This window comes from Amblyomma maculatum, chromosome 5 (assembly GCF_055883805.1).
Source record: "Amblyomma maculatum isolate TAMU_Amacu chromosome 5, ASM5588380v1, whole genome shotgun sequence".
Taxonomy (NCBI): Eukaryota; Metazoa; Arthropoda; class Arachnida; order Ixodida; family Ixodidae; genus Amblyomma; species Amblyomma maculatum.
In genome coordinates this window covers 160,372,901-160,517,079 of record NC_139348.1, presented here as the reverse complement: position 1 = coordinate 160,517,079, position 144,179 = coordinate 160,372,901, and the positions used below count along the sequence as shown (strand labels likewise).

At 46.6% G+C, this 144,179-nt stretch overlaps 4 protein-coding genes, 1 long non-coding RNA gene and 1 pseudogene across 7 annotated transcripts; 2 read left to right on the top strand and 4 right to left on the bottom strand.

Moving 5' to 3' along the window:
• Nucleotides 1-30,872: 30,872 nt before the first annotated feature.
• Nucleotides 30,873-43,984, bottom strand: LOC146190130 (ubiquitin-conjugating enzyme E2 S-like). Its single transcript, XM_084604859.1, has 4 exons — nucleotides 43,848-43,984; nucleotides 35,614-35,802; nucleotides 33,966-34,195; nucleotides 30,873-32,612 (listed from the first exon to the last, which is right to left on the bottom strand). The coding sequence occupies exons 1-4, from the start codon at nucleotides 43,854-43,856 to the stop codon at nucleotides 32,474-32,476; spliced, it is 567 nt and encodes a 188-aa protein (XP_084460985.1). The 5' UTR covers nucleotides 43,857-43,984; the 3' UTR covers nucleotides 30,873-32,473.
• A 1,779-nt stretch (nucleotides 43,985-45,763) lies between these two features.
• Nucleotides 45,764-101,461, bottom strand: Axn (protein axin). Its single transcript, XM_084604857.1, has 13 exons — nucleotides 101,157-101,461; nucleotides 92,636-92,830; nucleotides 90,314-90,601; nucleotides 89,437-89,697; nucleotides 88,513-88,790; nucleotides 79,305-79,593; nucleotides 76,699-76,911; nucleotides 75,091-75,363; nucleotides 67,725-67,957; nucleotides 63,395-63,532; nucleotides 56,822-57,001; nucleotides 56,125-56,379; nucleotides 45,764-50,216 (listed from the first exon to the last, which is right to left on the bottom strand). The coding sequence occupies exons 2-13, from the start codon at nucleotides 92,735-92,737 to the stop codon at nucleotides 50,090-50,092; spliced, it is 2,637 nt and encodes an 878-aa protein (XP_084460983.1). The 5' UTR covers nucleotides 92,738-92,830; nucleotides 101,157-101,461; the 3' UTR covers nucleotides 45,764-50,089.
• LOC146190129 (uncharacterized) lies at nucleotides 80,287-85,892 on the bottom strand (annotated as a pseudogene).
• Nucleotides 101,462-102,806: 1,345 nt separating the features above from the next.
• LOC146190127 (glutathione S-transferase kappa 1-like) lies at nucleotides 102,807-105,389 on the top strand. Its single transcript, XM_084604856.1, has one exon. The coding sequence runs from the start codon at nucleotides 103,075-103,077 to the stop codon at nucleotides 103,750-103,752; it is 678 nt and encodes a 225-aa protein (XP_084460982.1). The 5' UTR covers nucleotides 102,807-103,074; the 3' UTR covers nucleotides 103,753-105,389.
• On the bottom strand, nucleotides 105,085-121,171 carry KdelR (ER lumen protein-retaining receptor). 2 transcript variants are annotated; one of them, XM_084604854.1, is made up of 5 exons: nucleotides 120,824-121,171; nucleotides 113,876-114,135; nucleotides 112,356-112,436; nucleotides 108,334-108,586; nucleotides 105,085-106,876 (listed from the first exon to the last, which is right to left on the bottom strand). In XM_084604854.1, the coding sequence occupies exons 1-5, from the start codon at nucleotides 120,912-120,914 to the stop codon at nucleotides 106,842-106,844; spliced, it is 720 nt and encodes a 239-aa protein (XP_084460980.1). In that variant the 5' UTR covers nucleotides 120,915-121,171; the 3' UTR covers nucleotides 105,085-106,841. The 2 variants fall into 2 exon arrangements, with proteins under 2 accessions (XP_084460980.1, XP_084460981.1); XM_084604855.1 differs by lacking the exon at nucleotides 112,356-112,436 and having other exon boundaries at nucleotides 120,824-121,163.
• A 309-nt stretch (nucleotides 121,172-121,480) lies between these two features.
• LOC146190125 (uncharacterized) lies at nucleotides 121,481-134,971 on the top strand. Of its 2 annotated transcripts, none has more exons than XR_014707705.1 (3): nucleotides 121,481-121,648; nucleotides 125,736-125,972; nucleotides 129,722-134,971. It is a non-coding gene; the product is annotated as an uncharacterized LOC146190125 (long non-coding RNA). The 2 variants fall into 2 exon arrangements; XR_014707704.1 differs by having other exon boundaries at nucleotides 121,481-121,817.
• The last annotated feature ends 9,208 nt before the right edge of the window (nucleotides 134,972-144,179 follow it).

The following is a 144,179-nucleotide window of genomic DNA, read 5'->3' as shown; positions in this document are numbered from 1 at the left end:
CCTATCACATCCATAAAAAAGGGGATAGTTGCGTGAGCACGCCATCGGTGCTTCTGCATGACACTGAGATTGTATATTTGGATTCCCATGATTAGACTGATGCTTGTTTGGGAGCGCATGCGTCCTGGTTCTTGAAGAAAAAAAGTGTATATTACCTGTGCTTTTTTCGAATAAACTTCAGTTGTTAGTCAGCGCTTGTCCGTTATTCTCCCTTCTCTGTTTGTCCCAAGTAGCTGCGCTGTTTTTTGATCTTGCAATGCACCAACTAGCTCAGATTTCCGTTCTTCTGCAGTAATATTAACATTGAATTAGTGATGTCATGGAAAAGTCAATTTGAAGATTTTCTAAAAACATTTTATAGCGCTCAGTTGAGAACAGCGCTGCCGATTCCGATATACTAAGAACTGGGCTCGCCTTTCCGTGTTCATTTTGACAGCCTTCAACTTCACAATATGCTCATACGCCCTGAAGTCAAAGACAAGGACGTAATAAACAACTTCAGTGAATGAGTCTTCCTGCATGCTATATTCTGTCGCTTAACTAATGCCTGCGCTACCGTATACATTGTCAGCATGCACGGATTGTACTAAAGTATATCATGACCGGTATTGAAAACGCAGCTCTGAGGTGAATGACTTGAACCGTCAGTATGTTGAGATTGGGCAGAGGTGATCATATATACTGTCGAGATACCTGATTATGATGACGGCTAACGAAGCACTTATGGATCGCAGCCAAACGCGAACAAGCTGCTGGCCTCAGGACTGAGAAAATGGGACGTGACGTAACTGAAGACGAATACTTGTGGTCGTCGGACACCCCAAAAGGCTCCACTGAGTAAGTGTCTGGAACCTGCAGCCGAGTCCTCGGCTTAAAAAGTCCAATGCTTCATACATACGGAAAGCTTTAGTGCCCCAATGAATCAACAGGAACACGACTTTTTTTGTAACGTTAGCTACATTGGCCGAGGTTGAGCAGTTTCACGTGGCTCCTAGAGAGCCGTGGCGTGTATGCGTGAGGCGCAGTGACGTCACACGGCACGCAGCTGGCGCGCGCGCGCGTCTCGCCGGTCTGCGCATTCCAGAGGACTGACGTAACCGCGGCAGACGCACTGACGCCGGCGCATACCCAGCTGTGCGCCTCCGTTGCGTAGTAGTCAAGTCTGACGCTGCGCTGCAGCCGCTTAATAGCGCCGCGCATGCGCAGATGTATCAAGGGGATGTATATAGCGCGGCGTTTGCCAGTGTGGTATAGCCATGGAGAAGGAGGGCGAAATTTCTGGTCAGCGGCACAGAAGAGCAGAGAAGCTTAACTCATCGGATCCCGAAGTAGTTGCCTGGCAATTGGCGGTTGAGCGTGCGAAGAACGAACTTAAGAAGGCTAAACGTGCTGGGAAAGCTAACAATAACCAGCTGAGCATTAGCTAACACTACGTAGAGCCTGGCATAGCCGAGCTAAACCACTGACAATTTTTTTTTTTTTTTTGCCCAGAGATAACCTTAATGCCTAGTCAGTATGTGATCTTGGAATGTTTAAGCGACAATCACAAAAGCCACACTGTGATTACCCCCCCCCCCCCCGTGTTATTTTTCAAGGAGAAAGCAAGAGAGAGAGAGGCGTGTTCAAATCTTATTAAGTTACAGGCGTTGATATATTATAGACATTTATCCCACACCGCCTCCGGAAGGCGATTTTCAACGACTATTAGGAAACTGCACTTTACAAGACAGCTACCCTCTATGTTTAATTTATCCTACACCGCCTCCGGAAGGCGATTTTCAACGACTATTAGGAAACTGCACTTTACAAGACAGCTACCCTCTATGTTTAATGAACTATGTAAATTGTTTTCCACAAAACTGCCTTAGTTAGCGGGGTAATAAGAGCGCTCGCTTAAGAAACGCGAACACTACTTTCTCGGTCAAAACTTGGAACGTTTCCCCGCTCGCGTAATAAAGTAACACAACCTTACTGCGCGCAGTTTCCTGCTGACGGTAACGAATGCGAAGTGTTGTCTTGAACCTTTACGGAACTAACGAACTGTACAGAAAACTACATGCGATGCAAAAACAAAAACGCTGGACGCTTTTCCTTCACCTTAGGAGCAGACGCGATAAAGCCTTCAACACCGGTTCTTCAATCCGTTACTTTTTAAATATTTCTTGCGTACTATTACACAAAATTATTATTACTGTAATCCCCGTACACACCTCGAACACACAACAGCAAGTCGTGCGCACCACAATGCGTTCATTAAGTGCCCTTTGAATACACTTGGCACCATCGGCCCTTCGTGTCCTATGCGTTGCGTGCTCGCCTGTCATGCAGAGGGCATAGATTCAAACCTTATTGACAAAAGGAGTTGTATTGAATTTTTTTTATAATTTGTGAAACTCCTACATTATAAAATCCTCCTCGCAAATTTTGTCTTCCCCTGGGTTGTGCAGAAAATCCTTTAGGTAGGGGTGTGGCTGTGAGGTCACTACCCTGTCGCCCAGTCCGCTCTTTTCTAAACTGCCGTCTGCGGCAGCTACGGATTTTCTGCGGAGCGAGCAGTATAAGCAATCGCGTAATTTTTACAGGACGAACAGCCAATAGGTATAATTCGATAATCCCCGGTCACACACTATTTCTTTTCTGGAAAATGCACAATTAGCTAATTGTTCCTTCGTTCTGTCTGTCATTTTAAGGATTGTAGGGAAATACGGCGGTTGGGATTCGCGCTAACTGCAGTGGGGCGAGATGCAACGGTCTGTAGTTGTGCTCTATACAGCGTTGTGCATGGAGCAGTGCGAGGTTATACGTGCGACATTATAAGGTTGCCAACTTTTCTTTCGAGCACGGAAACCGTGCTGAAGAATGCATTTTGTTTTATTTAGAAGACGAGTCGTGTCGAATTAAGTGCTTATTCCGCCAGCACGCTTTCTGTCTTGTTTTCACCGCTCCCATGTTTTCCCTACATTTATATCAGCGTAATCAAAATGCTCCAAAATTTTCTGAGAATTTTCGGGAAACGTGTGTAAGCGATACGAGTAAATAACCTGCTAGAAGTGAAGCAGCAGGTTTGTTGAGAAAAGAACCCAGTTTCGATAGTACCGTTTCCGAATAGATTCCACGCAGCGACAAGCGATCAGGGTGGTTTCTTTGAGAGACAAAGTGTTCACATGAGAAACTTTCTAGAAAAGCGACTATCTCGGTTTAGTTCACAGCCATAATAGCTGCAGCCGTATTAGAGCAAATCTGCGTCTAGGTCGTCGCTAGGGGAGTTAAAATGAAAAAAAAACTGAAAAACTCGAGGTCGGGAAACAACAAAGAGGGCGCCGTCTTGCTTACGCCTGGTATTCTGCAGAGCCGTGTTTTTGATCCGAAAATGAAATTAAATCATGAGCCTTTTCCCCCTTCTTATACATGATAAATAAGACAAAACGCATTTACGTGTTACAAGTACTAATTTTTTTTATTTTCTTTATTTAAACATGTCGCCAGTTCGAACTTGTTTTCATGGGCCTTTTCCATTTCAGAGAGCGAAGCGCGGGCTACCCACTGAATCTATATACCAGTATAGTTAGGTGCGGCACACGAAACTAGCCGAGGGTATCGGTCGATGTGCATTAGATTTTATGGCAAATGATTTGCTAGGAACTGAGACTACGTTGATATAGGTTTTCTTTTTTTTTTTAGCGCAAACAAAGACAGGGACAAGAAAGGTGAGACGTTCACACACAAGCACTTGTGTGTCTCGCCTTTCTTGTCCCTGTCTTTGCTTGCGCTAAAAAAAAAAAAAAGAAAACCTATATTAAGATGAACTACCAACTGGAGCAACAGGAGGTTTTCATGAAACTACCTCTCAGATAGTTAACATTTTCGTCGACCTAATTTTACAATGTAAGTTATTAGAAGAGGCGTAATTGTTACTATACCGCGTTCGTTTGTTTGTTTCCTTATTTTAGCGGAGAACACGCGTGTCTTGTACTTGTCCCGTAACATGCCCGCTGTAGCTAAACAGCCAAGTGTTCTGCAAAGGAAGAGATAATTACCCATTTGATGCCAGGCGTTTTCGACAGGATTGCGATTGGCGCAAAAATAAAAAGAAGAAAAGGTGGTCATGAATTGAAATTCATTTTCGTGAATTCGGCGCAATTACTGGCGACAGTATTTTGCTGTAACACTCTTTATTTAACTAGTTTATTCCCAATGAGATCACATTGTGGTCAATTCTGTTTCTCCTATTAACATCAAAAGCAGCCGCCGCTGTATCGGATCGCTTTGGCTAAGAATAAAATCCATCCGAGCACTATTCATTGTCAGCTGTGAGTAAACCACACAGCAATTCTTGATTTAATGTCAGACGGAGTTTCATTAAGTATGTCGAAACAGGAAATACGGGGCTGCTGTCATCAAGCAGCTGTCACTTCCGTATCTAAGAACGCATCCAAAACGTACGCTCAATGAACACTTCGGTTACATGGGCCCTGTTATCGGAGCCAGTGAAATGCACTAATTACGCGAGTGAAAATATTTGAACGCCATAAGGAAGGTTTACTTTAAATGCCGGGCATAACATTTACGATGCTTTTTACGCAGGGAAGAAGAGACCACTGAGACGACTGACATGGGCACGACCAACTCCTGAGCTTGGCGGCCATGTTCGTCCGCATCGTGTTGGGTTACCCCCACCCTACACCTTCACCCATCAGCATCGTATAGCGTGTTATTGTGTAAACGATGAGCACAAACATTTTTTGCGCAGCTTTGTCATTTTCTCATCCCTGCACGGAAATAAATGCGATTGCACAACACTTCGCATTCCCTTCTGATCAGACGCGATGAAAGTGTAGAAGTGCATGAGCATGTGTTGCTCACTGCTTGGCTATGAACCACAAACATGTAATACGGACAGATAGTCAATAATTGAGGGAGTATCCACAATGTTCGAGAAGAGAATCTACCTATTCCTCTTACTTATCATCATTTATTATTTAACTCAATTTTGCCAGATTTAACAACAACAATCAGACCAGCATCAGCACGTTGTTGATGTTGTTGTGGCTGTAGGAAGAGGGAAAAGAAAATGCACGGGCCTGCTACTGCCTTGTAGCTGAGCCACCTCTGCTGCCTCGTGTGGACAGAAGAGAAAATAGGAAGAAAGAAAAAAGAACCGGGTGAGAAAGACGCGCGCCGCAACAACAGCCGTCGTCCACCACTGAAGCAGTGGCGGGTGCAATGACGGCCTACAACAGATAAAACTCTGTGGCAGGATAGCCCCCGTCACAAGCGGCGGTGATCTAGGCCGTCATTGCACCCGCCAACGCTTCGGTGGTGGTGGACGACGGCTGTTGTTGCGGCGCGCGTCTTTCTCTCCCTCTTCTTTTTTCTTTCTTGTCTATTTTCTCTTCTGTCCGCACGAGACAGCGGAGGGGGCCGGCGTTGCCAAAAGTCTCCACGCCCTGCGGCACGCTAGATGACTTCCCCTATTCCTCCCACTAATTGTGAATAAAGTTTTATCAGCCTCAGTCTTTTCTTTCTTCCTACAGCCACAACAACCTGTTCCAGCCCCATCAGGGTCAGGAGCAGCCACACTCCCCATCAGCACGAGTTTGACGTTATAACTGCCAATAAAGCACGCGAAATAGCTGGTTTATTGCTTCACCGGTTTATTGAGGCATAATTATTTGATATGCTATATATTGATACGGGGCAGAAGGCTAGCACAAGAAACCACAGCAGGTGATGAGCAAGTGTTCACAGCACAGCAGAGCAGAACACAGCAAGTGTTCAGGCAAGTCCCAGCGGTTTCTTCAGCATCATCGTCTCTCACTCTATTTTCTCTCGTCGTCTTCTTCGGTGGCAGATACGTAACAATATGCTTATTTATCTAACAGAATTATTCCCAGATAAAAAGTGTCCCGTTGTTAAAACACTCCTTATAACCTAAACGAGAATGTGGTCACAAGTCACTGATAACCTCGATGTCTGGCTTCACATCGGAGAACGGTGATTTTCTTCACGTGTAGAATTTATCAGTCAGTAGAGTGGATCCGATTTTTCATATCAACAAGACGGCCTACAAATCGACAAATACAATACCATGTGTGATGAGTCACTAGAAATTTAGGCTATGGGTCTAAAATTTCTACAACTTTAGTTACGAGCTCCGCCGCGGTGGTGCAGTGGTTTAGGGCGCTCGACTATGTAAATGGACCCAAGGAGGCGGGATCGATTGCTGGTCACGGTAGGCGCTTTTCCATGGAGGCGGAAAGCAAGGAGTCAGTGTGCTGTGCGATGTCAGTGCAAGTTAAAGAACCCCAGGTGGTCGAAAGTTTTGGAGCCCTCTACTATGGCGTTTCTCATGGCTGCAGTTTCGCTTTGGGACGTTCCACCGCATAAACCAAACCACACTATTAATTACGATCAGAACCGTTGTTGAGAGCCCACTCTGAGTCGCGGTGTAGCTAAAGCAAGTTGTAGGCGTTTTTTCCGCTATTCAAAGCACGAAGAATGAATGAAGGGCCCAGAAATGTAGGGGTAAAGAATGGAAAGAAGTAGGGGTAGAAAATTGAGGGCCTGTAATAGGAACATCTTTTCTCTCCATATCGACACGGAGAGAAGTGTCACAGCCGGATTTGCATAGTTTCGTCGAATGCGAATAAGGCGCGCTGTAGCAATGTTTAGCCCTCCTCTTGTTTTCCATGCATTTTTACACTTTGTTATGCTTCATTTTGCTTCGGTATTATACGTTCCCCGATGCATATTATTCCTCTCTCTGCACATAGTTCATCATAGCTTATTCTCATTTCTTACGTTTTCATGAAGATAAACACAGCGCCCGTGTGTCCGCTTGCCGCAGCCCTTGTCAGTGTGCGCTGAGTATTTCAAAATGAATTATATGAGCCTAACTCAGCGTTTTGCAAAAGATAAACGGAAGCAGTTTTGTGATCTGTGTAGCAATTAGATATAAAGTTTGGACTGGAAACAAAAAGTCGAAATCAAGCACCAGGTGTACAACACTGTTCCACTTATTGATAACCTTATGTTCTGGCATGGTCAATCCTCCAGTGTTCATTTAATCGGCCAGGAAGGAAGTGCGGTTGAAGGCGAGCGCCCGTAAAAGGTGCAGGAGTCAGCACAAGCTGCTTAACGAATGTGACGAGCGGCGCGGAGCTGGGATATCGAGCTGTCTCAATCCTCGGTGGACGCTTACACTTGAAGTGAATGGAGCACGATTGGAGGCACGGTTCGAATCCTTGTCCTAAACTAGCCTTCAACTCGACTAGTAGATTGATGCTATAGGGGAAGCGAAATCGCCACCGTGGATGGTGCAAAATTGTATTACAAATTACGTGCCTATTTATTCCGACACAATTTTCTCACTTAGGTATTACGGGGATGCCTTTTCAACCGAAAAAAAAGCTGTGTAAATTATCGCGTATTAGAGGCACAATTTAACGGATTTCAGGTAAAGCGGATAGCGCCGAAGAGGATTCACCATTGTAGCCGCAGTCGGCAGCCACTGACTCCGTCGCGTCATGTATATACCTTTAGAGGACGAGCTTCAGGTAACCGGCGTGCTTATTATCTCAAATTATTGGCCACTCAAACTTCGCCTTAAGGGTAGACGCGAAAGCATCATTACCACCACGTTTTCACTCCGTGAATTGTTTTAAATATGTTTTTACGTAGTTTTGGGGAAAAGGAGGCTGAAGTGGTCTTTTTACTTATAGGAGAACACCTACGCATACTATTAACGGTATACAGTTGGACGTACACATAATGTCGGTTCGAATTCTATGCTTAAAAATAATCCAAAACAGGTTTGGAACACAGTAAAAGGCAACCGAATTAGCACCATTGAACTAGTTACTGATCAGGGTGATCCAGTGCCTGACCCACTGTGCGCAACTGTTTTCAATGACACCTTCATCAAGTTTTTATCCGGCTCCACCGGTCCTTCAGCGCTACCTTCACAGCAAGCATATATCACTTCTTACCAATGGACGCCATTGTCCTTTCGTCAGAAGGAATTCGGAGTGTCATTAACCAAGTGTCATCCTCATGCGGCATCGATGGCGTCAGCATCAAATTCCTTAGAAATACTATTCTTCTATTATACTACAATGTCTCTTCTCGCAAAGCTTAGATCATCGCATCCTTCCCTATGACTGGCTTACCGGAAAAGTCATTCCAGTTCATAAATCTGGAGATACTCACGATGCAGGTAATTATCGTCCCATTTCATTTACCTTTGTCCCATGTAAAGTTCTTGAGTCAAGTTGTTAACGTTTTAGAATTTGACCAGTTCTTTACTCGAAAGCAGCATGGATTTCGCAAATTCTTTTTGTGCGAAACACAGTTAATGACCTTCATGCCTCTCTATAGACTCTGGATTCATAACAGATTGCCTATTCTTAGATTTTTCAAAAGCCTTTGATAAAGTTAGTCATTCTCTTTTGCTTTTTAAACTGAGCCACCTTAACCTTGATCCTAGCATACTCAATTGGATTCGTGCCTTCCTTAGTAACTACACTCAGTTCGTCTGTGTAAACAATCACGACTCACAATCAGCCCCTGTGCATTCAGGCGTGCCACAAAGATCGGTTCTTGGGCCATCATTATTTTTGATCTACATAAATGACTTGCCTCTTAACATCTCATCTAATATCTGCTTGTTTGTCGACGACTGCGTAACTTACAGAGTAATTAATAACACGAATGATATTGCATGCCTACAAACTGATTTAAACAAAATATATGACTGGTGCCAATCATGGAAGATGGAATTAAACACATCTAAATGCAAATGCATGCGTGTAACTCGTAACCAACAAACAGATCCAGACTACTTTCTTATTGGTACTCGTCTCGAATCGGTATCATCCTACAAATACCTTGGCATTAACATATCTTATAATATTTCTTGGAATTTTCACATCAAGCACATCACTTCGAAGGCTAACCACATGTTTGGGTATGGCCGCAGAAATTTCTCTTCATCGCCACCTTCATTGAAAATGTTACTGTACACCACACTTATCCGTCCGCAACTCGAGTATGCATCCTCTATCTGGGACCCCGGTAATATCACAATAAGAATCGAAGCGCCCGTTTCATAGTTGGAAATTATCATCTGGCAGCAAGTGTTACGCGTATGAAATCTAACCTCAAACTTCAATCACTGTCTACTCGCCGTAAACTTTCACGCATTTGTCTTTTCCACAAGCTATTTCTACCACAACGCGCAGTTGAAGGCTACCTGTATAAAAGAGCCATCTTTCATCTCGTCTCGCATCGACCACATTCAAAAAGTTGCTGTTCCCCACTGTAGGACAATGACCTGCTTTAATTCCTTCCTTCCTAAAGCATGCAGGAAGTTACTTGCATCATCGACTCTGCGCGTTTCAGAGCCGCATTAATCGCACTGTTGGAATCTGATTAATCCCAAGTTGTTTCACGAATTTATTTTGGATGTTTTTGTTTGGTTGCTTTTCGTTGACTTATGTATACTATATTCCTTTTTGTTGAATTTCGTTTTGAGCTATCTTCAATAAAATCGTTTTGTGTCACGCTTCCTCTTGTACTTGATATTGTTTTGTTTTATTACTCCCACCCCCTCTGTAATGCGAAAGCCCTGAGGGTACAATAAATGAAATGAATCCTTATCGCAAACTGGCTTCCGACTTCAGTAGCAGATATATGCTGAATGCGAAGCGAAATGGTATTACACCACCTTGAACGCTGCGGAGAAAACGGTTGCGCCACTATTTTGACCCGGAACCACGAGCCTATCTTCTTCCCTGCATATTAGGAAAAATGCGGTTTTTCTTTGACAATTCTGTTCACAGTGACACTGGCAACATTTCGGCCACACAATGAGGCCAATGCGCGTTCTAGTAAAAAATGTTTAGACTTCTGGTAGACGGCGAGTCCAAACCAATAACTTTACGTTGTTTTTGCATTAGGGGAGACACAAGCGGTGTCGATTATGGTTCCATTCCAACCTGATGCCGAGACAGGTCTGCAAACAAGAGCATATAGCCGCCACTTATAGATACAAGATGTCGCGGATTCACTTCTGGGTCTCACGGCTCGATTCGGTGGCCACGACGGCCAGGCAGCTCCCGTCGCGTCCGGGCGAGCAGCATTGCACTCGACGGAGGCTCTCCACGAACTGTTCTTCAAGCGGCCTTCATTTATAAGCCAGGAAACTGTTGGCATTTCAACTGTCCAGTCCAGAGGCAGCACTTGGCGGCGGCCCAACAGGTCTAATAGCGAGCACGCTGTCCTTTCGCTTCAATTCTTCCGGAGGGGCGGCTGCCATGGAGTCTAGGTCGTGTCCAGAGTTGTCCGACGACGAGGCCTTTTTCCTCACTGAGCTTATGCAATGCGGCGCAGCACCAGGAGTTGTCATAGGGCGTCAGGCGCTCGTCAACACTCGGATTTAGTCGTCGACCGCTGCAAGAGCCACGTGGCTTGAAGCTCGATGATGACAGTCAGCGTAAAACATTCAGTTGAAAACAAAGGGTTACGCCTCCTTGGTCTTGAAGAGGCCGTATAAGGGCTGGTCTTCGGTGCCCGGTTCTGCCCATAAGTGAGATGTATGCTGGCATAAGGTCTCAGGTAGGACATTAGGGATGATATTTACCCCCCCCCCCCCCCCCCCTGCGGCGAAGCAAGAGCACCACCTCCTCCACAGCCGTACTAGGTAACTAAACAATAAGCCTTAAACTAGGCCAGGAATGGCAAAGTAGCTTTCTCTGGCACTATTCCGGACTATAGCAAAAGCTACTCTGAATGGTCAAGCACAAGTGACATGCTTCCCTTCTACAGTTTTGGAGCGCTTATTTTCAGGCGCCCGCATCGGGATTACAACCTGCCTCTTCGTGCATTTCTCTCACTGCGATGCGGTAGGGCTCGGCTCTCCAGCCTATATGCTGCTCCCGCTCTCCTTTAGCACAACATCGCTTCTCGCCATTCCTTCGCTAGCAGGAGGCCTGAGAACTCGGAGAGTGTCATCGCTCGCCTGTTCAGCCGATATTGCATCCCTGTCTACCCTCGTCAGCTCGAGGAAGCCATCCAATTGGGAAGGCGATATAGATGGTTAAAATTCTTCAAGCGTATCAATCCCGAGAGCAGTTGTCGGTGAGCTAGCGCGAGCATTTATTTCGCAAGGAGCATGATCTTCAGAGAGCGCAAGAGGTCGCTGACAGACTTAGACTGCCGGCCACCTGGAGCAGCTGAATGCAGCCCAAGCCAAAAACCATCTAAGTCGCTGACAAAGATGTCAGCTTCAACTGAATGTTTCGACTAGGCCGTGATTTCGTGCGCTTCAGAACACGTAAGCACGTATAGGGGAGCGCTCCTGAAGTTTGCTCCCACATCAGTGCCGCCTCCTTCCTCTGGCGGTCATTTCTGAACTACTGGTCGGGAACGTCGCCGGGGGGCGTATTGGCAAACCATATCCCGTAGGAGCACTCGAGCAGACGACGCTCTGGCGCGTGATTCCTCTGAGCAGCGCCACCAGGCGACAAATAGGGAATATATTGTCTAAACGAGTAAGAACACATTTAAAGCCCACCGTTCCCGTCATTTTAGTGGCGTAATGGATTAACACCACGCATCTCTTCACTGATGCCACTTAAACATGCGTTCGATTCCTGTGTTCCATTTTAGAGCGCAGCTCTTTGGCGTCCGTTCCTGGGTTTCGCGTCGGCGTCGGCCTCGTAACCAGCTCCGCCCCCCTTTCATCCCACCAGCGCTAGCAGCGACCGACTGATATCGCTGGATGCCGCTGACGCCGCTAGAGAGCCAAGATAACGTGACTGCATAGAACACCGTCGCCGCCATGCAGAAAGAGGAGGGGAGGGCCCCCCCCCCCCCCCCCCCTGTTCCTGTGTGGCGGATAGGGTGCTCTTCAGTTGCCGACGCGCCGGTTATTTCACGTAGGCCCCGGCACGTCGACGAATACGTGACCACCTTCCCACGGCTAGACCTGGTTCTTGGCGCTGCGGAAGCGAGGGTATCATATTGTTTGCGTCGACATCGGCGGCGTTGTCCCTGAAACCAACTCCGCAGCTGGGGTTGACTCACTATCGGCGTCAGCAGCATCAGTCAGTCGCTGCTATCTCTTCCCTCCTCCCTTTATCGCGTTGTCCGCTTGTTGCGCGCGCTTCTGCCCCCATCGTTTGCCGCTGGGTGTACACGCCGCCCCCCTCCCCCCTCTTCCTGCGCGTCTCCGGTTGTCAAAGCGCCGGCTCGAACTTAATTCCTTTCTTCGATCCTCCTCCAATGCAACCCCTGTGCGGTGGCAATCAGAGAGCCAGATCGGTGGCGGCGGATCTGTATGTGTGCACCGCCCGAGCCGAAATTGCCGCTGCCGTTCGCCACTGCGAAATTATCTGCCAGTTCTTTCTGAGCCATGAGCGAGACGACCGGTGGAAGTCCTCCTGCTGCTGCTGCTGCCGCCGCCGCCGCCGCCGCCGCCGCCGCCGCCGCCGCCGCCGCCGCCGCCGCTGCCGCTGCCGCTGCTGCTGCCGCTGCTGCTGCTGCTGCCGCTGCTGCCGCTGCTGCCGCTGCTGCTGCTGCTGCTGCTGCTGCTGCTGCTGCTGCTGCTGCTGCTGCTGCTGCTGCTGCTGCTGCTGCTGCTGCTGCTGCTGCTGCTGCTGCTGCTGCTGCTGCTGCTGCTGCTGCTGCTGCTGCTGCTGCTGCTGCTGCTGCTGCTGCTGCTGCTGCTGCTGCTGCTGCTGCTGCTGCTGCTGCTGCTGCTGCTGCTGCTGCTGCTGCTGCTGCTGCTGCTGCTGCTGCTGCTGCTGCTGCTGCTGCTGCTGCTGCTGCTGCTGCTGCTGCTGCTGCTGCTGCTGCTGCTGCTGCTGCTGCTGCTGCTGCTGCTGCTGCTGCTGCTGCTGCTGCTGCTGCTGCTGCTGCTGCTGCTGCTGCTGCTGCTGCTGCTGCTGCTGCTGCTGCTGCTGCTGCTGCTGCTGCTGCTGCTGCTGCTGCTGCTGCTGCTGCTGCTGCTGCTGCTGCTGCTGCTGCTGCTGCTGCTGCTGCTGCTGCTGCTGCTGCTGCTGCTGCTGCTGCTGCTGCTGCTGCTGCTGCTGCTGCTGCTGCTGCTGCTGCTGCTGCTGCTGCTGCTGCTGCTGCTGCTGCTGCTGCTGCTGCTGCTGCTGCTGCTGCTGCTGCTGCTGCTGCTGCTGCTGCTGCTGCTGCTGCTGCTGCTGCTGCTGCTGCTGCTGCTGCTGCTGCTGCTGCTGCTGCTGCTGCTGCTGCTGCTGCTGCTGCTGCTGCTGCTGCTGCTGCTGCTGCTGCTGCTGCTGCTGCTGCTGCTGCTGCTGCTGCTGCTGCTGCTGCTGCTGCTGCTGCTGCTGCTGCTGCTGCTGCTGCTGCTGCTGCTGCTGCTGCTGCTGCTGCTGCTGCTGCTGCTGCTGCTGCTGCTGCTGCTGCTGCTGCTGCTGCTGCTGCTGCTGCTGCTGCTGCTGCTGCTGCTGCTGCTGCTGCTGCTGCTGCTGCTGCTGCTGCTGCTGCTGCTGCTGCTGCTGCTGCTGCTGCTGCTGCTGCTGCTGCTGCTGCTGCTGCTGCTGCTGCTGCTGCTGCTGCTGCTGCTGCTGCTGCTGCTGCTGCTGCTGCTGCTGCTGCTGCTGCTGCTGCTGCTGCTGCTGCTGCTGCTGCTGCTGCTGCTGCTGCTGCTGCTGCTGCTGCTGCTGCTGCTGCTGCTGCTGCTGCTGCTGCTGCTGCTGCTGCTGCTGCTGCTGCTGCTGCTGCTGCTGCTGCTGCTGCTGCTGCTGCTGCTGCTGCTGCTGCTGCTGCTGCTGCTGCTGCTGCTGCTGCTGCTGCTGCTGCTGCTGCTGCTGCTGCTGCTGCTGCTGCTGCTGCTGCTGCTGCTGCTGCTGCTGCTGCTGCTGCTGCTGCTGCTGCTGCTGCTGCTGCTGCTGCTGCTGCTGCTGCTGCTGCTGCTGCTGCTGCTGCTGCTGCTGCTGCTGCTGCTGCTGCTGCTGCTGCTGCTGCTGCTGCTGCTGCTGCTGCTGCTGCTGCTGCTGCTGCTGCTGCTGCTGCTGCTGCTGCTGCTGCTGCTGCTGCTGCTGCTGCTGCTGCTGCTGCTGCTGCTGCTGCTGCTGCTGCTGCTGCTGCTGCTGCTGCTGCTGCTGCTGCTGCTGCTGCTGCTGAACGAGCTGCCAGAGCAGAGGCCCAGCGCCGTCGCCGCCAGAATCCAGAGCAGTAAGCGAGAACCCTGCCGTTCGCACCGCCGAAGCGGAGGCTCATCGCCACCGTCGAGAGCTCCTTAATTTTGATTTATTTATAGGAAAGGAAAGCTGTCTCACTTGTTTTTCTGTGGACACCGCAACCGCGCCGTAAGGGAAGGGAGGAAGATGGGAGTGAAAGTGGAAAGAGAGAAAGAGGAGCTGTAGTGGAGGGCTACGGAGTAATTTCGACCACCCGGGGATCTTTAACGTGCGCTGACATCGCACAGCACACGACGCCTCTTCGTTTCGCCTCCATCGAAACGCAGCCACCGAGGTCGGGTTCGAACCCGGGTACTCCGGCACAGTTGTCGGGCGCCTTACCACTGCACCACCCCGGCGGGGCTCACGAGCTCCTTAACGCTACCGCGTTAAAAAGAAGAGGGAAAGAAAGACTCGCGCCGCAACAACGGCCGCCGTCCACCACCGAAGCGGTGGCGGGTGCAATGACGGCCTACAACAGATAAAAATTCGGTGGCAGGCTAGCCTCCGCCGCAAGCGGCGGTGACCTACCTGTCCCAGCCCCATCAGGGGAGTACCAATGATAGTGTCTGCCTGTTGCAGACACTATTATTGGTACTCCCTTGATGGGGCTGGGACAGGTAGGTAACTTGTTAGAACTGAGGTACTGCATACAGCAGCGGCTGTATCGATGACCTTGACACAGCAGCTGCCTTACCTCTTTTCTAAACGTTCAGAGGCTCGGCTGAACAATAGAGGACTGAGCTACGGGGACCGCTCCGTATAGAACTTTGCAACGAGGGCCTCCTGGGCGTCACCATATTGCCCGCTGGGCTGTTGTGTGCGCCTGACGTCAACACGGTGGAGGCGGCAGCGGAACCGGTTTGCAACAGTCCAGAGAGGAGGCATTTAGGCAACCTCCTCGCCCGATGCAAAGGTCTATAGGGGACCGCAGCTTTGCAGTGGGGCGCTGCAGGCGCCAGTGAAAAGCGCCCTCTTAGGCGGCGTCCAGATAATTGATCGGGCAGGCTGGTTCCTCCTCCCATTGGACAGCTGGCGATTGGCTCTTGAAAGGGGTCACTTCTGCACGTGTTGGGCTGCTGCAGATCTGTTTGTGAAGTTGCGTGCTTGCTCATGGGTGCTTGAACGCTTACGCATGCGCATTCTTCAGGGAATTACGAAAATTTGTCAGCGCAAACGCGAAAAAAAAAACTAGTGGATCATGTCCCCACCGTGAGGCAAATTGACAAAGACGCCATTATTTTAAGATGCTTTTACTGCCGCAAGTAATTAAGTGGCAAGACAGTTTACAACATGAAAAGTAAATCCCTTTTTTACTTAGCCATCTTCAGAGTGCAAAATTTTTTTTCGATGGTCAGTGTGGTGCAGGCAATTTCACTGACTTAATAGCTTGGATTTTGATACTTTTGGTGCTAATAATAATAAAAATTACCTTTATTTGAACACAAATTAAGTCTTAATGGCAATATGCGAGGCTGAAGAGAAAGACGAGACCATCCACCGAATATGCCTACCAACTGCTCGATTATGGCTAAAATAAAAATGTCGCTGGCTAATTGGTTAATAAGTGCCATAGAGAAAAGCGGTTTGCTTATTTCTTTCATGCTATCATAGCGCACGCGTACCCTCAAGACAACCTATCTGCATAGCCATCGATCATAAGTCAATGCTCACTGATGTGGATGACACATATTCTGACTTTTGTTGTTGTCGTGGTTATTTATTGTATGTACAAAAGGAAAGAAAAGATTTTTGCCAGCCCCGGTATCTGCTATCTGATATCTGAAACACCTGAACTGGGGCGGCGGAAATAAAGGGATAGCGAGGAAAATGTAGAGGAAATCAAAGAGGTGAGTGATAGGGAGAAAGAAAAGGGTAGGTAAAAATAAAAGAAATATATACACTATGGTACAGTATACAGTAGTTTGCTTGAGGCCCATCCGCAAATGTCTTAAGTCACTGAGCACTCGGCACATCGGGCGGCCTCCGCAATAGCTCTGCGTCCGGGTTCACGTAGCCTGGCTAGTGTGCGCTGAACTTACCTGTCTCGTCCTTGTTCTTTCTCATGATGCTGGAAACCTAGTCCGAATAGGCGGCGATCAACGATTTTGCACTTCGCGTTTCATTCTTTCTAGAAAGGTCTCCACGATTACGCTAAACCATTGATATATTACACATGACGTTTTCAGCTGCCTGATGCTATTCCACGATTTACGCTGCGTCTCTCTCTCGCTTTAGCGCTTTAAATTCATTTCAAGGATTTCCGGCAGTTTAATCATACTGTGGACAAGCTGATAAACTCAACAAATGGATTCAGATCACAGGCGAGCTGGGGAAAAACAACACGTATGCTCAACACGTGCTTCTGGTGGCGATGAAATGAATTCAGCTTCATATTAGCATAACGAAATTCACTCTAAGCTGCACACAATGTAGCGGCGGATAAACTCAGCCCATTCTTTTTTAGCAAACAAAGGCGCATTTTACTTACTAGCTGCTATTACGAGTGGTTCGAGAGGACGCCTGTAATACTGAACAGTTCGGCTGTAATACTGAACAGTACCCAAACGATGAGTTGCACCTATAAATATTTCAGATGCCTCGCCACCCTTAGGCGGTCTCCGGTGTTGCGATTCAAGGATACACTCGTATTCTGCTTCCACATAAGCTCCAGCTATCAATGTAACTACGTGAGACTTCTTATGGTGTTCTATTTATAACTGGTACACATGGGACCTGATTAAGATGAGAGCTTTACAGGTAGCAAGCAAGAGTTTGAGTGTATCCCGTAATTTCTTGAAGAAAAAATTGAGTCATTGCAATTTTGACGACTAGTTGAACGTGCAGGTCAAAAGAGAAAGACGAGGAAAAATAGAGCCCCTCTGTGCCGTACTCGTTTCCGTGAGGTAGATGCACAGAACGGTTGATGATGGGTGCGAAGGTCCGCGAAGACCGCAAGATCGGCACGTTGTTTCGGCGATCTATGTGGGTCATCGTCCTGGTCGTGTTGCTGTCTTTCCTCGTCTCCCTGCTGCACCCCTTACGGACCGTGAGCAGCATGGCTCCCCTGGGCCTATCCAAGGCGGCAGCCATAGGATGGTCGATGGATGGGACGACCATCCGCTACCGATGCGACCGGGCGTCAGATGACACCCGCGAGGCCATCAACTACTACGTCGACCCGTGCGAGGACTTTCATGCGTTCGCATGCTCTGCGGCTCGAGACAGCGGCCAGAGACAGGTGAGACATCTTTGTCATTTGAACGCCGAACCGATGGCCTTGCTACAAGGTCAGTGTATACAGGAAACTCGCTTGGCCACTTGATTCACATTAGTGCTTGTGGCTCCACGGACTTAAATGAGTGTAGACACCTAATTTTTGGTGTCGTATTTTCTCTTTTGTAATGATGCCTAACACTTTACTGCACACAGATTACTACGTCATATTCGCCAATGACTGCTCAATAATTTATAATCGGATTTCGCTTCTCACCTGGTTCGGTTTCAACAGCCGAGCGATGGCTGTGATGTCGAAGTTAAGTCTAGGTCATGTGAGAGATTAAAATACAGTGATATAAACATTCCCGTGTCGTTTGTGTTTAATGTAATGGTGAAGACAGCCTGCCTCAAGAACAGGCATCACTACAGGTTAAGAATCAGCGATTATATCGCTGTTTTTCACGCCGCGTGTCAAGACTTGATTGTGACGTCACAGCCACCTCTCGGCTGCTGAAACCAAAACTTATGAGAAAATAAAATTCAATCACAAATTATTTAGCAGTTACTTATTTACTTCCTCTCCCTTTTTTACTACATCTGATGGTAAACGTCTCGAATAAAAAAAAAAACTGCTATCGACATTTTTGAAAGCTTGTTTCGCGCTATGCAAGCTTTGACATCAGTTCAATTAAGGGGAAATGAGGGTGCTCGTTATTATACATGAAGGAAAGAAGCCAACAGTCGGCGAGGCCAAGGAAAGCGTTGGGGATGGTACTTTGTGTCTTCTTTTTATTTTAAATGTTTACTTGGATAATCACACAAATTAGTAATGTAATCTGTTTAGGGGAAAGATAATTAAACACAAAGTAGAAGAAAAAACAACGTGCCGATGGTGGGAACCGAACCCACGACCTCCGAATATCGCGTCCGGTGCTCTACCAACTGAGCTATATCGGCCGCTGTCCCCCCTGCTACTTGCTTGGGTATTTATGTTGTCTGTATACGAACCTTGAGAGTGTTCACCAGCGCCACCCTCAGCCATAGCGGCGGTGCTTAGAGAGCCCAAGGCATTAGAAATTTGTATAGCGTCCACTGCTGCTTCTCTCAGAGCCTAAGCTGCTTTCGGACATTATAAGGAATCCGAAAGAAATTATCCACTTAGTTTTAACTTGTTCGTTTGCTTTGGGGGAACAAAGGCGATGAATGGAGGCAATGCTGCCTGTAGTACATCCAGAGATCCTAAGTAGCAACAAAAGAGACGTGCGTGAAAAATAGTCACCTACCGTTTTTTCGGACTTGGCGGGGCCGGGTAACGGTCCGAATAATCGAACAGTACGAAAAATCCATGAACCTAAAAAAAAAGAAATCCCTTTTCTGCGAAAAATCAACTTTACAAATCGCGAACTGCGCCGCTCGCCATGTTTTGTTTATACACTGATAACAGGGAGTTATAGCATTGCGCGATCTGCTACTGTAATTGGCTTCCGAATGCCGCCCACGCTCTCAAATGATTCGATAGGTTCAGACGCGGCAGGTGTGCGCTCCGCCGGGAAGCATGCAATTCGCTCACTGCATGCGCAGTGGTGCCCCGCAGATCATGCTAAGCTGTAACCGCTATAACCCTTCCCTCTTTTCCCCACGGGTGGCGGCGGACTGTGCTCAAGTTCTGATCGCGCTCTTTGTAGGCTGCCGCGATGAAAGTGGAGCATTCGCTCGTTGTAACTGCCTCAGATGAACAAAGTGCCAAGCTAGTCCATCCGAATGACTGCTTCGCCAAGCTTTTATGGCCGCTCAAAACCGATTGTTTGCGAAAACGGCTCCCGCTCCCGTTTAAGTGATGCCAAAAAAATGGGCCAACGGTCGCCACAATACTGCTCGCGACAAATTTGGTCCGAAAAATCGAACTTTTGGACGTACCACAGGGTCCGAAATATCGTAGTGAAAATGCACACGCTCCTATGGGCCGCGTGACAGTTCCTGAATCCGACATATCGTGCAAGTCCGAATTATTGAAGTCCGAAAAATCGATCGACTACTAGGCTACTAGGTAGAATCAGTAGGGACAGATTAATTTGCTACTTTCTCGATCAAAAAAGCGTCACACGCAAGGTATATTTTAACAGAAAACTTCATCCCTAATATCTTGGTCAGCCTGGATGTTAGAAGTAGACTTTCTCCCCTTCTTTTGCTGCACAGCTCCAATTTCAATGCCGTAGATGGTCAATAACATTTCGTGTTTAGCCCTCAGTCATAGCGTCCGAACTGCCATCAGAAAGAGAAGGGACAAAGAATGACGCAACACGACTCCTTTTATTGTATTCTTTTTCTGCTTCTTTTCCAGCGCGGTGATGCGAGAACGATGCTGCAGCACGCACTGACCGAGCTGTCCACCAGCGAACGCAGCCAAGACGCGGCCGTAAAAGCGGCTGTGGTCTTCACTTCTTGCCTGGCAATGCCCCTCTCCCTTGTCTCCGCGGTCCGGCGCAATATGATCGACTTTTCCAAAGTCACCAATATCACCAAGGAGACACTACTAAGTGAGTTGTTTTAGCTTCAGCATTTCCAACTAGGCTGGTTGGGAGCACCATTCTGTATGATTGCATTTCAGAAGCATTGAGAGCCAAATGGTGCCCTTTTAAAGCTTTGCAGTGCATACATCCATTTTACCAAGCGATTCAGGCGCACTTTATGAGAGCAGTAACGTTTCCCAATCGTGCGCTATGAATTGCCAATGCATATAAAGAGTAACAGCTGAAAAGGGCCTTCTGTAAATTAATGAATGAATCCTGAGCGAAAATCTTCTATGTTTATCAGTTAGAATCTTCGTACTGAAGTTTACACAGCATAAATTAGGTCAGAATATATGCCATTTACAGTGCCTATAATAGCCCGCATTAGATCAGCTGCAAGGTATACGAACGATACGTACCATTTCTGAAACTTTGGCGGAGGCCACGAGGACATCAACGAGGCACACAAAATGCCCTAATTTCTTTCACGCATATCTGTCATTAAGACGATGCTAGTTATTGATTCAGAATAAGAAAACATTCTAATGAAGGCTATTAGACTTGTGAAATTAAAAAATAGTTAAGGTCAGTGAGGGCGCCAATACGCGAAGGCCGGCCTGAATGGGTGCGGGTAAAAAAAATATGTGCTCAAAGAAGTTCTGATGAGCGCAGCACTACGAAGACATTAGATATCTACCATAATTTTCGCTGCAGAGTCCGTCGACTGTATAGATATGCAGGGTACTCTTCTCGTACAAAAAACATTCCTTAGATTGCTTTCACTCAGTAAGTGGTTCGCGGGATACGAGTGCCACTATACGCATGTCAGGAGATAGGCCGAAGCAGCAATGTCTACATTTTACTTTACTTTATTGATATGATCTCTTTATTTCCGAATTGTAAAAAGAATAGCAGTCTTACAGCACTTCTTATTCTACGGTGGTTGTTAGAGAGAACGGTGCATGCCATTTCCATATCGCCATACTAGTCATTACCGCTGCCCTCACTGTTCTGGGTTTTCGTAGAGAAATATTGTAGGACAACACTTCATGATGACCTTCTTGCGGGGCGGAATACGTCGAAGAACCTCTCTTTGGACCCTTACATTACCGTGCAGGGCACTTGAAATCAAACGCCGATTTCTAGTCATGCCGTATTGCAATGCGTGTTACAGAGAGAAAACACTATAGTTTTGAAGAGCTGACTGTCAATAGTCATGTACTATGCCAATAGTACCACCGCGATACCAGGAAACGTAACGCAGAGAAGGAATGACCGAGGAAACATTCGAGGTAATGAGTGTTATTTTACGCAAGACGAGTCATATTCTCATAATGATTTGTCTTTTAAACAAAATTACTCCTTAATCTGAAGTCGAAGTCTGCGTACCATAATTTTTAACATAAAAGCATGTATTTTGTAAATTGACAGTATACCAAAACATAAGGTGGACGAGTGTAGCCCAGTGAAGTGATGAAGCTGCGCAACAGCAGATATTTTGTCGTTTGTTCTATTGTCTATTGCATCTGCGCTTTTGTACCTCATGTTTTCAAGGGTTCTGGCATACTGCTCATTTGTGCAGTCAGGTGCACATTTGAATGTTGCTTGGCAAAGTCTCATGGACATTAATATAACCTACTGTATTATTCAACGTCCCTTTCTCGCTCTCAGGAACGGTCAAGACACCGCGAGACGTCTTCAACCTCTCGGCATTTCTTTCTTACAACTCCGGCATAAAACCGTTCTTGTCGTTCGAGTCTGGTCCCGGTAGAAATTCGACCATTCGCTTATCAAGACCGTTCTCTTCATTTCTGAAGCTGAACACCGTGGAAGAAATTTTTATGGCTGTCAGCGAGCTTTTCTACGGCGATGAACGCTTGAAGGCTATCAAGAACCTCCTGGCTGCCGACGTAGAACTCAGAAAAGCTTTAGCCGAGTTGAAAACCACCGATATTTCGATTAATGTTCGGGTAAGCCCCACTGAGGAAGGCATCAGCGAAAGGGATTGGAAAACAATTGTGAGTGCATACATTGCGCACAATGGGCCCTGGTCGGATGAAGGAACAAGGAATGCTGGAGGAATGAAAACTGTTTTCTCTTTGCTCTTTCGCCAGCTCAAAGATGAAGAAGCTGTCGTTTACGCTATGGCCCACGCATTGCTCCCAGAGCCAATTATTCGAGTTTTACAGGAAGACGACCGCTCAGAAGCGTGTCTACGACTGCTGGCAAACATTTTTGGTTTTATTTGGGAAGACTTGGAGACTTACGTTATGGGATTCTTCGACGAGAATAACGAAGCAGAGTCCGTAGCTACGGGGGTCGTTTCGACACTTAAAGATATGCTGTCCAGCAGGTCTAGGCTCGCAAGATCTCAAGAAGCTGTCACGGCTCATGAAAAGCTGAGCAATGTCAGGTTCAGCCTACCGTCAGCGAAGGACTTCATCTCTTCGTTCGGAAGCGCCGTACCGAATCTGGGTCGCCTCAGCTCTACTAGCCTTTATTGGAACATTGTGCAATGGCAAAAAAGCTTTGCACGGAACGGCGAAGCGAAGAGGTATGCAAATGAAAGGAGGGGTCGATCTGGTCTGGCTCCAGGAACATTGGTACTCCAAGCAGAGTCATTTAAACCCTCGTCTTTCTGCCATGGAAAGCACAACCTGCTAAACTATGCCACTCTCGGTACTAAACTAGCTGCCACACTGCTGCGGTACATCACCGAAGAACAAGATGGCGCTCCGACATCTTCATTGCAGTCATCTGCCGGGAGAAGTATCATCTCCTCTCTAACCGATAACATAACTATGTGCCTCGGGCGAGAGAACACCGGCCTCACCTCGTGGAAACTACTGCCGCAAGTCGCTCTGCAGACAGTCGCCTTTCAGGTCGCCCTGGAAGCGAGCAAATCTCGCGCGAGTGCATTTGACACCCGTTTGGAGGCATTCGCCGATGCACCCGCCCGCCAGCAAACATTCTTCGTCAAGTACTGCCAGGCACAGTGCGCAAAAGCGGTGGATCGCTCTGGTACCACTTCGCAAGACATGCAACGCATGTGCAACCTAGTGGTAATGAACTCGCCCCTCTTCACACAGCTGTTTAGATGCGAGCATGGGGACAAGATGGCCCCCGCCGAGTACTGCTTTGCGATATGAACTCAAATGACGCGACTGCATTTTTACAGGGAAGCTTTCTTCTCTGGGTAATAATCAGATTACACGGACACGCTGCATTTTGCCAAAATCAAATGCTTTAGTGGAGAACAGTTGTGTTTGACGTTGCACACAACAGAATAGAGGTTTTTATGAATAGTGCAGCAGTGGAATTAGTGCCGAAGAAGGAACAAAGTGACGGTGACGATTCTGTACTGACAGCTGATGCTTTTACGCACAATTATCTCCTCTTAGAGTAAAGAAGCAAAGGTCCTACTTTATTTTCGTGGAGCTACTTTTGCGCTGAAAAGGCGGACAAGCGTATTCGTGCAGACAGTTTCCTGACATAGTATTCTATTAAGTGTGCGAACCAGCTCGCCTTTGCGCTGGCATAAAAACAGGCTTTTTGATAAACCAAGTGAGGTTCGGCGGAGGCGCCTGGTTTCGTAACAATATTCTGAGGCTAGGACTAGATGCACCCGAATCGGGAACCAGCTACGTCACTTGTTCTCCAGAACACCGACCAGTATGTGCTATGATAGAAAATCCACCGGTCGTGCACATTTACTATGACATCACATGTCCTCGTGCATGTATAGTGTTACGAGTTGCTGGACCGAGCAATGCCGAGAGGCGGACCGGCTCGGCGGTCGCCGTCAACGGCTAGGCTCCAAGAAACGGACAATGATGCACCGCGCTCTACTGCGCAACGAACTACGACGACTTCCCGAGCCGTGTCCTTTTTATTGCCTTGCTGCCTCGCAAGTCCTATCGCGCCGGCACAGGATGGCGCCACGAACAAACACGAACCGAAATTGTAACATATAGCAGACAAGTGCAAGAAAAGTGATGGGCTTCACTTATGAATTACTTACCAAAAGAGCCGACACCAACTTGTACAAAGCATCTTATATTGATGTACAGTAATTATAAATCGTTGAAGTAATCGACCAGAAAGTACAAAACAAAAATTAAAGAGCACTAATCTGCATTGGAGTAATGCGAAAGCATGGATGCTCCTGTTGGTTGCTTCTGGTTTTTTAATTCACTTGTCTACCCATTTTAGTCTTCGGTCCTTTCAAATTACCCGCCAATCCCTTCCTATGCCCATTTTCGGCTCTACTTACAGTTGCATAACGTTACATGCTCTACGTCACATTAAGTCACTTCTTGTTTACCCATTTTAGTCTTTGGTACTTTCAAATTCTGCTCCAGTCTCTTCATATGCCCTTCAGCTCTGATTCCGGTTGTATGACGTCACATCCTTGAAATCACCTTAATTGGCTGATTTAATTAACTATTTTAGTATTTGATACGTTCAAATGTGGCGCCAAGCCATTGGCTAATGAGACCATTTTCGCCTTTACTTTCCCCTTTTCTGCCTTTATTTACCTAATATGCGTTGCGCAGCGCGGAGGGCACCGCGCGCGCTGGTAGTGTTGCGGGCCAGCGAAAACGCGACACGAACGAAAACGACAAACAAAACATACAAATTCACCGAATCAAATCTTTTCTTCCTAGAAAAGGTGCGTTTATGAAGTTGATGGCAAATGTAAGGTGTATTAAGCTTCCAGACAAAGCAACTATTTCCTGTCGTCAAGAGCAGGCACTATTTTTCATCGCGGATGCGGGGAGCGCGAACAAGAGCTCTAGCTTTGGCGGTGTTGCACTTGATGTATGAAACGGAGTATAGGCCCTACGGAAAAAACACAAAGGAGGGAATGGTAGTAATTGTGGAATCGGTGAACTGCAGCGTGAGGCCCTGGATATCGTATTACGTTGACCAGCCAGGAAAGGTGCCGAAAGGGGCACGGCGCACAGTACGATATGTCGAATGTTCCCCTGAACGAGAGTTCTGCGTGGAATTTTCAAGGTGACATTCCGAGTTCGATATCTGCAACAATTCGATATACCCGGAATCGACTGTATAATGGGAATGTAGTTGTAACACTGCGCCACTCGTTTCTTGCAAACATTTGCATGCATTTGGGAAGCGGTGCATTTGGTGGTGGGTGGGACAGGCAATTATCTTTGGGTGACGTCCTCAGGCCAAGGGACTAGCAAGACCCACAGGATAGAAGACTGCAGTGTAACTGTTATTTCAAACACCCTAACCCCAGAAAGCACCGAACATTAGAATAATGTTGTGTGTTAAGCTGCCTGTACATCGTCTGAAGTCAGTGTGACAAAACAGTACAATTTGAAATAAAATTATACTATTGTTGACTTTTAAATATTGTTATTAACGGCTTTGAGTTGTATGATAAACAATATTTTAATATTATAAAAGGTTTGAATATAATCCTCTACGTAATGGTTGAGCCGAACTATAAAACAGCATATATATTCAGACACCTGCCCTAGAACGCATACATAACCTTGTTTTTGTAAAAGAAGCTTTGCAGATTTATACATTTCCCACTATCACGGGACAACCATTTTATGGACATAAAAACTTGACTATGCGATTTGTTCAGAGGTGAGCGTACAGGAGTTGCTCTGTACAATGAAGCTCAATATGTTCAGTTGTTGTGCCACCCTCAGTCGGTTTTTTTTTTTTTTTTTTTTTTCATATTTTCACGCTGTATGCCATCACGGGTGGTGGGTTTGCATGCTCGTGCAAGGATGCTTTTATCACTTTCAAAAGTTTTATGTTCCATACACGTTTAAATGCTTACCGAAATATTATTCTAACGTTCACATGTAACATTAGTAAAGCATTACAAAAAGCACATTAATATCAATGAAATATTGTTAGACTAAAACAAATATTGTAGCAATGTTTCAGTGCTACCTGAGACAGTAGCACTACTACTTTGGTCCATGATGATGAGCATTTATTGAAACTTGAATATTTAGGAACTGGTGAGGATAAGGTAGATTCCTTTTCGGGTGGTGTCTTAAATTCGCGAGATTAGCAGTACCCAGGGGGTAGTTGACAGCTATGTGGCTTTCCACCTCCGGACAGATCACATTCTCCAGTCCAGCATTCTACTTCCCTCTCACTGCGCAGTGGAAAGCGAAGGGGCTGTTTAATTTATGCACAAACACAACTGGCATTTATTAAGGCGAAAGCCTTTGATGTTTAATGCCCCACCATTGTCAGCGGGAGCTGTCGGCAGAGGGTGTCACACTTTCGAGAGAGATAGTTAAAAATAAACCTTGCCCCCACCGGAAATTGAACCTCCATCCCTTGGATCCCCAGCCAAGCGCTTTACAAACTGCGCCACGCCCCAGATCGTGAAACATTCATCATAATTCCCCTTGTCTACAGTGAGGATAGCGGGATTCTGCGAGTGAGAGATACTGTGCCTTGAATTTCCTCTAAACGAATTATAAAAAGCAGGTGAACTTTGATGCATTCAATGGAATGCTGGTTGTGTTTGACAAGGGGTGCACCATATACTGTCACGACTGAAGCTGACCCCGCTGGGCGTTTGATATAGGCGTCCGTGCGGTGCCTTTCATTTGGCGTTTCCTCGAACGCCGCACCACGCAGCAAACGGAAGCAGACCCAGATATCTAGGAGGCGTTAGTACAGCAGATATCAGCGGCATTTCAAATTTATTTACAGGATAGAAAAGACTCGGTATCTGTCACAATTCTCTGCAGACACATGTACCACGCCGTAAAGGAAGGGAGGAAGGTGGAAGTGAAAGAGGAGGGAGATAGAGGTGCCGTAGTGGAGGACTACAATCCACCGTGCTATAATGACTTTCGCCTCATCACACTTTAGTGGTCCAAATTGAACTCTAGAATTTTTTGCACAACTGTCAAAAGTACTAAATTTTCTGGCAGGCAATGCATTGGAAGTGTCCGACTGCCAAAGCATGATTTGTTTTACTCAGCCTAGAGTTCTATAAAAGAGCACTGAATCTGTGACTGCTGTCATGTCACTATCCACTAGGCTTTATATCACGAGCTTGTAAACAGATGCTTGAGCCAGCAAACAGTAACAAATTTTAGTAAGTAATCAGCTGCAGCAACCAATTAAAGGCAAGTACATGAATGATTCAAAAAAGCAGGACGATCATATTCTCCGTTTATTAAAGTAAAGTAATTCAAAACATTGCATCCATCTTCAAATATTTGGGACAGGCCTAAGTCCTTCCTTCCAGACTGTGGGGATTCACAATCCCCTTCCTCCATTATAACGCCCGCGCGTAATTAACGCGTGATTACGCGCGCTGGCAGAGGTTGGCGGAGGAGAGGGCATGCTGGCCACCCCCCGCCGCCTCCCGGGCCTGCGGCGACGCTGCCGCGGGCTTCCCTCTTTCCTGCCGGCGTAACCGGGAGACCTCCTCTCCCGTTCCGTGTCGAGGAGCGCGACTGTAGCAACTCGCTCGGGGTTTTTCGGCGATTGGGCGCGCACGCGCGCGCTTCACGATTTCCGCCGAGGAGACCACCGCAGTCACCGAGAATCGCCCATTGACCGTAGGCACTTACCGCAACGGGATGTGAGCGAGAAGCCGTGTCAGGTGAGAAGACTCTTCCTCTCACCTACTTGACGCGCTTATTTCACCCCCGTACGCGGCGTTCGCTCGCTACACGGTGGTTGTTCTTGATTCCCTTGCCGTGTACTCGAGCACAATAAACTCTGTTCGAGTACGTAACTCGGTGTTTGTCCCCTCTGGCCCGAACCCGCCGCAGTGGCGACTTCTCGCACCGCGGGTTGGGGGTCACAGCTCTGTCTGCTAGGGCTGGCACGTCGGGGCTAGAAGGTGACTGTAACGTCTTGCCCCCCCCCGTGGCGCATTCTTGCGAGAATGAACCCCCATAAGACATCCAAAATGTTGCCAAGAGGATGCAGTAGACAAAACGCTACTTTCCTCTAAGAATAAGTGCAAGAATCGAATGTAATACTTAGTAATTATAAAATTTTCAAAATGGAAGCAAACCACTCCAGAAGAGCACTGCATACAGCAAACCAACACATTTTCCTTTTATAAATGTCAAACATCCTTGTGTTGACAAAACAAGCAAGCATAGTGTGTGCTGAAGTACATGAACAGCGAAGTCAGGGGAAAGATGGCTAGCAACAATGATTTTATTTCTAATGACTCTCATTGCAACCAAAAAGGTGTTCAGCCCCAATTCATACCCCAAAAGAAATAATGCACAACTAAATGCTAAGAAACACGGCCAGTATTTGGGAACCAAGACATATGGTTTCAAAGAACATGTTTAAAAGAAGGAACTACTACAGCTGCAGATAACCTTAGTGCCCCACATTAAGGCCTCAGTAGCACAAAAAAGACTGATGGAGATAAAAATTATCACTCAGAAGCCACAACACACCCGTGCAAATGACAATAAACATATGCAAAGTGAAACTGGAAAGCCTTGAAAAAATCCCACATAAATGCAAGATTTCTTGCATGTCACACGCTTTCCTGTTCAGCTTGAGAGATGAGGCCATGCCTAATTATTCCCACGAAAGGTCACCCCACGCACATTTTTCCAGAGGCCAATTTTTCATCTTCTCAAGTCTCGGAAGCCAGCAGAGTGCAATCTATAGAGCAAGCAATTGAGGGACCTCTCAGTAATGATGCCCTATATACATTTACAAAATCACAGATGGTACCTCTACAATTTCACTCTTAATGACAGAGGCCACCTAAGAAAGAATGCAAGCGAAGCGTCGTTACTCAATAAATTCAAAGCAATAAGCCCGTGATCAGAACTGTGCAAACAAGAACGTTGCTGTGCCCCTACATGAAAATGAACACATGGAAACAACTTGTCGTGTAGAGTTCCCACTTTTGGGATGTGGCAAGGCCTTTGAAAAAGTGACGAACTCTAAAAATATGAGTGCAAAGCACAAAAACAGCACGCCACATATTCACATTTTTTTCAACTGAATTGAGGAGTGTAGGCAGAGAACATTGGTGCCGATATAGTAAACCTGGCTATAAGGCCAGCACTAGGGTTGCCATAACAGGACGATTCTGAAACAAAATCCATACCATTCCATCAGAATCAGTGTCAGAATCATCTAATTATGCAGAGCCCAGATTCAACCTCGATATACCTTCACAAGTCCCAAGTCTAGCGCAAAGTCAAGATTCTCCCTCCTTTTGAGAAACTGCTCCGGATTCGCACACTCAGGGGTGGAAGCAGGCTCTGGCCTTTTGAAGCAGACACGGGAGCAGCAAAATTTTCATTTTGGAGCAGCAAACGTCAGATTTCGGAGCAGGGCAATTTATAGGCTATTTCGGAGTAGGCTGACGGCGTTAAATGCTACCAAGTCCATTTTCTCCTCATACCCAAAGAAAGCTTAATTTAATTTGTCCTCCAATAAAGCAGAAAAAATGAAAAATTTAGCCTAAAGTTTGAATCAAAAAATTGCTGAAAACTGTTTGTACTACAGTAATTTTGCCTGCATGACAGCTGTCTGCATTTGAGATGAAAAACAAGTAAAAAAAAAGACAGCTATTCCCGGTTTCGTCGAGCGGGAGGCTTGAAGGATTGCTTCAAAACAGTAAAAGCCTACCTACCCTTTCGCAGTGCTACTCGGCTGCATTGATACTTCTGCACAAACCGACCCTTCGCGCTTTGAGGATGCTTCACCACAGAAAGCGCTGCGGCAAATCACGCAATGCAGTGAAACTGAGTGTGATCAGCTGGAAGCAGAATGTGGATGCACGCGTGGGACGTATGTGTTAGAACAGTGCGATGCCACCCCAAATCAAAATGAACAGCGACGCCCCGAGCAGCTAGCGATGGGCACGTCCAATGGCAGCCGCGGAATGGCATGCAGTCAAGGAGAGTCCAAAACTATACGATTGAGCTTTATTTCGGAAGTGGCGAACTTCCGATCATCATCACACCCGCCACAGCGCGCACAATATGCGCGGGCACAACAGTTACATGCAATTCAGGTTCAGAGAGGGTGATCGCTGGCGGAGCGAGCCGTACCTCACGTGTCGCCGAACACCGGTGTGTCTGCCCTGCGCCGCCCACGATTGACATCTACGCTGCTGGACGCAGGCGAAGAGCTGCGATCGGCCGTTGCGTCGCATCTAATTGCACTCTCTTTTTGCACGTCATGATTGGAACAGCGCCAACACAGGACGGAGCGAGAACACAACACAGGTGTTTCCCCGTGAGTGTGTCCCCTTTAAATGGGCATCAGCTGCAATCGCGCTCCTATTTCAAATTATCTGACCTTCCAAATTAACGAGAGGCTTAGCAAAAAGAATTTAGTCCAAAAACTGCATGAAAATTTATGCTGTATCCCATTTAGCGGAATTATGTAGGACTGCAACAATTCGAAGGATTTTTGCTTGAGTTCATGCAAGAAAAAGAGACAAATGACAGCTACTGCAAACAGTAGTGAAATCGATTAGCTGCTATTGATTTCAATTCACCCGACTTTTGTGGAAGCCGTGACGATACCAGCTTTATGACAAATACCTCGAGTGAAACAACTGTCGTGGATGAGACTGCGTGCTTTTCTATAGTGAGAGCCCAGCTCAACTATCGGTAATAGGCTAAATTTGGCATTGTATACTTACAATGGTCAATCATTGTGTAAAATGCAGTTTTGGTGCAGCTTGGTGCAACAGGTCAGATTGGCACAGAATGGTGCGATTGGCGCAGCACTTCCACCCCTGTGCACTGTTCACACAGAGTGCAGGAAATCTTAGCGTTCCCAGTTTTCTTGTGTGATGAGGAAGACAACTGCATAATATAAAACAGAGCTAAAGAAGCTTCAGTGTTAAAGCGGAATAAGAAGACAACTTCACCCTTCGTACGACGGAAGCTGACAACACATGAGCCACAAATACAGGCACACACCGTGCAAGATTTTATTTACCCAAAAAACTTTCTCAAGCCTCGATAATGCCCTAAAATAAAAATAAACGTACAAAAGCCGCCTGAACAAATAACTTTCTCTGCCCCTGCATCTCAATTATAAGACGCACTCAAGGTTAAAAAAGAAACACTCACAAACATTTAGTAGCACACACAAACAGTCAATGGCCAAGACAATGAAGAACTTGCTGAATTTACAATTGGACAGCAGATCCCTGCTGTACAAAACAGAAGAAAGCTCGCCCCTGCGACTAGGAAGGGCAAAAACTAGAGAGAAATGAATCGCCCCAGAACTCGGTGCAAGAAAGAAAACAGGTGGTCACACAACCGGTGTCCATCAACTCCTCACAATGCACTTAGCTCCCTGGTGCAACCGAAATTACGCAGGAGAGGAAATCCTGCTTCGGTGCCATGTTCCGGCTGCATTTGCTAGAGGGCCAAGAACTTGACTCCATCTCGCAACACATCTATCTCGCAAAGTGGCCACAGTAGAGGAAAAACTACTGAGGGAAGGTGCCAAGCTTTGAGGAGTGCCCTCTTGCAACATCGCAAGCTAGGCACATGGATATGCCAGCTGCCAGGATGACCACTGAAAAACTAAGCCACAGTTATGTTTGCATGGTAGAGAATGAGGTACCTGGAAAGCCAATAACAGCCACACAGCACCCTTTGAAGCATGTTACATGACGTCAATTTACATCCACCATGCTTCACCTGCTGCTTTACTGCCCATGCAAGCATGCCTACTAGTTGGTAGTCACCTGTGCATGCTCCCCTTTATGTGATGTTATCAGGCCATCTGCTTGCACCATTGGAGTTTCCACATTAAGACGCTCTTGTAAGATGAAGTTGCGACAGTATTTCCACTACCAATCTATCCTCCGAATATACGACAATCCTTTTGCCTGCAATGATACAGCCTCCGTAAAGAAAAGCTCCAACCCCACGTGACTAGCACTTTTGTTCCAGGTCTATTGCTGATGCAATGTTTTTATTTTTATTTTATTTTTTATTTTGCTGTGGTGGCCATGAATGTGCCATCTTACCGTATAATCTCGTGTAAGGGCAGCAGCTGGTATGTTGCAAAACCTGGATGTGGATGCTCAAGGCTGTATTCTATCAGTGCAACAAGGAATGAATGGCAAGTGCCCGCCATGAAAAGACTCTACCAGACTGCTCAAAGAGAGCATCCTTTGAGCATGTGGAACTCTAGTGTCTTCAGGCAGCATTTTAAAGACTTTCAAAGTGACTGAAGTCTCAAATGAACTTGACGGCACAGAGAATCAGCTTGCCTTTGAATAAGTGTGCTTCCAAGGGAACGGACCAGCCGGCCTCCAGCCCAGAGGACACCGACACTGGCCGAAAGAAAAACCTCAAGTTCAAACCTCTGCATACAGCCACGATTGGTTTCGTCTTGCAATGCAAAAAGAAAGAAAAGGAGAGTTGCTTCCCGTGAGACACACCTTTAAAATTGACACCCGAATTTAAAAAAAAAAAACGGCTTGGCCCTTGCACTATTTTATACGGTATTTACAGAGGTGTGAGATAGAAAAGTGCGCGCTGTCTGCCATCATAACCGCTTCAGGGTGCGTTTCTTTTCTTTGGCCAGCTTGACAGCCTTGCTCTGTGGCGAGGAGCCGCCCTTGTGCTTTGCAGGCCGCGCATGGATCTCAGTCATCATTCGTGCCCTCCGGCAGTAGTCGTCATACCTGCAGAGAAAAAGGGGCAGAAGGAGTGATAGAGAAACAATGATGGAATGACTCAAGCAACGGCATATTGAAATCCCCGAGTGTTGAAAATGGTGCAAAATGTGCCACTTTGCTTCAAACGTTTGGTTTATGCGGTTTAACGTGCCAAAACAACTCTAACTATGAGAGACACCGTAGTGAAGGGCTCCGGAAGATCTGCTGTAAGACATTCAGCTCAACACACCACACAAACGATGCTGCAACAACGGTACAGGGCTGCGCTGTTGCCGTGCTGCTGGACATGCTCACAGGTTGAAAACATTGGACGGTGCTCTAGACAAGCATGTTTTATGTGCAGTCCTTGAAAAGTGATTTTGCGTAAAAAAGTTTTTGAGTGGGCCAGCTTGATCGTATGCTTTACGTACTCGGGAGCAGGCACACCATAGACAACAACATTCGCCAAGCTTGGTTCGCAATAGTAGCAGTTAGCTCCATGACAAGCACCAAATCCTTTAATGCGATATAAAGGCAGCGCAATATCAAAAAGGCACTGTTGAGAGAAAATACAAGACATGAAATGCATCATTTCACGGTAAACCCGTGCGGCAATGAATGGAAAGCATCAAATCCTGCATTTGGTAGCTGCCTTTGCAAGTCCTTCGCTGTGCATTTATGTCTACAGTTACCATTATAATTGCGAAATATAAATGTAAACTGAGACATCCTCATGGTTAACTGTGGCACTCATCGCTCATGAAAGTTCAGCCTGTGGAAGCGGAGCGTGGTCCTTTGCAGTTAGTTGCGCTGGCTGCTACTACTGGTGTCAACAACTTCCACCATGCAAAACATATGGTGCAAAGGTTGCTGGCACGCTCAAACAAAACACAAAATAGAACCACGGTGTAAGACAGTTTTCACGAGCAGCACGCAGCAGCCACAGTACACTGCCACTACCGCACCACCAACGGCACACGCACAGCCCAAGATGGTGTCGAGTGGAATCTGTGTGGATTCTCTCTGTTTGGCTCAGACAGGGCGCATCCAAAAAATGACGATGGTGGCACTCAGGCATCGAAATTAAAATCGCCTATAGGCAGATCTCCACTTGGGTCACTTAAACTGCACAGCACCTGGGGCATTAGGGGACATTTTTGTTTGCAAAATGGCCTTCCAGTATGTGCAACCACCTGCCATGAGTGTTATCAATTTGCAGTGGATAAGCACTAGTGGCTGTAAACCGGACGCTGAATACTGCAACAAACAGAATAAGATGTCAGGAGCCAGGAATTACATCAGGCGACTTGTGATGAACCCTGCCTCGCATAACTAGGGAACAGCATGGTACCCACAAAACCTCACGGCCTGATAAAGTACCTTTCGAGCAGCATGCGGCCAGCCTCCTCGTTGAGCGCTGACTCTGGGTTGGGGGCGATGAGCAGGCACTTGATGGTGAGCAGGATCTGCTGGAGGCCCAGGTCTGGCTTCCAGTCTTTCTTCAGGGTGTTGACGCATATTTCGCCTGATGGAACGGCCACGTTCGGGTGAAAGATGCGCGTCGTGAAGAAACCCCGTGGCGGCGACGCCGGGAAGTCCTTCGGCAGCACCTACACCGCACGACAACATGCTCTCGTTCCAATCTGTCACTCCTCAAGCTTGTGCCAATGCACTCTGAACAGACTCCCTCTCACTTGGCTGGGCATCATGTACGCATCTGAGTGCGTAACGGAATCGCGTGAAGCAGCAACAGGGTCACTTTTTTCCAAGCCCTCTCTAAAGGTTCTGAGCATGGGCTAAATTTTCCCACGTGTCTACCCGTCGTCAGTAATCAAACACTCCGAGGTAAGGCAACGTGCTGCCAAAGTAGCAGGTCAAATGTCAACCTGCACAAGCTAACATTTGGCTAGTTTGCCATAACAATCATGTAAAACCAAAAATACTAAAACTATGCACCTGCCAAGGCACACAATCAGGCCAGGTTCACTAAAAACCAAAGTGTAAAGATATATCCCACTAATGAAGTAATTATGCACTTAAACTAATCATAATTCCTTGGAGTCTTCACAAGGTTCGGTACGAGGCCTCCAAATAAAAACTGGCCCTGATGCTGCTCCAAACCCACCAGTGACTAGCAAACTGGAGTGCCATGCGCACCACTTGAGCACCTGGCACTAGACCACAGCTGCATTTAGCACTCTATGCTTTAGTGCTGGCCTCACACCTCTCTTGTGCCCCAGTAATTTGCTCCTTACCTAAACACCACATAATGGTGCGACGTCAAAACGCACACTAACGGCATTCACTTGGAAGTCTTCCTTGCACTTACTGCTACCCTTCTCCCTTGGCACTGAAGGCTGCCCATTTGTGCAAAACTGGTTTCCGAAAAAAGCAGGGTGCACCAGGAAACATAATACATGCCAGTGGCTGGATGCAAGTAAAATTCTGTCCAACCATTTTCTCTGCAAGCTACTCAACAGGTGCTGTACACCTACCAGCAATCACCAGTCTTACTGGTGTTTGCTGTCAGAAAGACAAACCGCTCAGAACGCAGCTATATAACGACCTAGTTTTCAAATTTATTCCAATAAATCTTGCCAAGCTTAGAGTCTAATACAACTCAACTAGGGCTAATGGATGGGGCGGACTTAACAAATTTTTAAATAAGCCCCACAGCAAACACTCCTCATTGCAGACCCTCAACGAATAGCATAGGCCGGTTATGTTGCATTTGATCACTTTGCACCAGCCATCCCCCTCTGGTAGCACCAAAGTAATAGGTGCAAGGCAGCTGGCAGTGCAGTCATGACCACCGGCCAGCGCCACTGGTAGGAGGACCTTCACTGAGGGGCATCAATTTTTTTCCTGAAGTCTCGAGCTATGTCTGACACAGAACACTATTAGCGTCGTGACACACATGGGAAACTGGAGTGGCTCCTACCTGCCACCAGGAGATACAAGGGAAACCAAGACGCAGCAAAATGGGCAAACAAGTTCACATATAAAGTGTAGCAATGCTGTACGGTACCAGGCGCAGTTTGAAGACACCACCAGCGTAGGGGGTGCCCTGAGGTCCCTCGATGGTGGCCTCAATGTCTGTGACGTCCTCTTCGTTGACGATGACCCGGATTCCCTCGGGTGGCTGACGAACCAGCTCGCAGAGCTCCCGCGACACCTGCCGCAGAACTTGCGGTGGAAGGTTTTCGACGTTCGAGCTCTGCATGTGACAGAGCAAAGCCATACGCCTCACTCCGCACCACTCCGAAGAAATAGTGTGCAAAAGGGCATGCAGCAAAACCAAAAACACTTGTCACACCACACAGTATGGTTTCAATTTGGACTACTCGTGTCCTGAAGTTTTACCGTCAAATTTTCACTTTATAGCTGGCTTACTGTGTTCTGATTTGCTTGATGGGGTCAATGTCCCAAAGCGACTATGGCTATGAGAGACGCAGTAGTGGAGGGCTCCGGAAATTTCAACCACCTGGGTTTTTTTTAAATGTGCACTGACATCGAACAGCACATGGGCACCTAGCTATTCCCCTTCCTGGAAAAGCAGCTGCCATGGCCTAGGTACGATTCCGCATCCTCGGGCAAGGTAGTCGAGCACCCTCACCACTGCACCACCCCAGCAGGGCGCCTAGTGTGTTCTCCATGCTCTACTAAATTGCTAAAGGGGCAATGACGATGGGTGCATCGAAAGGACAGCTCCATCTAATTACATTTCTAAAATTGATTCTTTTTGCCTGCTTTAAAAAATCTTCCTGCCAGTATGCTCAAAGCTGTGACATCCTTACCAAAAACAAGGGCTCCTGCAATGTTGAAATGAATGGCAGAGCTAAAGCCCCTGGGATACAGACGAAAAATTCTCTAGCAACACACACAGTTTACTTGCAAAACTTTGCAGAGATGGTAACAACTGCGTTGTTTTTCCAGTCAGTGAGAAATAGAAGCTCGCCAAACTAGGTGTAAGTTACAATCAAGAAGAGACCACAATTACCAAAAATTTGAACCTCTCAGCTAAAAGGGACTGAGAAATGAAACACAGGTAAAGTCATTCCGGACAATTCTAAATATATCATGTAATGTGTGTTGGAAAAGGAGCAGGGGCCGAATCTACGAAAGAGTTCGCTTTGCCGTGACGTCAATTTGACGTAGGCATCGGGGGGAGAAGGGTAGGATGAGCGCTGGGGGCCGGGCGGTCTCATCTCGGTTGCTCTGCCTTGGCGCGGGCCTTCTCCTCTGGAGTCGAAGGGAACAACACCCAGTTTTTCTCCGTGCCAACACGCACGATTGCCTGAGCGACGGCCAAAATCGTCCGGCTCACCGACGATTGCGGGAGCCGCTGCTGACTGCCGCCTGGAAGCCTCCAGTAGCGAAGAACCGCAGCGCGAAGAGTACTTTCTGCTCTGTTGTGAGCGCGCTTTTCCTCGGGCCAAGGTGGGGTTTTAGCTCTTCGCATAGCCGGCGTAAAAGCCACTTCGACAGTCTGAAGTGCCTTTGGAAGGCATCGTCAGGCACGTCGAAAGGATCGTCATGTGCACGCGACCGCCGAAGCTGCCGATCACATTCGCTGAGCACTGCGAACAACAGCGGGGCAACGGGGGGACACGTACGGCATGATTCTCATGCTGAAGCGAATGCCACTTAGAGTTCCACACACAGTGACCAAACGCGTTCGCTTTCATTTGATTGACATGTCTCGCGACGTCAACGAAATCTATGGTCCCGCCTTCGTGAAATGACGTCACCGCCAGCGGTGGCAACGCGTGACCAATGGAGCGAGGCGGCGAGAGAGAAAGCGAACTCTTTCGTGGATTTGGCCCCAGGTCTGTAACCATCGCAAAATGATTTTCTAGGCCTTCATTAGGGGCTTGGTTTGGTCATGAACGCACCAGAGCGACTATGGCTATGAGGGGAGCCGCAGTGAAAGGCTTTGAAAATTTCAACCACCTGGAGTTCTTTAACGTGCACTGACACTGCACAGTACATGGGCAGCTTGCTTTTTGCCTCTATCTAAAAGCAGCCACCGCAGCCGGAATTTGATACCTCATCGTTAGGGACTTGTGCTGGTAAAGATGCCTGCTGATCTAATAGCAGTTTGGTAATTTTACCAGAGGTTTACCAGAGAGGCGACAACTCGGAGTAGGTTTCCTTGTCAATAAGTATATAGCGGGTAATATAGATGAATTCTATAGTATTAATGAGAGGGTTGCAGGCATCGTAATTAGGCTTAATAAGCGGTATAAACTGAAGGTTGTACAGGCCTATGCACCTACAAGTAGTTATGATGACCAGGCAGTTGAAAGCTTCTATGAAGATGTAGAATCGGCAATGCGAAAAGTAAAGACGCAGTATACTGTACTAATGGGCGACTTCAATGCCAAGGTAGGGAAAAAACAGGCAGGAGACAAGGCAGTAGGTGACTATGGCGTTGGTTCTAGGAATAGCAGGGGGGAGTTACTAGTTGAGTTTGCAGAGCGCAGTAACTTACGAATCATGAATACCTTCTTCAGCAAACGGAAGAACCGGAAATGGACATGGAAAAGTCCTAACGGAGAGACTAAAAATGAAATCGACTTCATAATGTGTTCAACCCTCGCCATTGTGCAGGATGTAGAGGTAATCGGGAAAGTGCGATGCAGTGACCACAGGATGGTGAGGTCCCGAATTAGCCTAAATCTGAAGAAGGAACGCAACAGATTAGTAAGAAAGAAACCCATCAACGAATTAGCGGTGAGGGGGAGGGCAGAAGAGTTCAGGATCTTGCTACAGAATAGGTATTCAGCTCTAACTGAGGATGGCGACATTACCCTAGAGGCAAGGAACAATAATTTCAGAGATATCATTACTGAGTGCGCGGTAGAAGTAGGCGGTAGGATAGTTAGAGAGGATACCGGTAAGCTGTCTAAGGAGACGAAAGATTTGATTAAGAAACGCCAGAGTATGAAAGCTTCCAATCCAACAGACCAGATCGAATTGGCCGAGATATCAAAGCTAATCAATAAGCGCAAGGTGGCCGATATAAGGAAGTATAACATGGAGAAAATTGAGCATGCTGTAAAGAACGGGGGAAGCCTTAAAGCGGTAAAGAAGAAATTGGGCATAGGCAAAAACCAGATGTATGCGATAAGGGACAAGGCGGGCAACGTCATCACTAATATGGACAAGATAGTAAAAGTAGCCGAGGAGTTCTATACAGATCTCTACAGCAGCCAAAGTAGTCAGGACCGTAATGAGATTGGCGGTAGGGAAAAACAGTCAGACGTTCCACCAGTGACGAAAGACGAGGTCAAGAAAGCATTAGAAACTATGAAAAGGGGGAAATCAGCTGGAGAGGATCAGATAACTACAGATTTGCTGAAGGACGGGGGGGATATCGTGCTAGAAAAACTGGCCACCCTGTATACGCAGTGCCTGGTGTCATCGACGGTACCGGAACCATGGAAGAATGCAAACATTATCCTCATTCACAAGAAAGGGGACTCTAAGGACCTTAAAAATTACAGACCAATCAGCTTACTGTCTGTTACGTATAAGGTATTTACTAAGGTAATCGCTAATAGAATCAGAACAACCTTAGACTGCAATCAATCAAAGGATCAAGCAGGGTTTCGGAAACGGTACTCTACTATCGATCATATCCATACCATCAACCAGGTGATAGAAAAATGCTCGGAATATAACCAGCCCTTATACATAGCATTCATTGATTACGAAAAAGCATTTGACTCAGTTGAAACCTCGGCGGTGATGCAGGCATTGCGAAATCAGGGGGTAGACGAGCCGTACGTGAAAGTGCTGGAAGATATATATAGTGGCTGCACAGCAACCGTAGTTCTGCATAAAGAAAGTAACAAAATTCCCATAAAGAAAGGTGTTAGGCAAGGAGACACAATCTCCCCAGTACTATTCACAGCTTGTTTAGAGGAAGTATTCAGAGACTTGGAATGGGAGCAGTTAGGGATAAGGGTAGATGGAGAATACCTCAGTAATCTGCGATTTGCTGATGACATTGCCTTGCTAAGCAACTCGGGGGATGAACTGCAAATAATGATTGATGACCTAGACAGAAAAAGTAGAAAGGTAGGCTTGAAAATCAATATGCAGAAGACTAAGGTAATGTTCAACAGCCTCGGGAAGGAACAGCAGTTTACATTAGGTAGCGAAATACTGGAAGTAGTAGGCGAATATGTCTACCTAGGACAGGTAGTAACCGCAGATCCAGACCATGAAAAGGAAATAACAAGAAGAATAAGATTGGGATGGTGCACATTTGGCAAGCACTCGCAGATTATGACTAGCAGCTTACCGGTATCGCTCAAGAGGAAAGTATACAACAGTTGCATCTTGCCTGTACTCACCTATGGGGCTGAAACGTGGAGGCTAACCAAGAGAGTTCTACTTAAGTTGAGGACAACCCAGAGGGCTATGGAACGAAAAATGGTAGGGGTAACATTAAGAGATAGAAAGCGTGCAGAGTGGGTCAGAGAAATAACTCAAGTTACTGACATTCTAGTGGAAATTAAGAAGAAGAAATGGACATGGGCAGGACATGTAGGGCGAAAAGAGGATAACCGATGGTCGCTGAGGGTAACAAACTGGATTCCAAGGGAAGGAAAGCGTAGCAGGGGGCGGCAGAAAGTTAGGTGGGCGGATGAGATTAAGAAGTTCGCAGGGGTCAAGTGGATGCAGCTAGCACAGAACCGGGTTAAGTGGAGAAATATGGGAGAGGCCTTCGCCCTGCAGTGGGTATAATCAGGCTGATGATGATGATGATGATGATGAATATAAAATGAAACCAATCTGTCTTGCAGACCGCAAGGTGGAGGCGTCCATAGTCCGGCCAGCGCTGCACTAATGTGAGCTGCCCGTTCGCCGGGCTGAAGGAGTGGCCTTGGAGCCAGATAACAGGTGCTACAAAGGAAGTGGAGAAGAGTGGTGGTGGTGGATATGTGGTCCCTCACAAAGTAGCGTATGGCGACATTTGAGCCGCTGAAAACCACTGCAGCTTCCTCCGTTGTTTCGAGGACAGATGAGTATATGGTTGCAACAGTGAGTGAGGTGACAGTGTGGCCAGAGTGAACATGTCAAGGGCGGAAGGATCGTGCCCCTATAGTGGGCGGGATGCACATTCTCAGGAAGGGTGCAGGTTCTAACATGCTACATAATTCTGCAGCCTTCCACTGCAGAGTCTTCAATCACTGATCTTTAGCTTTGGGTCATTACAACCAATGCAGCAAATTTCTCATTTTCATGCAGCTTTCATGCTACCTTTCCCATGCATGCATGTTACATATAAGAAATGTGCAGACAATCATGTCAGGTGCCCATACAGCATGAAAATTAAAAGAGTGTTTGGTGCAAGGCAGCTCCCTGCCCTTAACTTCCCCCAACCCATCTACGAACCACAAAAACAAAACCAACAACAAAGGGCATCACCTAAACAAAATTTCATGGCCAGGAGATATCTCCATTCAGTACAAGATTTTTCCCTTTCACGGTGTCGATCAAAAGTGATTTTGTGCGGGCAGCACTGAATGTGGCAACATCACGACTCATACACCTGTCGATATTCACTCTGCACTCGCTGAAGGAAAAAAAATTATACCTCGTAGTCAACCTTTAAGAACAAATAATGGCTGAAACTGGCTCAAAGTCACCAATTAAGCCAATCAAGGTGCACCCAACCTGTTTTGAAATATCCAGGGCACCGCAAATTGGCCAAAATCACATGCTGGTTTCAAGTGGCTCTTGGTGGTTTACAAGTGTTTTCCTTGTTACTTTGCAACATTCACAAACCTTTACTGCAGGGTTCCCCCGTCCTGACCCTATCTAAAAAACTTTGGGAGCCGTGCGATATTTCCTTATTGCGCAAAAGAGATTAGTTACACCGCTTCTGTGACCTCATTTCTGAAAATTTCTGCTGGTAATGGTGCCTTTTTAACATTGCAAACATTATCCTTATACTATTGCCTGCTCCTGTCATGAACAACAAAGTCTGAGGCTTGCATTTGGTCGTCTTAGGCATTTTATAAACTATCATTTCTAGTAGCTATTTCAGCTATTCAACCATTGTGCAAGTGTTTTACTAACAATGTATGTGACATCATCAATTCGTCAACCGGACTATCAATGGTTTCTGGACATGAACAGAGTTTCAGTTTCAATATAATGTTCCAGTCTCTTCAAAATAGTTTTTGGAATTTTGAAAAATGGCTTCCTGTGCCGAGGACAGGTGACTCCAAAGAACGTGATCACTTAACTCAATATGATGAAAAAAGGGGACTCCAAAGAATGTGACACAACACTTAACTCAATATGATGGAAAACCCACAGAGCTACTCTTTAAACCTATAACGGACATCACTTTTAACGAAACTTGAGCCAAAATGATCTTTCAGTGCCAGTACCATAACCTGTAGGCTGAAAAAAATAGAGGGACAAGCCTTACTCACTGTGAATCAAAATGCCACAAATCACATGAGTTGGGCTTATCAGAAATTACAGGCAGCTTACGTGAGCCCTCAAGGATGTTAGAGTTTAGGCTCATTGGTAATGCATCAGAAGGCTGAGAAAGCACACTGAACATACTATACCGGGAGATTTAAACGCAGTGAGTTTGTGTGTTCATTCTTTAGAGACTTTTATATACCTGTCTGCCAATTCTTTAATTAGTAGTCTCACCATAATTAATTATGGAGCTGCATTTGTGCATTATATAAAATAATGTAGTTGCCTAAAACACGTGCTTTAAATGATGGTGGTTAAGCTATTCTTTAAAGGGTCACTGCAGTTTAGCCAAAAGACCTGGCATCAATTTGCAGAAAAAAATAAAAGTCAAGTTAGCATTCAGGGCGAAATATTTGAAAATGAAGTTTACCTTTCCCAGAAATGATGGCAGTATGGCTACTCTCTACCTTAAATTAGCGGTTTTCGGAAGCAAGCAGTCACCATAACCTTCCTTCAGCTGTGAGCAGCTTATTCACATCATTTTACAGACTGGTTCAAAAATGCAGCCCTTTTAGTTGATCATAACTTTAATTTATCAAATCATTGGTCTTGATATTTGATGCATGTTCCCCAGTTTCCTTGTAACCAATTCTTGGACCTCCCACCCACCTTCATATCTGGCACCAATTAGGAACTACTTGCTCATTCCAACAGGAGAACAGGCTGTAGCACATTTTCCTGCACTTTGTCGGCATGAAAAATATCATGCTAAACAATTAACAAATAAGAAGGTGCCTGTGAATCTTCCCAGTGCTGAACCTCAGCTCTCAGTCTACACATTCCCGCCAACACTTGTGTACTGCACTGTTATGAGTAGAGATATCAACCAATCTGACATGCTTTTTCTGATCATTTGTTGCAAAGCTTTTAAGGTAAGATGGCCGCAGAGGAGTACAAATGGACTGAATCGATTCAAGCCTAGTATTTGGAGGAAATGCTACCACTGGCCACGTGAAAAATTCAGTAAGGCTGCACAGGACATCTTGCTAAAATGTTGAGCCGTCCTTGTCACCCAATAAATGGAAACTGTCACAGAAACACCAAACACGGCGCACCAACTACGGACTGCATGAGGTCTTCCAAAATGCATGAAGCAATCAGTAATCCATCAGCTTCGTTAGCTAATCTGGCTGCTTCACAAAAAGCACTTTCATCAGCATACTTGCAACGTATTTGAAACCAAATGGGAGGCGGTTTATCACAAGGCCGACATGCGCTGCAGCAAACATGCTGACAAAAGGTGCGCGCGAAAATTAAAGCGGCGAAGGTCGGGACGCGTAACGAAATATCGGGAAATGAATGGCTTCGCAAGCGCGAGCAGCAAGAGGCAGACAATGAGGCGCAAGCCTTCGACAAACACTTGCGTTTGTACCGATACACAAGGGTTGATGCACGCATATTCTGCTGCGGCACCCTTCAGTTAGTTGGACGTCTCACGGAAAAAAAAATATCGAAACGTAGCACCGACGACCAAAAGATTCAGAGCAGACTGCGAAAACCGTTGCAGCGGCCAACCCGAATACAGGCGCATTTTAAAACCTAATATGTTTAAACTTGACTGTGCAACAGCTGCAATCAAGTTTCAACATGCAATGCACTCGATACAACGGGGAAGTGACAAATTTGCAGTTTGACGAACAGTTTGTCGGTGATTAAGCCTAATCAAAAGCGCACATTACTCGCGCAGTTAAGTAGCTTCACGCGCGTATATCTACGCAATTTGGAAAAAAAATAAGGACGCCCACTCACACTGGACATGTTGAAACCAGCCAACCAACGCACGACGGTCTGTTTCGGGACAAGCACCTCCGAAGGTACAGCGAGCAGCTACGCTCACAGCGTCGGACGAACCGCCAGCACCGCCTGGCACGGCTGAAAGAAGAAACCGTTGTAAATCGAAGCGAGCCGAAGACAGGAAGTCGAGTTTGAACCGAACCAATCAGATTGGCTGGTGAACGCACTCCGGAAATCGTTGCTTAAAATAGCGCGTGATTTGAAATATGATTAAAGAAACGAGAACGGAGCGCCTAGTGAGAGGCTGGGTCCTGGGTGTTGGTGTTTCTAGGAGCCTCCTGGGCATCGCATCGCCCAGTACATGTGAAAAAGGCGTACGTTGAAATGTGACAATCGGCTGTTTCTCAGCTGAGCGGAGGAGTACTGTGAGCCTCCCGCGAGACCTTGGAAACGCTTGAAAGTTTGTTCGAGGAGAGGAAACTGCGCAGTTGTTGGAAACGTCTTAATTGACTCTTCTGAGGTCCGGTACCTTCCTTTGGGGACAAATGCATAGCCTTCGCTGCAATGAGTGCACGGCTCACCAGAAATTTCTGTCTGGCAGGGCTGGGCCAGGCCTCCGCACGGTGGCCTCAGTCTCGGGGAGGAGGGTTAGCGCTCAGTAGTTCTTGTGGCACCACAGGGACGAGGACAGAAGCGGAGATAGACAGAACAGGCGCTCTACTATCAACTGAGAAAATTTTATTGGGACATGTAATATATGTGTCCCTGCGGTGCCACAACAAGATGAATCCATACCAAAATGCCCAGTTTTCCACCCTCTTGCAGCAGTTCGACTTAAAAGGCCTGGGTACACCGACATCGCACAATGATTTTCAGGCAATCGAAATTATGCACTTCGCAGACTCACGGGAGGTAAAAGCGATCGACAGCGTGATCGTCGATATTAACGCACTTCAAGAATCAGAGGTGGTCAGCATCTTTCCTTGCCTGTCCTTTCACTACCTTCACTATACTACCGCACGGCGTGCTAGAGTTCATCACGATACGCCCACATAACCGATATCAACGGTTGGAAGGCTTCCTTTAGATGGGCACTGCCACCGATTCTCGAGTTGTACCCTACTGCATAAAAGTTACAACGCCCAACTCAGCCTGTGCCTTTTCACCGTGAGGGAATAGATGTTCACACATCTTTTTTTTTTTTCTTTCATTTAGTCCCCCTTTAATTTTTACATATTCCATTATGCCATGTTTAGGGGAAAGGAAGGCATAGTATACTTTTGGGTGGACACCTACAATGATTATTATACAGGTCAAGGTCACACCACCTTTTTAAAGTTCAAGCAACTGGGCAGGTTGGCCTTGGTTGATACATGGTATAGTGAAGCTTTCGCTTCAAAAAGTGCAGAAAAGGAGCGAAAGCCACAGAGAGTGCAAAGTGCTGCTCTGTGTATGTGGTTTTCGTTTAGTTTACAATTATGAAGCAGGCTACTGTGGAGGCCAACACACTCGTGAAATCTACTCCTGCACATAAAAAGGATGCCTGGACCTGCATTTCAGTATCACCCAAAAAAACGCGAATGCTTCTGCCACCTTGAACTGCCATAATTTGCATAGAAGCTCCCACTGCCATTAAATCAAACAGCCATTTGTTCCTGCTCCCAAAAACTTAAGTTAAGACATAGGCATTTAAAAAGCAGGCTTTGTAACATGTTAGCTCTAAAGATATTTAATAGCAGGGAAAGTTTTAACAGACATCACAACTGGAATAACAGCAGGAGTCATCCCCTTCACATTTGAGGCTTCACCCGAACCTCAGGTGGACTTGTCCCTTTCATGGAATTTTCCAGAATGCAGGCTCAGGGCACGTCCATACAACGCTGTTCTGGACTGAATGTGATTAAAACATGAGAAGAAAGAACACTGTACACTTATAGAAAACCCGTAATGTTGAAACTTTTATTTACATGACAACCTCCAGTCAGGTTCCTAGAATAAATGGGATGGAGGTCATGCCATTGCCCTTGCATGCTCACAGTCACAGGAAATGGACACTTTGCGGAAATGCCGAACAAAAAGCGGCGCTTGTACAAACCTCAATTTTTACACAGTGCGCTGCGTAAATGTAAAAACTTGTTCAAAACCAGTCGATATTTGGTGTGGCTCAAACACCACTTCAACACAGCCAACAAAGCAGCAACGTGCCAACCACAAAGAAAATTGCACTGTTTCAAGCTCCCTCAGCAATGGCAACGTCTTAAAAAACTTCTAGAAAAACGCTCTGTAAGCACGCAAACACACATGCAAACACATAAAAGTACCTACTAGACACGTAATGCCATGTTAAACCAACGACACAATCAAACCCTGCACACAACAGCAAATGTGTTCTGTCCTAGAAAACTGTACAGAAAAAAGAAAAATAGCAGGAGCCAACAGGCACTGGTAGGAAAACTGACACAGCCAAATCACACAAGGTGAATCGAGCTTTGTACATGTAAAAATTTGAAGGCCTTGAAAGAGGAACTGCTTAGTCCTTCACAAAGAGGCTGCCTATGCAGCAAAGCTTGCAGAAGGCACTTCACCTACAAACATTCCACGCATGCATCAAAGCTAGCTGCACCAAGTTAAAAAATATGCGATGCTAACTGATGACTTCTTTAACTGGTTCCACACTACACTTAGCAACAATACTTTCAAGATGCCAGGGATTTGTACTGTGCCTCTGTATTAGACTTGCCAAGAGTGAACACTGCCAGTCTAGGATATGGCACTTTTCTTTCCACCCCGTTTATCCTTTTCCTGGTGGCTTTGCTCAGGTATCCTGCCAGAGTAAGACAGGTACATCCTTTGTCCAAAATATGCAGCCTGTAACGTTTTTGTACCTAGCTGTGCGATGTGTAACGCATGACCAGGGCTCCAGCCCTATCTACAGGGAGAGGAACCCTCATCATTACCCTTCCTAGACTCGGGACTTCCATGGATGTTGCATAAGGGCTATTATACTGGCTACAGTAGGATAAAAAAAAAAGAACAGTAGGGACTAACTATGCCCAGTGCTATGTGCATAGTTGTTAATATTCGACAAAGCCGGAAAAGGCCTAACAATGGACTACTTTCTGTCATAGGTCAGTTACTACACTTTTGTACCCAACCATAGACTGTGTATTTTTGACGAAGGCTGCACTGCCCTTTGTTTCTCCCTAACATAATTCTGCTGCAAGACTTAAGTTTAGTTGGAAGGACCAAGATAAGATAAAAAATAACAAATACCGAACAGTTTATTTCGATTATAGACGTTACTTCAATTACTCTTTCCAAGTATATCATCCGTTCAATCCCCACAACACATGCAAACTTTAAATTATTGCTCTTATGCTGCAAGTCAAAGAAAAGTGCACTCGCAAGATTAATCATCAAGAGCGCATGTCTTCAAACAAGATTCTAGAGTCATGTACGTTATCTCTGCAGCTAAATATGGCCTGGTGCAAAAATATTAAAACATACTAAACATTTGGAAGCATCACAAGCAAAATTAAAGTAAACCTTGGCACTCAAAAACAGCAGTAGAGATAACAAGTGTACCATGGAGGCTCTTGTTCATCAGTCACCTGAATGGACAGACTGTGTGGCATTGTGAAGAGTGCCCTTAAATAAGGTTGCGCTGCCAAAACATTCCCACAGTTGGCACAGCTTTGACTCATTGATACTTTTTGCACGTACAAAATGCACTCCCACAATTTCATGCACTGGAATACAATTAAACGTAAATGCAGTTGAACTATAAATCAATAGCTGCCTACCCAAATTATTTGTTCAGCAGCTTAAAAGCACCAACCTGCATTCCAGTATAGTAGCTCCATTGATATTCTAAAAATAAAACAGCCCAGCCATCCCTGCACACCACGAGATTTGGATCATCCCAACAAACGTTAAATCTAGCCACTTTTGCGTGCAGCTTTGGTACCCATGTATGTCCCACATGGCCCCTAGCTAGGGCTGGTATCTTTGCATAGCACATTGCCAGAGAAGGCACCAGGCTCGAGCCATTGTGTTGAGAGTATAAATGCTGCTTGGCACACAACCAAAACTGTCTCTAGGCACCTCCGGTTGTCCTGGTACCTGCAAGGTCTGCGAAGTGAGGTGATGGTTAGGCCTTTGAACTACTACCAGAGGATTCCCAGGACACCTCCAGAACACCACCAGAACCTCTGCAGAGCAACATTAGGGCCACTGAAGAGCACCCATGCAGAGTCACCTGATGCCCCAGTGACTTGTGAGCCTGTGCAATCAAGCAGACTCATAAATTAGGAGACGACTGCGTGCATAGTGCCTGCTTTGCATGATGGCTTTAAACAGCAACAAGCACCACCATGGTGCAAGAAAATATAAAAACAGCAGGCAAACTCCCTTATTCAGTTCTAATCACCTACCCTGCAATCATGTCTGTGCATCCCAGCTAAGAACTTGCTGTTACTACCCTGCAAAAAATTCCGCACACCTTCACATAAGCCTCCGCAAAGTGCTAACCACACCGTGGCACAATCCAACAAGTCTCGCGACAATGCAACGCCTCTCATTGTTCCTTCTTTTTGCAACACTTTCCGAAACAAGACAACCAACAATCTGCACCTTAACAACCACAGTTAGGGGCAAGAATTAAAATGCACACACACACACACAACCACTATCGTGTGGCCAAATACACTTCAACTAAAACTTGTACATGCACACACGCACACACACACAATGCCGCAGGGGCAGAACACAACCGTGATAAGTGCAAGGAAAGGCAGAAAAACGTTCAGACGAGCAGCCCTCTGGGAGCACAATCTTCATTTGGCATAACAAGTCACAGACGATGTGGCGACTAAGTGACAAGAGTTCATCGACATGACAGCAGCAAAGAGAGGAACATGTTGACAACATAAATAGATAAGAACGCAGCAGTCCGAAACAGTAACCACGTTTAAAAAGAGGCATGAATTAAAAAAAAAGAACCCATAATATGCTGCCTGTTCACACTCTATAAAATCCTTCGTTGAAAAAATGCAGCGACTTGGGCCACGGCAAGCTGAGTTAGGGGCCACTAAAAGCAAAGCTTTACAACCAGTAACCTTTCAGGCTTCCCACTAAAACCATCAGTGTTAAACCAGGATGGTCACAGCTAGCAAAATATGGTCACACAGACACTTTTGATGAAGCAAGTGATGAAAATTAAGCCTGCCAGAGTGGATTCAGAGTCTTGGACTTGAAACTGAACAGCGTACATGCCTCTTCTCCTTGATCCACCATCAAGCAGATATTTTTTGATGTGAAAGCCTAAAAAAGCGAATTGATTACCCGCTAAAAAAGTATGTTTACGTATGGCCCACTGAAATTGCAATACAGACCGCACTTGCCGCAAGCAGCAGTAGGACAGCAGTGGTAGCTCTAACAGTAACTAAGTTTGTCGTTGGCTAGGCAAGCAAATGAAAAACAATTGGACTAACACCTTGGCTGCTCACAGCGAAAGCATCCAGTAAACGGTGCATCCATTTTCTCTCAAAATCTGGCCATCCACCCCACACGGTGTTCCAACAACTTATACAGCAAGTGGCTGGCAGTGGCAGAAGGAGAGGCCTTCCGCTAAAACTTCTTCCAACCACCTCATGCTACGACATAAGAAACGCTAGAAGACAGAACACATGGCAGAATTTGATCGCTTTTCATCTTGCTAGCAAGCCACTCCGTGCAAACCCGAAGTGACACCTCGGTGATGCTACTAAGTAGTCCCGAAGAGCCAGTTCCCCAAAGCAAACAAAAAGCGTGAAATTCCCTTTTGTTCTCTGGGACTTCTAGAGGAAGTAGCCATTGTGCACGGATGTCACAGACGCAAGCGACGGGCCTCTTCCATGTGCGCACAGAGTTGTCCCAGCGTTGCACCACTCGAATGAATTACTCTGCAACAAAACATAATGCAGGGCAACTGAGGGTATTCACAGGAGCACTTGCTGAGTGGACGACAATTGGGCAGAACCTCAGGCACCGACGACGCTGCACTTGTGACACGCACCATCGCATAGCAAATGACAAATCGGACGGTCGACACGCTTCACAATTTGACGGCAGTGGCAGCACAAACAGAGCTTGCATGAGATCTTCCAGTGTTGTGCTGGCAGCGACGAACCCTCGTCATGGCAGGCAGGGGGAAAAAGGACGGCAACTACAGCAGTGACAAAGATGACGTGATTGGCATTTTTCTCTTTCAGCATTGTTCAGTCAATGGGCTCGACCATGGCGAAAATTTTGCCCTCCCAGAGGGGCAGGACTTCGTTATCATCAGAGATCTCTTCGGAAACCACGTCTGTCCCAAACTCCTGGCACGAACGCCGGAAGAAGTACCTGGGATCGAAAGAGAAAGAGTAGGAAGGCTTACAGCTTGCTCCCTATACTTGTGCAGTGAAATTAAACGCATGCAGTATTGTAAAACAAAGTTCAAAACACACTTTCCAATCAGCGAATTGACACTCAAGCTCACACACTGTGCGTGCCTCTTTTGCAAGTGCATAACTTCTTATCTGTGTGTGTTTTTGTCTAAAAAGCATGCAACCGCTGCCAAATTTTTCATCAAATAACTGTAACGCAATGCAAGTGGTTCTTTGTTTTCTCACAGTCACTCGATAACTTGAACTTCCTTTTGGCTCCACAAAGCTTTTATTGTACCCGTCTCTCTTCGTGGGTCTGAACATTTACAATAAATGTTGCCTGTTTGAACCCGTTGCAAACTAGCTTCTAGCTAGACTAGCAGAGTGACGGCACAAGGCAAGCGATTACGTCCTAATTTTGATATCAAATCATGTTTTTTTTTTTGTTTCCATTTGGCAATCATACTTCCTCCACAAGTCAAGCCTTGAAAAATTAGAACTTCAGCTCTGCCTTTCAGGGTATGAACCAACAACACTAATGATTTCCACCACCTGCCAGCTCCTCTTGCATATCCTCGTTTGCGCACATGTAGTTTGCTGCACACTTGTCGTAAGAATCCACGTACAGTAAAATCTCAGTGATACAAATCTGGTTGATACGAATTCATGAAATTCCCCGGCCAGAGTGCGTTGTGTGCAATGCGCAAATTTCGGACATTCTGAACACCGCGCCACTATGCGCGAACTGCGACCGCAACCTTGAGCAATACGCACTGCCCGCACATCGTTGACTCCGCGATCACCAGCCGCGCTATAGGTATGCTTCACGAGCAGTTTGCGGCAACGTGTAGTGTGCACCTCGCCGACGTTGCGATTGTCTGTCGGGCTCACGGCGCGAAAAATTTTCACTGGCGCATGGCCCACAAACCGCAGACGTTGAAACCACAGCAGTTGGCGGCGGCGGCGTACGCGGTGTGCACTCACGGACCGCACGTCACTGGCTCCACTATAGCAATCCATGAGCAGTTTGCAGCACCGTGCGGCCCGCATGTCGCCATCTCCTGTCATGCTGTATGCCCCGCGAGAAGTACCCGGAGGAGGACGGATCGCACATCGCCGGCATCGCGATCGTTTTCCACACCGCAAAACATTTGCAGCGGCGCACGCGCCATGCGTGCACAGGCCACACATCGTAGACTTCGCGATCGTTAGTGGTGCTGTACGCATAGTGAGCAGTCACGATCGCCTGTCGCACTGTGTGCGCCGCGAGTGACGAGCTGTGACCGCCCAACAGTAACAAACCTCGGTGGTAAACAGATCTGCACGACTGCCTTTCCTTTGCTTCTGCATGCTCATTTTCTTTCGTTTTGATGATACGAATTTTCTCGTGACCCCAAGCGATCCGTATCACCGAGGTTCTACTGTATAATACAAACCCACATAAATACAAGATGTAATTTCGGGATATCAAAAACAAAAGGAAAGTTTTAATCCATGTATAATGCGCGCAATGAACGATTGCGTAAGCATTGATTTGCATTACATTTCGCTGGTACGTGGTCACCCCATTCTCGTGCCGATCCGCTTGGTCAGAGAATTTGCTGGACTCTGAGAAGAGCAGCTCACATTGACCCCAGCAATCGCAGAAGCCACATGGTCCTCCAGTTGTTCTAAATCTAGTAGGCTGCTTCCAGCTCGGACGCAGGATAGCAGCACACAAGCTGCCGGCCTTCGTGCGCCATGCTCGCGCCTGCTCACTTACCACCGCACGGATGAATGGCATGTGTGCCCAGGAAATGTTTTCAGATTCAGGGTGATCGTCACCATCTGGTACACGCATCATCTGCCGAGAGTCCCTTGCTGGAGACACCTTTCAGTAGAAACTCTATGTACCTATAGACGCATTCGGTGTCCTGCATTTCTCGAAAGCATGACCAAGGCGATCCTTGGGAATACTAATGAAGCGTCTGAGATTCGGCTGTAGGGCGCGGCCAGCACAGCTAGAAAAGCCCGTGAGAGATCCGTGCAATGTGCCAAGTGATCTTTTCTCCATCCCTACATTGTGCAAGGTGCAATCGACCCACTTCCGGTCGAGCGTGCATCACGGGTACCCTAGTTGCAAGGTTTGTGAGATCAGCGTGGTGAAACAGAAACCGGCGGAACAGTCAGCTGACACTCCCGCTAAATAGCCTCTCCTCACGCTGGAAGCCTGGTGCTCATGGCGCTGATTATTAACAAGTCCGGAACTGCGAATTTAAGCTGAAATTTGTTCAGGTCTGCATACAATACAAGGCAGTAATATGACACGATAAAATTGGGAAAAATATAGAGTTGAATCCCGCTACAATGAAATTGACGGGGCGTAAAAAAAATTTTGTTGTCGAAAATTTGCATTTTAAGCAAAAAGCAAGGAAAAAAAAATAAAAATCTTTGCCTGCATTTCACTGCCAGCAGTGGCGTCACGTGACTCTCGCACTCTGTTAAGAGAGCCATCGCAACGTGGTCATCTTGAGAGCCCAAAACTTCCTATTAACATCGAAGGCATCCATCACCTGCGACGAGGTTGCCAAGGCGGATGAATCCTGGCCGGAGTTGTCTTCAGCAACGGACGGCGGCTTTTCCGGCTCGCCAACACTTTTAATGATGTCCTCATCACTTAGCTCTTCGCAGACAAGCACATCCGCATCAGCGTTGAGGAAATCGTCCAGCTTGATATCGCCAGGAACGTTTCCTGCATCCTGGAGGGATTTCCACGCCGTACTGATCCCTGGAGTCGACGATGATGGAGCGTCATCTTCCGTGGCTGCAGCTGTGCTGGTCACCTCCTGGTCAACAAACCCAGCGTGCTGGAAACAGTTGTAGATCAAGGTGGACCGGGTCACGTTCCACGCAGCGGCCATCATCTGAAGAGCCATGAATAGGTCCACCTTTGTCTCCCTGCCAGTTTCGAGGTTCAAGAGAATTCGCTGAATCAGCCTCTCCCGATAAGTGCACTTCACACTTTGGATGATGCCTTGATCCAGCGGCTGAATGATCGAAGTGTAGTTCGGTAGGAAAAATCGCTTCTTCGACGCTTGACAGTTTGTCGTCGTCAATGCGGTGGGCAGAACAATTGTCCAAGAGCAAACAAACCTTTCGGTTCTGCCTGCTCATGTCGCAGTCAAATGCGGTGCGCCAGTCTGCAAATATGACACTGGTCATCCACGACCGCCCGTTAGCGACATACTTGACAGGAAGGCTTCTGTTTCCCTTGAAGCAGCGCGGTTTGGCACTTTTGCCAATAACTAATGGGGGATGCTTGTCCGATCCATCCATGTTCGTGCACAGCAGCACAGTCACCCTTTTCTTGCTGTGCTTGCCACCCTGGCAACGCTGCCCTTTAAAGTCTAGCGTCCTCGCTGGCAGCATCTCATAAAAGAGGCCCGTCTCGTCTGCGTTGTAAATATCGGATGACACGTAACCGCTCATATCAGCAATTTGTCTACCAACCATTCCGATGAGCCGCCACTGTCCACGGAACTTGATTCACCGCACAAATCTTTTCCCATGATGTTGTGCCTCGCTTTGAAGCAACTGAGCCAACCGGTACTGGCCTTAAAGTCATCCAGGCCTAGCAAACAAGCATAAGTGAGGGCCTTCTGCTGAACAATGCTTCCACTAAGTGGGATTTCTTTGCTCGTGTTTCGACGAACCAGGCGCAGACAGCCTTATCAAGCTCCTCGCATGTTGGCTGCGTTGCCTTCTTGTGTTGAGCTGAAGTGCCCGACGCAAGTGCCTTACCGATAATTTCTTTACTCTTCAGTATCGCTAACAACAAATTCGGCGCGATGCCAAAATCTGCGGCAATATTTGCCTTCTTGCTGCTTTCTGCTTCAGCGATATGTCTAGCGAAAAAAACTTCCGTTTTGCTAAGAAGTTAGCAGCGACTAGCAGAGACGAGAAGAGACCACCCTGAATGATGCACTCACAAACGACAAGGACACACAAAGAAGACAAATGGTGATGCGGAGTCGGCTTCTTCCTGCAGTGCTTTCTGTCTAGCATTTTTCTTTTTTTTTCTCTCTGACAGGGCACGAAGCTCCGCCCACCAGTCCTCAGCCTGCCTGAAACGGGCTCGGTTCCTAGCTGACGATACCGCAGAAGACGCTAGCAGATGACGTCATATTTACACGTTGGCGCATTTTACACGTGCTTTTGAGCAGCTCCACTTCGCTTGGAGGCTGCGAAAGCTTGCTAGCCAACACCGCTCGCACGTGATTATGACGTGCTTTCCTGCTTGGCAGGAAACCACGAGCACGGTGACCGCAAGCTGCATCAATCGAAGAAGCCCAGCAAAGGCAAGGGCCGATTTGTTTCTTTTACACGGAGAACGAAGTTGGCCAATGAGCGGGGCATGAAGTCACTTCAAAAATCACGTGGGCATCTGAAGAAAAGAAAAAAAAAACAACAAGCGATTGAGCAAAGCGCGCAAGGAGGATGTGCGGTATGGGTGCGCCCCCGCTTCCCCAGCGGTCTGCAATGCAAAAAAATGAACGGCGAGAACGAGAAAATCGCTCTCCAGCCCCCACCCTCTGAAGAAAGATAAGACGGAGGAGCCACTCACCCGAAAAAATTCAAAAAAATTTCGTAGAAGCGAACATGTGCTCGCAAAGTACTTTGTTTTTGAGGAAATTTTAATACATAAAGTCCTATGGTGGTTTCATGGGGAATGCAAAATACTTCATTGTGGCAAAAATTTCGTTGAAGCGGTGTTCGATGCACCGGGATTCAACTGTACCTCATATTATATGCAGGCTTTTATGGTAATCGCTAATCCCTTATTTGGTGCCTCTACACTTCCATTAACTTAGTCATAACGCTGGTTTATGGGGTTTAACATCGCAAAGCGACTCGGGCTATGAGAGTGGAGAGGTCCAGGTGCCTAGTTTTCGGCTCCATTGAAAAGTGGCTGGGATTCAATCCAACATCCTTGGGCACAGTAATCAAGTCCCCTAACTACTGCACCACCCCGGCAGGGTACATACAGCCACAAGCTACTAATCTATATAAAAGGTCATCCAGCACAGTATAAGACAATATGGACGTGATGCGTGGCCTAGAGGTTATGAATAGTTCAACTAAAGTTTGTCTGGTAAGGCATTCCTCAAAGCAATTCTCAGTCATTATGCAAAACTGGAGACCTTGTAGGCACTGCGGATGCGCGTACGGGTTCCTTGTTCACCAAATCAGACAAGAAATTGTCACCCGTCGTCAGTGGCTAAGGGGTTCAATCCACATTTTACCCTCCCATCTCAATGGGCAAAGCTGAGTTTGTCGCACAACCTGCCGACCAATGAGTACCTGGCCATGCCACCTGTCAGAGCCATGCTCATGATTTTTCGTTCACAATGCCAATGCTTACGTCAATGACAGACTTTCTGGAGAATGGAGCCTTTAATTCTTTAATTGGCTAAACAAGGCAACGGCCTAAACAAGTGCCACGTGCAGGTGGCCGCTTCACGGTGATGCTCCCTATGCCGTCACTCCAAAGTGGCCCTTCTAACATGAATCACACATAAGCAGACAGTTTCTAAAGTTGAAGGTCCGTCCTCTAGCATTGTTACAGGTGCTGCATTCGCTGCTCCAGGGCCTTTCATCACCCGCCACTTTTCAGTCCTGCTACACTGCCAATCAGCTTCTGGCTCAGCACAACAGCATCTGGCCTCACGCGCATGAGTGCAGTTGCAGCACGGCGTCTGCTGCGCACTCCACGCCTCAATTTTTTTACTCTTCTCCGGCTGACTACGTGGTACCAAATAGTAAAAATGGTGCCTCATTCACTCATTCAGCATTGCATCATTTATGACATGTCCCCCTTGCCCCCTCCCAATGAAGAGTGAGCGTACCTGTAGTTTCCCTTCTTGCTGATGAGTGACTTGAACTGGCGCAGTGTGATGTCGCGTCCGGCGAGCTTAGTCCGATAGGGGACCGTCTCACCCGAGTAGCAGTAACCAATCACAGTCATCTCGGTGGAGGGCGAGGGCGGGGCCTGCTGTTGCTGGGGAAGAGGAGGGGCTGAACCACCTGGTCCTGGCTGGGGTGGCCCACCACCAGCCACCTGGCCAGGGGGAGGGCCACGCGATGTCGCCTTGGGCCACTTCCTGTACAGGGAAGAGTTTTCACAGAACTGATGAAGAAGGTTCCTGAAAGGGGGCCCAGAAAGTGGCCATCAAATGATTGCATTATAAGCACAGCAAATGCTATTGTGCTCTTTCAAATAAGCTTAAAATGCATTTTACTATCGGGTGTGGGCAGGCTATAGGGAGTGTGTAAGCATAAAAGAAAAACCAGTCACCACCGTTAGTTGGGGACCCAGGGCTCAATGTGCACAAACATTACACGACACACAAGAGACAATGTACTTTCACCTGCAGTGAATTGTGTAACGGCCATACCTATCTCCTTATGGCATTCTTAGCACGACGTCCTATGCTGCGCCAATCTCAGTTTGGCATAGCGGAGAATGTCACACTAAGAATGCCATAGAGATTAAGTGCTGCCGTTGGGACCAGGCTATAGAAGCGAGCCAGTAGGGAAACTCACTTTGCCCTGGCCATCTGCTGGGTGGCACTGTAGTTCACCTCCAGCCTGCGCCGGGCCTCCACCAGCTGGGTCATAGTGTCCGGGGGCTGCTGGGTGGCGCCCGGTTCCTGGGGGCCCCACACTGAGCCAGGCACAGAACCACAGCCAGAGGGAATGCCACACGAACGACTCCGAGCCGGTCTGCGAGACACATTCGGGGCAAAAGTCCTTTCAAAGTACGAGACGGCAGCTGAGAAGGGGAAGAATAATTACACCTCCCTCTAGTGACTTGAAAAGCCTGCTCAATTGCAAGAGGGGAATTGCTTGAAGCTACTACAAAGAATTCTTACAAAAGGCAGACGACAATGACAATTCCAAATAAACGTTTTCGATTCCCCATTGTCTAGTTCAGAAAGATTTGTCTGCACTAGGGGTGTGCGAATATTCGATAATTTCGAATATTCGATCGAATAGCACAGCATTCGATATTCGCTTCGAACCGAATTCTCGGTATTCGAAATTTCGAAGTATTCGTCTCGCGCGAATTGTGTTTCTGGGACGCTCGCCCGCTTGCTTTGTGTGGTTTCGGTTTCGAGTAATGCCGCATAGATGGCTTTTTACGCGAAAGCGTATACAGGTCGTTCGCCCGAAAATTTGTCGGCCCCCCTCCTTTTTTTCTTTTTCAAGAGTTGCGGAAAAGATTATCCGACAGGACAGTGCAAAGATAAACACGCAGCCCTACCACGCTATCGCTTCATTCAGTCAGGTGACGAATCATGCGTACCGAACATGGGCGACCGTTCTCGGAGTGGCGAAAAATTCAGCGGCAGCCCGGAGACTCGATGTCGCCGAAGTGTATACTTACGTCAATGGGAAGGGCGCCTTTAGCGTGTGATAACGCCAAGCTTATTGTGCACCCGTGGAGCGTTATACTGCCGTGAACGCTCGGCATAGGGGAGGCTGCGGACTTAAAACGTGACTGCCAAACTTTAGTAGAACGAAATGATCGCATCCATCTGTGACAGGTGTCTTTTCTTGCGATTTTGACTGCTTGCGTGTTGATGGGAATGGAACGCCGTCGTGATCAGGGCATTGAGCAGTCTTCAGTGGTGTGCCGCACTTCGTCGCCGCAACTCAGGCACACCGGTGCGCTGAAGGCTCAGAGCAATCTTGGAAGCGCGATGCTAAGTGCTGCTCGGAGGTACTATCGGGGATAATTTTGTCAGAACGCGCGATCGGTGTGAAAAACATTTTGCTTGCGGCGCTAGAGTTTCGTACAGCCATTTCCATTCTTGCTCGAGGGGGTAGTAGTCTGGGAATGTAACCGGAACGATGTTACAATGCTTCGGCTTAATAAGGGAAGCAACGCTCCGGCAAACAGCAGCCGCGAGCTGCTAGTGAAATGCAAAAAAAAAAAATGCATCGTGCGACACGCCTTGTCAGAGTGACGGCATAGGCCGGGAAGAGCGCCAGTTTTCCGCACCCAGGAGACGCCTCAGCCTCTTTTTAGTGCCAGAAGTACTATTCGAACTATTCGCTTCGAAATTATTCGAAGAAAATCACTATTCGCTTCGAATCAAAAAACCACTATTCGCACACCCCTAGTCTGCACAATTCCATTTTCGCAATACCGATATTCTTGCGAAAATGATAACTTCTGCTGCTAATCGCAATTTTGTTACTGCACGGTTCAGCTGTGCACTTATGTTAGGGATCCAATAGCTTTTTTTGGTGCTTCTAGCAGTGTCCAACCGTTACACAGGACTGCAATTTCTCCATTAAATTTCTGTGGCTACACTTTCACCCTGCTTTTTGTTTAAGGGGGGAACACGGGGATCAAATCGCAAACATTTTGCGAAAAATCAAAATTTAGAAAAGATCAGATTCGAAATCTACAATGCCCATTCAATCAGATTGCGAAAAAATTACGCGGATAACAGCCTCAAAGTGAGCCAAAAAATTGTTTTCCTGACCGCTGGTAGCAAAAAACGCTAAAAATGCGAAGACCTCTGCAGAGCCACTGCTGGGTGCCAATTCTCGTGTCGTCTGATGTCCTCATTTGCACATGCTTTCGTCAACTGCGTGGTAGTTTGTGAATCAGCGGCTGCTGTTCTGAGTTTTTCGTCAACCCCACTGTTGCGTGAGGCTTCGTCTGTATGCCAGCGATACAGCAGCGGGTGGTGAGGAAGTATATAGGACTAAGTATGCATGCGGAAAGTGCAAACGCAAACCTACTTTCCCGAAAAACAAGTGATCGGCAGCAAATTGTTTGGACGAACCGGCACCCCGCCGGGGTGGTGCAGTGGTTACGGCGCTCGACTACAGTTCCCAAGGACGCGGGATCGAATCCCGGCCTCGGCGGCCGCTTTTCGATGGAGGCAAAAAGCAAGGCGCTCGTGTGCTGTGCGATGTCAGTGCACGTTAAAAAACTCCAGGTGGTCGAAAATTCCGGAGTCCTCCACCACAGCGTCTCTCATAGCCTGAGTTGCTTTGGGACGTCAAATCCCAGAAACCAACCAACCAACCAACCGAATATCAGCATCAACACTTTTTGAAAAGTATCAGCGCAGCGCGCAGTCCGTCCAAAAGACAAAGAAACGGAAGTGGCGGAGAAAGCTACAAGCATAGCACTTTGTACCAAAGCTCCAGCTAGCAGAAGTCTCCACGTGTGCCGACAAGCTGCCAACTGATGCAATCGTGCAGCCACACGGATATGCTGGTGCACGCGGTGAAGATCGTAGAGATGTGCCGTGAAGACCGACCTGCACGTTAGGAAGTGAACACAAAGACCTGGCTTTGCCAACTAACATCGATGTCTTGGGGCAGCACCGACATGGGGAAACATCCGTTTTCGCGACGACGAGCGATGCTGATGGAGTGCGAAGTCTCGAGTGAGACAGCGAACATTTGCGTAACTGGAATAGCACCATTCTGCGGCAACTACGCCCATAATAGATTCACAGCAGTGAATCCGAGGCCCCGGCTCCATCAACTAGCCGCGATGCAGTTCTGATAAGGGGAAGTTCCTTTTCGCCATGGTGGGTGATGTGCTGCCAGGTCTATGGCAAATGTTTGCGTAACTGAATTTGTATTATTTACCTCATTCTGCGCACTCAGAAACAGCCCAGAAGGAAGCGTGCAGTGTCTGTGATACAGTATTTCAACCCCGAGGCGTTTTGATGGACATAAAGTGGCTGTGCAACTTCAGTGTCAGTTATCTCAAAAGCGCTTTTTGACCAGACTGTTCTGCTTGCAGAAAGCGTAGCATGACAATGGCTTGATGAATTTTCATGAGGTTTGGCGCAATATATTTCTTGGTAAATTCTTTATGCAGTGAGATTCCCATATTTTTAAAATATGGTCTTTTTTTACTTTCTAGCTATTTTGAAATTTTTAGCGATTTTTAGCACAACATTATGCAAGCATGGATGTTGTGTTCCCTCTGATAAAAAGATCCGGAGAATGTCAACGCATGAACTGAAGTTCAAAAGCAACTGCAGGCTCCTACCTTGTTTTGACGTCATGCCAGGCTTTCTACAAGTTTGTTATAACAATGACGCATATAAACATTTCTGATGTCAAAACTACTTCAGCTACATCAGTGAAACTTTGTATTTATTCATTCTGTACACTTTCCAATAAGTGTGCCAAAATTCATTGCTCTACTCCTAAAACTAAGAAAATTCCCCTTCCATCCCCACCTCTCCCAGCTACACCTGAGCACCAACATTTTTATTTCTTGAGATATTTGAATGAAATTTTTCAGGATAAGCTCATAGTACAAACATTTGAAGAACTACTACTAAGTTTCATGGAGCCGGGCTCACTGGTTCTAAAGTTAGAGTATATCAAGATTGCTTACATCAGTCCCTTAGGACAGGCATTAAGAATTTGCAAAGTGTGCTGGCACTGTGAAATTCATTATGGTCATTCCTGGATAGTTACCACAGGGCAAGACAATTCTTTTTTTTTTTTAAGTTTCCTCACTGAAAAATTTTAGTACAGCCCCAGAACTAATATTATTAATCAGATTTGCATCAACCCAATTTTAATTGTCATTATTCCAGACACAATGTGTTGAAAAAAAAAAAAAAAATTTCTTGCCCTCAGAAATTTATTCGGGTATGAAAATAAAAAAAAACCTCATGAAAATCTGATAAGCGGTTCCCGAAATACGGTTGTCCTAAGCAGCCCCACTAGGCAAAAAAGTGATTCTGAGAAAGCAGCCCTAGAAGATTGAGAGAACGCTACCTTATTCTTTTCCAGGATATCTCAATGAAATTTTTAGGGTAGGCTTACAGCATTGACAATTGAATAACTACGAAGTTTCATAAAGCTATGCATGTTGGTTCTCAAGTTACAGGAGTATATCATATGGGTCACATAAGTACAGGCCTTTAGAATTTGCGGAATGTGTTGGCATTGTGAAATTAATTGTGGTAATTTCTGGATAAATATCAGAGGCCAAGACAAGGCCCTTTTTCTAAATTTCCTTGCTTTCTAAGTTCCATTGTAAAGGTGCTAGGACACTGCAGGCGTCGGTGCAGTTGGCCACGGTGCGCTTTGCCACGTGCACTGAACGTGTGTTGCATCTTGAGGCATCGCGAGCGACCACGCAACGTCCGACACGTTGCACGAAACGGTTCAGAGGGCACGACAAGAGATCATAAATACGGAGATCACAAAAAATGGCGGAAAGCGAACAAAAGGCACAAAGTGCAAAGACAGCCAACGACAGCAATGAGCCGGAGCAGACAATGCGTGGGGGCAGCCGGCGGAGACCATCGTGTCAGCGGGCGCAGTAGCCAACAGAGGTTGCCTCATCACCTGCGTTTTAGCAGAGCGCATGCTTTGCCTAATCACAGCCTTGGATTTGAGCGCGGGAAACTTGAAGGCTGCTGCGAGGCTCCCAAACGGAAGCAAGACACGCCTCGACTGCGTCGCCGTCGCCAAGAGCGGCAAAAGAGAGCACAAGAATTCACAAACAATACAAGACCAAGAAGGCGGTGCTCAATTCGGTGGAAGAGGAAAGGCACGCGCGCAAAGCTTAGAAATTTTTGCCGCTTACTCTATATTCAGTGTCCCATCTAGCTTGGATCAAGATTTTAAAAAATACGGTTCGCCCTAGCACAGTGAAAAAAATTCAGATGTTTAGAGTCACACCTATGCTAACCTCCAGTATTTTTTTCGTTGACTAAAGTTGATTAATTAGTAAAAACTAACTAGCTATTTCTTTGGCGTGAGAGAAAAAGTGTAAATGCAAAAGTTGTAGATATTGAAAAACGGATAGCTACGTTGTTTGGGTAGCTACCATATTTAATCGCATAAGAGTTGGCTGTTAATGCAGCAACACATTTCTTATAACGAACTGATACATCCTCAGTGCATTCCTTCATTGCATTGATGCATTATGCACGATGCATTGTGCACTGGATGTGTGTCGCAAAATGGACACAGGAATCGGCTGGTCCATTGTATTACTTCACTGGCAAATGTCAAGCGACCCTAGGCTGTTACCATCTGGCAACTGTGATGGCTTGGCCAATTGTTTAAGGGGGGGACACGGCTCTTTGAGACGAAAAAATCGCGAAAAAAATCGTTCTGAAACTGAACTTGTCAGAATCTGTAGTTATTATTCCTTTAATTCACCAGGTTTTATATCTCGCGGTGCAGTATTTGGGCCATAGAATCAATTTATAGCATCACTGTCAGCTGAAATCCGCGCAAAAACGAAAGTTTTTTTTCGAGGCGCATAGGTCGTTTTCTACACACGTGATCGCAGCCATCTTGGTCTCGTTGGAAAGAGCGGCTTTTCTTTTCCCATTTCCCGCCACAAGTGCCTCCGCCGGCTAACTGGTGACGTTGAAATCCGAGCATAAAAAAAGTCCAAACGCGCGGTTCTATTCGTCGTCGAGCTAGCACACATGATTGAAAAGCGCGCTCTGATTGGCCGCGCAAAGTTCCCGTCGTCTGCTCCTCCGCAGGCAACACGTCTTTCCTTGTTCAGTCGTAGGGTTGTGAAGAGTGCGGCACGATGTTGGAAGCATCGCCGAAGTTTGCCACGAGTCACAAGTTTGGCAAAAAGAAGAAACGATCGGCCTACAATTTGGCCAATTGTCCAACTTTGTCCAAATTTGGCCAACTAATTGGCCAATTGTGGAAATTGTTACATATTTGAAATCAGCGCAAGAAACTGAATCAGACTGCCTCGTTTTATCAAGTTTAGTCGAAAATTACGAAAAATAGCTTTAAGAGCCATGTCCCCCCTTAAAGCAGCGCTTCCCCCATGCAACCAGCGATGATGTGAGCATCACGCATTCGCACCTCAAGGCAGTGTTCAGTACCCGAGACGGTACACCCATGGACATACCAAGCCTTGCAAGCAGTTATCATCCATTGGGCCCCAGTGGAATGCACCATGTACCCATAATTAGACACGGACAGAACAGACTTTTTTTTTGTCCTTTTCCCCTCCCAATTATTGGCTGCCAAATTGGGGGTGCTGTGACAAGTATATATGATGTACTTAAAGTTCCACAGTAGGTGCAAGCAGCAGAGTGAAGTTCTTGCCCGATTATTCTTGGCTCTACCCACCCGACCGAGTTCTGCTTAGATCGTGACGACGTGCCGGATGTGGTGGACTTCTTGTGGCTTCGTGAGGAGTCCCTCTCTGGATCGGGGGGACCCAGGGGGTAGCCAGGGACCTTGTGGTTCAGGATCCAGGTGTTTACCCTGCACGGCAAAATGACAACCACAAATCAGACAATGAAGCCACCAGAATACACAAAACCAGGGTGACCACGACGAAATTGCAGTGACATGAGCACCTAACGAAGATGCAACACTCAGGCCTCGGTTCCCTTTAGCCAGAGGAAGAGGTTCTAGAACCAAATACCACTAGCTTTGTACAAGAGCTTTTTGGTTTCCTTAAGCCCTCAACTCCCGTGTGTCCTGTACAGTTAATGGCCGCAGGTGCCGCCACTATTTGTAAACACCCGAATTTTGACCAATCAAAACCGCCGTTTTTTGATACATGGGCCCTATGGGAAGTTTCGTAATTGGTAGTATTGAGGAGCTCTGGTCTGCATGTTTCACACGGTGATTACGTAATATTTGGAGAACTAATTGTTTCACAAAAAAAGGAAAATCATATTTTAAATGGGCACATTTCAATGCATAAGCTGGGAATGTTTTATAAATACCTATCAAGAAATAAAAAAAAAAAAAAAACAGCTCTAAGAGACGTGTCCCACCTCGAGAGCGCATGGTGGCAGAGCACACCGCCTGCAATCTGGGTCAGCACTGATGAGGTTTGCGAACGTGGTGTGGGGGAAGCCACAAGGTGGCAAGCAAGACCTGAAAAGCTCTGGCAAAATGTTGCAATCTGTCGCAAGCCTGCCCGAAACAGGCGTCGAATGCGATGCGGTGCCTGTACTCAAAGGGACCTGTGTTGCGAATATTGCATTTACCTAAAAGCTTGATAAAGAAGAGAAAAAAACTGGAATGGTAGGCACACCCGTCGGCTTGACAACCTTGCTTTTCACTTGGACCCTGCGCACACACGCAAACAAAGGCACGCATGCTCGCGCTTGCGGCGCAAAGCAACGATCATCCTGAAATGGTTTTCAGTTCATCAGGTGTGATGAAGGCCGCCATTTTTGCTGTCGCTGACTTGAGAAAGCGGGGCGGAAAAGCCGGCATGGCCCGCTACCGCGGACTTTTTCCCTGGCCCCCACGGGGCTGCAGCACTGGTCGAACGCGATGTTGAATTGGCGACATGATAAAGGGACTTTTGAGTTGATTTGGACGGCGATGTTGGTAAAACCAAAAGTATGGTGCCCAGATCGACTACAATTGCAGGTTTTCCAAACTCTGAATGGCCTGTGAAATGTCATGGAGGGTTCTGCCAGGTGACAAGTTCAATTAATGAAGTAAAGCAGATTTTACTGACTTAGTTGCATCGAGGTTTAAAGGAAACTGCGTCTAAATTCCAAACTTTCTGATTATTGATAAATGCATAACCATTATGCTGTAAAATAAAATTAGTTGACTTGCAGCAGCAAAGAGTATTAGGATAACAGCCATATAGTTAGTTAAGATGGAAAAGAGGGGAGAAAATTTTGATTTCCGAAAGGCAATGGCGGCAATAGCGAAAAGCTTGTATTGAGCACTTCCAGATGGCGCGACAATTCATAAACACCCAAAAAATGCGTACAAAATCTGGTCACTTTTTGAAGCGGAGTTTCGCAACTGGTATGATTCAAAAGCTCTGCTGCTGACAACTTAATTATGCAACAACAAAAGCTACAGCCATTGTTTAGCATTCAGAAATGATCTAGAATCCCCATGGAATGCAATAAGAAATAGGTGAACGTTTTACTTTAATGACCTCATGAATCTAAATATAATAGATTTGAAAAGTTGATTTTTTCATGATTCTTTGGCCCGAAAGAGACGTGTCCCCAATTAATTTGCCTTTCGGTTAATGCATCTTCACACACACACTCCGATGTGTGCTTCTGTACGCGCTGTGCTGAACCTTTTGTACTCACGGCACAATTTTTCAGCAACGAAATTTCGCTACAATGAAAGTGTGACAAAATTTTTGTTATACTGAGGCTAAAAATACATGGTGTTCTATGAGAATAAAGTTGTGAAAACCAAAATACTTTGTTAAATTGAGGATTTTGTTGCAGTTAAGTTCGCTACATGGAGGTTTAACTTATTCTGTTTTATTATTACTGTGTTACGAACCACCATCCTTACTGCAAGGCTTGTGCAGGGACTATGTTTTAAAGGGGTCACGCAATGCCCAAAATGAGGTAAAGCAAATAGGTAGAGAGATAGGTACTCCCTCATAAGTCAAATCACCGCAAGAATTTTTCAGCTAGCTTCATTAACACCGGAAATATTGGCGATATAAAATGACGTTCCTCCTCTCTCCCCTCAACTCAACACTCGGAGACACCAGAAAAAAACGAAGGCAGCTTGGGAACGCCACCCCGCTAGCCCCGCCCACGAAGCGTGGATGCTCGGCTCAACTTCCTGTTGCCGCGCCTGTTTTCCCGAGCGTCGCCCACGCATTCACGGTCTCAGCCTTTCCTGTCCCGTCTGCATAGCTTTCAACCTTGTCAGGTGTCTTCTTCGGCCGCCGGTTTCTTCAGTTTCTTGACCTCTCGGAATTGTGTGCGACAGCAGCCTGAACGACTCTAGTCGTTCGCATGCCTACAGGTGGGCAGGCTGCTGTCCACACACATCGGCGGTCGCAGCGGAGGAGCACTTTCCTTCATATCCCTGTCCCATTCAGCACAAATTAGCGTGCACTCCTGCCGAGCGCGGCTTTCTACAAGACCGCTTTCTTCTCTGGCGCTGCCGGGGTCAGTCTCCGATGTCAATAGCTTTGGTACCGTCTTCGGCGGTTTGACCAACGGCGGCCGGTGACCCCTCGCGGAGTTGACGCGATAGCATCGACTCTGCATGGATGCCGGCTAACGATCGAGCGTGCGAGTTGCCCGCATGATAACATGTCGTCGTTTTTACCCAGGTGAGCTTTCATCATGGTCAGCGAGAGGCATCTCTTGTGCATAACGAATGGAATGTATACGCGTATCACCGACGAGAGCACGGACTGATGATCGCTACAGAGTTTGGATATCAGATATGACAGGTGAGCACGAATTATTCTACCGTCGCTTTTTTTTTTTTTTGAACTCCTTTCGCACATCGTTTAGGAAGTGTCAATGCGTAACATGCACGCGTGTTTTATCTGATGTGTACGCATCGTCCGAGCCAGAATCGACAGCGCAAAACATCAACAAAGCAGCTCGGCACATTCAGTTCGGCAGCGCAGGTTGTCACTGGTTTTCGCAGCTACATGCAAGAATCGCGTACAGGAGCATGCGAGCAGCTACACTAGAGACGCAGCGAAGCGGGCAATTCCAAAACGCTGTGGCTTCGACGCAAATAAACAAGGCCTAGCGACGACCAGGGAGCAGCACACGATCGAAATGCCGTCAACCGCAGCGCCCGCGGACGGCATCTCTGCAGTAACTATATGGCGGCATCCGGTGCTGCACTTAAGCGATGTGAATTTGTGTACTTTCGCGATGAAGCTGAGGGTAGACCTTTTCTGACGCATGTTTCATTTAATTATCAACACACCGCAAAAATGGTTGATGCGGCAAAGAGGAAACAGGACACGGGACTTCAATACGCTGCTGCGCCGTCGGTCAGTACATGAAGGTTGAGGCTGCCTATTTAATCGGTACGGTGTTGAATTGGACTAGCTGGTACTCTTTTCGCACTCCTGCACCGACGCGCACTTTCAGTCAGACGCCACCACCTTTTCGGTTAATGTCGCAAACCGAAGCGCCAAGCTCGGGTTCACGCATGCAGTGCATGCATGCACCACTCGAGCAGACGACTTTCGCAGTTATTGGAAGTGTGTCCGTGACGTAGTGGCCGTCGCAGCTGCTGCCAATGGCAGCCTGTCGTGGCCTGTCACTCTCGGCACTTGTGATGTAGGTAATCACGGCAGAATAGTTCCAAATCTCGCCGCCACGCGGAAATGGTACAGCCCGCGAATTTCAAAAAATGCTGTTTTCAAAAATTAATAATAAATCGCAGGATTTTTTCCGAAGAGTTTTACTTAAGACGAATACTCGGAAGCATTTGTTCTACACATTGAAAACATTTATCAGTGCCCTTTCTAGCAGTTTCCTACCCCCTTTAAGTACTGGGTCGAAGTATTTGCATTCAATCCGATCAAAATGTTTAGCAGGCTGCTCCATGCAAGGTAGGCTGGGAGTGTCAAAGTAGCCGGAAGCCCAACCATCACTACGCCATCACAGCGGCTCAGCATGCAACAGTGGCCTGAAGGCCTGTAGGTGCAATAAAGAGGTAGACTATGCAGGCGATCGCTTACCTCTCCGTTGCTCCTTGGTTCACTGGCAGCTGCTCGCACACAGCACTCGCCCCACTGTCCACGCCGCTGTCCGACGGCTGTGGACCACTCCGAAACGCCTTGTGCGCAAATGTGCCGCTTCCACCGGACGGCGCGCCGCACCCTTGCGCCCTCCTCCGGCTTCCATGCACCGCATCATCATCTGGAGAGAAGTCCCGCACAGCACCGCTGTCGCTGGAACAAGCATCACGCTCCTGCAGGACGGGGACCTATTATTACTTCTTGCAGACAGTAAAACAGGCCTTGCCAAAAATACAAGGCAATCAAATCCCCCGACGGAAAACAAGTTGGTCTACGGGGTCCCAAAGCAACTCAGGCTATGAGAGACGATGTAGTGGAGGGCTCCAGAAATTTCGACCATCCTGAGGTTCTTCAACGTGCGCTGACATCACACAGCACACGGGTGCCTTGCTTTTCGCCTTCATCGAAAAGCGGCCACCGCGGCCAGGATTTGATCCTGCCTCCTTGGGCACAGCAGTCGAGCGCAATAACCATTGCACCATTATAAAACAATGTTGATGGATTATCCTACGCAAATTGTACTGACAGCGTCCGCACACACACAAAAAAAGAAAGACATCAAAAGGCTCAACTCGCACTGCATGCCACAATAAAGTCTGAGAGAAATATCAACATGAATCAAACAAATCTCACTGCGACATACATTCACGAAATTCCCTCGAATTTTCCACAACGTGTGAGGTTCCAAGAGTTCCAAACACTCAAGCTCATGCCCCCCTTGAAGAGTGTGACACACAGAACAGGTACAACCAAGGCAACCCGTGAGCACTGAACAAAAGGCATCACAGTGGAAGCCCACCAATAAATCCAATCAGCACCAATAGGACTGATGTGAATGCACTTCCCTCGCTTTGGGAAAACGATCTTGTCCGTGACAAACACTACAAATCTTCAGTGACAGGAATACAGTAAAACCTCACTGATGTTTTTTTTTTTTTTTTTTTTTTCTAAATGCAAAACAAAAGAATATAAAAATGCACCTTGGTTTCCTAAAATAATGACCCAAGAACAATGTGCAAGCGCATTAAAGCATATTGCTGATTGTAGGTCAACCTTGCTTTTGAACCACAGTGAAACCTCGTTATAATGAACAGTTAAAAATTCGGAAAATAGTTCGCTCAATCCATAATTCGCAATATAAAATTTCGTAAAATATACATGCAAGAGCAGCAAAATTCAATCAGAGAACGCACAGCAACTCGGATGGTGCCTACTCGGGTCGCGTCCATTTATTTACACGCAAAGAACTGCGTTATCGCGGCCTGCTTTTTTGTGTTGATCGCGTTCCGTATCACGCCCTGTTCCACAGTTAGCAAACACTCAACAAGGGCAAACCCACTGCTCTCACTAGCACAGCAGTGGCAACGCAGTAAATCCAATGCAGCAAAGCGCTTCTTGTGAAGTCTGAATGTTCTCATCATCGGTGACGGCAAGGATGTGACGTCACCCATCTGCCGTCAGCTATGAGGACCGAGCGGGAACGAATGCGCTCTAACGCTGACGGGTGGCGCTTCTTGCCTTCTGTGAATGACAGGTACTGCGCCTTTCCTTTCCTGTAAACGAATTATAGAACGCCGGTGAACTTAAGACGAGCTCAACATGGAAGCCAAGGAGAGTTAAGCTGCTGATGAACGGCGCAGAAGACTGGAGAAATTAACTTTTTCTGATCCCGAGGTAGTCACTGCTTTTCGCTACGTATATTCAGGCATAGCAGAGCTAAGCCATGTTTAATTTTTTCAACAACTTGCTGTTCTGCAAAGTTATCGGCGAGCTATAATTGCAGCACAAGATGAATCTGCTTGTAATAGTCAAACAGGATTTGGCGATGAAGGGTGCGGCCCTCAGACAGGTAGAGCCGCTTTTCCGCAATCGCAAGCTCTTCTGCTTTGTACTTCAGCCCTAAATTTCTGCAACGCTTTGCGCATCACAGGTCGGCAACCTGTCATCAACAGCAACAAACTCTGCAAACAAGCCACCAGGACCAACCATCGGAAACTCTCCGTCGGCCTTTGAACAATCACTGAGCATGCTAGGCACTGAATCCTCGGCCTCTAGCACGTGCCGAAAACCACATTTGTGAAAGCAGTTACACACAGTTTCACTCGTAGCACTTTCCCACGAAGTGTTTTTGTATCGCGCAGAGACAGCTTCCAGGGGTCCTGTTGCCACGAGCTATGAATCGTCAGATTCGTCAGTCACACAATGCACTTGGTACACAAGTGTTTCATGTTTTATATGATCCCTGCATCTAACGGCTGAAGATGACTAGATGTGCTGCTTGAAAGAAAAATGATGCGGATGCTCTAAAAAAAAGGAAGCACCCTTCGAGGGAGCCTCGCAATTTTGTAAAAACGGCAGGCCAGTCCGCCCCCTTTATCATTTAAGTCCGTCGAGGTACCACAGGAACATGCAAAAAATGCTGCATGTCATCCACACCTCAGTGTCATTTTCATAAACATAAGGCAAGTATATTTCACAAGCTCAACGGGTTCTTAGCTAACCCAATCACCCAAGACTTCTATCTTCACTGCAGCAAAAAACAGTCATGGTGTCTTTGCTGACTTTGCTACCGTGGCTACTGAATCCTTTCGAGCATAGCATTTTGTTCAGTTGCACCTTAGCCTCAATCCATTGGCGTCGTACACGTCTCGAGAACTTATGTACTAAATATTCAAAAAAAAACACTCAAATTCAGTTTAATATCTCAGCTGGATTTATTGCTCACTGCTTCGTCACTCACTATCCAATAGGCGAGGGCATGCCTTGCACGAAAGCAGCTCAACCAGCTGTTCGAAGCAGTAAGTTGTCAATTCCAAGCATATCTGTGATCTCCATCGCTTTCTCACGAAAAAGCCCTACCTACTCTTTACCACGATACAGAACAAATTACGGTCTTTTCACACTAAAATATATACTCACCAAATACTTGAACACACCGTTTTATGACCAGTTGCAGAGTATGTCTTCCGCTGCTATACGAAACACATTCCTTGATTAAATTGATTAAGGGGGGACACCCCTCTTAAAACTTTTTTCCTTATTTATGGGTGGATCTGACTGAAACTTGCACCATTAATGTACTTTTGCATGCTGATTTCAAATATCTGATTAGTTTTCTTGTAGATGAAATAGCTTTCAAAATAATCCCTAATTCATGTTCTTCGTTTGGAGGTGAGTTAATTACTAAACACTTTATGGCATGAGGAGAATAGCCCTGCCAGAGTGATCTAGAAGGATCATAGAGTGCCGCTAGTCATGAATTAACGTGGTAGAAGAATTTGAACCAAAGTTACAATAAGTCAAACTTTTATGAATAAAAGCCCAGGTTGGCACCTAAGATTGATAATTAATTCGGTAAATGTTGCCGCATAATAACTGTACATATTTTTGTCCTACGGCACTGTCGAAGGTTTTCTCTTTCTAACAAGACAAGAATGAGAGCTATAGCACAAATAGACTAAGAGATATCTCTCCTCCAAAATTGCAGCACCCTCAAAATTGCAGTTTTGAGAAAACGAGGAAAAACACTTCACAGCATGTAGGTGTAAATTATGTCAATGATTGATATGTCAACAAGATCAGAAACAGGTGGAAAGTGATCTGAAGCGAAAATTAATGGCCTATGCCAATTTGAGCCAAAGTTACGCAATAGGAAACGCTTGAAAGGAAAATTCCATTTGGGTACCGAAGACAACATAACCTTCTCAGCAAATTTTCTTTTGTCGTCACTGCATTTACCTTGGTTTCATGAGACTCGCAGGATTCCCTTTCTAGAAAAAAAATTTTTAAAGCAATAGCAAGAACAGGACCAGAGATATTGATCTTTAAAAAATGCAACACTACCAAAATTGGGGGATTGTCGGAAGCACTCAAGCCTCACGGCATTTAATCAGGAAGGGCAACCCCAAAGACCTCATGCTATTAAAATGCACCAGGAGCATAGTCGGGGTGCATGCTGTCGCGGTGTTTTCTTTTTTCTGTTTTAGCAACGCCAAGCGAAGCCGCCCGCTTCTTTGCAGAACGTACGCTACGGTGCAAGTCCTTTTCTTCAGCTCTCCTGGACCCAGTTGCTGTCACATTTGTACTGCATTCTTGCAGAATTGCTGCTGCTGTATGCTTGCAGCCGGCATTGAAGCGCAGCACAGCTTCTGCTGTGGCTGCTTCCACAGCAAACAGTGATGAGTGCCGCTCTTTGTGGATCAAGGTCCAGATGACCGAGTGGAAGCTTTCGTTCGAGTTCTGGGTCTTCCCCCGAATGCACCTCTGCAGCAGGCTCTTCTCTGATAAACGACTATAAACAGGCAAAAGAGCATCAGCCACATCTCTTGGCAGACTGTAATTGTGCTTTGGTGCAGGCTCCTCTTTTGCCTTTGCAGCATTGTGGCGGCACCATGACTTCTCACCGGTAGGACACAAACTGTGTTTGGGGCAGTCATCAGTAGATGTGATGTGGTAATATGTCGCCATCACAGCTCGCTGCATGGCATCCACATCACCTACATTTGATCGAAGCGCTCGGCCATAATATATTGCCAGCTTGTCAACTAGATCAGCTGTCAGCCTTCCTCTGCCACCAAGACTTTGCTTCCCTGCACCCTTGTGTCTCTGCAAGAGGTTGCGCAAAGCTGCTCCCATACGCTTGTGCACGTGATTTATGCAGTCCTCTTTGACTATTTCAATGTAGCCATAGATTGCAGCATCTTTAAGAGCACTGAACGTGCGACTGTCCCCATCGCATAGCATGGTTGTGTAGCGCATGTTGTGGCGCTGCAGAGATCTTTCAAACAGAATTTTGCCAGCCTCTACTTCCATTTGACCAGCCTTGGAGTTGGTGTTTTTTTGGCACTGGTGGCGTGATTTCCAAAGTTCGTAGCCGTCAGTGTTTGGCTTGGGACCAATTTCGCAGCCCAGACAAAAGTTTGACAACACCACATAATCAAGCACGTAACCAGTGAAGAGTTCCACCACGGCACCGACGCCTATATGTGATGAGTGTCCGCGCGTCATCCATGTGCCGTCGTAGCACACGGCAATGTTCCCCCTATGCCCAAAACACAAGTCATCGTAGACCTTCGCCACTGCCTGCGCGGCTTGTGCCATAGCGGTCGTGGCGGCTCGGGTAGCAGCGGGTTGCAGTGTGTTCTTCAGATGCCGTTGAAACGTCTTGTTGTGCATCCCGCGCCGCGACAACCCCATCGCCGAAAAGATATCGTTCATTGCTGTCTGGCCGTTACCGGTCGACAGCATTGCTCGACTAGCCAGAATATTCAGCTCAAAAGGATTGCACCTTTTCTCGCCGTCAACCCTCCGCGAGTTCCACTCGGCCGCAATCTCACCGCAGTTGTCGCACAGCACGATCAGTTTTACGGCGAGGCCATAGCTCCGGTCGCTGGTAATTAAACGCACGCATCCACGACACGTTTTGTACCGCACGGCATCCAGAAGGATATTCACAATGCTGAGGTCAATTACCGCATAGGAGGCTGTTCCGTCCGCATCTGACTCTGCGGACGCACCACTTGCATCGGCAAACAGCGCGGTCTTTCGTGCCGTCGCCGGCGTCGATACCAGTCTATCAAGCGTAGCCTGCTCACGGGCACTCACTTGAGTTATGTCACTGTTAGTGACAGGCGCGGTATCAATACGTACACGACTGCAGTCGGCACGAAGAACGGCGCCGTTGTCCAGCGGAATCGGAGAAGCGTCGCTGCCCGCAACGTGATCGTCACACAATCCCGCAGCACTGGCACTTGCTTCTTGCACAGTATGCAACGAAGTCGCATTCTTAACGCGTTTCTTTGGTTGCTTTCGCCCGAACTTGTGCAAAGAGCGGTACTTCTTCGCGCCTGGCATGACTCTCGCGTTGCACTAGCGTGGTCGGCAGAAAGACAAAATGGCGTCACTGGGAGTCCGCATTTCAGGGCTAGCTTGCCGGAACCAACCAAACGACGCCATTTTGATCACGTGCCTTAACCGGCCAATAGTAGCGCGCGCTGCATGCTATCTTTTTGTTTGTTTTTTATGGGGAAGGCGGAGCGCACAGGGTTGCTTTCCGAAAGAAAAAATAAGCCGAAAGCGCGCGCTTTCGAACGAGACCAAAATCGCCGCGGTGGAGCGCGTAGTTCTCATGCGCCGGGCGATCGAAATTGGGTGTCGTTTGTCCACAATTTAAAGGGCAGTGGGTGTGGTACTGCATTTTTTAATCGCTATAACTTCATAAATACGCGGGGTATAAGGATGAAAATTTGCGTGCAGATGCGGAATGGTGCGAGGAATACGAAAATGAAAAAATTGAAAATCCGATTTTCAGGCCGATTTTCGGTGCCAAAGAGCCGTGTCCCCCCTTAAACTGCAGTTGTGCGAATACGTATCGAATTATAATGTTATGTACCCACTGTGTTGTTTTTTTTTTTTCTGTCTTTTTATTCCTAAATATCAGATGTACCCAGATAATTTCGAGTGTATGCGTGCATTACCTTCTATATCTTCCGTGTGTTACAAGTATACATTAATCTCACCCTTTCAGTCTCTACAAAACTGCGTCTTTATAGAGGTAGCGAGCCTTGTCAAGCGGTCGTAATGACCGCTTTTTTCCTGCCGCCCTCAGTTTTTTTTTGTAAAAGAAATTGGAAATAAATTGATTGATTTATTGATTGAATACGGCCGTTAAAGTTGACACTGGATGCCCTAACGCGTTTAAACCACATCAAAAAGGGCTTTTTACAGTTACCAATGCTTGGCTCCATGGGCCTGTTTTGTCCGTGCATGGAACGCGTCACCTTCCATTTCCTTGCGCTTCGATATAATCGCATTAACAGCTGATGCCAGCAGTCCAAAATCATTTGCAATGTCTATTCCTTTTCTTCTCTGATTTTTGTCGACCAAAATGTGTAACTTCTCGTTCACAGACAATGGCTTGTGCTTCCAAAATGCCACGACAAACAGCAAACGACGCACAAAAAATACAAATTAAAGATGGGGGCGAATAATCGACCACTAAGTGCTAGTGAATGACAATAGCGTCAGGAAGTTTTTCAACTAGACGATTAACGGAATAAACCCGCCTTTGTGTGATGAAAGCTGCGCCGTCAAACCCGAGATAGATTGAGAGATCAAAATGTTGACCAGCATGCGAGTCCTGAGTACGGCACTCTTGAAGCACACCTTTCACAATGTGCAAAACACAAAGACGCACACTGGCAACAAGCAGCAGGTAACAGTACATAAGCATGCACTTTCTACACTTCTAAAATGAAGTACAACCTTTTCTGTTCAACTTATTCGTAATGACTAAAAAGCCACGCACTTTCCTGTGCCAGAGCTGATGGCCGAGGACTGCGTATGGTGATGGTGGCACCATGGCTGGTCCGAAGCGGTGCCTTGGAGACGGGGCCCGCGGAGGAGTGTGTGACAGGGGCGAGTCGAAGACGCGCGACACGTGCTCGTCCAGGATGCTCTGGGAGCTCACTTCCTCTGCCGGAATGCCCAGGAGCCGCTCACAGAAGTTGGGGTTGGCCGAGCCCACCGCAACCGCAGCACCCGTGCCAGAGATTGGCAGCGAAGCTCCACCGCCGCCAGACTGCAGCCATGGACAAGACAACATATCACAGACCACCCCCTCTTGAACAAAGATTTACAACTTGCTGTGGAGAGCCACACTAGTGTCGCAAAAAGCAAGTGACCATGCGCGGTTTTCAGCTGCGGAACAGGTCGATGGAGCTCCAATGGCCACACTGCGCTCCATGACAGCCTGTTCTGGCAATGGAGCAGAAGCTATGGTGCCAAAACACTTCTCTCCCACGAAGTGGAATATAGCACTAGTTCGCAGCTTTTGGTTTCTTGTTACAATATCATAGTATAAGTTTAAATATTTTACTTCGAAGGCAAAATTTAACACAATGGCAATTTCTGACTTATAAAATCAGAGCAAATTTTTCTTTTCTCTGTTACTGCCATAAATTCGCTAGGCCCTTGTAGTCGCAAGAAGCTTTAACAGAATGTTGCGAGGCTCAGTCAGACGCCCAGACGCCCAGCTGATTCCTGAACGAAAGAAGACGGCCCCTTTTATTCCACAGGCATATAAATAAAAGAAACCTCGCCCAGAGGGAGGCAGCAACTAGTGGCATTATAAATGAACAGCGGTGACCTCTACACAGATAACACCAGCTGCTTCATCAACAGAGTGAAGCTAGCGCGAAGTGAGCAATGCTCCAGGCGGCCTGGTGCATCATCACGAGGTCCAACCATTAGGTGGAATGACAGTAAACACATGCTCCAACCCCTGCAGCCTCACTTCAAATTGCCAACAAAAGCTGTTGCCAACTTTAGCAACAGCATTTTGCGGCCTACAGGTAGCCTTCCTGAATTGCCTCATGCCTAATGACAGTTGTCACTACTCTACTGAGTGCTTCAGTGATTTGCGGGCTGGACACCTCGAGTTGCAAGACTTTTTCAAAGATCAAGCACGGCGCAACTGTCTGGCAACCATCAGTCTTTCAACGAAAACAGTCAAGCAACCTCTGCAACCCTCTAGCATTTCGCAAGTTTGTTTGTATCCTCCAGCACATGCATCCACCCCTTTCTGCTAAATGCACAAGGCACTGAGTGTAGAACAATCATGACCACACGCGAGAGTTTCTCAGACAACCAGGATTGTTCCTGGCACCTTCAGAAAAACTCTGCACTCAGTCTTGCAAGATGTCTACCACAGCCCCTCAGTGCACCATGGTTGGTGAATGGTACAACCGCTGCCTCAAAGCTTTTCATGGCAACTACTTTCCACAGTGCTCACCTGTGTGCAGATTCACACTGCACCTGTGCTTCACCACATTGCTTACACAGATGATGCTTATACTGATACTCATTACACACAATGTTTACAGCACTATCTGCACTCGCATCACCCAATACTCACCGAGGCAGATGCCGTGCCTGCACCCCCACCGACCACGGGGGGACCCCTGAGTGGAACTGGTGGGAAGTCCTCGGCCTGTGCCCGGTGGAAGCGCTCCATCTTGTCCCCACAGTCGGCCTGCTTCTTGACGGCGCGCAGCTTCTCAATGATGGAGGCGGCAAACTTCTCCGGGTTCTTCTCGGCCAGGCTGTACGGGTGCTCCAGCTGTGTCCGCTGCATCACACAAGAACAACAGAAACTCATGAGTTTCACACACGTAAAAAAAAAAAGTCCTCGTGGTTTAATGCAGTCACGGCAGTAGCTCAAAAAAAAGCGCAGTCTACTCGATGAATTTATCGTAGAATTCCGAGCAAGCACCCCTGGGACCGCTGTGCCCCCAGGCAACATTAGCCAACAATCTCATCGAGTCCAAGAATCTCGACTCTAAAAGATATCACAAACAAAAACGGCCCCTGCCAAGTAGCCTGGATGAATGCACGCCCAAAGCCCTAAGGTTGTTGAGCACTGTAAGCGAAACATCTATGCACCAAAGAGCAGATGGCCGCTTTCTAGGCGGGTGCCAAAATGAAATATAGGAAATATAAGACTTTCGCTAACCTATTTAAATGGCGCGAAGAGAAAATGGCGCCGGAGCACCAATCAGTTTCCATTGGCGAGAACACTCAGTGGTATCACACCTATGTCAATGCATATGCGCATGGCTCTTCTTTCTTTGTTTTTCTGGTAGGAAAATCCTTTCATCCACATATTGAATTTCAGTGCCATTCTGGGAAAGCTCCTACTTTGCCCGACAGAAGGCACTTGCTCATAGTTTTATGGTATGTCGGTCAATTTTCGTGTTACCTGGGCCAAATTTTACAGGTGGCCTGGACAGAGTTTGGGCGTGATCATCTAACTTGATGCAGTCCATTGTCCTTTGATGTCATTTTTGATCCAACTTGGCCAATGTTAATTTTTGGGTGACCCGGGACAAAGTTTGGTTGTGGCCAAGGCCGGATATGACCAGGTGGATATGGTACCATGCTACACTTTGGTTCATTCTTGTGAAGACAGCCTGTTGCTATGCTACACTCACAAGGTCAACTCAAGGTCATGCTTCACACCTCCCTCAACTTTTGGAGACTTGCCCCTGAAAACACACAACAGTGCCTCTCACTCCAAAACACCCAAAGCACAGGAGCGCAAGGAAAAGCTTTCCCCATGGCATTGGTGTGAGCAGGCTGCCAAAAAAAATGTAGCACTGATGCACCCATCCCAGTGCCATCATGGCAGGACAAACCCTAGCCAAGCAACTGAACCTATCCTCTTGGGTTATCTCACCTGCAAAGTTAACCAGAGAAATAGTTAATTAAAATCTTGAGCTCTCGTGGGGGCCAAAACTCAAAAGCTCGCAGACTCTCATGTCCCCATTCAGGCGGCGGGCGACGCTGAAGCGGCGCGAGCTCTTGAGTACGACTGAACTAAGTACGACTGTGTAACCGGAATAGCGCCACTCCGCGGCACCTGCGCCCGGAATTGATTCCCAGCAGTGAATCCGAGGTACCGGCTACATCAACTAGCCGCAATGTGCGATGCAGTTCCGATAGAGGGAAACTTCCACTTTCGCGATGACAAGTGATGTGCTGCTAGGTTAACGGCAATGTTTGCCTAACCCGATTAGCACCATTCAGGTGCCTGGAACCGTGTTCTGTGCCCTCGGAAACAACCCAGAAGGAAGCGTGCAGCGTAGAGAGACAGTGTTTCAGCCAGAGGTGATTTGATGGACAAAAAGCGGCTGTGCAACTTGAATGTCAGTTTTCTCAAAAGTGACTTTTGACCAGACTGTTCTGCTTGCAGAAAGCGTAGCATGGCAATGAATTTTCATGAGGTTTGGTGCATTATATCTCTTAGCAAATTCTTTATGCAGTGACATCCCCATATTTTTAAAATATGGTCTCAATGTTTTACTTTTAAGCTATTTTGAAATGATTAAAATGAGTGCATTATGCAAGCATGGATGTAATGTACTGTGTACAAAAATGTCAAGCTGATAAAAAGATTTGGGGAATGTCACTGCATGAAGTGTTCTCAAGGCTGAATTTTAAAGTCAACTGCAGGCACCTACTTTGTTTTGTTTTTTTGTCATGCCAGGCTTTCTGCAAATTTGGTATAATAGTGATGTATATAAAAATCTGTGGTATCAAAACTACTTAAGCTATGTTAGTGAAACTTTGTTTTTGTTCCTTTAGTGCACTTTCCAATAAGTGTGCCAGATTTGATTGCTCTACTCCAAAGACGAAAATTTCCCCTTCCGTCCCCATCTTCGGCATGCATAACTTTGGGGAATTGCAAAAAGGCCCCCCAAAGGAACTCGTGAGTTCCATAACCTCCCCCATAAGATGAAGCAAGTGGAGCCTTTCTAGGGGACAACCTCATAGAACCAAGACTTTGCATCTAGTCAGCATGGTTCCAAAAGCTCTCTCATTGCAAGGGTTTTTATTGCCTTAAGCACTGCACGGGACAGTTTGCCCCGTTCTTTATTCCGAACACTGCTCCGCTTGCTTAAACTTCCACTCTGCCCGTTCATGAGCACATTTCAGGCGAGAGTGGCAAAGCAGGCAACTCACAGGGATGATGACGTGCTCTCCGAGGGAGTCGCGGTTGATGTTGGCGTTCTTGCGCACTGACATGCGGTGGGTGGCCCTCTGGATCAAGGTCTCCTTGGCCGATGCCGAGGATGGGGGCACACTCTCCACATCGGTGCCTGTGTCATCCGTGTAGGCACCCGACGACAGGCTATGCAGCTCACTGTCCTGGGCCGAGGGGGGCACGAAGGCCGAGTTGTGCACGTGGTATGGGTGCGGGACGCCCAGTGACGACGTGCCACCGCCCCCGCTGTTGCCGCTGCTCTTGGGACTGCAATGAACATCCACACCACCAGCTCGAGCCACACAATCAAAGAAACAGAGACAATGAGGGACGCCGTGGTGGAAGGCTGCGGAAATTTCAACCACCTGGGGTTCTTTAACATGCACCGACATTGCATAGCACATGGATGCCTTGCTTTTTGTATCCACTGGCAAGCAGCCACTGCAGCAGATTCGATCCTGCATTCTTGGGCACCTTTACCACTCAATCAGCGTAGCGGGGCTTTGGTGAAGAAAAGAAAAGAAAAGAAGAAAGAAAAGAAAATACATTATATGATCCCACAGCCCTTCTAAGAACTGCACATCAAAGAACACACTTTAGACACACATTCTCTGGCCCGGTGGGGTTGGCATTGGGATGAAGAGCACTTCCTTATTTTTTTTAGCCCGCCTTGTTTTTAGCCAGCAAGGGCTACAAGTTGAGGGGTCAGCCCGTACGAGTCTGCATATAAGTGGCAAACTCTTGGAACCCTACCAGGGTTCATAGCCACCGGGAAGGAAAAAATTCAAGGGTTTTTAAGGACTGTCAAGGCCCTAAAAAATAATTTTCAAGGACTTGAAACAAGACTTTTTGAGATGATAGAAAAAGACCACAACATGCTTTACAGCAAGGAAGCACATCTTTTACTGCACACAAGCAAAAGTAGGCACATTTTTCACAATAAATACCTAACTAGCTTCTTTTCTCAAGACATATTGCACACACCCACAACAAGAGGTCCATTTTCAAACAGTGGACTCATGATTGTTCCTGAAGCTTTCCCTTCAACTTGTCATCAATTTCTGCAAGCCCCAGAGTCTTTTCTTTTGCCATTTTTCTTAAACTGTTGGACTTCACAATGAAGGTGATGTCACTTGTAGCTTCTGCCCGCTCAGCGTAGTTGTCAGCACAAGCTGTTAAATTGGCAATTGTTGCCTCCAGCCTCCTCCTCTTCATCTTCATGCCGTGTATTTCTTCTTCAATGTGGCTTCTCTTTGATGCCTTTGACTGCTCGATCGCTTCTTTTTTTTTATCCTCCAGGTAGGCTCGATAGCGGTTGTGTGCAGCCAAGACAGATCTATGCAACTCCTTTGTTATTACAATGTTCAGGATGCCACCAGCCTTGTTTACTGCATCGTAACTATTCGCTGCGACACATATGAGATCTTCAGGTTTTCGACAGACGTGGCGGTTCACACTGAAGCCTCTTTCGAAAGTTGCCGGCCCGTGGCTCAAGACGAGAAGAAGTCGCACAACTTTCCACAAGTGCTTATAGGATGAGTCAACTGTTAATAGCTCACGGTAGAACTCGTCTAGGCTAAAAGAGTGTTTGTCAAACTGCCGCAGGTTGTGTTTCTTCTTTTGCAGAAGTTCTGTGTATTCGCCTAGGACCAAATCACGCTCATGCTCACCCAATCGTCTAACTGCAATGAGGGCGTCTAATACTTTCCTGAAGCCTGTGAGGCACTCATCTGGCTTTGAGGTCATTTGGCGAGGGTCTAGCGAAGACAGGCTCCTAACTAGATATTATGCCAGCGGGCTCTTTTGCAGAATTTTCTTGGTAGTACTAATAAGGAACTGTTTGCATTCCATCCTGAAGGCAAATACGTCCTTGGTGCTCACCTTTGCGGCTTTGACCATTTCTTCAGCTGCATGCCCAATGTCAACTTTCTCTGAAGATACATGGTTATTTGGGCCTACGAGATCCATTTTGAGCAAGCAGACAACTCCTGTCGAAGCTGACAGCACTGAGCACTTCATGAATCTTGTGAGAAGTTTCCTCATGAGACACTCCACATCTCTTTTTAAAAAGAACATCAGCGGTTTGTCCATTTGGTATTCCGTGAGGAATGGTTTCAGAATCATCGCGATGCCGAGAGCAAAGTTCAGTTTGGCCAACAGCAGTGGGTCCTGGCAAAATTCGCAGAGTTGTGTGAATGACGCACACTTTGGCAAGTTCACCTCTTTCTTTTTTGCACATTCCACATACCTTTTCACATCACCCCACAGCGCAATGGCACATTCGATCACAACAACATTTTCTACCCAGCGATGAGCAACAAAGTTGAGAGGAAATTTCATTTGGCCTGTCACAGTAGAGAAGTCTTCCCTTCGAGCTGGCGCATCATGAAAAATGGCACTGAGGCTTGAAACAAGATTCTCTATGCCCCACTTGCTGGCAACAACACCCGCCCTGTAAGCGTTATGTATTGTATGCGGTCCGCAAGTGCCAAGGTCCAAGCACTGAACTTGATGATTCTGCTGCAAGTATTTCTGCATTTCCCTAAAACACTTTAGGTTCACATTGGGGCCATCCATAGACAGCTGGACAGCTTTCGCCAGTGGTAAATCTGCCAAGGCAGCCAGAAGCTTCTCTTGAAGGTCTTCGGCAGTCGAATGTCCCATGAACACCGACATATAATACCTCGTGGTTACCCGCTCGGGCTGAGTACTCCAGTACCGCAAATGGATGTCCATCTGTTTTTTTTGCAGGCAGTTGTTCAAAGACTCATCAAGCAGAACTGTGTAGCCATCAGATTTCTCTAATTCACATTGTAGGCACGAGAGAAAAAAATGGTCTCAGACCATGGCACACTACGTATGCAGATTTTCTTTCACCGCATGAAAATGACTTCGCGATTTCGCTATCCGGAAACATTTTCTTGAACAGTTCCCCTGTGTGTGATGATGAGTTGTAGGAATAATGTGATGTTACCATTTTCAGGGTCCACAGTATCTCCACGTCGGTCACACACTCGTGCGCTTTGCACAGGCTGCTTACATTCGACGACGTCGATGGAGCCGGCTCGATGCGTTGCTCACAAGCAATTGCAGTCACGTAGTTCCGCATGGTACTATTCGCCGTAGTCGCTTTCGTGTTCGCAATGCGTTTTGCGCTCTTCATATGGCTTTTGACGGCCGACTCACCCATTGATGACACATCGAAAGTTTTCCCGCATGCCTTGCACTTTGCCCTATGCGAGTTTGACGCATCCGGAGAAATCCACTCCCTATACGCAGCACTGTATACCCACGACTGCTGGAAATTGCACTTCCCGGGCATATTGCAGCTACGAAAGACGCAACAGCAACTATTCGCGCACCATGCTTTTCCACATCGAAGGTAGCCTTAGCTGCGGTCGCTGCCGCCACTGTAACCACGCTACTGGGTTGTGGCTACAGAAACGGATTGCATTGGATGCTTTGGTTGGCTCGAGTACGTAGTTGCCAGTCGTTCAAGAGGCATCCGCTAAAAACCGGCTGAACGAAAGCCTATCGAAGAAATTCAAGGATATTTAAGGACTTCAAAATAATTAAGGGTTTTCAAGGCCTTGAAAATGCTATTTTTTAATTCCAGGGTTTTCAAGGGTTTAACGGACCGCTACGAACCCTGCCTACCCACCCGGGGTGTCTTCCATGTTGACGTTTCCGAATTCCCCGAGATTTCTAGGTTTGCCCTGAATGAGACAGTATTTTGCTTTATGCCAGAACAGGCTGAAACAATGCCACCTGAAGCTATCACTCTCTAATATGCAAGTTAAAAAAATAAAAACAAGAATATAATGCGTTTTGACTGGTAAGGATGTAGCCTTTTATTTCATTCAAAAGGAAAACAGAAGGCAAACGCATTAAATCGTAACAAATTGACTATCTTCGAAAAAATACTATATCCAACTGCGAATCAAATAAAACATATTAATACACAGCAGCCCAATGATTTTTTGGATGCCAATACTTTGCACTTGAGCAATATTTCGGACTTCGGTCATAACCGTCACGTGCCCCATAGGAACATGCACATTTTCTCGACCGATATTTCAATTTCAGTATCTATAGTGTCCAAAAGTGCAAATTTTCGGAACAAAATTGGTTCCAGAAATACTGTAGAGGCCATTTTTTTGGCTGAAGTCTCGTTTTTGCGTCATGGCACAGGGCATTGTTGTCGCAAACAACCGGGTTTGCACAGCCGTGAAAGCTAGGCAAAGCAGTCATTCACACAGCTCTCTTCATCGTTGCTATTTGAAGGGGTGGCAATAAGGAAACACTCGCTGTTGTCATCGCGGTAGCCTACAATGAGCGTGCAATCGGACAGAAAATGGAATATGAGCACTGTCTGCCCCGGCTAGCTCCACCGCTGTCGCTGCCGAAAACGTGAGCAAGGGGAGGGGGGGGTTCCACGGAGGCTCTTGTCCGGCTCGCTTTTTTCCCGAGAGTTTCACCTCACGATATTCGCTGCCCTTAGCCATGGAAACTGAATGTTATTCACACGGTGTGTGCATTCGTTAGTGGCATATGAGCCAGACTTGCAGCTGCATCACAGTATGCCGTGAACTGGCATGGACATGATGGAAGCATGACTGGCCGAGATATTCCAAATGGAGTGTTATAATAGTTACGAGCTTAGCACTTGGGCACAATCCACTTCTGCGGGGCACCACTGTGCACACAGCGACTGCCTTGAGCACGAGTTGCATGCTTCCTGGCAGCGCGCACACACTGGCGGCCGCGCCCTCGTATAAGATCAAGCGCGAAAGCATATCACAGTAGCAGATCGTTGGTGATTTGTAAAGCTGTTTTCTTTTTTCGTAGAAAAGTGATCTTTTTCAAGTTCACGATAAGGCGTGAAACCACATCCCCCCTTTCGAAAGCTGTGCCACCTGCATCGCGTCTGTGCACCTTTGGCAGCAGAAATGGACGTTTCCATCAAGGCAGTGCGTAGGGAGGAAAAGTTCATTTGGAACTTGCATTGCTCGCATTGGAAATTGGAAGTGTTGCCAATTCTCACGTTTTCTGCCGCCTTGTGAGAGCTGTACACTGAGAAAAACAAGAAAACGAACAGCCCATGTGTGATCCATAGGAAGCGTATGCTCTGCCGCCGGACAGAGTGCAGGGGAAGTGCCCACTTTCAACACGCTTTGAGATTCAAAGCGCCGCTGGTGCCGCGGTGCACTTTGCCATGTTGCTGGGATAGTACAACGCAACGCGGGAAGCCGGCAGTCGCAGAGGAGAGGACGCATAATGCTGTATTATGCTATCCATGTGATGCCAATCCGTTTTTACCGAGAGTTTAGTTCCCTTTAAAAGTGTCATGACACCAAGTTAGGAATATAAACTGTTTATTGCATTTATTCCTGATGTGCCAAGCAAAGAAACCTCAAAGTTTCAGTTGCATTGGAGTTGTAGATACAGTACAACCTTGATAATTCGAACTCGGTTAATTCGAAATCCCGGATAATTCGAAGGTTTTCTGCGGTCCCGTATTTTCCAATGTAAATTTGGCCAGATAATTCGAACAGGCGGCTGCGCCAGCCCGGTTGATTCGAAAATTTGGACTGCTATGCGGCAATGCCTGATCCATGTTTCGCCGCAAACCCGGCGAAACGACGGCCCTACGGAGCCGCGAGGCAAAGCCACATAGTAATGGTGATGATTTATAGGCGAAGCGCCCCAGCCGGAGCACTCTCTGCACAAAAATCGGTCCACAGTGCACCTCGCGCACCGCCGAAACACGCGCCTGCAGAGGAGAAGACGTGCTTCACTGCAACACGGCGGGCATACCGGTTTTTATCACGTGACCTCGTCCCCACTCCATCCCTTGGTGTGCTTCACCCACTCTTCCCCCGTGCCTCCGACGCTGCAAGTACGCCACCACCACCGCCGCGCTGGTCTCGCCTGCGCCATTTCTTTGTGTTGTGCGCTGTGGTTAGGGGTCGGCTACTGTGCCGTTTTTTTGGGCGGGACTGTGCAGAAGTGCTAGCTTTGTGACCGTAGCAGTGCAGAAATGCCAAAGTACAAGACTTTAACGCTGCAGCAGAAGTTCTGCTTGATCCAGAAAGCAGGCAAGAGCGCTTGTTCGAAGACAGAGTTAGCCAAAAGGCATGGCGTGCCCCTCTCGACGTTGTCCACAATATTGACCAACAAGTCAAAAATACTAGAGGCTTACGGTAAGACCTATTCTTCGAAACGGTCACGAGTGCGGGCTCCCACGTATCAAGATGTGGAAGCTGCTCTGCTTCGCTGGCTGCAGAAAGCAAACGCTGCCCACCTTCCCGTCAATGGAACGCTACAGCGGGAGAAGGCCAACGACCTAGCTCTACAACTTGGGCACGAGGAATTTAAGTGCAGCAATGGATGGTTTTGCCGTTTTAAAGAACGCAATAATTTAACCTTTCTCACCGTCTGTGGTGAGAGCGGCAGCACTAACGAGAGCGTTGTCGAGGATTGGAGAAACCACACATTGGCGCCGCTGCTTAGCGAGTATGGTGCAGACGACGTTTACAACCTTGACGAGGCTGCACTTTTTTATAAGATGCTACCAACAAAAACATTCGCAGTGAAGAACACCGCCATCAAGGGTAGGAAACAGGCCAAGGACAGGATTACTGTGCTGTTCGGCGCAAACATGTGCGGTAAACACAAGCTGCCGCTACTGGTCGTCGGGAAGACGGGGAAGCCTCGCTGCTTCAAAAATGCGCGGCTGCCGCCAAAGGATGAACTCGTCTACAGGCACAATAAGAAAGCCTGGATGACAGGTGCAATATTTGAAGAGTACATGCGGCAACTTGACCGCAAGTTTGCGGCCACGGGCAGGAATGTCCTATTTGTCGTCGACAACTGCCCGGCACACGGCGACATCCCACATCTCCAGGCCATCAGGATGGTATTTTTACCTCCGAACACCACTTCGATCTCACAGCCGATGGACCAAGGCATCATTCACCACACTAGGAAGATTTATCGGTACCACCTGCTCAAGCGCATGCTCCTTTGCTACGACAATGGCAAGGAGTACTCCATCGACCTCCTCGGAGCCATATGCCTCATGATAAGGTGTACGCTTGGAAACAAGTGGAGCCCACATTGGTCAGGCGGTGTTTTGAACACGCTGGTTTTTCCAGTGAAAGCACTGTTGATGCCGATGCAGACCACCCATGTACTACTACTCTTGACGAAGAAGGAGCAGAGTATTGCGACCACATCAATGCGCTCTGCGCAGAGGATGAGTCCAACGCAGTCGGCTTCGCCGAGTATATCAACATTGAGAGCGAAGAGCAGACTGGCTACTCTGACTTGGACAGTGAGATCACTGCTGGTACGAACATGCGCGATGACAGCGACGATAGCGACGACGACACCGACGAGCCTCCCCGAGCACCTGCTCTTGGTGAAGTTATCGGATCGCTGAACGTTATCCGCAGTTTTGTTGAGTGCCGCGGTGGAAGTTCAGAGATGTTTCGTCTATTTGACCAACTCGAGAGCATGACCTTAGGAGCCGCAAACTACCGGACGAGGCAAACCAGCATCTCTGATTACTTTCAGTAGTAATTCAAAATATGCCGAATAAAGGTAACACGTTCCTGCAACGAATTTTTTTGCCTAAGTCTTATTTCTTGGTGTGTTCGGTTAATTCGAAAACCCGCTTAATTTGAAGGTTTCTCGCGGTCCCGATGACTTCGAATTAACGAGGTTGTACTGTATTTTTAAACTACTATTTTCGTGTCTTCATCAACAGCTGGCTGACCTGGCAACTGGCGCAGCCGGTGACATAGGCCACCGCCGTGTTATCTGCTGCATGTTGTGTGGATGAGCAGAGTTAACCGCGATTACGCAAAGCTGCGGCAATGCCGGTCAAACAGCAGTCATGCCGCTTACCGAGGTTACCGTAAAATGAGCTTTTTGTCAATCTCTGTTAGCGCTTGTAACCTAGCGAATAAATAGTGGCATCTGTGGGCAGGATACAGGTGCAGGTCGGGGCCCGAGTATGAAAGGCGCATGAACTGATCCGCTCAAATAGCGTACACGTTGTACACTGAAACATGTCTCAAAAGCAAAGCATAAAATGCGCAATGTATTTAGTGCCACCCGACGGCACCTTGTACAATCTTCGGGCACCGCATGACAGCGCAGCAGCATAGTCGCACTGCATCGAGGCGCCTAATATAACCCCCGGTCTTATCAGCATCATTTACGCTGCTTGCTGCGAAGGACGACGGCACTTTGTCTGTTTGCTTCTACCTAATCGTCGCTAGGCCAAAATTACCTCGCATCGAAGCCACAGCGGACGGCACTTTGTAACAGATCAGCGAGACGTTTTAGTAAATGGGCCGCTCGATCATGAAACTCCTTTTTACTCTCAACCCCACTGTTTCTAATAAAGTAAATGATTATTTTCGGTGACACCTTAGCAGCAGATATATAGCGTACAAGAACACGGCCGGCACTGCACCAGCTATGAGCATGAACTCCCACCGTATGAGTCAGCATTTACAAGAAGCATTAATTTTTTTAATTTCTTTTTCGAGGGCCTATTATTAAGAGAAAAACAAATTTTAGCATACTTTTCTGACAATGGCACAAGGGATCTGTCGAACTGCTGGTGCGGACCCGGATGGCTTGCGCGGAAGGCACGGCGAGTGCGGACTGCGCGGCGTTTACAGTAGTGGGGGCAGTGCTGCCACAGACTTTGGCGGCGGCAGCGGTCGTGCCGAAGGTGGATGCCTGGGCAAGAACTATTCATGCTTCACTGCAGTCAGTGTTCTCAGAAATGTGCCGAGTACATTTATTGGGAGTCATACCGGTCTTTTAGCAAGGCAAGCGCGAACACAGTACAGCGTGTATCGGCAGCTTATCGGCGCCGGCACAGCACCAGACAACGCAGTGGCCGGTGTCACTCTGAACGTCACCAAGCATTTCAACATCGCGAACGCTGTCGGTGGGAGAAGCTCCGCGGTGTCAACTTCAGCCACTCATTTCGAAATAAGGAATGCATCTAGGGCGCTCAAGTTTCGAAAATAGAATAATAAGGTCCAGTATTGTCTCCCAAACTAAAAAAACGTTCCCCCGAGCTTTCCATAAGATTTTGCAGATTATCCAAACTCCCTAAGAATGCCCAGATGGTAGACACCCTGCCACCAACATGACACCCACCCTGCCGTTGCCTCCGATGTCATGCGTGCCACCAGCCGCGGGAGTTGTTCACCGTAGCGGTACAGCTTCCGCACGTTCCGTCGAGTGAGTGCAACGGGGGCGGCGGGGGACGAGTCTGTGGCCAGCTCCTCATCCTCGTTGACCGTTGGCAAAATCTCCAGGCCCAGTGGGGGCAGCACTGGGGGTGAGGCGTTTTCCTCCTCCCCGGAGGGCGGCCCCGAATCAGCCGCCACACCCGACACATCCGCACTGCTCTGTTCGTCCCCACTTCCAGAGTCCTAGTGGTAAAATGAAAAGGCACAGCAACCGCCAAGTGTTGGCGACAGGCACAAAACAAATCAGCGGCACAAAACCATCTTGTGTGGAACAGCACAGACACAGGATGACTAACCAACTATAGCCCACCAGAACGTTCTAGCACGAACTAGGCTGAAAAGCCATACCGAGACAAAGTGTCTCCTCACTCTCACTATGGAAGAAGTCGAAGTTCAGTGAAAAAGAAAACAGAGCAGTGGTTCTTGCTTGTTTTCCTACAGAGCATTACTAGGTTTAGAGAATGTTGTGCATTAGAGGCATGGATCTCTCCCCACAGAGAGGCTTTGCCACCCAACAGTTCCCCTGGACACTAAGATTCCCATTCTTCCAATTACATTCTTCATGCATAACTTTCACATTAGTAAAGCACCTAGATTTCCAGTCTAAACTTGAATCAGATTGTTCTATTTCAAGCAGATGGTAATAAGGTTAGAGACATATAGTTACAATAGTCCAAAATACAATTGGATGCAAAATAGGCTAAGCTGAGCGACAATGCCTAGGGAGTGGTGCACTTCACCTAAAAGAACCAGGTAACTAGCATTGGTGCAATGTGTTCACATTATCTGCCACCATTTTTACACACTTCAGGTTTGGCCCCTAACTGACCTGGCCATCATCTCCTGCCGCCTCCGCAGCTGCCACCGTCTGTGCGTGCGTCTTCTCCACGCACTCGACGTACAGGTCTGACTGGAGGAACTTTGGGTAGGCCGACCGCTGGAGGAAGAGCTCAAACTCTCGCTGGGCCTGGTCAAAGAGCGAGACATCCACGACGCCCTCCTTGATGCGCTCGGTGATCTTGGCACGCAAGTGAGGCGACACCTCCACCATGTTGTTGCGGATGTAGTGCCGGTATATGCTCTTCATGTACTGCAATCATTCGTCAAGCAGGGGGGACCATTCATCAAGGCCAGAGAGCTCCCAGGCGTTTTATTTTCACACTACTTATTACGTTTACTTTCACCACATCTGATGTGACAGAATTTAAGACATCATGCTCACTTTATGCTTAACCCTGGACCACAACAACCTTCCAGCCCACCAAGATACTTTGTTGGGCGAGTTGGTACTTATTCATTATTAATATAAACAGCACGAACACGAAGACAAGGGACAAGAAACAAGAAAGCCACAGTACATGCCAGCCCACGCTGCCTTGTTGGCAGAACACTGCCAATTCAAGACCACCATTACAAATCCTCTCTAAGCATTACCACCATACTTCACACGAACATTTTTATGTAATACCTCACACCAGGGCCTCTGAAGTGTCAGTAAATAAATACCAACAGATTGACGAACACGACACCAGAGCAAATTAATATTTACTGACAGTCATTTTTGATGGCCATTCACAGATCCTCGTGAAGACAGAGCCCCTGGGGCAGCTGCTGCTACGCAAAAAGGGTGTGAACAGCACAAGAAGTATTTCATGCTGCTGTGTACAAAGGGCGCCACAAGTCAAGCGCGCAAGCAGGACCCCCACCTGCAGCTGTGTGGAGGGTTCCAGGTTGGAGCGGAGTCCGTTGCAGGCGAACCAGAAGTACAGGCCATCCTTGTTGGCACCCTCCTGCTCGAGGAACTGCTCAAAGAGGTGCAGACCGTCCCGGTCCCCCAGGAGACTGCGAAGGTCACAGGCCCAGCGAAGGGGGCCCTCGGGGACACCGGCGGCCACCCCAGAGCCACGGCTGCCGCCACAACCGCTCTCCGGCCCAGCCAAGACCGATCCGCAGCCAGAGCCAACAGAAGAATTGCCCATCTCCGCAAAGAAGGCCTAAATAAGGAAGCAGAGTGGTTTCGGTCATAGTGATACCCACACAGTTCCCTCAAGGACCCTGAGGTGTTATCAAAGAAACATCGAAATAATCTCCAAATGTCATACGATCCAGAAAACCCTTGAAAGAACTCAGATATAACAAGACAAGCTTCCATAACCTTTTGCAGCATGGCATCTACAATTGTGCAAGCAACTTTTTTTTTTTTTTTTATGCCTATAGGGGTGTTTTAATGCAGTCAGTGATCCTAACTATATCTTTAATACTTGGTGCATAAAATGGCACAGCCATTTCATGCCCAGAAAACAGATCATTGTTAAAGGGCCACTGTCCACCCTCCGGTCGAAAATATTTTCTTCCCCGTGACTGTGAGCCTTCGACCCCAGAATGCAAGGCCGAAAAAAATGTTTTTAAGAAGAGTAACTAATAATGAAGTTACAGCAACCGCGATCACCCGATTCTGTCGTGTTTCTCTCCTCCCGTTCCCTCGCAATAGTTTTTCACTCTCCTGACCGGTCGTCTAGCCTCCACAAGCCAAAATCCCCTTCCTCCTCCACATTTGGTGGTATGTGGGGCGTGGCACTCTGTGTGCGCGAAAACGAAACGGGCGAGGGAGCGCGCGCCGCTGCATTCATTGCAGACTGGCCGTGGCAAGGGAAAAGCGCGCAGCAGCGAGCGGTGGACTCAATTAGTGGTGCATGCCCATCTTTCACCTGTCAGTCAGCGAGACGGAACAATGGACGTCGTTTTCTAGTCCGACGTCAGCTCTGCGGCTCGATGGGCCAGCGCAGAGAATGGGGAAGCTGGTTTCCCGAAGGGGAGGCTGAGAGAGCTTTGATTTATATTTTTGCTGCTTTGCGGCATGCGTATCGCTGCAGCATTTTGCACAGACTATCTCCGGTACATGATAGAAGCATTGGGCTCCTTTGCTTAAAACGTCATACCCTGGACAGTAGCCCTTTAAAAACAAGAAATAAAAGTGGATGTCACTAAATTTTACAGTGCAAGTAGGAAGTACTGTCTGACACTTAAATCTTTTCTTTCCTCGTACAGTGGAATAAGCTAAAGGACACTGCAGCAGAGTCTGTTGCAGAAACATTCTTAGGCAAATAAAAATTATTGAATAGACATAAATGGTTTTTTTTTTCTGAAACGTAGCACTGTGATTCTCTGAGCAGGAAGTTCACAACAAGCGTGCAATTTGTAACATTTGAGACATTCCTAATTTTGCGAAATGAAAGGTTCTAAATGTATGCAAAGGACTTTTTGTATTTTTCTGAATAGCACGGCATAATGCTCGTCTGAAAGAGTTAATAAGGAGGTAGAACACTACTCAGCACATCTGCACGGGTCTACAGTTTTCAAACTGAGTTCCAAGGAAGCCTCACACTCCTCGGAATGCTCATGGGATGCCTAATGTACCTGAGCCAACGCACGCCTCGACCACCATGTATTTCGTTATGGGAAAAACCATACTGTATATGATTTTAGTTAACTACTTCATTAAGGAACCATTACTACCAAATTATTAGAACATTATTAATTGGCTTGGTTTAGCTTATGTGGTTTAACGTCCCAAAGTAGCTCAGGCTATGAGAGGCGCCGTAGAGGAGGGCACCGGAAATTTTGTTCACCCAGGATTCTTTGCCCACTGAAATCGCACAGCAAATGGGCGCCTTGCTTTTCGTCTCCATCGAAAAGCGGCCACTGCGAACGGGATTCGATCCCGCATCCTCGGATACAGTGGTCAAGCGCTGTATCCAAACAGTCGAAACGCCTAGCCACTACACCACCGCGGCGGGGACCAACATTATTGCATCTGAGCGCTTCACTGGGCCTATGCCCTTGACCACTCTCCTATGCTGGTTAATTAGCCAAGAGATAAAAGCCAAGACAACACAGTGTTCCATGTCATTCGGGTTCCTCGAGGTGAAAAGACTGAGGATCTCTATACGGCAAAGATAGAACAGTGGTATTAAAACATGAATGCAAGAGAGCTCTACCATTTGATTCCCCAGTGTTTGACCACCCACCTTTCCGGGGTCCCAAGGGGGCCGTGGCGAGCGCTCGCGGTGCTGGAGAAGGCTGTCGGCGCCTTCCGCGGGGTGGCGACCTCCAGGGTCGCCATCCCCCATCCTCCTTCAGGCGGGGAGCGCACCACCACACCGCCCGTCGCCCCGCCAGCACCAGAGGAGCAACTCCTCTGCCTGCCCCATCACGATGCTCGCCTCCAGGGATGGGTGGGAAGAGAGAGAACAAAGGGCTCATTCACCAGAAGAGGCAACCCAATAGTTGCACTCAATGATGGCAGATGCAATTGAAATGAGAATGAAAGAAGAGCATACAAAGGCGGCTGTCGGAAATAAAGGAGAGGGAAGCAGTGAACCCACTGCTCCACAATTACCACGTCAAATTGAAACACCCCAACTCGCACTCACTACACCTTTCGCCTTGCCTGATGTGTTGAAAATTCTTTCAGACGTAACTGATCAAATTTGGGAGCTTCATCGCCCAATCAACTTCCGTGGGTCACTTGCGGAATTTTATTCCACGCTGCGCAGTGGGTACCCTGAAACATTACACTCTTCAGACCTAATTTTTTTATTCTCACAGATACAGTTTTTTAACTGCCACTGTGCGAATTGTGCAGTCCAACGTAGTACCATGTACCAGCTGCATGCAAAGGTGAATAAATGCTCGACTGATTTTTTCTCATCTCCTCTTACATTGTATGCACTAATAGAAACTAAGATGTTGTAGTTCAATTATAACTTAGACCTCTCAAAGAAGCTCCCCAGATTGTATGGCTATACATAGCAGGCAGAAAAGAACCTACCAGAAGAACCCACACACTCAGATATATACTCACAGAAATGATTGAGGGAGAATGTTGCCCCATACAACTAAGATCGTTATCCCACATACCAAGTAGCCAGTATCAGTAAAAGTTCTTAACTCAGCAGATACAGCATTCAGTAGCCAGGCATTACTTCATATAAAGAATCACAAGAGGGGTCAAACACACACACAAAAAAGCTATTTACCGAACTTCTAGAGCAGTTCGAATAATCTCTGGTGCCTAAAACCGATCCAGTGGCCTCTGTCATGTCATACCACAACATTGCTATGCACGAAAGAATCTGCTAACCATACACCATTACTGAAAATAGCAGTCACACTTAACGCGAGAAGCTGTATTTTCGTTAGTTACCTATTAAATCAGACAGTTTCTTTATCAGCTCAGGCAGCCATTGAAAAGAAACAGCAAAAACACAGTTTGCTAAATAAATACTCTGAAAGCACAAACACAAGTGAAATTCACTGATTGCAGAAGGAAGCACTAGTAGATGTTTTTAAAAAGAATATAAGGCGACAAGGTATGTGCAGTGTTGTGCAGAATGCACATGTATACCTGTTTCATTCCACAGATCATGCAGTGCTTCTTGATGTGGCAACTCACACCCAAATACCACTTCAAGATCCACATCCATATACTTCAGCATTTACTATTGCCTCATGTGACAAGAAAATAAAAAAAAAAAGGCCCAGAACAGGATAACTGCATGGCAAGAGTTCAAAGGCATTAATTGGTTGCAACATTAGAGTACCAGACATCATGGGGATACCCAGAAGAGGAGCAAACGTGGCATGAAAAGGGATCACTGCGTGCTTGTCACTCATCTTGTACAAGACGTGTATACCACTATACTTATAGTGAACTAGAATAACTGTACTCCAGGACAGTTTTTTTCTGGCTATGGAGCCAAAGCTACAGAGCCAAAACGCATCAGCTCACTGCACAGCAAAATATAGTTCTTTCATAAATTTTGCGGATCATGCTCTGGAATATTATACCGTTAAGGAAATACTGATGTTATTAATATCTCACAACTTTACTGCAGGACAAGTGTGGATGGACAACGTTAGTGTAGCGCATCTTAAAATCAATACAGTACACTGAGCAAACGGGATGGCTGTGCCATCTGTTGGGAATCTCCCGAGAGGTGCGTCGGCGGCTTCTGCTACATCTACCCACCGGTTTCTGCACGCTTCCGCCATGAGCATGCTTCGTCAACGCATGCAGTGCGTGATATTCATTAACCGCATTTACATTCCCCTAGGCTTTACATAATGTAAAGAAAGTCACTTGTGCGTCGTTGGCGGCTCAAAAACTATTATTTCAAGTTAAGGTGGAACTGAAACCGAAACCCTAGTCGAGACCAGACATGCCAGAAGTACTTAGTGCAGCAACACCGCTATGAAAGCTCTGCCCCCGGTAGCCTTGCCTGCATTGCAAGAAAAAGCTCATCAGGAGTATACATGCCACATCTTAAAATTGAGAAGCATGACTGCCCAGAAACACAACAAAAAAAAGCTAGCTTTTGTTGCAAAGTTACAACTACCAGTAGAATATACACGCGAATAACCACAATTATGTTAAAATAGAATAATAGTTACATTAATCAAACTATAATCGTCCCTGCTTAGAACACAGCAGTGTAGAATTCCATAACAAAAAGAATGATACACACTATGTCATCTAGTTCCAAATGCAAAACAAAAGAAAGTTCTTGAACATAACCGCACCACCCATGAGAATAAACATCATCCATACCTATGTTAAGGAAAAAGTAGCCAAGGTATCACCATCATGTTTTGTTTTTTCCCCGAAAGAAAAGACATAACTGGCATGCAGCCAATACCTGCTCAACTTGCGAACATTTAACAAGGCAGAATGAGCCGATGCTTCAACTCAGCAGTTCTTAACTTCACCAAGACCATTGTTCCCCAAATTCTAGTCAACATTCAACATATGCATACACAAGGGTGGAAGCAGACTAAAGCATTTTGAAGCAGCTCAAGGAGCCCTAACACAGCCATTTCAGAGTAATAAAACAAAGAGCTTTGGAGCATTTTAACTATGTTCTCAGAATATTTCTAGGGGCAAGTGCCTTCAATAATTGCGATTCTCTCCTCCCAGTCATTTTTAACCAAAGTTTAGCGATTTGCTTACTATGCACGCATATCTGACAAGACAAAATAAACGGCCAAAACATGTACAGATGTTTAAAATAACACAGATGACCTGAGCAGCAACTCGAAACGGAGCAAGTGAAATGTTTGTTTGTGCATTCAATAACTGAACACCATGTTTGGCTTAAACGTTCTTGCCTATTTCAACTAGACAGATTCAAAGGCTCAAGAAGCACCACGGGCTTAGAGTTCGCATCAATGGGCAGCATATTTCTGCTCTATCTTGTGCATTCCTTTCTGATCCTATGCCTGTGCTGGTAAGTTTCTGATACACGTCATTAGCGCCTTCGAAGAGGTAGCCTTTTGCTCCATACTTTACTTCATGGCATTCTGCCAGTGGCTCCTCATGTTCTTGCTTAAGCTACACAGCGGCTACCTTAATTTCCCAATGCTAGTAATAGGCCCTGAATGACTTTCCAACACTCTTCAGTATATTTCAAGCAATTGGCACCTTCGCAGAATCGCCCCATAATGCTTCAAATATGCTGTGAGACATTTGTCCAGCGCATGCAAAAAACATGGACAAAGTTAGAAGAGATACGCGTTCATGTGCGTAAAGTAGTCCCATGGGACGCACCACACGGTCCGCCGCCGGCCGATCGGTGCCCTCTTGTGTCACAGTCTGGGCGTTGCCGCCGGAGATTCATCGAAGCACTGCGCCGACCACTGTCGTCTCAACGCCGCCAGCCGAGCACAGCGTTCCCTCGTTTAGTCATGGCAATTTAACTTTGTGTTTTTTGCGTGTGCTGGAAGAATGTCTCACAATTGTGCTACAAACCAACTAGACCAGCTTTCTACGCTTAGCAAGTATGCTGTTGTCTGACGTAGGCTTGATATTCATGTTATCACAAAGAGGCTCCACGGTCAAGTACCTGCTTGTTTTCACAACTGAACCATTAGAAGCAATTGTGCTTTTCCTTGTAGGCAGACACGTTTCCTAATGGCTCGTGGTAGTTTGCGGTGTCAGCTTCGATTGCTGTTCTTGCTTCCCTCACCCCCGGTGATTCAGAAGGCTGTGAGAAGGTGCTCTATCATGTGCACAGATCATTTTTTCACACTAAATACCTTCCAGTCACTTGTGGATTGATTTAAACTTACTTGCAAATGAACACTTATCATGCTCCATGATTTTCTAGTTTATGAAAACGTTATGATTAAGATCCAGCACGAGACACCTTATACCTCTGGCACCACACCAATTATCACATCGGTGCGGCTCCACCAGCGTGATGCCTGCTGCATTTCTCAGTCACTTAATCACAATGTACTGAAGTGCATATTCTGTAGGCAGAACATCAAGCTAGTTTGGAGCAATATTGTGTTCTGGATGAAGCAGGGAAAGCCGTTTTTTTTAGCAGCACTACCACCCCTGCATACATTGCATCAAATGTATTTACACTGTTGCTACCTTGCACTCCTTCTATCAGCACAACAGCCCACAATGAACTGCTCTCAAACCATTAGAATAACAAAACAAAAATTCAGCATCACTCACTCATCGACTGTGGCTGTCTAGTGGTAATAATCAATTCCCAAAATGGTTAAGGCCCAAGCATCAGAAGTTAGTCGTAATAATAATGGCCTTATACATTTCACCACGGCTGAGAAAAAAAAGTGATCGCACTATCGGCCACTAAACTTCAGTGGATGAGTGTTGTTAGGGAAGAAAAATGCGTTGTTTAGTGACCAAACCGTGCATTATTATTTACCTGTTGATAGAACATGCTCAATCCCTTGCATCTCATAATATTTCGGGTAACTGCCTCAAGTGTCCGAGTCAAAATAATTTTAACATGCTAGCATTAAGGGTCCTGTTCAGCAAAAAATGATGCTGACGGGGCCCATGAACAATATCACATATGTTCAGGCGAAGCTTAAGCGCCCTCCGAATTTTTTCTTCAGATCTGCATCCTGTAAACTTTTGCGGCCCACACTACACAGTTACCACGGCATAGATGGCACGATTTCCATCGGTACAGGAGAGGATGCCCAAGGTTCACACACATGAACAGACCACACACACACACACACACAACTCATGTGCTTGTAGCTCATGAGACTGCTGAATGTACTAGCGCTTATCCTGTCTAGTCCTGTGCCATCCACCCATGGTCTCTTTTATTTTTTTCTAAAGTTAATAGGGGACAGCCGAACATGGGGCGATGTTACAAAAGTATCCCATACGAGAGGTAGTGAATGCAGCAGTAAACATTAAGGTGATAGTTACTAGGGCAGTAAAGGCAAATAGAGAACAGCTGAGCATGGCGAGATTTTAACAAAAGTATCCCATACGAGAGGTAGTGAATGCAGCAGTAAACATTAAGGTGATAGTTACTAGGGTAGCAAAGGCAAATAGGGGACCGCTGAACATGGGGAGAAGTTAACAAAAGTATCCCATACGAGGATTATGAGTGCAGCAGTAAACATTAAGGTGATAGTTACTACGATAGTAAAGGCAAATAGGGAACAGATGAACATGGGCAGATGTTAACAAAAATACCCCATACGAGAGGTAGTGAATGCAGCAGTAAACATTAAGGTGATAGTAACTGGCTAGTAAAGGCAAATAGGGAACAGCTGAACATGGGGAGATTTTAACAAAAGTATCCCATACGAGAGGTAGTGAATGCAGCAGTAAACATTAAGGTGATAGTTACTAGGGCAGTAAAGGCAAATAGAGAACAGCTGAGCATGGCGAGATGTTAACAAAAGTATCCCATACGAGAGGTAGTGAATGCAGTAGTAAACATCAAGGTGATAGTTACTAGGGTAGTAAAGGCAAATAGAGAACAGCTGAGCATGGGCAGATGTTAACAAAAGTATCCCATACGAGAGGTAGTGAATGAAGCAGTAAACATTAAGGTGATAGTCACTAGGGTAGTAAAGGCAAAAAGAATATTTCAAGAAATATTGTAACTGGTAAACAGAAAAACGAGCTTACATTCTCGTACAGTAGCAGCTCTGCTCAATCGGTTACGACCTCACACTAGCTTCTAGGCGCACCTTTGCTGACTGACTGCACCAGGTGAGAAGCATGCATAAGCTGACAGAGCCTGAACCAGAGTCCCCTCCAGTCTTCCCGATGTTCAAAAACCTCCTTCCCACAAGCGCAGAAGATAGACCAATCAGAATTGAGTATCCCGCATGATGTAAGGTCTCCCCTATTCCTATCCAAAAAAAAAAAAAAAAAAAAAAACTTGTTCGACCCTGTCAACACGCGTTACACGCTCGGGCGATCATCCCCGCCCGCCACGGGCGAAAAACGGCAAAATACGAAATATTGGTGCTCCGAGATCTCGAAACCAGCGTTTCGCTTCGACCCGTACGACACGGCGAATGGAGGCGACGGCCCTCTCTTTTTTGCGCGGAGGGACGACTGCTCACATCTAGGCACACGACCTGGGCGCTCTTTTGATAACGGCTTTTACATTCAAGAGATTTTTACGGCTAAGCATACGTCCGCCGAGCTTACAGACGTCGAACCTTTAGCATGCCGACGGGCACGAAAGATTCGACATCTGTTTCACGAAAGACTGCAAGTGCCAATACAGCCGCACTTGTCAGAAATGTTAACAACAGGGCTCCGAATGGCGCTGAAGGTTCTGTAGTCCGTTGCAGGCTAGCCCGAGAGCGATAATAATTCAGCGGGTAGCTAAAAGAAAAACGAACCGCGCAGTAACCCTCAAAATCATGTACTGCACCAGATATCGCGGTACGACCGCTCCGGTGAGGCACAACCTCTCCTTCCATCCAGGCGCGTCCTTACTCAAAATTCGATTCAATAGCGGAGCCAACGTCGAACGCGCAGACGACAAGGACCACCCACACACGCGTTCTCCGCGTCGTCTGCTACGCGACATGGCCGCGGGCATATCTTTCTCTGTCCCGCTAGACGACATCCAACGATAGGCCGTTTAATGCCACCGCTGCGCGCGCCCACACCCACACTACTAGGCCACGGTTTTTCCATAAAACGGGGATCGCGAGAGTTCATAATCTGCGACAAGCCGTGGCCGCATCACATAAAGCTAACAAAAACAGACCACGAAACGCAGGCATTTTGATCTCATTACGCCGTTGCCTCGGGGCACGTTGTTCGCGGTTTTGTCGATGGCCCGGGTTCGGGCTCCCGCACGAAACCTCGTCGCTCAGGGGTCGCGGTTTAGAGTGAAGGGTCCTCTCGAAAGTGCTTCGGAGCTCAGCGAGCCCATTGTTAGCAGGGGGAAATGAATCCGTTTAAGCAGGAGCTCTCCAGAGCTCAGCATTGTTTCGAGTGGCTACTGTTGTTGGCTCCGTGTGCAGCATATTTGCCTAACGGCGAATTTATTCTTTTTGTCTCAGACAAATGTTCTTACCACCACGCTACTGAAACTCTTGTCTGCATCCGCCTTGCTCTACTGTCCCTTATGCACGGGTGGCCGAACAAAACCCACGATTTACTCGTAACTACCGCACAGCGGTTTAGGCCGCTGAGGCAGCTATTTTGACCATAGACCCAAACAAGCAAGAATAGTTAGAGCTAATATGAAGAGCTATGATGAGTATTGTTTACCGCACAGAGCCGAATTCGATTCTAAAAACAACCATCATAAAGCACCAAATGGTGACAACAGGACGTCTCATGGATGCTCGTGTCCCTGCGTATTTATTTCCGAAGTTGTCGCAGGGGGTCAGTTCTGATGAAAATGACTATGATGACAAATGCAAAGCGGAAGAGCCACTAAATTCATACAAACAGCCCTAAATGGCTGAATGAAAACGCTTGGAAAAAACGTGCACACTTCAATGGTAATCGCAGCCTCCTGGAGATATGTGCCACATGGCACCACGACAAAGCATTTGCTGATGAAGACTGCGTCTGACAAGGTAAGATTACCAAAAAACATCGCAAGTTCGTTAACATTGACCATTCATAGTAGGCTGGCTCTACGTGACCTCCCTACCCCTCCTTCCCTTACCTCTTCTTTCACCTCACCAATTTTGGATCAGCAAACATCGCGACTATTTTTTTTTTTTTTCTCAGCATACAATTCCAGCTCAGCACAGTAAGATGAGCGTTGTTAAGCAGATTAACGCCTGAACAGGAGCCTGTATCAAAACTATCAATGAACCAGATCCTCGCGATTCTGTCGCGTGCGCCTTTTGGCAGCCCCAAACAAAAGCAAGAAATGGATGTCAAGGCAGGCGTCAAACGGAATCCTAGAAGTTGTCAACCGATGTCGCACGTCCCTTCTCGAGTCAGGACACCCGTCAAGAGTAAAAAAACTCGACGCCGTAGGCCTAGCCGCGTGTGAAGTTGTTGCCGCAGCACAAGAAGGCTCGCTTCGAGTGCCGCTGGTCAACTTTTGCTTTCGACTTTTACTTCGCGACAGCAACGCGAGAAAAAGTTTTCCGCGAGCGAACAGTGGCAAACAAAGTCGCAACGAGCTACATGTTCGCCTTCAGCGACGAAACTTCAGGAAGGATGTGTGCTATGTGTGGCTCAAGCTTGACACTCGGCACCGCAGGATCGCTACTCACCGGTGTTCGTTGCTCGAGCCCTAGGAGTCCGAAGAAAAGAAAAAAAAAAAAAAAAAAAGAAAAGAAGGTGCCGAAAACGAGCACTAGGCCTAGCGCTTGCGGCGCCTCGAACGAGCACTCTGCGCCGTGACGATCAAAACCCGTTGCGACGAAGACTTCGAAAAGCACTGCCTGCCGCCAGGAACACGGGTCCAGAAAGATTACCCAAGTTCAAACGCAAATTCCGCACTACAGTTCCCGTCCCCCACCATCGCCGCACATGTCCACGGCCGCCATATTCCAACAGCGTCAACGTCACGAAAAAATGCCCAATCACAACGCCCGTTCACTAAACGTCACCCTTCCCATTGACCAATCGTGAATTCCCTAGGGAACAAATATCACCGGTGCCCGCAGTTTAAAATTTCTTCGAGTGGCGTCTGCCCGCGATTTGATTTGGTCTTGAAATGAGAGAGGGAAAAGTTTTTGTTGCAATTTAAAGTGAGGAAAAAAAACATGTATTTCAGTCACAGCTTGTCAGAATGCAGAGAACCGTTGCGCTGCCGCAGGGTGAATGCGAGCAAGCTCTTTGCAAGGATGTTTTCACCGAATAAAAACTCGGGACTTCAGCGACCTCGTTCAGATAAGTTAGTGCTCTTCGCAGAAAGAGGCGGCTTCCGTAAACGAGAGGCTGGAAAACACGTGCCACGTGTGACATTCCGCCGGCACTATGTGTTTCTGCGTGTTGTCGCCCGCATAGCTTGCATATTATATTTTGTCTTAGTTTCGTAGCATTGTGACTTGGAGGCGCGTGAAGAGAGTAAGAGCGCACACATGTTGGCAACAAAAAAAAAGAGCAGCCAGAGCCGAGACGAACAGGCAAATCTGATTACGATTAAACCTCTGCTCCTGCAAACCCGCTTGCCACAAGAGAAGTCGCTTGAGCGAGCGGCCCGCCTAGGTTTTGTGCATTTTCTTTCTTCCTTTTCTTTTTTCTTTTACTTCTCGTCGTTGCGTTTGTGGACTGCCTGCGGGAAGGGGCGGGCGAGCGGCCGTACTTTGAAGATCAAAGGCAAGTTGCCGGGGGTGGGTGGTGGTGACTATGATGATGGGGGATGGGGTACTGGGCACAAAGTTGCCGCCACCGTTTCACACGCTCCGTGGTTCGCAAGAGAACCTCCTCGCCAAGCTTCACACCAAGCACAGCAAAAAGAGAACAAAAGTTGACTTCTCTCAACGACGCCTAGCGGTGACAACCCTCTTTTTTGCAGTTCACTGCCGTCGTCATTTCATTTGTGGCATTGAGCATGCATTGAGTTCCGATGAGACAAGAAAATTACATTTCTTTTGTTTGGAACTTAATATGCATATGCGCCTGCTTCAAACTACAGTGTATAATTTGATTTTTTTTTTATGCTTATTTGGGCACTGTTGTGACTGTGTTGGTTGGTGTTGGTATTGATGCTAAGTAACCATTATAAAAATTTTGCATAATATAAAGTCGCAATTGATAACCAAATCAACCAAATCACTATATTTCTCGTTGTCTCGGCGGGAAGCATTTAAAGCTTTAAAGTAAATAAGCATATGACAGCACAAGTTCAGTAGCAGACGACGGACCGTTGGGCTGCTGCGCCGTTAATAGCCTTGTTTATTTTGCCCATTCACCCTTTTCGATAACAGCCGATACGGTTCTAAGGAGTTAGAAAGGCATCGTTTTGCGCAACAAAAGTCGATAAAACTAAAAGCTAACAAAGCTTATCAACCCGGATCCACCTGACCTTTCGACTTGGCTTCGTCCAGCAACGGTTTTGCACGCCGTCGCTACAGTGAACTAGAATCCGTCGCGGTAGTCGCGGCGCCACGAGTCCACGACCACTCCAGTCTCCAAGGGAGACACCACTCGACGTCTCGACCACTCCTCCACTGCTACGTGGGCATGGCTGTTTCGCGGATCACTGTCGAATTTTTCTACGATGTCATCTCTCCCTACTCCTACCTCGCGTTCGAGACGCTGGTTCGTTACAGGACGCCATGGAACCTAGATCTGAAGCTGAAGCCTTTCTTCTTGGGCGGTGTGATGAAAGAGGCTAACAACAAGCCGCCGGCCTTCGTACCCAACAAGGGCACCTACATGATGACGGACATCCGCCGGCTCTCCTCTTACTACGGCGTGCCGATCAAGGTGCCCGACTTCTTCATAGAATTCATAACGACCAAGTCGACGATCAAGCCGCAGCGCTTCCTCGTCGCACTCGACATGAAGCACCCGCAATACCTGGAGGAAGCCTCGCGGGGCTTCTGGAAGCGCTTCTACCAGGACAACAAGGACATCGCCGAGGAAGACTGCATCGCGGAGGTCGGTCGCGCGGCCGGCATGAATAACGAGGTGCTCAGGGAGGCTCTCGCCATGATCAAGGCGGACAGCGTCAAGGTGACGTTGGCTGAGAACACCAAGCGCGCTGTTGACGAGTATGGCGCGTTCGGCGCCCCCACCATAGTGGCGCACGTTGGGGGAAAGCCAGAGGTGTTCTTCGGCAGCGACAGGTTCGAACTGCTAGCCCACATTATGGGGAAGAAGTGGCTGGGGCCGAAACCGGCTGATGCCAAGCTGTAACGTGCGCAATCTCCGATACGTTGATTACCACATCGAGATCGGTTGTGGTCGTACCAAGGAGATTCATGATTGGCGGAGGCCATGCGCAAGAGCGTGATTGACCATACGGAGATATTGTTTAATTTGTTTTTGTTTACGAGTATACGTCACTTGTGGTTTACCTTACGCTCCTGTAGAGTTGATCTAAGGAAAGACGTACTATTATTTTTTCACTTTTGTTTCGTTTTGTTAACAGGCTACAAAGTGCTGTTTTTTACATATCTAAAGCCGATCATTCGTGCGTTATTTCAATCTTATACTTAGTAATGGGATATTAAGGTAAACCAACAGACAGCTCTATCAATTGTAATGTTGGCATTTAGCGAGCTGGTATTGCAAAAGCAATGTGAAGTTTCTTTAACAATGTCAAAGCTGATCTTTGCGCGTTTTGTGGCTGCTTGGCCCTATTATGGTGAAGATAGTAACTATAGTACTATTTTGTATACCACTATTTTTGTACAGTCATTGTTCAAATACACACATCGAACTAGTATTTGCATTTCTAGCTTATCGGTATGACTGTTAGCAAGAGGGCTGTCATTGAGCTTTTGACGAGCTTTTCCAGACAATTGGATTAACAGTTGAAAGCTATTCACATACCAGAAATTAAAATACACCACCAGTGTTGCCATTGTGTTGAAAATACTGAACTATTATGAATACACTTTCACATGCAACACAATTCAGAATTATAGCTGATAGGCTAAGATATGTTCAGTGCAGGGCAACAGGTTTTACCCATTTAAAATGGCGTGCAAGCATCGTTCATGGCACTTGCCTGCCCGACGCTAAGCTACAAATGGAACTTCTTAATAAGCGTAAAATTGCCCTTAAAACTGCTTCACAATGACCGAGATCCATACAGCGACAGTGAAGCAGAGTGAATTCACTAGGTAATCTAGTGTCATCCTACAGGTAGCACCCCTCTCCTAAAGAGAAATTGTGGGGAGCAATTATGCCTTCACTAATCGGCGTAAAATTGCCCTTAAACTGTTTCACAATGACCGAGATCGATACCGCAACAGTGAAGCAGAGTGAATTCACTAGGTATAGTGTCATCCTACAGGTAGCACCCCTCTCCACAAGAGAAATTTTGTGGGGAGCAATCATACCCTCATACCTTCAGCCCTTGCACCTTTAAGTCACTGCCCAAAAGCACCGAACGGTTATTTTGAATCTCTCATTTTACATTGAAAACCTGCAGCAACCTCATTTCTTTCATTGCCTTTCTTCATTAATTACCAGCTTTCATAAGCTACACTTTTCGAAAAGCACGACACCTGGAAGCCAGTGTCCAAAATCAGTAAACGGAGTTTTATTTGCACCATGATTCATGCCTCAAAACCATGCCGGGGACAGCCGCAAAAGGAGCAGGGTCATCAAGTTTGGTGATGCTGTACATAGATGTGTGCTGGCGACCTCCAGTGCCAGCATGAGACATCTTCCCAGCACACACATTTTTATTTTCAGGCACCCCATCGGCCTTTTTTTTCGTTTTTTTCACGCAAGATGGCACCTCGAAGGTTTGCTCCATGACACGGGCAGTCACCATGACAAGTCGCCAATAAACGGCACACACACCGGATTAGAAAAAAAAACAGACTGCACTAATCCTCAGACAGGCATTCTGTACTTGCTACATGGGACTACTGTACATTTCATGATTACTGGAGGCATAGATTTTGCCTTCAGTAACAATCACCCTTTGCATGGGCAGTCTCCGCACAATGTGCGGGACCTTCCTATAATTCACTTGCATTATTCGAAAAATGAGTTTCCCAGGCAGGCTATTGGCAGCCTCTTTGACAAAAACAAAAAAGTGTGCCTTCCCCTGTTTTGAAGTGCAAAAATCCGACTAACGAAAAGGCCGGCTGCGAGAGACTCGGTACATTACAGCATGGTATGTTGTCCCAGTAGCTAAGTTTGTTTTTCACAGTAGAGACATTGCACGACCTACATTCTTACAATCTGCCAGCCTCCTAGACTTGCAGACTGTACACACTTCTCCTAGAATACATATTTCCACTGCTGGCACACAGAGAGGTGAAACTTTAGAATCTGCCTCCTGCCATACCCCTGCATACACACACACACACATGTAAAGAAAAAAAGCAATAATAATGATAAGAGTCTTTGAATGCGCACGCGATAGAGGAACAGTTCCACTGAGACTGTACACGAGTTGCCAACCAGCCACCCCCAAAAAGACCCCACTATGACCACCATAGTTCCATTCACTCAGTGAAAAAAAAAAAAAAGGACCAGGCATGAAGGGAATTCATAGGCTGCTTCCACAGCAAGAAATCGCCGATGACGTAAGCATTCATGGGGCTACACGACGAAGCTGCAGAATAAGTTTCGGCAATCTGCACAATTGGACAGGGTTTGCAGATGGCAGCACAGAAGCCAGCATAAGCATTACCACCCCTGCAAGCTCATTTGCTGCCATGCTGGAAGTCGGGGGTGTTTTTGACAAGACTAGTAGCAGCCATTTGAAGCTGGGAACTATGGGACATTAGCAACGTGATCCCACAGTTTCTGAAAGCAAGCACCGCAACTTGCGTCCAACCCATCACCAAACTGGACAGAGTGTGCCCACCTGAGCAAGTATTTGCAGTGCACTCTATTACTGCCTACCAGTTGTTCTACTGTTTCACCACAAAAGGCGCCATAATGCTTACTCAAAGCAGCCCTCTGCAAACCTTGTCGTGAGCGAAGAAAACAGGAAAAAAGAAAAGGTATACATGAGAGAGATAGCGTTTGACTTAGAAGTGCAAAACCAGTGTGATTTTTTTTAGTCCTAATGAGACAGCGGGGAGACATGCAGTGATGGGTGGGTTATGACAACTTCGGAGAAGGAAGAAGAAGGAAGAGAACAAATAACAAAGAATGTTCAAAGAACTGCCGAGACGGGCTGCTGAAGAGGGGGAGGAGCAGAACTGAAGAAGCGCCCGCAACAGCGACACATCGTGCGGGGGGCATGTGTACACTCCTCGAGGGAAGGGCAGTCCGCAGCGGCACTTGGGAGACAGCTGGGAGCCACGATCAATTTAGGCGGGCAATTTCAGGGCCTTTCCCTTGATGACTGCAAACAAGAGAAGTACAATCAAGCATGACAGCCCGGTTAGCAGAATGCTCAAAGCAAATACCAAGCCTGGTTGAAATGAGACAAGATTGTAAATGTACAATTTTTACAGGAAATATCATTTCAATGAACAAAGAAAACTAAGCGGGGATTTATATCCACATCGCATGTTCTTTCACATAATGTGTTAGCTTACAACTGCAAGGCAAGGAGTATGTGTGAGGTAATAGAGGGGCAAATTAAGGGTGAAGTATTAAGCAACCAGCAAAGCGCATGTACGCGAACAAGGATCGGCAGAGGAAATCACAGAAGAGGGCCATACTCTCAGATGTGGAACCGAAGTGTCCTGCCCCATTTTTTTTTCTGCAGAAATGAGTTTTATTATGCCACAAATATTACTGCACAGCAATAGTCGCTTCGTGGTTGCCAAAGAATATTTTCAGTGACCTCACATGTTTTAAGCACAGAGTCGTCACTTCATTCTCTCAATACATTCAGTGCCAGGACACAAGTTTGAAGGTGATGTTTGTGATCTTCCCACTAACGAGGCCCTGCATTTAGCAGCACAGTCATCGTGCAAGGCATAGGCACACTGCTTAGAGGGTTGAGGCAGAATAGCTGTGTAAAATAATGGCATCCTTCACAGTGCGACGCAGTAAAGAGAAGCGGCTGCATGAGGCTTCGCCGGAGAACACATGACAAGGCTTCGAATGGAAGAACCACATCGATGCAAGCGTACACCAAACTCACATAGTTGTCGGTATCAGTATACAAGCAGCGCAGTTTAATGAGACGCACAAGAAAGGCGAGACACACACACGGACGCTTTCCCCGTGTGTCCTTTCTCGTGTGTCTCGTTAAACTGCGCTGCTCGTATACTGATATGCAATACCAACTAGCCCATCACAATGCTCTTGTGAACTTCATATGATTGGCATACTCTCGAAAACTGAGCAGTCTGTTTTTCACCACACCTACCGCTGCGTGCACACTAGAGGTGGCACATTGACGCCTCTGCAGCGTGCAACTAACGAATAAGGCCAACGAATAAGGCTATTCTGACTGGTCATGCCAGTCATATTTGCGTTAACCGGTGAGACTAATAGCATCCGAATTAGCAAACATCCCGCACCATAGACAAGGGCATGCAGCGGAACTGCACTGGCAGTTTGAATTATCTGGATCTTTTAATCTACTTAATCGAAATAAGGAGCAGATACCTGGACAGTAGTCCAGGTATCTGCTAAGCCAAGTCAGGTAATCCTAGTAAAAAGCACATCTACCACGCTGACAATTTTCTCGCACACAATGCTCATACTTATTCAGCTTATAACCACCGCTTCCACACTAGGAAAAGGAAGATGCCGAGGTATGCATGAATGAGGACAACAGGCAGAACTGGCAAACAGGAGTGATAAATGAGACAGACGCTGTTGAGAGAAGAGACAGAATCCCACCTCTCGTGACGTAGAGATAGAAGAAGTCGCAGTAGAGAATGGTCTGCACCAGGCCGGCCACGATAGCGATGAGGTCATAGAAGTTCTCCGTGTAGTAGCGGTACACCCAGTTGAGCAGGTACAGCGCCCGATACGAGCCGAGGCAGAACAGGTAGTGCGATGTGATCGTCTCAGCCTCGCCAGTCTTAGAGACTAGGAACAGCTGCGGAAGGATGGCCACGGCCTCCAGGTAGATGGACAGTGTCCACAGGACCTGCGGGGCACAATGGCAACAAGTGACGTGCAGAGTCTTGTCCGGCTACATGCGGATTCAGATTATTGCCAGGGACGTAAGTCACCATCCTAACAGCCCCAATCACCACAACACTCGTGGATGAATTCAGCAAATTCTGCGACCTCAATGGTACAGGAGCAGCAACGGTCATGTTTTCGGGGTGCTGATGGGTCACTGAAGGCCACACCAGCAAATTTCCACTTGCATAAGGGGCCAACGTTGTGGAAAAAGTTGGAGCCTGTGTTGCCAGTAACTACAGCCTCAAATCTGAACATGCATAACTGCAACCGAAAAAGAAGGCAAAGGCTGAAGCCAAACTTTGCCAGTGATGTGAATGTACCTAACTAGTATGGTGCAATAACTGCTAATTTATTACCAGTTTCGCTCATTAGTAATGACTATCTTACCACGGTGCCAGAGAAAACAAACTTATTTTGGGATCTAAACTCAAGTCCCCCTCAATAAAGCTAAAAGAAGAGTTAAAATTCCTAAGGACACAGCTAGTGGGAAATCATTGGCTGTACAGTTTGAGGTAGCAGAATTGCAACACATGTGGTCTACATGCAACATGCACAAACTATACAAGACTACACAGCTTAGCCTCACGTGCAAGTCTGCAGGCAGCTCACAGATAAAACACAACACTGCTCAAAGTTAACACCAACATGCTCCAGCCCAGAAAAGCCAATGAGAACACCATCTTTCTCTTTTTGCACCAAGCATAAACAAGCAGGTACAATGGAAAGAAGTAGACCTTCAGTGGTCAGAGCCAAGGAAAACGTAAAAGAATTGTGTGGCAGACTTAAGATTTGTTTTAAAGGTATACGAATGTGCTCGTGTGGGCTAGGAGCAGCGTGTCTAAAACTTGAGAATAAGGGATCTCGAAGAATTCGATTCCCACCCCAACCTGTCATCTCAAGGAAGCTATCCAGGTTGATAGCTCTTACCATCACTGCCATTTCAAGCTGTCTTGTGATGCCACGCAACCTGCTGACCACCTGCCAACTACCACCTGCAATAGCCATGCTCATGATTCTTCTCCCAATGCTGAAGCCTTCCATACTGTTTTAATTTCTTTCCAGTGACCCCAAGTGCTCGACAAAGAAGGAGAAAGACAATGCTGGTCAAAGGTCAACTTTTGTAAGGCCAACTTTTGTTATGATGGGTCAGATCAGTCCAGGGTTCACACACGAAGGCTTAAAATGCATGTACACACACTGTCAATCCACTGAGCTCAAGCGATACGCCTTACGAACAGTACCACATACTACAAAGTATACATCCCACTACACACTAACCACAGAGAAAGAATATGCCAGGTGTCCCAGCTAAACGTAGCCAAGGTTTTAAAAGCACGGTGTGTCCTAGCCTAGTGAAACTAGCTATTGAGAGTCACTTGGCTTAGTCTTCGGTATTTTTTCGCTGACCAAAGTTAATTTGTACTCACTAATTAGCTAGTTCGATTTTTAATTTGAACTGGCTTCAGGGAAAAAGCATCAATATAAAAGTAGTTGATCAGCTTTGAAAACATCTGACTGGATCATCTGCACCAAGCTGGAATTCACCGCAAGTTATTCTTATTAATCGGCCAAAAAGGATATTCTGCTGAAAGAAGAAAAACGTCTCCATGATAGAGGTGCCACTTCAGCGTCCTGAGACGTGCCTCAGATAACAAAATCCACTTTTAAGTGGAGCGCTATCCCCGACAAAGTTTCATGCAAGCACTGGCAAGAGCTCAGTGTTAGTAGCCGGTCAGGTGACCGCTTTCTTTGAAGGCCAATAAATAAAGCCAAGAAAATTTCAGCCAGCTAATGAAAACATCACAGCTCACCGTTTTTCAATTTCTTTTTTGCAACTTGTGTATTCACACCTAGTTCCTCAAATCAATCAATAAATAATAAGTTATCCAATTAGTCTTTATTAATTATTTAACTGTGCCAAACAAAAAGTGGCAGTGTATTAACATAATTAAACCCAGTAGGCATGCAAAGGTAGGTGTTTTAGCCCCGTCGGCTCGTGGTTTTGCCTTCGCTTAAAGGTGACGAAGACGACAGCATTTAGTGCACGGCGCAAGAGAGAGGCAATAAAACTTGCAGTATGGTCGGCTGCGGCGACGTCTTGCACGTTCTTCCCACGAGAAATACTTTCTTCTCGTTAATACCCTAGGTACCCCAAGGTCAATGCAGGCATGGAACTGATGAGCAACTTATGCTTCGAGTAGGGCTTCTCCTCAAAATGTATTGCATACTAGGTAAGGTCTCTAAATAGATCTCAGCTGGCTTCATTGGTCGACGGCATATGGCAAAAACCTTAGTCTGATTCAGCTGCGGCGCCGGCTGCACACCTCAATGGGAAATGCACTAGAGATGCCTAGAGACAAAGAATACAAGCTCCTTGCACTATTCTCTGCCACACAAACAATGGCAAAACAAACTGCTGCAAGTGATCACTCACACATTGGTAAAGTCACTCTATGTAAACTATTCTCGGTAAAATTTTTCACCCCACGAAATTCCCAGGGCAATGGAGCAGTTACCCTGACAACCAACAGGCATCTCCAGACAGAAAATGACCCCCAAAAAGCCATCCATGACATCATTAAGTCAGGCACTAGAGTGGTGCTTCCCGCCATCTACACAGCAGTACTCCACCAAACACAGTGCAAGTACCCCGAGCAGGCAGAACCCGGCGGCCATGCGAAGACTAGTGAGGAAAGGAGGCCACAGGATGCAAGCTGTAGCATCACGAGCGTGACAAACCTCACCAGCTTTGCTACGCAGCTCCTGCACTGGCCATTTTAAGCCGGAAAAGAAAAACGGCCATAGCTGTCGAAACCTCAAAATGGATGTGTAATCTCACTGTGCCTCCAAAGCGACCTGCAAGCCCACAGAGCAACAGAAAACGTTTCTTCCCTACCTCTGCACATATTAATCAAGCACCAAATGATGAGCTGGTGTTTCCTTTTTTTTTTTACTGCTATACTTAGTGGGCGTGTGGCTGTGCCAAGTCCCCATTTTGGTGCAAAGCATCCTTGATATACCAGAACACTCGATAGCAATATTAGTGCCATTTTTTTTTTAAACTTTTGTGCAACACATATGCGATCTTTAATTCTCAGTAAAGTACATGATGGAGGCACGGTGCAAAATGACACTTCTCTAAGATGATGCGTGAGCTACAAAGGTCATCAAAGTGGTGGATCCCCCAATTCTTTTGGTCTGGTTTATAGGGTTCAATGCCCCAAAGCGACTTTGGTTACAAGGGATGACACATTGGAGGGCTCCAGATTAACTTGTGGATCAGTTCTCTGGTCTTCTTTGACACATACTGACATGACACAAAAAGCCAACAGCGACTGTGCAATACAAATGAGTGCAACTTTTGCTTAGCCCCTCTCCATTCACACATTCTTACAGTACAGCGCACTCGATGGCAATCACGACGATTTGAATAAAACAAGCAAGCGCCGCTAAGCTTCTATTCCACACATGTTCTAACCTGAAAAAGCAACAATGCTTAGCACCAAAATAAAAAGAAAAAGCCAAGAACGCACTTGACATAGGAGCATGTTCTGCTTCTTGCTAAAGCTGGCGTCCTGTGGCGCTCCTTGCCGTAACTGAGCCACCAAAACCAAACAGTCCACACCACCACCCCCGCCACCACCGTGACATTGCCGTGCGGTGCGATTCCCACTCCCCTGAGAGAAACTAGCAATGAGTGAGAACTGTTGCAATGTATTGTATTCTACCTCAACGGGGTCCCTGAACACCAGGGTGGCGTGAGAGAACAGCACATCCAGAACGCTGCGCTCTTGGCCGCCGGGTTGTGCCTGTGTCGGCATGAGAGGTCGACACCCACGTTTCATAACATGCCCACACAACACAAGAAATGACAAGAATTCAGTGTATACAGCGGGAACATCAAGCACCTCAGGTCATCAGCTAGAAAGAACAAGCCAACAGATGATGATGATGATGATAACAATAATAATAATAATAATAATAATAATTATTATTGGTTCACAAAAAAGGAAAGGCGCAGTATCCATTACACTTGTTCTGTGGAAACCTGAACCCTGCCCCTAAGGGAAGAGTGAAAGGTGGGAGCAAAAAGGGAACGAGAAAGAGGACCCGTAGTGGAGGGCTTTCCACCACCTGGGGAACTTTAACTTGCACAGCACATGGACGCCTCTTCGTTTCGCCTCCATCGAAACGCAGCCGCCGGCGGTTGGGATTGAACCCGGTTGCTCCGGCACATAGTCGGGCGTCTTACCACTGCATCACCACGGCGGGGCAACAAAAAGCCAATAGAACCTCTTCATAGTTTGTTCAGTTGGCCTTTCCCGTACTGCACCTTGTCATTAAAACAGTTACTGGCCATCAATGAAACGCCAGAACCTCAATGTGCACGTACACTTCTGCTTTGCCGGTGCATATGGTGAAATCACAGAACATACTTTTGACATACTGGCTTCTTTGAAAGAAAAAGAAAAGCAAACTACAACCTAATGCTCTGTTTTAAGAGCTTGTTGCCGTTGGCTGTGCAACATTATGGCGAGGCTGGCTTCACAATTGTGGAAAAGGGGTACCAGACCACATATCAGGTTACAGGAAAAGCGCCCTTAGAAATTTTGCATTGAGACAGTCCATTTTATTGACTGAGATACAACCATACCAGCATTAAAAATTGATCTGCCTGCCTATTAATGATGCCACCACCATGTAACTGAGCACAACCCCATCCATTAAGAAAAATTTCGTTTTCCAGCTTACGAAGGCCTCATTTAACTAGCTCAACCTTATAATCCCTGACATAATGGTTAGCAGTCATACAGGCCTCTAACAAGACAATAATGCTTCCTCAGCGCAACTCCACTTCTGATGACAGAGAACGGCACGCAGCACCCAAGCACTCAAAGACTAGCAAAATCTGCACATTAAGAGGAATGCTATTGCTTCTTTTCCCATCTGACGCAAACAGTTCTGTGTAAGCCAACATTTATGTAAGTTCTCATTATCATTTTTTCTTACTTGACAAGTATTTGCTGTGTGTAAGACTGTATGCATTATAAAGCTGTGTAACATTATAAGCTGTATGAGTCTATGCCAAGCACACTGGGGCGTGGTTCCTATCGGCTGTTAGAGTTGCTTTCACTCCCATGGCCCCCAGCGCGTATGCACCTCACGTGGGAAAAAAAAAAGAAACTGAATTCGATATTGCATACTGGATGATCCAGATGGAAGAGATCAGCAGCTGCCTCCCACTCACCTCCAGAGGGGTGAACTCATGGTTAACGAGCAATGCAAGCACGGTGACCGGCACCAGTAGGAACTCGATGCGGAAGGTGTCGTGGTTGCGGTCGTTGGTCGCCTTGAACTTGACGTACATGAGGTATAGCGTGCCGTACGAGGTGGCCAGGAACACCACCTTCATGATGCTGTTGTAGGGAGACACGAATGTGGTGAACAGGTCCAGGTAGCGTGTCGTGTACGTGATGGAGAAGAGAATCTGGCTCTTGCCCGATATCCCTGGACACAACAGCGGGGAGGGAAAAAAAAAGAAGAGGACGCTATAAATCGCACGACACGAAATTAGACAGGCAAACAATCCTCGCATAGCAGGAAGGATGACAGAGAACACTCAAAAGTTACACACATCTTCACTTGATCCGCTTTCAATGACTGCATAAAGAACAAGCAATTAAGAGAGAGACGGAAAATAAAAGTTTAATCAGAGGGTAGTTCTGCCCAGTTGCCCTGAAATGGGTACAATGTAAAAAAATGTACACAGAGGCGAACTAACAATTAGGAATAAGCAACGGTCAACTATCAAGCAAGCATAACACCCTCAAACAAAGCTTAGCATGCCTTCAGGACTGCGAGCTGCTACGACAGCCACAGCAGTCCTGAAGACCCTCATCAGAGCCATCTACAATGGCAGAAAGACGGTTGAATGAGTCGGTTGATCCTCTTCTTTTTTTAGGTGCACCCAAGTGGAATCATCTGCCAGCATGACTTGCTAATGAATTCCAAATGAATTCTCCATTTTTACACTGAAACATTCTCTACACGTACGAGTGGGTGCTTCACTGAGTCCCAGAGACATTTCACAAAGCAGCGACAACCAGAGAAATACATATACGCAAAAGAAGGCATTAATCCAAACATGACATTCTTTTGCAAAAAGTGATACAAGAATATACAAGCTCTATACGAGATGCATGGTAGCGCACTTATACACAGACAAAAAGGCATAGCAATAAAAGACAGCAAGACGGGGAACACTAGAATATAGGCAGTTACAGTTGAATTAAACATTGCTTCAGTTTTTTTGCGTGAAAAGTTATTCCTATTAGCGAGCCTATTTAATAAGTCAGGAAAACTGTTCCTTAATGAGTGTAAAAGAAACAAGGGATGAACCAAGGTTACGGGCAATATCTTCACAGCTAAATGCCAGCTTGCAGACTTAATGCACCAACTTTTCTGTAACCAGCTATGCAACATCTGCAAACCCCCAACAGCTGCCAGATCAAGCTATTCAATTTGCATATCTTCTGCTCCTGTGTTGGGAACGCTTTTTTTCCCTCACCCCAAAGTTTAGCAAACAGCAAAAAGAAAATCTCGAAAGAGACACCAACATGACCCTCAAAAAATTTCAAAGTATGCCTGTCCATCAGAACATGCTTGAAAACGTCAAAGTTGGAATATTTCAAAAATTGGAGGAGATGGACATACCGTTCCTCCACAACAGAAAATTACAACAGGGTGCGTAGTCTGAGTTTGCATCATTTTCAGAAGTGCCGTTACCTCCCTCACCTCGAGTGATCTAATTGGCGGAAGCACCGGATGTCACTACAACTTCCGGTTCCGGTAATTCCACCAATCAGATGGAGATAATGACACTCCTGAAAATGCTGCGAATACAGGACACAGAAGTCTGCAAGTTCGATAGCATCAGACATCACCAGTGTTTTAACGAAATTAATGATTAGGCACACCATGTCAGCCCGGCCTTAGCAGCTCAGTGGTGACGGCACTCGACTACTGAGCCAGGAGACACAGGTTCAACCTCAAGCAAGGTGGCCACGTTTCGACGAAGGCAAAGCGCACGGTACCAGTGTATTGTGCGATAGAGCATGTTAATGAACCCAAGATGGTAAAAATTATCCACTCCTCTACCATGGCATCCCTCGTAGAGACTGACTTGATTTGGAACATTATACCCAATAGACCATTCTCAACCATACCATGTTACCTCTGCAGGAATATTTATTTCACAACTGCTAGTGCAAAGTTGGACCAACTAACAGTTCCCGTTTCATACTGCATGTCAAATTTGCTGTATGCCTGTTCTAGCAGTAATGAGATAGACTGCAGTGTTTAGTGAAGCAATGCCAAAATGTGCATGATTACATCGAATTTTTACAAGATAACCCACCAAACTTTGTAAACTATGTTACCTGACTGAACTAAGAGCGGAACTGCAGCTTTCCTTTAACCACTGTATGCTTCCCCAAACCATAGATCAGCACCTACAAATGCTACAGTCCTGTACATTAATTAGCCACTCTTGGTAATATACTTAATCCATTCATGAAATCAAAAGGAAACACATTTGGCAGACATGATGCAAAAGGATGCGCATTAAGTATAACCGCGAGGAGAGAAGCAATTCTACCTGCGTTATTCAGATTAAAACATTTACAGTATGTAAAAAAGCACACGCACTGCAATCAAGGAAAAAAGGAAGTAGAATTTTCTGAGATGCCTACAGATGTCTCATGCCAGTTTCCCTTACAGCTGACATTTAAAAATGATAGAGACCCTACCACAGCTTTGCCCTCAACTGCATACAAAAGACCTTAAAGTGAACAAACACTAATTAAGAAGCACTTGTGACCTTTCCATCAATCGTTGTTTAATGGTGACAAATCTTTAGGGCAACAGAGAAGGCTTATACAAGAGTTCAGTACAAGTCTTGTGACTCGCCCTGGACAGCAGTGGACATATGGTCAGAGGCTAATGTGCACCACTCACATTTATTCAGATAACGAAAATGGATTACAAAACCAGCAATATGACAAGAGGGCATCATGAGGGAATGAATATACAAAAACGTGCAGAAGCTAGGTGACTTCCACGCAGAACAATAGACCTTCGCAGCACATGTGGCTAAAGCATATCTGCCAACCAACGGAAGCAAGTGCGGCAATGAATACAGATGACGTAGCCATGTCGCGCTGTCTGCGGCTCGGGCAGAAGCCCCGCCAGAACATGCCTCCATCTTTTGTTTTGTTTTCCATATCGATGCACTCCGACATAAAGCGCAGCTTTACTTGAAATATTACAGGTTCATCGTGTCCTAAACATACTGTCGCACTTGGAAGTGTACAAATGATGCCGGGGCCATGAAAATGAAATATGAGGCACGGAATTCTCCAATTTATCTTGAAAGTGAGAGTATGAGAACAGGGAGAAAAAGTCTGGCCACATGGTCAGAAATGCAAACATTGATGATTTCCTCCTCTGTTAACTCTGCACACAAGAAATGTCTCATTTTACACTGTCCAGGAATTTGCCAAACTCGTAGGCCACTACAGGTTATATGAAGGAAGCTAATGAGCCATTACTCCCAGACTGAAACTACTCCCCAATGGGGGTTTCCTATAAGTACATTGGAGAAGTCAGAAGACAAACAAGCAAAGTCCTCATCTCCCTCATTCTTCACTACTTTCCAGAGTCCACAAGAAATATACGACTACCTAAAGATGATGCTAACTTAGGCCGGTGCAAGATGTGGAGAATGCAGCAAAGCAGCAAAAAAACATTTTTTTCTTCAACCAAGCTAGTTCCCGAGGTCACCCACATTGGCAGTAAACAGTGCAAATGAGCACGTCCCAAAATGAGCCAGCATGTCGCGTTAAATGTAGTAGTGAAGCAACGCACTGGTTATGAAAGACACCATGGTGAAGGGTTCTCGTTTAATTAAACCGTTGTTTGCCGGCATTTCATTAAAGTTACATATACATAATTTGGTGGTGTTCTGGTGGTGATGCACAGCTTTGTTTGAGAAAATGAAGTTTACTCATTTTCTATAAACCAAGAAAAGGTCCACCAAAAAAAGATGGATAGATAACAGATCTTAATTTCTTTCACATTTAAGTGACCCCTTGATCAATACTCGGGGCACTACGAGTTAACTTACCCTGAAATGCTATTTGGGGTAATGTTCTAATGCAAGCAATTCATAGAGGCTGTGAGTATTCAATCAGATTTGAAGGCTTTACGTGGAGCCAATAATTTGCAAATAATGTTTAAAAACCGGTCCTGGCAACCGCTCGCAGCCGATTTGGATGACACATCGCAGTGCACAAGCCTCCCCTCTGACGTCAGTGGGGCTGCTGGGCGCGTTCGCTCATTGGACGCTACCAAGCTAGGCGGTACGGGGCGTGGTGGGGACTCGTTTCTTTTTTTTACCCTGCACATTGGCATGGGGTGAGTTAGGGGAGGAGCCTCGTTTTTGGTCGCCCATTTGTTCGGTGCTATAGAGGCTAACGTTAAAATTTTTGCGTTGCGAGAGGATTTATGGGATGCCTATTGCTAGTGCACATTTTATAATTATAGTAAATAGCTTTTCATGGGCCCTTTAAGGCAAACTGTAGTTGATAATAAATATCGATTTTACAGCACTTTCCAACAATGCTGATATTTGTCTGGCAGCAGAAAACACTGCCGGGAATACTTTTTCACTATTCCACTCAAACCAATATGGTCTCCGTGATTACAGTTTATAAGTGAATGGCGGTGCAGACTAGCATCAGGCAGCCACGGTCACACCACAATTTGCTTGTGAAAGGAACCAGTGGTGGCAACACCTGCATCTCATTTTTTGAAAATTTACAAGACTTGAAAAGCTCCATTTCCAGTTAACGCAACAACTTTGTCATTAGAGCAGTAAAACATACAGACCCAATTAAGTTTTTTCCCTGGCTCCCTTTAGAGGCTTAATCTGCTGTCTGGAGTAATAAACATTTACTTATTTCAATATGTTTTGCCCTACGGTACCAAAACTCAGCGTTTTAAATTCAATTGGAGTGAGACCATGAATCAACGGTGGAGAAATGATGCGCACAAAATCTGCCACTGAGTTGCTAAGTGGATTACAATACTTCGATTTAATACACAATTTATGAACAGAATCTAGCATAATGCTAAAATTACTGCCGTCACAATAGAATTCAGGCGCCTAACTTCAAGCGCTATAAATTAATTGCGACACCTTGCACAGTTCAGCCCTCATTTTTTTTTCATCCTTATTTCAAAGCTTCTCGAAAAGAATTATAACCAAAAATGATGGCTCATTCAAGGCTTCCCTGCTGTCAATGTAAAATATAGAAATAAAAATAAATACAGCTTCTGATGCCTGACAGACGTGAATTGCATTATTTTAGTGATAGTTTTAGGCAAGCCTAGCATCAAGATTTAGCTTTGCAACCAGTTAAGCATTTCTGTTATTGCTACATTCACCTCTGCCTTTTGGGTGTGCACACCACTTCCAACGCCATGAAAATTTCTAGATGTTGCCTACAATACCAAGAATAACATTCCCTACTGAAAAAATTTTTTTCAAAATGTCCTGTCATGATTCCTATCACTGCAATCAGGTATTCCGTGATTTGTGTAAGATACCTTCAATTGCTGCTAACAAAGTATAGTGTCGATAAAATTAAGCAATCTGACTGTAATAAACAAGATGGGATAGAATGCAGCATACAATTTTTAAGCAGAAATATACCTTTATTATTTCTGTTTGCTCCAGGATGGAAACTCTAAGACTGCTTCTGCTTCTCTAAATATTTTACATTATAACCAGCAACCTCAAATTACAAAGAATTTACAGCACCTTCTCACAGAAATCAGCAAGGACAGCTATATAACTTCAAGAACTCTATCACAGGTCGACTGCGGTTAGCAAACTCCAACCAGCCCTCTCTCATGTACCTCCCTCCACAAATACTTTCAATAGCCTTCATTCTGAGAATTTCTATTCACTACCGCTTGCCCACAACCTCTCCACGAGCTGTATCAAGAAGTTAAGGGACAAAAGCAGGAGTATGGTGGACATTATATCAGCAGCTGTGCAGAGTCTATTAGGCCACGAAGGCACAAGTCAGCAAACTACGCATGCGCGAAACTACTATTCGCATTAATGGATTAAAAAAAAAAAAAATCGTGCACGTATGTTCGACCAATTTCCGCTGGGCCTCGGCGCCGAAAGTGGAAACAAGCCACCCTTACTGGACACTAAGAAACGATATCAGCTCAATTTCTCCTCTACGCACCAACTCAGCACCTGTCCACTTTCGACAATCGATAAGCTGGAGCACAGCAGAGATAACTTGCGCAGCGCGATAAAGCCGCGATTACGTAGCGCGCCATTCAAAGGCGCGGTTAGGAACCAAAAGGGTCCCATGCGCGAGCGCCCCGAAAGGTTAGTTTCGGAAAGGGTTAACACGCACACACACATACACACACACAAAAAAAAAAAAAAAGAATCTTATGAATGCGAGCCCAACCAACGTCTGCCACTGGCGCGTTACGTACTACAGATGAATGCAAATTTGGACGATCAGGGAAGTGCCGCTGCAAGGAGCGACGAACTGCAGTTGATGAAGATGAAAGCAAAATAGTACACCTCACAAAAGACGGAGGGAATGAACCCGAGAATGACAAGAAAAAGGAATTCGGAGATCTAGACTCGCGCTCCGCATCAACTTCGTAGTCGTGAAGGGCTCGCTGTCGCCAGCATCTCACGGCATGCCACTAACGACAGTTTCGAACTGTGAGCATAAGCCTATTCGAATGTTATTTTTGCAAAATACATTAACCGCGTGCACGTCGACGCAGTTCGGTAGTGGCATGCATAGGCGATAACTGACTATCTAAATCGCCCCTACAGACGGCGAAGTTTCAACCGCGCCGAACCACAACACAGACGAAAATAACCACACTAAACAGCGGACAGCCTGCACGAAAGCAGCGGACGACCGATTTTTGTTCGCGTACAGCAGTTCGGAATTGTCAATCGGAGAATAGAAGATTGAAATAACGGAGTCCTCATACCAGTCATGCTTATGCTGACGACGATATGCTCGCACGGCAGTGCACACCTTTGCGAATGTTATTGCTTCGAAGTGAATACGAGCCTGGCACTTACCTGAACAGGACCGCGTCTTCCATATCTTCAGCAAGAGAATTATTATGGCCAGGAGATGGGATAAGTCACCGGCTAAGCGAAATATATTCATCTTCTCACGTTTTCTGACCACGGACGCGTCCCTCACAGCCGGCAAATATGGCGGCGCTGCAACTGACGTGGCTTGACAATACGCCCTTAAGAGGGCGCTAGATTAAAGCAAGTTTTGCTATACCTCGCCTAGTTTAGGTAAACGTTATGGGCAGCTGAAGACTTCCTAAAGAACCAGATCTAATGTTAGAAGTGTGAACAGCCTAAGAAAATGAAAAAAAGTTGGCGAGTACGTGAATGCGACTCGCATCAAACTGACGGAGAAACAGCTGCTGCTGTGCTGTGCTTTGCCTTTTAATTTTCCAACCAATCAGAGCTCGCGTTACGTCGTCTGCTCGGCGACGAGAACACAGTCATTGTCAAGGCACATTTCAAACAGTTATTCTAGCCACAAAACAAGGTGAAGCGGTAAATAAAACACTGAGGTATTCCGAAACACCGAAGGAACTAAACCAGGTGCTTGTTCGCCATTTAAACTACAGTATAGTGAATAGACACGTAGAAGAGACCTATTTCCTGCTTGATGGCCACGTGATCTGAACGCAGGCTATGACGTCACGGTTCGTCGTCTGGGTCACGTGCAGAGATGCGTGCTGGAGGGAAGAAGTCACGCTTTACATCGCGAGTGCGTAACCTTGAGTTTTGCTGAAAGCAACTGGTCTTCAGTGTTTCCTCATCAGTGCACAGTGGTGGAAAGGGAGAGTGGAGACGAGTGCAGTGTCCAGTGACCGCAAGGCGAGTGCATCGGTAGTCAATGAGGGTCTTGTTTGGGCGGCCGTACAGGAAGTATGGCGATCGCATCTTATCACGATCTGTGACCGCGACGTTCGGCGAAGCACGGCATCCCGCGTGCATGCAGCTTCGAGCTTGACTGTGGCAGAAGTCGACATGCGACACGCCTAAGGTTAGTGCCTCACGTCTGTAGACCTTGTCTCTGTAGCGTGTCGCGCAACTAGCGGCGCTCTAATTTCTGTGACAAAAACCGTTCCGTTTTGCTGAGTTCGGAACAGCAGCTACGCATGAATACGATTACCTAAATTGAAGAAATATGTTCTTGCTGCATCGCGTGTACTTTATCCGGCAACGTGCGTCTCATACATATAGTTGATCATATTTACTGACGACATTGCTCCCAAGGGGGCAGAGAATCCAGTGGAGAAAATACATGTAGCTTACTTTCGGTTTTGCGCGTGGCCGCGAATACGTAGCAGTGGTCGTCGTATTCGCGTGACTGGCGTGACCTATCACCGACAGCGCTCACTATCAAGTCAACAGACACCAGTGACAGGCTGATACAATGTATGGAGCTCGATTTCGCGGGCCGTGACAGTTAAATCGCTTAATGAAATGAGCTGTATGGAAATGTAAATATATGGAAAGGGTAGACAACATGGACTCAGTAGTGTGTGCTTTAGTGTTCAATATTTAGTTCTTACTCGTAATGAAACAATTTCCGCTTGCAGCGCGATATATTCGATCCAGTTTCAGCGTTTGCTAGAGTGGCCGTTCCATCTAGGTGATACTGAAGAACTCTGGTGATACTGAACTCTCTTTCTCTCGGGGGAGGGGGTAGACGAGAGCAGAAAGAACTGAACACACATGCTATGTTCCATGAACAGGGTATAATGAGGGTCCAATTAATCAGACAATGTGTGAATGGATATAGCTTTAAGACAACACAGAATTAAAAGGCTATGGATGCATGTCTTGTGGGTTGTCTAAATTAATGCTATCTTCTTCGTTCAAAAAATATGGTTGTGTTCCATCCCTTCTGCTGTCCTAATTATATTATGCTCAGAGGAATTCAGTATTTGGCAGCATATATATATTTTTTTAAACTACACTTTATGAAATCATTAACTGCAGTATAGGGAGCTAGCACATTGGCTCATCAATAACACATATAGCTCCTTATTATACTGCCTTGTGTGTTTTTTTCATGCGCTGTACATGACTTTGTGTGTAAAATTAGAGTACTATCAGCAGCAGATATTTATGGCACGCAGTATGCGGAAGAAAGTTATTTTAGTGCTGGCATTTAATCTGGTCACCTGAAACTGGTCAAGGAACAAGATGTGCTTGCTCTACCCGCTAATAACAATACTATGCTACTATATATAACAAGGCAGAATGGCAGTGATTTTCATTACAAGAACATGCTTTTTTCTTTTACTTTCTTTTTCCTATAGAACAATGCTGTTACACCCCTAATATAATTTTTCTTTCTTGCAGAGGTCTCCATAAATTAATTCTACTTTGTAGTGGGAGGAGCTTGACTTCATTGTGCGTATAATGCAGTCTCTGTGGTGCGGCATTTGGCTGCTGATCGCAAGGTTGTAGGCTCAATTCCAGCTGCAATGGCCGTGTTTCAATCAAATACTAACACATGCAAGCCCTCCACTACAGCGTCCTTCGTAGCCTTCATTGCTTTGGCATGTCGGAAACCCACAGTCAGTCAACACACAATTAAACTAAGGATTATTATTTTATCAGTCTTTTTTTTTTAGCTTTCGAAACTTAAGTGCATATAATTTAGTCACAATTAAGAGCTCATATAGTTGCTGTGTATATTACAAGCACTACATGGGAATAGCATTACAGGCCACTTAATGTGATATCTCAGGTGTCTCAATTGAAAGAAATTGATGGGGCAGTTATATAAGCTCCAACATAATGTACTTAACCCCCCCCCCCCCTCTCCCCTAATGCCCATTAGCATACTGTTGTAAGATAGAATTTTATATGAAATACTGCGCAACATCTGTATCAGCCCTCTTTGTTGCCAAGGTGTACAAGAACGCCTTTGCGTAATGGGTTCAAATCCTGCCTCAAACCTAAATTCTTAAAACGTCTTAAAAATATTTATATCACTTTAATCAATCCACACGTGAGGCCACATTTCATGCAACCGTTGTAGGATGTTTGAAATCCCTGCATGAGGTCATGTGACTGCAGTAGTGACATCGCGGCTTGGTCGAGCTATCAGGATTTTTGCATCGCAATGATTTTCTGCGATCCGGGAACATTACAGGAAGCATTGCATCAAGGTTACTGCTGATTAATATTCATTGATAGGATTCATATAAGAGTCACTTTCATTTCATGCAATATATATATATGACCATCAGTGCTATAGACGAATTTGATTTCAGTATCTAGGTGCATGGACAGCGCGGCGCATGAATTCAAACAGGATCTTGTTTTGTGCCATGTAGTACTATCTAACTACTAACCCTCATGTTCCAAACCATGCTGCACTGCAAGCGGGGCTTCACCTGACGATGCAGCTCTGATAATGGGATCAGATCACTGTACGGGTCCCAACAGAAGTACACCATCAGGTGAAGCCAACTTACAGTGTAGCACAGTTTGGAACTTTACCTATTACCTTTACTCTTGATAGTACATAGTGCTACCTTTCTTCAGAGGCTGACATTAATTTGCTAGAGTGAATTTAAATTGTCTTACATTCTTGCCTTTGTCACCTTCTGTAACATGGTTATTAGTCCTTTCACCACCCTGTGGTGCATGATGGAATGAATACATTCATGTTATTGTGTTTCCGGATTAGCGTGACAGTGCACTTCTGTGATAGTTTTGCAGCTTTCAGCTACTAGAAACTTATGAATTGCAATGGCACTTGAGCACTTGCCATTTTGAACTCGAAACAGTTGAACAGTACTAGGTGCACAACCAGAAAGGAATATTTCATTATTTTATTCACCAGGTATGCAACGCAAGTTCATCATCATTATCAGCTGTACTATATCCACTGCAGGGAAAAGGCCTCTCCATATTCTTCCGATTAATATGGCCTTGTGTCAGCTGCATCCACATAAACCTCACCCTCCCACCAAATTTTCTGCCACCCCTGCAACGCTTTCCTTCCCTTGGAATTCAATTTATTATCCTCAGCGACCATAAGTTATCCTCTTATCGCACAAAATGTCCTGCCCATGCCCATTTCTTCTTCTTGATTTCAACTACAATGTCTTTAACTCTATTTATTTCTTTGGCCCATTCTGCACAGTTCCTATTTCTCTTAACATTATACCTGCCATTTTCTGTTTCATAGCTGTCTTCGTTGTCTCAACTTAGGTACAATTTTCATTGATGTCCATATTTCTGTCCCATAAGTGAGTACCTGTAAGATGCAACTATTATTTATATACTTCCCTCGTGAGCTGTACCAGTTCTGTTCGAACTCAGAAAAAATATAGCAATGCGTGTAAACACGTTCAAGAGCAGCTGACAACAGCGCCGCTGCTTTATTCATTATTTGCGAAGACAGCCAGGCAATGCGAAAGCACTCCCGTCTGCTACACTGCATATTTTAGTGCACTGTTCCCATCCCTTCAAGTCTGTGCCTCACAAAAAATGGCCACACACTCGTAACTTGATGTACATGTGATCTGCTATAGTGCAGGGCGTGTCGTCTGCTGCCCACCTTGACGTACAGTCTTTGTCAAAAGGGTAGAGCCTAGGGTGTCTGCTTCTGAGCCACTTCGTGCGGCTTGTAATGCATTTCCAGTGTTCAGAATCTCTTGATGGTAAGAAGATTTTTTGCCCTACCCTCTCCGGTGGGGTGGACCTCCACTAATGCTTAACCAGCATTACTGCAGGGCTCAGACGCAGACACCCTGGGCTCTAAACTTTTGACAAAAGGCTGTATCTTGATGCACGTGTAATACGCCTCAGTGAAGGCCGTGTCGTCTGCTGCCCCCCATGACGTAACTTGATGCACCTGTAATCTGCTACAATGAAGGGCCTGTTATCTGCTGCCTACCACAATGTAACTTGATGCACATGTAATCTGCTACAGTGAAGGGTGTGTCGTCTGCTGCCCACCATGACTACCGGCGCCATCTGGGATGAGCCAGAGGAGATGAGTCTGCTCCTGGAGAGTGGTGCATAGATGTTTGTGCGGGTGCCCCAGCGCCGCTTCCACCTGGCGCTGCTCTGCCTTGGTGCCGTTGGGATCCTGTTCCTGACGCGGGAGGCTACACGCCGCTTCCACGAGTACCAGAAGTTCTACCGCTTCCAGGAGTATGCCTCACGGGTGAGTGGGCTACTTCATTGGTAAGAGACAGCACACCAGGGAGCTTAGTTTGGCACTTATGTTGTATGTATTTGTAAAACTTTCTGGTTGTTGTGGAAGGACTTCCATCTTCGGCTGGAGGATGATAGAAATTCTACTATTTAGGTGCTTGGTAGCATGTTATGATGTAACTATTATCATTGTAGGGCTTGTTTCTGTGGAGAAATGAGCAAAGCAGCTGATTCAGTAGGTGGTGCTGTTCCATCTACCAGACAGAGAAGCAACCAATACAAAATGTACAAAACTAAGTCCATGGAATCTACTCTTGGCGAGTGATGCACCCTGTCAAATAATCAGGTCAGCTCATTATTCCAAAAGCTGAAGTCAAGATCTTTTTTAGTGATCCAGAGGAAGCAAATTCCAATGTGAATTACTTACCAAGCAACATAGACAGTAATATGCTACTTTGCCCATAATTTTACAGGGTGAGTAGGCGGGGGGAATGTGAACATTGCTAGAAAGAGCAATCGAATCAGTATTTGCCAACGTTCTTAAATAGAGACAGTTGGAAACTGCGCGATGCAAAGTGGGCTAAAACGATCGCCGATCTGGCGTGAGTTGATCGCAAAGCGACTGCAGTGCCCCTCTCCCTTGTTGCGGTAGATGGGTGAGGCCATAGAGCCAATACACAGGCGCAAATTTTAAAATATTGCAAACCCTTTCTTCTTTTCAGCAATGCAACGGAAAATAAAACTGCGCCTGCGTTTTTTAAACACATCTTTGTACATATGAAACGCCACCGCATTTGCAGGCGTATCTCAAGCAGGCAGGTAGCAGACGACTCGCTTTAGCTGCGTCGGCAACTTCCTTGCTTCAGATGCGTCAGTAGACGCAGTGACTTTGATATGCGTACAAAAGTGTTTAAAAATGCAAACACAATTTTATTATCCGTTGCATTGCTAATAGAAGAGGGTTAGTAGTATTTTAAAATTTTCTCCTGCGTATTAGCTCAGTCTATCTACCGCAGCTGGGGAGAGGGGCACTCCTGTCGCTTTGTGATCAACTCACGCTGGACCAACTGTTTGGGCAACATCTTTATCTTTCACATCTTTCACCACACGGACTTCCCCCATACTGCACCACATGCAACGCCACCCCACCCACCTTCTACCATTACTTATGGGAATGCCCACATCCCATCCGCGTTCCTCCCGTCAAACACCCCACCCCCTCCTCCTGGGAGGCTGCCCTTCTAGCCACGCAACTTGCAGATCAGTTACAGCTGGTCGAGCGGGCTAAGCTAGAAGGAACAGCCAGAGGGATCCTGGACTAAGAGGTCCTCCTGGGGGTGTTTACATTTTTTTTTTTTTAAATAAAATTTTTTCCTCCTCCTCCTCTTTGTTTGGGCCCACTTCGCAGCGCAGCGCGCCAGCACAGTTTTCCAACTGTTTCTATCTAAGAACATCGGCATTCGCAGAGAACAATAATTGTATAGTTTCTCCCTTCAGTTCTCTGAATGATTTGTGGGGCTTTGCACTGAATATGCAGCCTGTGTTATTCACTGTTTTAGCCTACTCTCTATTTTCATGCTTTTCTTGGGGTGAAAGCCACTTTTAGTTCATGTGGTCAATCTTATTTGAATTGAGAGGCCAACTTGAGCTGTGTGCATGCCATAAAATAGTGGCTTACAGGCAATCACTGCACATTCCTAACCACTCGTATAGTACTCACCAGTCATGGGCAGTATCGAAGATACATGTATCTTCGATACTATCTTTAGATGCATTTTGTGTATTGGTATTAGGTATCGTGCGCTGAAAATGAAAGTATCGGAGTATCGGTATTGAAAATACATTTTTAAAGTATCGGGTATTTTGAAGATACCTGATACTAAAGAAAACTTCAAATATTGAAACCGCTGTGCGACTCTGGGTTGGCGGCGCTCGCCGAGATACTAGTACAGGCCCTGAGGCAGCTCGGCTTGTAGTACCGTCCGAGTTCTAGAAATACCCCCGGCCCCTGAACGTCAACCACATTTCCAGGTTCTCTTTCTTTAAAACTGAAGCAGGTAATGGTAAGTAGGCGCTCACGAGGTGTTTTACTTTTGAGCACCGAGTGTGTACCACGAAGCTGCTAACCCTTAACAGACACAGAGAGATATGAACAAAGCAGGAACGCAAGGCAAACACGCATTAGTGATCACGCACACTGCTGTACCCGCTCTTCCCACCCTTTGCCATCCGTCCCCCGTATCTACGGCGTTTAATTCTCGTTAAGCAGTTCCCTCAGTGTACTGTCGGACGCAGTAACTTATGCACAACCCAAAACCCCAGGCTCTGCATGCCGGCTCATCTTGGCAGCAAGAACAAGCTTCTAAGGCCTCAGTCCAGCACGATGCAGTCGGCTAACAACGTTCTTGTAGTTACGGCGTTTGACGAAAAACAAATCCATCCTTTTACAGACCTTTACTAGACTTTCTTTCTGGAAAAAATATTGCATCCAAAATTTTATGAAATGCACGACATGAAAGTTATGAATGCAATTTTCCAGCGCAGTTCGAATAAAAATTATGCGAATTGTCAAACAATTTTTTTGCAAAAACATCTGAGCAAACCTTGAATAATACTTGTAAAGATATATGTATCTTAAAAAAAAACAAAAACTTTAATTTTTAAAATATGCAATTTAATGGATATAATTAGTCACTTTCTGTTAAAAAAAGATGCAACCAGCCATATTTATCCAGCGACGCTTAAGTCAACGTGGCTATGGTTCACTCTTACATGCTAATAAAAGGCATCTTCATCTACTAGAAAATTGCGGTGTGCTCGTGTGCTCATAGAGAGGCTTTTCTCATTTGCGTTGCTTTTAGCCCACCAAAATCACGCTCTTTCCGGACTAAAAAATGTTCAGCCATTTTATTTTTCTTGTTTTCCTTTTAGCTTTTAACAATATGCAGAGCTTCAAAAGTTTGTTATCGCACTAATGGCAATATAATTGCTCAGTTCTCCAAACGCACGCAGGTTGAACCTTTGTATTTATATGTATAGCCAAGTGCTCACAGGTTAGTTCGCCTGGAGAGTATTAGTTTAAAGAAATATTTTGCTAGGCTGCTTGTGGAAGCAATCGCTTAATTGTAACCACGGCTTCGATTCAATGTGAAGTTCTGATAAGGACAGCTGCCCAAACAATTACTCCGTGCTGTCGTATTCGTTAAGCTCCTTGAGAAAAATTACGCTATAGGAATGCTCTAAAGACTCAAAAAAGCACAGTAAAAGTTCGTAATGCCGCTAAGCGTATTACCACCTTTATTATGTTAGGATTTTAGTGATGTATCGAAGTATCGAAGATACAGTACCGAGTATCTGTATCGAAACTCGATTTCGATCCTGTATCTTGCGTCGGTGTCGGAAATACAATTTTTCAGGGTATCGAGTATTGGTATCGAAGATAATTTTTTGAACCAAAGGAAAGGCTTCAGGTGTTATCAGCAGCACAGGGTGAACATAGCACAGAATCAAACGTTGATCTATTCAAGTCTGAGGGCAGTAAGAATGATGTCAATATGTCAGTAACTGCAGTTACATATAGAAGCCAGTCAACTCTCTTCGCACCAGAAAGCAAGCAGTTGTCTGTTCTTTGACTGGGACAATTTTTGTGAGGAGGAGCTTTATTAATTCAGGTCTGGACTGTGCATCTTTCTAGGCCACATAGAGAGATATGGATGGGAATTTCAACATCTTATTGCAACAACATTTTTTCATGTTCAGGTTGAAGACTTGAAAAAAGAAATGTCAATCCTCGAAGCAAGTGCCGGGCAGCTTGAGAACCGGACAGCTAACATCAAGCTCGACTTGCTCATCGGCCGCAAGAGGCGACACTTCAAGGACCTGTCAAGACTGGCAGTTCACTAGCACAGCAACTTTAACATGACCACGCGCATTGTGAAGTGCGATGACGGCGCAGCGCCATGCTTGGAACAGGGTCCACGACAATGCAAGGCCGGCACGCTCATAGGTGCAGTGCGGATGCATAACGCGATCGATCACTGCGGCCTGACGGACAAAGCCATGAACTTTCAGCCAAGTTTCGCTGTCTAGTACTGTGTACTGCATTTGTCAGCTTGCATCCAATGCTGGAGACACTGTGCAAGGTTCTTGGTAAAAAGTGTAGTATGAGACAGCAATGTTTATTTTTTTTTTTTGTAAGCTTCTAAGTCAAGTTGCACATCGTCAGTTCTGATTTTATTTTCTGACCGCACGTAATGCTTCTTTTCAGTTCATCATTTGCACACTTATTTCAGGTACCTGCACAATCATTCCAAGAGTCGCCAATAGTTAACCACTTTTGTGAAGCTGTAGGCAGGGCCTGCAGATAGTTTTTGAGTACGTGATTGTTCTTCAGCTTTATAGAGTGACAGAGTGTAGTTTTTTGCTGCAAGAATAATGTTTGTTGTTATAAGCAAGGCCTAGCTCTTGAACATGTTGCCAGTTATTCAACAGCCCACTTTTGACTCACGTACACCTGATCACTCTGAGGCACGGCAGAACAATGCGAGACTTTTCGGAACGGGCTTTGCCAAAAATTTGATAGAAGTTTTTTGTAAAGCCCTATTGTGGCTTGTGGTTTAGTCCCTGTGCTGCTGATTCTAGGGACTCTAATAATTGAAACAAAATGCCTGAAGTAAGGGCAGGCCAATCTGGTGATTTATCTCAGTGATATATTAGCTGTTTGCTTCTCCAGTCTTCATGGACCTTTGGACTGTACGAATGTCACAGTTTATTGGCTGTGGCTGTGTAGCCAGGAACTGCACTGCTTGTGGCGACATCTTGTGCAGCTGAATTGAACCAAAATGAAATAGAATTTGGGGCAGAGTCCTATTTCTAGCTTCACTGAGAAGTGCTAGTGGGGACATGTGCTAGCTAAGCCTACTACGTTAGCATTGTGGCAGGTTATACATATGGTCACCTGACCCTTTGGGACATTGGGTCTTTAATGAGAGAAGCTATTTTTACTGCACTAAACCTGTCATCTCCTACGAATGCATAGCTTCTCACATATTTCTTGCCTAACAATGTCACTGTTGTTTATTTTCCGCCAAGGAAGTCTCACATCCTGGCCACAGCCCCAACACAGTTGGATTCAAGTCATCTTCACAAGATGTTGCCACTAGTGCCAGAACTCCCATCCATGTTGCAGCAATGATATCACACGTATGGTGAGCTGAAGCTCTGTTGTTGTTGCACCAGCTGGTCTTGTGCAGATCTTCCAGAGTCAGCGTGTCGTCTAATGCCCACCTGGTGGGGCTTCTGTCTGTGTTGTCATTTTCATAGGACCAGCAATTGGCATTATCACTTCCTACAAGCCAAAATGTTGACCGTACCCTGCCCTGTGAAGTTGGTTTTTAGGGTTGGTTACACCTGCAAAATCAAGGTTAACATGTTTGCACGCTGCCCTTGTTATACCACCTTGTGGCGGCAGCTGAGGAGAGGAGTTGTCTGTGTTGATTGCTTTATGGAAGTTTATTAGCGAAAGCGCTACTGCTGAGTTTTCTGCTTTTTTTTTTTTTTTTTACTCATGAACATTCCATCGTCATCGAATTCAGCCTGTTGTATTATAGCTTTTGATGATCAAGTAAGGCTGCTTTTTGCGCATTACTCGCACTTGTTGCTTGGAATGAGTCATACAGGCACACATCCTTCAGACGTTAATAAAAATGTGCAAATAAATTTTACAACATTGACGACGTGAGGAGTTTGGCTATTTTTTCTGCAAAATAAGCTTTAGTGGGAATGGCTGCTAGTATCTGTTGCTTTGAGATTTATATAGCAACCTTTTACATTAAAAATTTCTCGATGTTATGTAAACATTGAAAGCCTTGTGTGAATAGGACGATGCTGCTCTCTTAGTCATGCACGGTTCTTTGCTGAGGTGTGCATTCTGCAATGTGCCTTTGTTGTTTTTATGTTGTTATTTGCTTGTAATAGTAGATTAGATAAGATTCAGTTTGAAAACACTGGTGCAGAGCAATGTTGAGTGTTGTCTATGCTGAAACACAATGTTTCGTTCCTTATTTAATGCTAAATAATGTAAGATAATTTATGTTTACCCAAAGCTAAGCTGTATCGAAGCTGCTTGTTGTGATTTTGAGCATGGTTACAAGCGTGAATGTTACGGAATAAATATATGTGCAATAGCCATTTTGTCAGCAGGTTAAGTAATTTGCAAGAACCAATTGAAAGAAGAGGTCCTGACAATTATGAGAATGTTGGGAAAAATATTCAGCTTATCTGAGGCTAACAGTGAAACTAAATTCGCAACCTAGAAAGAAAAACAAACTGATATATTTCAATTTATTGTGCTATTCGCATTTAATAGCTATAATACAGATCAGCCTTGTTGGTGTCAAGAAAAAAGATGAGTTGATGCAGTTTTGTGTTTTATTTGTACGTCATTATCACTTTATTTTTTTGTTTTTCATGAAAAAGCTTTTTAAAGTTCTAAAGGCCTCATGTTTATCATTCTGCAATAGCTTGTTGGTGGAAACATATCAGCTGAAGGATGCTGCACGTTGTGAAACAAGAATGTTGGTTACTAAGACTCTTTTCCCAGTTACATGTTCCTGTCTCATGTTTTTACCTTTGCTGGTGGATCTTGGTGAACATGTTCATGTTATGCGAGCCCAACCAAAGATGGTAACTTTTATGCAGCGACGTGTGCTTTCGTATACTGTGTGTCTTTGGTGGAGCTTGTTATCGAAAAAGATGCATGCCACACATGCTTTGATGTGCGAATAGTTGTTCACGAGAATAACACGTGTTGACGGAGAAGCAGCAACAGGGTTCGGAAGGGCACGTGGCATGTTTTACAGTTGCTCGTGATGCTTCTTCGACTTACTTGCTCACTTAACAGTGTCCACACTACTGTTATAGCAAGGTGCTTTCTTTGTGCAATTATTGCTAGTGGCTGAATACAACGTGTTGTTGACAAAGCAAACATGTTTGGAGCCTGTGCTGGTGTCGTAGCTACGTGCAATTTTCGCTGTTCTCCATGTTCTCTGTAGTGCTTATTTGAAGGAGCTACAAATGTGTATTTATGCATGTGATCTTATCAGGGGGCGACATAAGTGTGTTAGTTGAGAACAAATCTACCTTCAGCAGCGTATTTCTTGACAACTACTTTTGCTGATACAGTGCAGGATGTGAATGTGTAGATTCTGTGTTCAGTAAAGCAACCCATGTCTTCACAACTACTTTTGCTGGAACAGGTGCAGGACGTCAATGTACAGATTCTGTGTTCAGTAAAGCAACCCAAAACAACAGTGCAAATGCTAGCCAGCTTTTCTGCTGAGGGTGAAAGTACTTTCAAGTGCTAAAATGTATGCAGGAGAAGAAAAATGCTTTTGAACCCTGTAATAACAAAACATCTCGGGATGAAAACTTTCTTTTATCACGAAAAGAAGAGCATTTCAGCAGCAGGAAGCACATTGCTGGCGAGGTAGCTCACAGCAAAATGCGCACACACGGTGTGAGCAGTTGTTTAGCTGCATTGTTGTTGCATGACTCACTGTCAGACCATGTTTTCTTCAACGTCAGAGCTTGGAAATATACTTTCTTACAACACTAACATGGCATATTCACCATTACCTTGACCACCTCCTGTATACGTGGGCAGGAATGGCTTCAGCTAAACATTCTTGTTGTCATTATCGTGTTTTTGGAGTAGTAAAGAGAGGTATTTAGTTGGATCACATTGCGTGGCAATAATTTTAATGCACTATCATTACTACTGTCATCTGTGCCAAAATTGTCCCACTATGAAAGTTTGAATTCTTGGGCCAGAGTGTAATCTACAGAGAGGAGTGAGGGAGAGTGGACAGAAGGATATTGACCAAGCAGAATTGGTGGGAAGAGTGAGAAAGTGCGTGCTAATTAGGAAAGGGGAGAGTGTGGCGTAGGTGGACGAGAAAAGAACACAATCACAGCGCGACGATGGAAAGGCATATCGTAAGCAGTGGCAACCACTCCTTCAGCTCTCGTTAACTCTTTGAAGCTATCAGACCTCTACTGAGAGGTCTCATCATCAGGCTGGTTTCACTAATTAGAGTCCGTCCACAAAAAAAATCAATTGCACAGATTATTCACTAATTGTAGCTTGTACACCACTTCATGAATCGCGTCAATCATATGCAATATATATTTTTGTAAGGTGCAGCCACCAGATAGATGAGCACTCCTGAAAGGTTCATCAAAGTGGAATTTCAATATGGAGAGCGTTCGCTTTTTGATGAACCTTTCAAGCAGCTCAAATTTTTCTCAATTTCATTTGTATAGGGTTTTGTTATTGCAGGGTTCAACCATCAGCATAGACTTTGCATTTAAATGTAGGGACAACCGCCCAGATATTGCATTGGGGCCAAATGTTGTGGGTTCACATGTTTGCTCGAATGCTTTTGTTTGCAGGTTTCTTTTTCACTTGTGGATCTTAGAGAAATAGCAAAGGACAGGGCAAACGAAAGGCATACATACAAGACTGGCATTGACTGCAGCTGCAAATATGTGCTTTCTTGACTGCATAAGCTTTCTTCCTTAATGTTCATAGGTGTGCCTTTCATTTGTTGTGCCATTTTGCGCTGTTTTCTGGCTCCAAAATCGTGAACCAACGATCCCAAACAGGAATTTTTAACGAGACTACATTTCCACTTTTAACCTGCTTAACTGAGTGCCACTAATGGGAGCATATCTGAATGTGTTCCCTCTCTTAAAGGCTGCTGCATTTCACTCCTTCCATACCTGGGCACTGACTTGTCTCTCCCCTGCATTGTGAAGTGCTGGTCACTTGCCGCCATGCACCGAGCATTTTTGACATGCGGTATGAGATGTTTCTACAATTCTCTTCATTGTTAATCCTCGTGAGAGAATCAAAATATAGTGCACAATGTTACATGATGGAAGCCTTCTTCAGTGGATACGTGCACTGGTTGCACTGTACGGTTGTGGAAATAAAGCCAACTATTTGTACGTCACTGTCAATAGCTTCTTGTTGCTCGCTTTGTGCAACCATGCCTGTTTCTGACCTTATACCTTATGCTAAAATGAGCATGAAACGCGTCCACATTAGTAGTGCTTCCTTTAAGTATAATTGTCATTGTCAGCACAATATGCGCACTGCATAAAAAATGCTTGTTTCATTCATTTTCTCTTAGCCCTCAACTGTGCCTACTGCAGCCACTCTAGCCGCTGAAAATGCAATCTAACCTCCCCAATCTAACCTCCCCAATCTCTTTTCGTCAGTCTCCTTTGCATTTACTTTCGTTAGAGTTTACTGCACTGCAGAGTGAATGCCTGCCTTCATTTCTAATTAGCCCTAGCCTGTGCCAACTGCAGTTTCTCTATTCTCAAAAAATGTGAAAATTAACCTGCACAGCTTATTCTCTTCCATCTCCATTTGCATTTAATTTTTATTTGAATTGACTGCACTGTAGTAAAATGCCTCCAATTTATTTCTAATTAGCACTCCCCTTTTCCAGGCACAGATATTGCAGTTTAACCTTCCCAATTTATTCTCCACTGGCTCCTTTTGTATTTACATTTTCTTACATCTTTTCCATTGATTTGAAATTAGCGGTGTTTGTGTAAACTGTAAGCGCACTATACCCTGCAAACAACCGGCCCAGCTCATTCTCTCGTGACTCCGTTTGCATTGATTTTTTTTTTTAAACTGCACTGGAGTATAAACGCCTCCTAAACTGATTTCCAACTAGCCTTGATCTGTGTCAGCTGCAGTTACCTTACCCTTCGTGCATCCCGTTGCACTCGCTTTCTCAAAGAATGCGCTTTTTTTCTCTAACTGACCATCATGTGCTTGCTGAATTACGTATATATGCGATGCCTGTTTTGTCTCCTTGATTTTAGCTACACTCTACTTCACTTGCCGTTTGCAACACTGAGAAGGTAACCTGGGCCATTTAAGAGAGCACACTATACATATAATTGTGCTCTTATGCGCATGTTGCTCCCATAAATTTGACAAATGGCTTCATCTATGCCGTGAAAGGTGCACTAGCAAACATTCAATGGACGGCTCACGGGTGACACAATCGCGACCAATATACAGTAGGTTGTGGATACAACCGACTTGGAGAACATCAACCAAATGACGGTGCATCAGCTTCGTAACAGCCTTTTGCAGATTTGTGCCTGTGCAGGCTATGTCTGTTGAATTTACCAGTGACTAGAGCATTCTGTTCACCTAAAAAATGCCCATTCACACTATATTTTCACTTGCTGTGTTTGTTTAAAAAATATACCTTCACTGCTGAAATATTTCATGGGTTATTTTCTGTGTTCCTGCAGCCGTCATTGAACTAGGTCTACCTTCCATAGTACTGAAAAGTACTTGTGCGATAGAGTATTTTATCGGCACTGAAAAAAAAGTATGTGTAGGATTTATATGTCATACAAATGATACAGATGATATACATTATCACCAAATATGCACAATACATTCTGTGACATTTGTATATTTCTATGACACTATGATAAATGCATGTGTGAGGTTATATGCATCCTACACCCGTCTCGTAAGATATGGATGCGAAAATTGGGGGGAGGGGAGGAATTTTAGATTTTTCGAATCTAATCAATGGGCATTACAATCAGAGGGTGCTTAGAATTGAGTAGATACGGAAGTAGTTTGTTCCCTGGCTCACTCTGCCTCATCATACCCCTGCCATTTTCTTTTGGTAGCTCACTTTGCTGGCCTTAACTTGTGTTCACACCTTATCACCAAGTTTCTGGGACATATTAGTGAGCGTCAGAAATATGTGGCTGAAAAAATCTCTATAATAAATCAGCGTACAAATAACTGCCCATTCTCTTTGGAAGCTCTTCTACAACCCAGTAAAAAAAACCATTGGAACCAATTGGAAACTCAATGGGTTCCTGTTGGAATTTCCTTTTCAAATGGGCAGTCCAACTGGACCCTCCAATGGGTTCCAATTAGAATTCCCATTCCATCTGGAACCCATTGGAAAGTTCATTTTGAAGCCACATTCCAAATGGATAGTTCAGTTGGTTTCATTTGAAATTCCAGCATTCCAATTGGTTCCAGTTCGATAGGCCATTGGATCTACTTGTGCAAACTCTATAGAGTGTCATTTGTGCTTAACTATACTACTAAGTTCATGTTCCAAATAAAAGCTCAGTTCGATGAATCTTTGCCGACTGCATAGCCCAATTGGTCAAACCCATTACATCCAATTGGTCTTCCCAAATGAGTCCAACTGGTCTGTCCAACTGCACTGAGTAGATCCATGGCAACATTTGTATAATTTACAAAGAAAGCAAACACTATATTCTATTCATAATAACAACTATGAGCAGCTGCTTAACCTGTTAAACTAAATTCATCATCTGCACTATCGCTGCAAACAAAAATAAATAAAACAACTGCATTCAAATAAGAGTCACTGGCCCTAGCATGAGAATAGGATGAGTGGTGTATGTAAGCAGGAGCAGAAGTGTGTTCGCTGGGTGCTCTACACCTGGCGCCTAGCCAAATGTCCTTCAGGACCCCTAGTGTGGGAAATAAAGTTTTACCAAACCAAACTGGCCCCAGTATTAGAGTAGGATGAGTGGTGTATATAAGAAGGAGCAGAAGTGTGTTCGCTGGGTGTATGTATTGATCCCGTTTTATTTGTTACTGCGCAACTGTACATTAATTGTTCCTGTGTGAGATGTATACTTGCCTGTACTCCTTCATTTCCATCAAGCATGTAATTATCAATTTCCACACGCCTATAGTAAACATGCAAATCGTCAGTCAACCTTCCTTTTGTCCCAATCGGTATATCCGATTGGACCTATTGTATGCAATGGGTGTGGCCCATTGGATCCCATTGGTATATCCCGTTGAATCCATTGCACGCATGCAGTTGGTGTGACCCATATTGGACCCAATTGTGTGCAGTTGGTCTCACCCATTGGCTCTAATGGGTTAAGTGTCCGAAAACAATTGGTTCCAGTTGGAAAACCAAATGGTTCCAATGGTCTTTTTTGACTGGGAAGCCTATGTATCTCCTTTTTACGATATGCGAAACATTCTTGTAAAAGGATATAATGATAAAACTTGATGCGAACACACAATATCGTCGGTATTCACCCTGTTGGTCATCACAACGTGGGCAATGCTTTTTGCACCTCTAGCGGCCGCCGCATGGTGAATTTCTCCGGACGATTCATCGGCGTCGGCACGACAGAATTTTGACACCTACGCACCCTTATTCGCCAAAAATTCGGTAAGCGACCCACCGAATGATGCGTGAATTGATACAAAGGGGCCGCGTTAAAATTAAAATTGGTTCAGGAAACAAAAAGTTCCAGTACCGCGGTAGTGCTGTGGGGAACTCGTGTTCAGGGATGCGGGGTCGAAAAGCAAGACACCCTTTCCACTAGCTTCAACCCTTGCTTTCTGGATTGGGCTTCTAGGTGGGGAAAAAGATGTTAAGCTTGATTTCCCAATGTATACTATACTCTAGGTCTCAAAACTCCACCCTCAAGCAAAGAAGAAAAATAATATCGACGAGCTTCCCAGTGGTTATCTGCATCATCATCATCAGCCTAACTATTCCCCCTGACTATACCCACTGCAGGGCGAGGGCCTCTCCCATATTTCTCCACTTAACGGCCGGTTCTGTGCTAGCTGCATCCACTTGACCCGCCTAACTTTCTGCCGCCCCCTGCTATGCTTTCCTTCCCTTGGAATCCAGTTTGTTACTCTAAGCGACCATCGGTTATCCTCTCTTCGCACTACATGTCCTGCCCATGCTCATTTCTTCTTATTAATTTTCACTAGAAGGTCGGTAACTTGAGTTATTTCTACGACCCATTCTGCACGCTTCCTATCTCTTAATGTTACCCCTACCATTTTTCGTCCCATAGCCCTCTGGGTTGTCCTCAACTTAAGTAGAACTCTCTTGGTTAGCCTCCACGTTTCAGCCCCATAGGTGAGTACAGGTAAGATGCAACTGTTGTATACTTTCCTCCTGAGCGATACCGGTAAGCTGCTAGTCATAATCTGCGAGTGCTTGCCAAATGCGCTCCATCCCAATCTTATTCTTCTTGTTATTTCCTTTTCATGGTCCGGATCTGCGGTTACTACCTGTCCTAAGTAGACATATTCGTCTGAATGATCCTACAATCCTACATTGTCGCAACAGCGCCGGTAACTGCATGCATAATTCTGGCGCTCAAACGAGACGGTGCTGGCGCCACTGTTAGGATGGATTAAGACGGTAATTCGCCAAGACGGTCGCGTCCTTTGTAATTAGTGGCACCAATCTGAAAATTCGACGTGTGAGGCGACAAACCTTTTTGAGCTCTGGACTGGGCCAAAGCATAGGAGGCTTTGATTGGGCGCTATCCTAAAGGTCAAACTTTGGCGCCACGACAACGCTGAGAGCGCGTTGTCTGCCACAGCCGCCGATAGATGGCAACGCGGTGCTTAAGATCGGGCCTTGACGCGTCTGAGTCAGCACTGCTACGATACATCAATGGTATTATATATGTATATTGTAAACAATTGCAGTGGCCGCTCGCGCGCAGGCATTTGTGGACAGTGCTCGGACACTTGCGCGCGAGCGATGCGAACTCGTTGACCGTCTGTACTTTGTAAATAATGTACAAAGCTCCCCCTGTCCTTTCTTCCTATCGCTCCCCTCTATACTTCCCCTCTCTATCCTCTCCCTATCCCCTCTAGTTTTTTAGATAGCAGTTGCCGTTGCCTGCAATACTCTTTTCCTTCTTTTTTGATTATTTAAAAAAAGATATGGCAGATTTGAATAGTTAATCAAATACGATGTAGGTGCGTAGAACCGCTTATCACCGTTATACCTTTCATGCATTGCCACACACATCTTCGATTTAACTCTCTCCAATTTCTTCCCTCAGCTCACGCAAGAGGTGGCCAGCAGTCACAAAGACAAACAGCGCCGACGGTTACGCTTCCAAAACAAACAACACACAAACCTAAGGCCCAAACATTCCGATCGCTGCCCTTAGTCGGTTGCGCGCGGGCGGCGGTTTCAAATGGACGTATGTCCAGGCGTCTTCCCGAGAAGACAGCGACAGAAGCTCCCTCGGCCGCGCATTCTCCCCAGCCCGTGTTTCGCCACGATTTATGGCCTCCGCGCCCTTTCCCCTCAAACCGAGAGACAACAGTTAGCGCCGAACCCACAACCACTGCGCTTACGCTGTGCTTTTTAACTGCTCTGGCTTGCCTCCTTCGCGGCACGGTCGAAGCGCGACTTTTCCGAGAATCGGAACGGACCAAATCGCTGGCGTCGCCCGTTTCCATGTGTTCCTACATCACTTCCGAAGTGCGACCGCCTGCGCGACCGTCATAAATAAACTTGGCCGCCCCTTCGGAATCCCCCCCTCGACAGTGGACCCACGGCTTAGGACAGACACCGGCGAAACCCGTGATTGCGGCTAGTAGTGCTACGCACTAAAAAATAAACCACTACCACCACCACGGACTGCCAGCCCGAGTAGTCAAGATCCTCGGTCCTGAGGCTAAGGAACAACTAGCCGAGCTGCTGACGAGTCATTGCAGGGGCGCAAATTCCTATGACTGGCGGGCAGGGAATGTCATCCTTATCCCAAAACGTGGTGGGGACGCTGATCAACTAAAATCGGCCCCTTACAGTCACCAGCGTGGTGTACAGAGTGTTTGCGCGCGTCCTGAAGGATTGGCTGAGTGGCTGGGTAGAATCGGCTGGCCTCCTGACCGAGCTCCAAAATGGTTTTCGCCCCGGTCGCCGCTTGGATGACAGTCTGTTCATACTAACATGCTAACGGAGTGCGCGGAGATAGCGAGGAAGGAGGGGCGATCGCTGTGGTGTTGCTTTCTTGACGTTGAGCAGGCTTACGACAACTTGCCTCAGGAGGAGCTGTTCAGCCGCTTAGTGGAACTGAAGCTTCCGGAGCGGCTGGTGCAGACCATCCGACGCCTCTACGAAAACAATATAGGGTCGTCGTTCAGTTCGGTCCTGCTGTATCGGAGTCCATTACCGTGATGAGGGGCTTGAGGCAGGGGTGTCCCCTATCACCCCTCCTGTACATCCTGTACGCAGCAATCATCGAGCAAGAATTACTCAGGTCAGGCATCGGATTACAGCTGAAGTACTCTCCCCTTGGCATGAACGACACTCGCCGACTACCGGGCTCAGCCTTCGCGGACGACCTTGTCTTGATGGCGGAGACACCCCAGGATCTGCAGTGTTCTGGATATCTGTCTGTCACCCGTTTAATAATTAGAGGGATTATTAACGATGCGCCCTTAACGGTGCGCACACACCCGGACACCCTTAGAGTGAGGGGGGGGGGGGGGGTAGCTGTTCCGATCGCAAAGGAGATGCCCTCGACCTGCGTGGCAAGCTCAGCCGGAATTCAACTACCTTGTAGTGACAGAAGGGGGTGGCCGTTTTGTGTCCAGCTGTCGCCGGCTCAAGCCAGAGCAAGGATCGGAGTCAGAAGTAACAAACAAAACAAACTTTATACACAGCAAGAAACGATACAGAGGAATACACAAACACTAAAATTGCACAGACGAGAGGTTTACAGAAAAACAAACGCTAAGCATGCAATTACAGAGGTATTCAATAACACAGAGGATTTATAACAGATCAAACACGAGAGAGTCAAATAAACAAACACCAAATTGTTCACTGGGCACTGTTGTAGTCCGACGCCTCGAGAGTCACGATGTGGCCGCCATGCAAGACGAGCGCCGCTCATTCGCATGTCCGTGGACTTGCCAGCAGCAGGTGATCCCCGGGAGTCCAGCCGAAGCACTTGCGAACACGCCGCAATCGCAGACTAACTGTCTGCAAAACGGCGCGGTCTCTTTAAATAGGGCGCGCCGCGTCTGTCTGTTAACCCGCGCCAAAGCTAGCGTACACACACACTTAGTTTCGCTGGTTAGAGCGCTCCTTCTACTCCCGTCGAGCCGCGCGCCGTCGAGCCGCGCGTCGTCATTGGCTAGGTCCCATAGAAGGTTCTGGATTTTTCTGGCATATTCCAGCTTGATGAGTCCGCGTGAATGCCAGGTGATGGGAAAGAGGGCGGCGGCGACGCGTACAAAGCTACGCGCTCTCTCGCGCGGGGAAGGAGGCTTTTCTCGAGCTTTCCATGCGATGCCGCGCGGGCCTCGCGCCGTGCCGGCTTAATAAAAATGTGCGCCGATTTCGTGACACTGCCAAAATGAGATCGGTCGCCTGGGCCGCGGTTCAATGCTAGGAAGACCACGGTTGTCCAGCTGGCAGGACTTGACGGGGCGGAGACTGAGCTGACGCTTGGAAGAGAGGTCCTTATCCAAAGCTCGGGAACCAATACTTGGGAATGGAGCTATGCGACTCTGCATGCCATGTAGTCCCGGCACGAGGCCAAGTTGCGACAGACTGCGCTGCGAGCACAATGCGTCCTTCGTCGTCGGTGCCTCTGGGGCTGCAACCGATTTGTGATGGTACGCGACCTGTGGAAGATGGTCCATCTCCCAGGTCTAACGTTTGCAAATGCGGTTGTGTGCTTGGCAGCGGATACCCGTGAATGGCTGGAGCGACAACAGCGAGAGGTTGGCCGCACGGCGCTTGGATGTCATGGCCAGGTGGCGCCAAGTTGTGGGCGATTCCTCTGCCCGAGGGACACGCAAGACAAACACACAGCGGGCAGTGTAATAAACATCTCACGTCCGGAAGTCCATGGTAGTGCGGGAGGTCGTCGTCTCGGAGGGAAGGCAGCGATTAGCCAGGAGGCCAGGAGCGAAGAGCAGGAGCGAAGAGTGCGAGGCGCTAGCGTGCGCCTTCCTTTATACCCTCGCGCAGGACCGGTTGTGCCGGGAACGAGCGGGGAGAGGGAAGGGTTAAGCGGCGGCGCATCGGTAGCCGCGGGAACTTTGAATGTGGCTGGCACGGTCCCCACAAGGTCAATGGTAGCTACCGCCTCGCTACGCGAAGGGCTGAAAAGTGAAAGTAGTATTGCTTTCGCAATAAAAATCTCGATTGCAATGCAACCGGACATGAAAATAGGCAGTGTGAAAGGTTGGCATAAGGGCAGTTGGGGCATGATGGATCACGACGGAATTTGTAGAGATCATAGCCATGCAGGGGTTATGAGTGTATTCAACTGTATTTGCCGGAGGATATGAGCCTCTCGAACGGAAAGATTAGGATGAGGCTCGGGGTAGAGTTTGTGGTCTAAGCGAGCAATATTCGCTGATGGTGGCGTGAAGAGACAGTCTCGACCCGCCCTCCAATTATCTTGGCCAGGGGATGAACGGTGCCCGGTTACGAGTTTCACGGGCGAGCTGGTTCGCCAGCTTATTGCCGCCAATCCCCGAGTATCCAGGGATCCATTGGAGGAAGACGGGGCAGGGCTGCAGCGCAACAAGTGCAACCTCGAGCTCCGTGGACAGATGATGTGTTAGAGTTTTATATTGAATGGCGCGCACGGATAACAGCCTGGGAGTCGGTGTAGATAATGTACTGAGGCACAGGTGGGAGAGAATGAAAACTTTGAATGGCATGAATGATGGAGAGGACCTCAAGCGAGATAATATCCGGAGGGTGGAGAAAGGGGCTGCTAGTGTGTGTGACAGGGGTAGATAGACGAGGATGAAAGAGAACCTGGCTTCCGGACCCGCGAGGAGCCACATAAAAGGCATCCGTGTAAGCGACTCCATGGGTATTGAAGGGCTTACTATGATGAGAGGCAGCAGCATGTCGGCGGCCAGCATGCAGGACCGACGACATATTGACTGGAAGAAGAAATATACGGAGGTTTGTGGCCTCTGGAGGGGAAGGAGTTGGCAGAGGGACTGACTGGATGGGGGAAATGTTAGCCTGGTTTACAAGCCAGCGTCCATGAACTGTGCCGGAGAAGCAAGCTATCTGTCGGTCATGGTGAAGGGAAGGAGACTGCGAAGATGATGAAAAAGCCCGGTGGCATAAAGTGTATCGGTGGAAGTGCATGGTTATGGGAAGACAAAGAGCAGCTTTATAAAGGCCATGAAGAGCTGTTGCAAGTTTGTCTAGCTGGCCCTGGGTGAATGAAAGATATGGTATAAAGTAAAGGAAATTGTTAAGAGCCAGCGTGTGAGCCAGTCGACAGGCGTGAGCTTCCCTCAGGCCAGAGGACCGTCTCACAACTCGGCGAAGTAAACGGGTGACGG

Coding starts and splice junctions, on each gene's coding strand:
- LOC146190130 (XM_084604859.1), bottom strand. Junction 34,196..35,613: donor GTGTCTTCAAACTGCGCCTG/GTACCGTACAGC, acceptor CGTGCGGTGTAG/GTGCTGCCGAAGGACTTCCC. Junction 32,613..33,965: donor GGCCGCATGCTGCTCGAAAG/GTACTTTATCAG, acceptor TTTTCTCTGCAG/GTATGACGACTACTGCCGGA.
- Axn (XM_084604857.1), bottom strand. CDS start 92,737: ATGGGGGATGGCGACCCTGGAGGTCGCCACCCCGCGGAAGGCGCCGAC. Junction 75,364..76,698: donor CAGGCACGGCATCTGCCTCG/GTGAGTATTGGG, acceptor CCATGGCTGCAG/TCTGGCGGCGGTGGAGCTTC. Junction 67,958..75,090: donor ATCAGCTCTGGCACAGGAAA/GTGCGTGGCTTT, acceptor CCCGTCCTGCAG/GAGCGTGATGCTTGTTCCAG.
- LOC146190127 (XM_084604856.1), top strand. CDS start 103,075: ATGGCTGTTTCGCGGATCACTGTCGAATTTTTCTACGATGTCATCTCT.
- KdelR (XM_084604854.1), bottom strand. CDS start 120,914: ATGAATATATTTCGCTTAGCCGGTGACTTATCCCATCTCCTGGCCATA. Junction 114,136..120,823: donor GAAGACGCGGTCCTGTTCAG/GTAAGTGCCAGG, acceptor TGTTGTGTCCAG/GGATATCGGGCAAGAGCCAG. Junction 112,437..113,875: donor ATGAGTTCACCCCTCTGGAG/GTGAGTGGGAGG, acceptor ATGCCGACACAG/GCACAACCCGGCGGCCAAGA.